This window comes from Crinia signifera, chromosome 8, assembly GCF_055691185.1.
Source record: "Crinia signifera chromosome 8, ASM5569118v1, whole genome shotgun sequence".
NCBI classification, from domain to species: domain Eukaryota; kingdom Metazoa; phylum Chordata; class Amphibia; order Anura; family Myobatrachidae; genus Crinia; species Crinia signifera.
In genome coordinates this window covers 51071783-51213426 of record NC_139224.1, presented here as the reverse complement: position 1 = coordinate 51213426, position 141644 = coordinate 51071783, and the positions used below count along the sequence as shown (strand labels likewise).

General features: G+C 47.8%; 1 protein-coding gene across 2 annotated transcripts; it reads right to left on the bottom strand.

Annotated features, from left to right (window-relative positions):
- Positions 1 to 33261: 33261 nt before the first annotated feature.
- Positions 33262 to 124975, bottom strand: NCF4 (neutrophil cytosolic factor 4). Of its 2 annotated transcripts, XM_083156350.1 has the most exons (12): positions 124751 to 124975; positions 119842 to 119982; positions 75744 to 75813; positions 73342 to 73426; positions 70077 to 70230; positions 66944 to 67014; positions 66057 to 66184; positions 63615 to 63663; positions 40513 to 40611; positions 39560 to 39690; positions 39413 to 39478; positions 33262 to 34977 (listed from the first exon to the last, which is right to left on the bottom strand). In XM_083156350.1, exons 3-12 carry the CDS (start codon positions 75773 to 75775, stop codon positions 34758 to 34760), a joined length of 1035 nt encoding a protein of 344 aa, XP_083012476.1. In that variant the 5' UTR covers positions 75776 to 75813; positions 119842 to 119982; positions 124751 to 124975; the 3' UTR covers positions 33262 to 34757. The 2 variants fall into 2 exon arrangements, with proteins under 2 accessions (XP_083012476.1, XP_083012475.1); XM_083156349.1 differs by lacking the exons at positions 119842 to 119982; positions 124751 to 124975 and adding an exon at positions 86366 to 86427.
- Between the last annotated feature and the right edge of the window lie 16669 nt (positions 124976 to 141644).

Below are 141644 nucleotides of genomic sequence, written 5' to 3'. Positions count from 1 at the left end.
CTCCGGGTACTCCGGTTTCCTCCCACAATCCAAAAATATACTGGTAGGCTAATTGGCTCCCAACAAAAATTAACCCTAGAATGTCTGTGTGTGCGTGTACATGTGGTAGAGAATATAGATTGTAAGCTCCACTGGGGCAGGGACTGATGTGAATGTTCAACTATACTCTGTAAAGCGCTGCGGAATATGTATGCGATTTATAATAAACTGTTAATAAATAAATAATAAATGTAACTAATTAATAAATCTTCGATACCCATACTACAAATTTATTTTATATACATAAACATAACTATAGAATTTATCTAATGCTGCTTTCACATTGCCTAAACGTTTGAGACCCGGTATTTTGAAACGGTATTTAAAACGGTATATTACCATTTTAAACCCCTTTCACACTGCACATAAATACCGGGTCTCAAGCAGGTTTGCAGTGTGAAAGCAGGACAGACAGTAGCTATAAGACAGCTTAGTGCATATGTAATGAGCCGCTCATTACATATGCACATATGTAATGCAGCAGTGCATATGTAATGAGACGCTCATTACATATGCACATATGCACTCCTTACATATGCACTGCACTCATTACGGATTCAGTACTGAATCCCGGCGGTCGGAATCCCGGCGGTCGGGATCCCGGCGGTCGGGATCCCGACGCTGGAATCCCGACAGTCAAAATCCCGACAAGGGGGGGACGTGGATCGCCCCCCCCTTGCGGGCTCGCTGCGCTTGCTACGCAGCGGGCCCGGTGCCTCGCTACGCTCGGCACACTAATTTATTCTCCCTCCAGGGGTGTCGTGGACAACCACGGAGGGAGAATGTGTCGGGATTTCAGCGGTCGGGATTCCGGCGTCGGGATTCTGAATGCCGGGATCCCGACCGCCGGGATTTTAACTGCATCCCCTCATTACATATGTGCATATGTAATAAGCAGCTCATTACATATGCACTGCGTTCTCATAGCTACTGCCTGAGTCCTACTATATATACAGTTTAAGAGCCTTTCCCACTGCCAAAAAAAACGGCTCTTAAACAGATAAAACACTGCTTTTTATCCAAATTTTTGGGTTGGAAGGAGACTATCAGCGCTACTATGATTGGAGTTCGCCTGTCCTGGGTAATGGGATAAATTCCCTTTTATCCCTAAACAACAGATAAATACTTTTTGGGGTTTACTCAGGTTCTAGGCGCTCTCCTCACGGATATACTTATTTTTCTCGGGGATCAGTGAATTTCCCCTTCTCTCCACATATCAAAATTTAAAGAGTGGAAATAATACTTCCCTCTCTATGGATGTTCTTGTTCGGGTCTTCCTCCTTGTTCCCACTGTCGTTTTCTTTGGGGTTCTCCGAATGTCGACGTATATAGTGGGAAAAAAGATATATGGAAGGACCAATGTGTAAATCAGTTTTTCAAAGTTCTTTTTGCTTTCAAGGTTCACAATTTGAGTACTGCGTACCCCAACTCACTCGAAAGCATATATTCAAACACTCATCAAGGTATCTTTTTTCTAAAAGCTGGGTTGCGTACCCGTACTCACGATGTAAATGCGGTGGAAACACATATAATGGTTTCTTTGTCCAAATTTTGGTGCAGAAAACTTTATTCACATATACAAATTATAAAAAGATCCAGGGTGCAGGCAATGTCAATTTCAGCATCAACACTCAGGTTTCCAAGGGCCCGGACCTGGAACCTGTGCGGATGACTGATCTCACACTTACCTACTCCTCTGGGTATCACACTAGTACAGGGACAACATGTTTCGAGGATTGTACCTCTTCCTCAGGTTCCTGACTAGTGTGTGCCTCCCCTTCTGTGTTTCTCATATTGAGAGTATAGAAGAATATGAGAAACACAGCTATAATCCGCACCACAGACGGGGAACTTTGGGGGGAGGCTAAACAAAGGGAGGAGGATATTTTAAAACTGAAAAGAAAGAATATGAATATTAATAAAAGCACGAACGCAGCACTTCTGGTCACGGAATCCCGAAACCGGAAGTTCCGGTCGGGAACAGGATAAAAACAGAAGGGGAGGCACACACTAGTCAGGAACCTGAGGAAGAGGTACAATCCTCGAAACATGTTGTCCCTGTACTAGTGTGATACCCAGAGGAGTAGGTAAGTGTGAGATCAGTCATCCGCACAGGTTCCAGGTCCGGGCCCTTGGAAACCTGAGTGTTGATGCTGAAATTGACATTGCCTGCACCCTGGATCTTTTTATAATTTGTATATGTGAATAAAGTTTTCTGCACCAAAATTTGGACAAAGAAACCATTATATGTGTTTCCACCGCATTTACATCGTGAGTACGGGTACGCAACCCAGCTTTTAGAAAAAAGATACCTTGATGAGTGTTTGAATATATGCTTTCGAGTGAGTTGGGGTACGCAGTACTCAAATTGTGAACCTTGAAAGCAAAAAGAACTTTGAAAAACTGATTTACACATTGGTCCTTCCATATATCTTTTTTCCCACTACATACGTCGACATTCGGAGAACCCCAAAGAAAACGACAGTGGGAACAAGGAGGAAGACCCGAACAAGAACATCCATAGAGAGGGAAGTATTATTTCCACTCTCTGAATTTTGATATGTGGAGAGAAGGGGAAATTCACTGATCCCCGAGAAAAATAAGTATATCCGTGAGGAGAGCGCCTAGAACCTGAGTATACCCCAAAAAGTATTTAACTGCTTTTTACCCGTTTAACAAATATCGGTATTTGTTAAACAGGTAAAGCAACCTGGAGCTTTCCCACTGCAGCTCTGCCTGTTTAAAAACACAAAAAACCCCTGCAATTTACAGTTTAAGAGCTGCAGTGGGAAAGGGGTATAAGGAGCCTAAAGAGCACAGAAGTTTTATGCATCACCGTTGCTTATGTCATGGGTATTATTTCCATGCAAGTCCTAATGATTAGATAATTAGAGCCTGATTCAAATGCAGCAGTCTCCATATTTGCATATTTTGCAGCGGTAACATCGGCACCTTTATGCTAATATTTGTATAAGGCCTTTCATGGAGTGCATTCTTACACTGTGGTGCCCACTTTGTGCATCTTTAGCCACAATATGAATTGGATTAATACCGCATAGTATAATACCTGTCTGAATCTGTCTGTTTCAAAATGCCGTTCCCAATGCTATACCTACCCCTTTTCCACTATACTATTCTACTTACCGTACTTTACCTATATGTGCTTAGTAACTAAAATTAAAAAAAAAATAAACTCATACAAATGGGAGGTCAGTGATTGGCTTCCCATTCATTTGTATGGGGGTTTTTTGCAGCTTGGCTCCTGGCTCCCCTGGCTCCCCCTGCCTGGCTCTCTGCAAACCCCCCTCTGCCTGTAGCTCCCTGGGAGTTGCATGTGATAAATCGCTATTTACAGTATGCTATTTATCACATGCAAAACTTGGCACATCAAGTGCCCGAGCTTGCTGGAGGGGTCCACCCCCCCCCCCCCCTTCCCCCTCCATCCCTCACCGGTAGCACAAACCTACAGCATATGCTGTGCTGACAGTAGGCTCAACATGAGCGTCTCACTGACAGCGTGAGAGCTCATGCTGAGCCTGCTGTCAGCACATGCTGTAGGTGTGTGCTGCTGCTGCTGCTGCTGCTGTTGCTGCTGAGGAGGGCCAACAATGACACTGCCCCCCTGACTTTAAAGTTGTTTTTTTTCACCCCACCTAAACGTTTTGGGGTCGTGGCCTAATCGCGGGAGGTGACCATGTCTCCCGCGATTAGGCCACACCCCCAAAAATTTCACCGGGACCCAACATACCTCGCGGCGGACCTGTGCGCCTTCTTTTACATTACAAGCGTTTTTTAGAGGGTTTGATACATCTCCCTCTATTTGACTTCCAATCCGTGTTGTATTGTCCCCACAAATGAATCTCCTCATAGTATGACATCCTAGACTAGCCAATAGTGTTTCTCACTGGGCTGAGTGACAGAATGGGTCTGCAGGAAGGTTAAGTAATTAATTTGGGTCACAGCCAGATCTGCATTTTGTGCACTATAAATTCTCCTGTGTAATAATGACTGTAAAATGTAAAAACGTTATGGAAGTTCAGGAGTTAAGGTAATCATTGCAAGATACTGTGAAAGTGGCTCATGTTTTAGATGGGCATGGCCGGGCTGCCCAGAGGGCCAACAAGGAAGATTTCCAGTGGGCAAATGTATACGAGAGGCAAGTTATGTTTGAGGACATGTCCCCCCACCACACACATAACCACACCGCAATACAGACAGCCCACCGCACTCATTACACTTCATTGTCCCCAATAATTCAGTAATTCCATCTCTGCAGTACAGTAACATAGGGGTAGATGTATAAACTAGCGTTAAGTGCATTTCTGCACTTAACGTTAGTTAACTGGGGGGGATTACATTTTTGTAGATGTAGTAGAAGAGCACCTAACGCTGGGCGGGGCTGTACCCTGCAATACCCCCCAGTAATTAGTGGCAGGGGCGATGTAGTAACATCAAGGCTAGCCTTGTCCTATCCCCAGGGGCAGACTAAAGTCTGTGGGGGCCCTGGACAACAATATTGTGGGGTCGTATTCCCCCCCCGCTGACACATTCCCCTGCAGACCCCCCCCCCCGCGCACACACATCCCCCCCACCGCAGACACATCCACCTGGGCAGCACTGGAGGTCCCTGCAGTGGTCTGAGCAGTCAGCACAGTGGTCCCTGCAGTGTATGGGAAGTTAGCAGCGGGGTCCCGGCAGCAGATGGGAACTGGTAGTAGTAGTAGTAGTACGTTTATTTATAAGGCGCCGCAAAGTGTCCGCAGCGCCGTACATAGCAAACAAAAAAACAAATTACAAGGTAACGTACAGGGTGTGTTGAAAGATACAGTATAAAGTATAGCGGTATTGGCTACTAGTTCCCATCCGCTGCAGGGACCCCGCCGCTGGCATAAGTTCATCCCAGTTGCCTGGAGGCCCCCCCCCCTAACACACACACAACCTTATATAAATATATGTATGTGTGTGTATGTATGTTATGGATATTATGTTTAAAATAAAGAGAGTATGATGTCTATGGTCCTGTCGGAGTAGGAGTCAGCCAAGGAAGCTATGTCAATGGTTTTTAATTAAGTTATTCAAACTGGCAGGGAAGTAGAGGGTCCCCCTTGGGAGCAGGAGCCAGGTGGCAGATGACTCCATTGCCTCCCAGAGTTACACCTCAGTTTATGCATGTCCTTATATTAAGGAGTAGAGGAGGAATAGTGTGCGGTCAGGAATCGGGTCACTCTGTGTGTGATCGCTGGCTGTGTACTGTCTTTGGGGTTCCCTCTAATGCCTGTAGGATTAATGCTGCTGCCTCCACCACCCATGTCAGCACAGAGCAGATGGACACTTATGTCTTAGGACAGCGCATGTAGCTCCCAGTGGATTCCTGGTTGGGCAAAAGCGCAAGGAGACACTGATGACGCTGCAAACGGATCCAGAAGTGACAGGACATGGTTCATCTCCACGGCAATTGGAGACATCTTACACTGTCTCGAGACTTCTTCCTTTTCTTCTGCCATTACCAATATCAGAGCCGGTGCTAGGGTGTCCGGCGCCCTCCTGCAAACCATACATTTTGCGCCCTTTCACATTGCCATTGCAACAAGCTGCAGCCCGATTGTGAGAGTGTATGCAACATGCGATCCTTTGGAGGATCTCGGGTGCATGTACATGTACCCTTGACAAAGATCCCGCCGTGGATCGAAACGCGTTGGCGGCAGGTGGACTTGGTCCTTTCTATCACCTATACCAGTGCCGGGATGGAGTTATGCAACCTCTGGATTACAAATTAAGCCCGGACAAAAGGAGGTGTATGAACACCCTTCATATCCTGGAACAAGATACGGGACTGATCCGACCTTGTGCGATCCACTGGAACTTTTCTGTGAGTTTTTTTCCAACATTTTATACATTTTTAAATAAAATTTCTGCAATTAAGTTACTGTTTTTTTTAAACATCTTACTCCAAGTGCCTAAACTGTAGTGTTCCTTAAACCCCTATCCTTTCATATATGTGCCGTGTCGGCTCATTGAACCGGCTGGGGAACATATTCGGGCTGCTGGGGAAAGGGCGCACTAGACAAATCACACACCACCCTTGTACATGCATGTACATGTATGCATACACCATTTCAGTGCTGTGTCCGCAAAATGTTGCAGGCACTAAAGGTGCCCATACACGCTGCGAGAATCGTATACGTTATGAGCTATATCGCATCCCATCGCACGGCATGCATGCAATGTGTGTGCGATGCGATCCGAAAGCAGTACAAAAAGTATGTGCAGCACTCGTGACTAAGGGGGAAAGGAGGGGAGAGAAGGAGGAGATGGAAGAAGAGGGGAGGAGATAGAGGGGGCGGAGTATTGAGGACTGGCAGTGGCACTGGCACAGCACACTGAGAAGAGGAAAGGAAGGGGAGGCAGCGCTGCTGCCTGTTAGTCATTTGATTGACAGGCGCAGGGAGCAATGGGTAGGGGGCGGATCCGGACATGACATGTCATCCAGGCATTCACAGACAGCGCTACATGCCTCAGCACAAGTGTCCGTGAGGAAGTGAGGAAGAGGGGGATGGTCGCAGGAGGAGGACAGTGTGTGCTTGGTGCAGGGAGCTGCTCAGCCTCTCCATACTGCTGCCCACTGTCAGACAGGTGCTGCGGGCGGTGTGCAGGATGCAGTGACAGTGAGAGCTGATGCAGCTTTAGCAGAGCAGGGAGGGAGACAGCGCCTTTTCATATGGCGCCTCCCTGCTTTGCAGGAGCTGCTGAGTGGGTAGCGCCGGCCCTGCCCTAAAAACAATATTGTGAGGTGTGAGGTGTTCAGAATAGACTGGAAATGAGTGGAGATCAATGCTCTTGAGGTTAATAATAGCGTAGGAGAAAAAAAAAACACCTAAATTCTGTTTAGTGTCTTTAATGCTTTAAAAAATAAAATAAATCAGAACCCAAAACCCAAAACCCAAAAACCAAAACGTTGAGGGGGTGTTTTGGCAAAACCTAATAGAACCCAAAACCTGAAGGTAATCATAACCCAAAACGCGAAAAGTGGCCGGTGCACATCCCTAAAAAAAACACTGTATATGGGCACCTTCACAGTCCAGGTTTTAAGGATATCCAGGCTCAAATTCAATAGACTGATGTAATTAAGTCACCTGTGCTCTCACATGGACATCCTTAAACCCTGGACAGTAATTGCAGAATTTGGGAAATTCGGCCTACACTGTTTTTCTAAGGATCATGTGGTGTTAATTCCAAGATGTATCGCAAGACCTGTGACACTGACCCACAATATCATGTAATATTCTGGAGCTCTATAAATCTTGATAAAATGATTGTTACCCTGCAGCAGCTAATGTAAGCCCACATTTATACACATGTAAAACAATATTAATCCTATGTAAAATAATGACTTGGAGACATATTGGTGATGACAAGGGTCAGGTTTACTAATTAATAGCTGAAGTTTACCAGAGTTTAAATGTTCAAATTATTAAATTATCACTGAGTTGGGTTTAATTAACAACACTTTAAAAATAATTAGCAGCTTAGCAGCTCTTCCAACACACCCATGAGGTGGCTGCTCAATGTCGTTTTTTTTTTTGGGGTGTCGCCAGTAGCCCTAATCCCCAGCTTGTTCACGTCAATTCCCTCCAGTTTCAAAACAGAAAATTTAAGTAAAATAGAAAAACACTAAATGTGTAACAACGATTGTTGGAACTGGAGGGATCAGTGACAAGTGTTTTATTAATTTTAAAAATACAAAAACTAAATTGAAAAAAACACTGTAAAAGTGTAAAAACTTTTGAACTTTAAAACAGGAACTCACCGCTTTAGACTCTTATGTTTGGTTGTTCTGCTTTGCTGGGGAGCCGTCAGTAAAGGTGGGAGAAATGATCCGGGTTCAAGAGTCTCACGCGGCACAGAGGGCAGATGTTGTTGACCTGCAGCCATTCTGTCAGACAGGGAACATGGAAGGTGTGGTGACAGTACGATACAGCCATTTCTGTACCTACCCCAATGTCAGAGATACAGATGGAGCAGTACTCTGGTTCCTCTCCGTCTGCAATGGTGCGCCTGCTGTAGGTGGGGAGATGGGACAGGACGAGCCGCATGATACTGTCCAGCAGGAGGTGTTCTACTCTCTCTGCAACTGCCTGATGGTCTCTTCCTCTTCGTCCAGACCTTCCTCTTCCCGATGATGGTCCTGATCTTCTTGCTGACCGACTCCCACGGGATGGTCTGCGGCGTCCTGACCTCAGCCATGTCCCTCTGATGTTCGGGCTGGGTCCATCTAAAATGATAATTCATATATTGTAGATATAACAAATAGCCATATGTGACATGTAAAGATCAGATATTGCTGGTTTACAATAAGACTTCCAGCAGTAACATGATTTATATATTATATTACTATACAACTGAAAAACACAGCTGTAACAGTATGAGTGTATGGATGCAGGCCCCAATGCTTAGCGGCTTCTGATCTGTAACTGACAGGATGGGAGGTGCCAGCCAGTAACACAGGGACACTGGCCAGCCACCACTGCTATAATCCCTCCCACTACAAAGGCCAACTGCTACAGAAGAGACATTGGTCTAAAATTTAATTTACTGAACAAACATTTTACTGACCTTCATTTCCAATCAGCTGGGACAACTCTCGTCGGCTCATTGTAGCCGGAGGCAGAAGGTGATCAAATAAAAAAAAATAAAAAAATGGGGGAGAAAAGAGAAAGAAAAAGCACAGATGTAATTGTGCGCTGAGCTCCACTCACTGATAACTCACTAGGAGAATCTCTGGTAGCAAATAATCGCCTGCAAATTGTTCTCACCTGAGAGGACTTTTCTCCTGCTTCCACATCAGCTGCTGCCCAGGAACTGCCAGTGATATTGCTGTGCACTGAGGATTGCAATGTGGCATGCGGGCGGCAGTTGGTGATGGTCATGCGGCACATCACATCTACAGTATACCCCACATTATTCTCTTCTCACTTATATTACCCACTTATATTCCCACTTATGGGAAACCCATGGGAAATTACCAAAAACAGGGTGTGTATAAAATGTACCAAGACCATTCTATTGAGTATGAGTTGAATAATTTTTACAAATTAAGAGGTCTTAAGGCCCCCTTACTGTAGAACGATTTTGGCCGATTTGAGCCAATTTTGATGTTTTGGGCCGATATATCGCCTGAAAAGTGCATCATCGTTTGTGTTTTCGATCCTATCCGATGCGCGGTCTTGTGAGAGTCGAATGGGAGCCTCTAGGTTGGTCGGACTGCACCTACAATTTGTCGTAATCGGATGGAAAAAGGAGTGCTTTTGGCGCATGCGATATGTCGTATGCGATATATTGTAGAAAGTATAGTACACATGCAATTTGGGCAGATAATTTGGTGCGTGTGTAGTTTCACGGCGCCCGATATATCGGATGCGCTATCGGCCGATATATCAGATGTGATATCAGCCGATATATCGATGCGATCCAAATCGATTTTTTTACCTGTTCATAACCCCACTATCCACTACGCATGGAGTTGATTTTATATAGTGTGGCGAGCGCAGTAATCCGCGCCCCCTCGCGGGGCTCGCTACGCTTGCCACGCTTCGGGCTCGGTGGATCGCTGCGCTTGCCACACTGTATAAAATCAACTCAATGCGTAGTGGATAGTGGGGTTATGAACAGGTAAAAAAATCGCATAGGATCGCATCGATAAATCGGCCAATATCGCATCTAATATATCGGCCAATATCGCAACCGATATATCAGGTGCTGTGAAACTACACAAGTACCGATAATTCTCATACAATTTATTGGACCAAATTGCATGCAAAATGACACCAAAGTACCAACTTGGATGCAATCACCCCCAGGAAGGTCCAGGGGGAGTTCAAGGGAAATTGCATCCAATTTCAGCACCAGATATATCGTTATAATGTAAGGGGCCCTTTATTACCTTATTTATTGAACCACCCTTGTACACAACAGTAACATTGTTAATATACAATGAACTGCACCCCCACTGACAAACCTAAACAATTGTGCAAAATATATCATATTAAAGAAGGTAAATAGGTGATGTAAACATGCAATAAGACATTCCTCAAGCCTTATATAGACTTATATGGACATACTGAACAGTTCCTAATGATCACAGCTGTGGTCCTGACAATGCCATAGAGAATGAAAGCAAACTAGGGCCCTTATTCAGATCTGATAACAGTACAAATTTGTTCTCAAAATGGGCAAAACCATGTGCACTGCAGGTGGGGCAGATGTAACATGTGCAGAGAGAGTTTAATTTGGGCGGGTGTGTTTAAACTAAAATCTAAGTTGCAGTGTAACAATAATGCAGTCAGTATTTACCCTGCACAGAAACAAAATAACTCCCCCAAATCGAATTCTTTCTATACATGTTACATCTGCCATACCTGCAGTGCACATGGTTTTGCCCATTTTGAGAACAAATTTGTACTGCGATCAGATCTGAATAAGGGCCAAGGTCTGGTGTGTAGAAAGGTTCTTCTCCGGTTGTATATAGATAACAGCCATGGCCAGACACCCATTCTTTCTACTTGTCATAAACTAAAGCCGTGTACGCATGGCTGCGATAGGGGCTGATATAGTTGGGAATATGGTCGCTGGCGACCATATTGCATACCTCCCAACATTTGGGACGGTGGCGGCGGGACGGTGTGTGCGCCGAAGGTGCTTGGTGAATATTTTTGGGGTGTCGCCTTCCAGAAAGGGGGCGTGACCTATACTTGCGGCGCTATCGCGAGGCCACGCCCCCGTTTTCCGCCGCGGCGGGGGAATGCCCCCAGCCCCTCTGCCCGCAAAAATAGACACTGCCGGCGGCGGGAGGGACGTGGGAATGTCCCAAAATATCGGGACGTTCCCGCGATAAGCGGGACAGTTGGGAGGTATGATATTGCCAGTGATGGGAGTGTGCCCCAGCGATAAATAACCGGGTGAGCAATCCCGTTTTCAGCCCTGTTCTAATTGCTTGCTCCTGCGACCAGATGATTACCTCTGCGGCACCATCTCTGGTCGCTGAGCAAAATATCTCCCCTGTGTGTTTGCACCTTATCTGTTGTCTGCAACCTGAGGTCTCAATTTACTACCTCTGAGACAGTAAAGCAGGTTAGACACCTTCGTGGTGGCTTTTACAATGTTACAAATTAAGCTCCTGAGCAATAGAACAGATGTAGCTTCATAATAACCTGCCCAGGCAGTATTTAGGGACATCTCACCAAGGCTTTGTGTTGGTGGCCGGGTCCCAGTGGTGTAGCTAGGTGCCACGGTGCCCGGTGCAGAGGCATGTTTTGCCCCCCCCCCCCTGATTTCTAGTAAGCTGGGCTCTTGCATAGCTAAAAGGGGGCGCGGCCTAACATTATACCACACACCATAATGCCCATTGCACATTTTAACGGAGCGAACGTTAACAAGCACACACACACAATAGTGGGTAGATGCAGTGTAGGATGGAGAAGCACAGCGTTGCAGGGAGAGGAATTGTGAGGGAAAAAGGGGATACTGGGCTAGGGGAGTCAGTGAGATGGTGGCGAACGCTAGGCTGGAATGGAGGGCACTGAGTGAATAGGGGACTCTAGGCAGGATGGGAGGGGGGTATTACTGCGACAGGCAAGTTGGAGGTTTCTAGTTGCAGGGGCGGTGAAATGGGTGTAGTGGGCTGGTTGGTTAGGGAAGACAGGGAGACACTGGGACATGGTGAATGGGATGGGGAGGGGGGTCAGTAACAGTAGACTATAATCTGTCAGTGCTGCGCAGGGACCTGGTTCTCCTCAGAGTGTCAGGCTTCCTCACAGGCCTCTAGTTTTTCAGGTCCTGGGCTCCCCATCTCTGTACCCATCTCTCCCCACATACCTACACAGGTTTCAGCAGATCTGTCCTCCTGTACCCGGCTCCCTATGGTGGCACCCTTCATCCCTCCTTCACCTTGCTCAGGGAAGCAGCTGAGGGTCCTGCTCCGCTCCACTTGGTACCTGGCGGTGGCTCCATACCCCCTCCACCCGATGGCTCCTTCCTTGCTCCATGCTCCCCAGCTCAGGGTGTGAGAGGCACATGTCTTGGTGCCCTCCCCCTAAATCTGTTGCGACTCTCCCTGCCTCCTGTGATGATACAACAAGGCAGAGGCTCCCTCCTGACCTCTGCTCTGCTGTGTTGGCTGTGGCTGGTAAACACTGTAGGGCGCAGCAAGGAGTGTGCTTGCTGAACACCCTGCTGCTGCTGCTGTCACTGGTCTGCCGTCTGCAGTCCGGCGGGAGCAGTGACCTGTAACTCACCGGCAGAGTGTAGTTCCAACTTCCACCCTGCCAGACTTTAATTGTAAATAGCGGCAGACAGCAGGGAGCGGGCAAGCTGGGGGAAGCGGGCGAGCAGCAGTGGCGTAAGTTCATCCAAGTTGCCCGGAGGCAAGATAAGTATTGGTGCCCCCCCAAATAGCTCAATCAGTAAGGTGTCTGTCTCCAGTAAGGTCATGGGATCTAATAATAAGTGTGATACTTGCAAAAATGATGCTAGAAGGGGGAGTCAGCCACATTAGCAATATCAACTGCTTTTAATTTACTGATTTAAACTTGATGGGGAAGAGAGGTGCCCCCTTGGGAGCAGGAGCCCGGCGGCAGATGACTCCATTGCCTCCCAGAGTTCTGCCTCTGGCGAGCAGGGCGTGGAAGCCGGCGGCAGAGTGCACGGCTCCCACGCCCTGTGATATTTCAGCGCCCGAGCAAGTGCTCCACTGACTCCGCCCTCGCTACGCCGCTGCCTAGTCGTGGTCAGAAAGGAAGTGTTTCAGTGGTTCCTCATGGGGAAAAGGGGAGTTTGTATGTATACTGTCTGCATTCTATAAAATTATTTTTAAATGGCCAAAATGTCTGTGCACCAGTGGCGGTTTTTACCTATGGGCTGCCACTGTGTGAAGCCAAATGCAGTCTGTGATACCGCACTGGCTTCATTGTGACTGGCAGTAGCTTCTTATTGGAAGTCCGACCTTCCAGTCACCCAAGGCAGTCCCATTGGGAGGTGTTCCCTCCCTCTGGGACGCCTCTACGGGCTGCTGAAAATGTGTTCATAAAAACGGGATTTGCCGAAGCAGCCCATAGAGCAGTGGTTCCCAAACTGTGTGCCGTGGCTCCCTGGGGTGCCTCAGGACACTTGCAGGGGTGCCCTGGGTTGGTGGTCCAGGACCAATTCAAATTATCAGTGGGTAATTATTTATGAGCAAAACCAGTGTTGGTGGCTGCCAATCATAAAATGTGTACAAACAGAAGCAAATCCTGTCCTTTATCACATAACTGACCCTAAGAATCAAATATAAACCCAATCTCATTTATTTTTTTTGGCCTAGGGGTGCCGCGAAAAAATTCTGATACTCTAGGGTGCCGTGATTCAGAAAAGATTGGGAACCCCTGCCATAGAGGCTTGAGGCCAACGTTGGGGGGGATTGGGGTCCAGCCGCGCTGGCCGTTGAGGTAGGAGGGCAGCCCTCCTTCGCCACAGATGTATGTGCAGCCCTCCTTCGCCACAGATGTATGTGCAGCCCTCCTTCGCCACAGATGTATGTGCTGAGCTGGCGCTGCTCCGGGCCATTCCGGGAGGGTAGGCCAGTGTGAATATAACTTTTATATTAATAAAAAAAAAAATTCAAAGTAATTTTTTTTTTCAATTACTGCTGCCAGTGCCCAGGGTGCCCGCATGTGTGCTGCATCAGTCCAGGGGTGCCCACATGTGTACTGTATCCATCCAGGGGTGCCCACATCTGTGCTGTATTTGTCCAGGGGTGCCCACATGTGTGCTGTATCAGTCCAGGGGTGCCCGCATGTGTACTATATCCATCCAGGGGTGCCCACATGTGTGCTGTATTTGTCCAGGGGTGCCCACATGTGTGCTGTATCAGTCCCGGTGTGCCCGCATGTGTGCCGTATAATTCTATGGGTGCCCTCATGTGTCCCGTATCAGTCCAGGGGTGCCCGCATGTGTGCCATATAATTCCATGGGTGCTCCCATGTGTCCTGTATCAGTCCTGGGGTGCCCGCATGTGTGCCGTATAATTCTATGGGTGCCCTCATGTGTCCCGTATCAGTCCAGGGGTGCCCGCATGTGTGCCATATAATTCAATGGGTGCTCCCATGTGTCCTGTATCAGTCCTGGGGTGCCCGCATGTGTGCCGTATAATTCCAGGGGTGCCCCAATGTGTCCCCTATCAGACCAGGGGCGCTGCCCTTTTTTTAAATGAAAATAAAAATGGGGGCCGAAATGTAATGGGAGGCGATTTTTTTGCGTTTTTTTTTCGCAAAATATGCCGTTTTCAGGCATTTCCAGAAAATCGCATATTTTATAGGGTGCGATTTGCGGCAAAAATCGCATTTTTTAAAGGTGCGATTTTTAGTTAGACTAAAAATCGCATCCAGATGTTTTCCCATTAAAAAGTATAGAACTCGCATATTTAATGGTATTTAAAATAAAAATATTTAAAAGTCCGGGGCTGTCCCCGATGCCCCTGGGCGGTGGGCATCGGGCTGATGAAAAGTGTAAAAAAAAAGAATAAAAACTATTGTCTTATACTGTAGAACTATGAGTCCCAGCAAGCCTACCCCGCATGCTGGGACTTGGAGAACCACAAGTCCCAGCATGCAGGGCATTAAAGGGCCCGCTGGCACTTGTAGTTCTACAGTACAAAAAATAGTTAAATAAAACACACTGACACCCTGAAAAATAAAAGTTTAATACATCCATAACACACACATACTGATACTTACCTACCTTGAGCCCGTAGGTCGGTCTACAAGTGCCAGCGGGCCCTTTAATGCCCCGCATGCTGGGACTTGTGGTTCTCCATGTCCCAGCATGCGAGGTAGGCTTGCTGGGACTCATAGTTCTACAGTATAAGACAATAGTTTTTATTCTTTTTTTTACACTTTTCATCAGCCCGATGCCCACCGCCCAGGGGCATCGGGGACAGCCCCGGACTTTCAGCATGGTCTGGTAAGTCCTAGAGGGGGGGGGACCCCTTCATTGGGGGGGTCCCCACTTCCCCAGGACCCCTGCCCATGCAGACCAGCCACGGGGATAATGCTTTGGCCGCGGGACTTTATATAATAAGTGTCCCCCGGCTGTGGCATTACCCTGCTGGCTGGTTGGGTCTGGTGCTGGTACTTAAAATACGGGGGACCCCTAGTCATTTTGTCCCCCGTATTTTGGGAACCAGCGCCGGACCTTGAGCCTGGTGCTGGTTTCATTAAATCAAGGGAACCCCTATTTGTTTGTCCCTCTGATTTTATGATACCAGCACCGGCTTTTTGAGCCCGGGGATCATAGGCAAATCTAGGGGGTGGTCCGGGGGTGCACAGGACCACCCATTAGCCCATTTTGTAGCTGAGGGATGGGGCTTTCCAACGAGCCCAGCCCCGTGTCTCTAGCCCCTGGGAACCGGAGATACTGCCAGGCAAAGCTGGGACGTTTTCCCTATAGGATAACATGGGACCCGCTAATTCCGACCCGCACCCAGTTCAACAGCTGCCAGTTCCCCCTTCTGCATCACTGAAGCTCAAGGTTGATGTCAGTCAAACCCATATCGCCGGGCCTTCAATCTGATACCAGGCTGGATTCATATGGGTTAATTGGTTCCAGGGATTTTGAGGTTAAACCGTTTGTTTTTGTTTTTTTCATTTCTTAAATGTCATTTCATGACTGTTTATGTTCTTTGAGGGCAGATTTCTCTGGAACCAATTAGCCCAGTTTCACGGGACCAAAAATCATTCGAAGCCAACTCAAAAGTTCTTCAATATAATACTGGTTTCATGTAAATGGGTCAGTTGGTTCCGAAGAAATAGCTTGTTGGTTAAAGGGGTGTAGGGAGAGGGGAGTGGTTGTCTCTCCCCCTCACACCAGAAAATGCAGGGACTAGGCTGGTGTATAAGGGGTCAGCCTGGGAATGTCCCTGCATGATCCTGGTACCACATTCCCGGGTAAATCCCTGCATTTTCTGTTGTGAAAAGGGTATTATTTCAAACAGCCGTGACCTGCAGTGCTCTGAATACAGCCGGGCAGCCCCCTGCTCTCTGCCCAGCTGTCAATGACTGTCACCCCTGCAGCTTCCGCTCCAATTCTTCTCCCCTCTTTCACCTTAGCCCGCCCCCCTTTAATCATGTGGTGTCGGCGCCCGGTGTGCTCCCCCGACGTCACGCACAACAGCGCGCATAATATTTCAAATGTCCACTCGGCTAGAGGGGACACCAGGAGGGGAGTGGGAGCGTGCTCTGCGCTGCGCTCTGCTCCTCTCCCCATAGAAGCAGCTGCACCGCTCTCCATCTCTCCCTGCAGCAGCAGCGAAGGCTCATATAAAAATATACAGTAAGTGGCACTTTTGGGGGCATTGCTTAAGGGACGCTACAAGTGGCAGTATGTGGGGGCATTACGCATAATGTGTGGCTTAATGTGTAAGGGGCATTACAGTGTGCAGCATCATGTGTAAGCGGCATTATGTGTGCAGCATCATGTGTAATGGGTACTATGGTGCGCGGCATCATGTGTAATGGGTTCTATGTTGTGTGGCATCATGTGCAGGGCCGGTGCTTCCACTAGGCAGCTTTAGGCAGCTGCCTAGGGCGCAGGAACCTGAGGGGCGGTCAGCTGTCACTACATGGCGAAAAAAAACACAGTAGCCACACAGAAAAAACAGTAGCCTGCCGCCCTCCATTTGCCCGCCCGCTACCCTCCATCCAGCCGTCCGCTGCCCTGCATCCATTTACCTGTCCGCCTGCTCGCCTTCATCCGCCCGCCTGCCTCGATTCCATCCGACCTGAGTCCCGCCTGCCTCCATCCACCTGCGGCTTCCGGCCTCCATCCTCCCGTTACTGCTACCTTACCTCCGGCCGCCTCTGCTACCAGCGTGTCCCGAATCCACAGTCAGTAGGCGGCCGGGGCCGGAAGCAGTGTGACTGCCCACAGTGCCCAGGATCAGCCTGCCAGCACCCGGAGCGAATCCCCGAAGCGAATCCCCGCACCAGCCGGCCAGCACCCGGAGCGAATCCCCGCACTTTAATGAGAGGTGAGGGGATGCCGGGCAAGAGCAGCCTTCTTTATATAAATATATATATTATACATATATTTGTATGTCTCTGTACATGTGTGTGTGTAGGTATATATATATGTATATATATATATATATATATATATATATACATGACCCGGGACGTGTAATGGGTACTATGGTGTGCGGCATCATGTGTAATGGGTACTATGGTGCCATCAAGCAAGAACCCCCTAGCAATGAGCACGTAGGTAAGCAGCACTTATGTGACAAATATGTAATGGGCATTACGGTTTGTTATATAGTATGTAATGGGCATCATGATGTGTGGCACAATGTGTAATGGGCATTATGGTGTGTGGCCTAATGTGTAATTGGCATTATGGCGTGTGGCATTATGTGTAATGGGTATTACGGAGTTTGCTAAAATGTGTAATGGGCATTACCGTGTATGGTCTAAAGTGTAATACCACACCCCTTTTTGTGATGCCACGCCTCCTTTCCATGGGGCCACGCCCCCTTTTTGCAGCACGGCTACGCCGCGCAAAGGTCCCCCTACTGTTGTGTCAAGTTCTGGGACCACCCATTACCATAATTCTAGATTCGCCTATGCCGGGGCTGGTTATGTTTAGGAGGGGGACCGCACGCCGTTTTTTTTTTTTTCCAACACAACGCACAGTACTGAAAATGTGCAGATTTTCATGACTGAAAATCGCACATTTTCAGGACTTAAAAATATCCCGAAATCGCACCATATTGCACTTTTTTGCCGCAAATTCGCATCTCATTACATAGATTTTTAAAGGTGCGATTTGGTGCGATTTTTTTCTTACGAAAAAAATCGCACCCTATAACATTTCGCCCAAGGTGTTTTTTTTTACTGCAAGGGCTGTTAAATGCGCTGTAGTCCAGGGGAGAGCCAAGAGTGCTGTATAATTCATGGGGTGTTGCTAAGTCTGCCGTATAATTCCAGGTGTGCTGCTCTTTTTTATAATTAAAACAATACAAATTTTTATTTTTACTGCAGGAATTTGTCTGCCGTATAATTCCATGCCTGCCCTATCAGTCCAGGGGTGCCGCCATCTGTGCCCTATAATTCCATGTGTGCTGTATCAGGTCAGGGATGCCCACATGTGTGACGCATAATTCCTGGGGTGAGCCAAGTGTGTCATATAATTCATGGGTTGCTGCAAAGTCTGCTGTATAATTCATGGGGTGCTGCTAAGTGTGCTGTCACAGTCCTGGGGTGATGCTAAGTGTGCAGTATCAGTCCAGGGGTGAGCCATGTGTGCTGTATAATTTATGGGGTGCTGCTAAGTCTGCTGTATCAATCCAGGGGTGCTGCCATTTTTTATTAAAAGAATAACTCTTTTTTCTGCAGGAGTGTCACCATCTGTGCTGTATAATACCATGTGTGCTGTCATGTGTGCTGTATCAGGTCAGGGGTGCCACCATCTGTGCCATATAATTCCTGGGGTGAGCCAAGTCTGCCGTATAATTCATGGGGTGCTGCCAAGTGTGCTGTATTAGTCCAGGGGTGATGCTAAGGGTGCCATATCAGTCCAGGGGTGATGCTAAGTGTGCCGTATCAGTCCAGGGGTGCTATTAAGTGTGCTGTATCAGTCTAGTGTTTGTGCTGCCCACTTGTGTCGCTTATCATAGTTATCCAACTACTTCTGTGCAACCATATTATTAGTACCCCCAACTGATCCACAGTATACCCCAGGTTGGGAACCACTGGTTTCGGAGACAGCTTTATGTTTACACTGCAATGTAGATTTCTTTTTGAGCATAGCCCCCCAAATCGAACTCTCTCTGCATGTTACATCTGCAGTGCAACATGCTTTTAGGAGAGGTAGTGTGGAGTTTGTATATTCTACCCATACTTGTATGGCTTTTTACTGGGTAAACCGATTTCCTGTCATAATAGAAAAAAATAGAGGTAGATTAAGGGGGAAATTTACTAATATGAAAAACCTAGTTTTTCGTATTAGTATTTTCCCTACGACTGCATATGACTGTTTCAGTCGTATGCAAAGTCGTGTTCCGGAGGGGGATTTACAAAGCAGTCATATACGACTGCTTTGTAACCCTCCGATGTCGTAGGAATTCGTATTAGCGGCCGAATATACGGCTGCTAATACAAAATATTTGTAGGCAGTCTGCACGGATCAGTCAGATCCGTGCAGGCTGCAAGGTGTAAAAAAAAAATTAAATAAATAAATAAAAATAAAAAAAAACGGCGTGGGGTCCCCCCCACAGCCGAAACCAGCACCAGGCTGACAGAGCCTGGAGCCGGTAATTAAAAATCAGGGAACCCGACAAATAGGGGTTCCCTGATTTTTAACAACCAGCCCCAGGCTCCTGCTCTGGGGCTGGTTCCCAAAATACGGGGGACAAAATGACTAGGGGTCCCCCGTATTTTAAGAACCAGCCCCAGGCAAAACCAGCCAGCAGGGTAATGCCACAGCCGGGGGGAGACTTTTTATGCAAGTCCCCCCGGCCAAAGCATTAACCCTACCGACCAGTCAGCCTGGCCAGGGGCCCTGGGGGAGTGGGGACCCCCCCAATAAAGGGGTCCCCCCCCTCCAGGACTTACCTGACCAGGCTGAAGCCTGGTGCTGTCCTCGATGCCCCTGGGCGGTGGGCATCGAGCTGATAGTGGTGTAAAAAATAGAACAAACGATTGTTTTTTACTGTGGCACTACAAGTGCCAGCAAGCTGGGACTTGGAGAACCACAAGTCCCAGCCTGCTGGGCATTAAAGGGCCCGCTGGGTCTTGTAGTGCCACAGTTGTAGTGCCACATCTACCCTACCCCACAAGCTTGTTGCCTAGGGGTCATCCTCGACTCTGAACTATCCTTTGTTCCCCACATTCAATCTGTCTCCAAATCATGTTACATCATCTAAAAAACATATCCAAAATACAACCCTATCTCACACAAGACACTACTAAATCTCTTATCCATGCACTCATTATATACCGCATTGATTATTGCAATAGTCTCCTAACTAGTCTTCCCAAGAACAGACTCTCGCCACTACAAACCATTCAAAATGCTGCTGCTAGGCTGATCTTCCTAGCTAGATGCTCATCGTTTGCTGATCCGCTCTGCCAGTCCCTCCATTGGTTGCCTGTGTTTTACCGTATTCAATATAAAAACCCTTCTGCTAGCATATACAGCTATTAACCATACTGCACCAGCTTATATCTCCTTACTTATCACAAAATATCTCCCATCTCGACCACTCCGCTCTGCACAAGATCTGTGTCTCTCTTCTGCACGGATCACTAGCTCCCATTCACTATTACAGGACTTTCATCGGGCTGCTCCCATCCTATAGAATGCCCTTCCACGCACAATAAGCCTCTCCACTAGCCTCCAAACTACCAAGCGTTCCCTGAAAATTCAGCTCTTCAGGCAAGCCTATCATATTTATGTTCCATACGCATAACCCTCTGAGGCACTTATGTATTATATAGCTTCCCTTCAGGACCTACATACTATACTATTACTGGTGCCTGTCCTTGTGTTTCCCTCCTATATCTGTCTTTGTTACCCAGTTTGATTTATCTTTGTTTACAATTGTAAAGCACAACAAAATCTTCTGCACTACCGTATATAAGAAACTGTAAATAAATAAATAATAATAAATAATCATTGGCTTAAGGTGCCCATACACTGCCTGCGACGTCTCGCAGCAGTGTACGGACACCCGATGGAGTGCAAGCCGCCGGGACCTTCCGGCAGCAGGGAAACATGCGATCCATTGTGATGGATCGCATCGCATGCGTCCCTGCTTAGCGCCCATCCCAGAACGGGTGGTCGGACGGCCAGCCGGTCCGACCACCTAGTCGGGTCCGATGCGCACGGGACCGCGCATCGGACCCGACTACATGTCAGGGAGAGGCGATTTGGTCCGATTTAACGGGCCGATTGGTCGCAATCGGCCGAAATCGGACCAAATCGCCTTGATGTATGCCCAGCTTTAACCTTAACCAGTCACTACAAAAGTGCAGCTAGACTTTTTGTCACACTCGGGCAAAAACTTGATTCAATGCCAAAGCAAAAGCCTGCTGCTTTTATTTTGAGGTGTTTTCTTATTTAAATGGAGTATGCGATTTCCATTGGCTGAAGACTCAGAGGTAAGTATTGCTGCCTCACTCATTACAGAGCATCACAGTGTCTGCCATATATTGCAGACAGCATCCATGATCGCCATACAATACAGTAAGCATTAGTGACCAACATAAGATATAAAGAGCATCAACAACCACCATATAATACAGGGGTCAGCAGTGATCACCATACAATACAGTAAGCATTAGTGACCAACATAAAATATAAAGGGCATCAACAACCACCATATAATACAGGGGTCAGCAGTGATCACCATACAATACAGTAAGCATTAGTGACCAACATAAGATATAAAGGGCATCAACAACCACCATATAATACAGGGGTCAGCAGTGATCACCATACAATACAGTAAGCATTAGTGACCAACATAAGATATAAAGGGCATCAACAACCACCATATAATACAGGGGTCAGCAGTGATCACCATACAATACAGTAAGCATTAGTAACCAACATATGATATAAAGGGCATCAACAACCACCATATAATACAGGGGTCAGCAGTGATCACCATACAATACAGTAAGCATTAGTGACCAACATAAAATATAAAGGGCATCAACAACCACCATATAATACAGGGGTCAGCAGTGATCACCATACAATACAGTAAGCATTAGTGATCAACATAAGATATAAAGGGCATCAACAACCACCATATAATACAGGGGTCAGCAGTGATCACCATACAATACAGTAAGCATTAGTGACCAACATAAGATATAAAGGGCATCAACAACCACCATATAATACAGGGGTCAGCAGTGATCACCATACAATACAATAAGCATTAATGACCAACATAAGATATAAAGGGCATCAACAACCACCATATAATACAGGGGTCAGCAGTGATCACCATACAATACAGTAAGCATTAGTGACCAACATAAGATATAAAGGGCATCAACAACCACCATATAATACAGGGGTCAGCAGTGATCACCATACAATACAGTAAGCATAAGTGACCAACATAAAATATAGAGGGCATCAACAACCACCATATAATACAGGGGTCAGCAGTGATCACCATACAATACAGTAAGCATTAGTGACCAACATAAGATATAAAGGGCATCAACAACCACCATATAATACAGGGGTCAGCAGTGATCACCATACAATACAGTAAGCATTAGTGACCAACATAAGAAATAAAGGGCATCAACAACCACCATATAATACAGGGGTCAGCAGTGATCACCATACAATACAGTAAGCATTAGTGACCAACATAAGATATAAAGGGCATCAACAACCACCATATAATACAGGGGTCAGCAGTGATCACCATACAATACAGTAAGCATTAGTGACCAACATAAGATATAAAGGGCATCAACAACCACCATATAATACAGGGGTCAGCAGTGATCACCATACAATACAGTAAGCATAAGTGACCAACATAAAATATAAAGGGCATCAACAACCACCATATAATACAGGGGTCAGCAGTGATCACCATACAATACAGTAAGCATAAGTGACCAACATAAGATATAAAGGGCATCAACAACCACCATATAATACAGGGGTCAGCAGTGATCACCATACAATACAGTAAGCATTAGTGACCAACATAAGATATAAAGGGCATCAACAACCACCATATAATACAGGGGTCAGCAGTGATCACCATACAATACAGTAAGCATTAGTGACCAAAATAAGATATAAAGGGCATCAACAACCACCATATAATACAGGGGTCAGCAGTGATCACCATACAATACAGTAAGCATTAGTGACCAACATAAGATATAAAGGGCATCAACAACCACCATATAATACAGGGGTCAGCAGTGATCACCATACAATACAGTAAGCATTAGTGATCAACATAAGATATAAAGGGCATCAACAACCACCATATAATACAGGGGTCAGCAGTGATCACCATACAATACATTAAGCATTAATGACCAACATAAGATATAAAGGGCATCAACAACCACCATATAATACAGGGGTCAGCAGTGATCACCATACAATACAGTAAGCATTAGTGACCAACATAAGATATAAAGGGCATCAACAACCACCATATAATACAGGGGTCAGCAGTGATCACCATACAATACAGTAAGCATAAGTGACCAACATAAAATATAGAGGGCATCAACAACCACCATATAATACAGGGGTCAGCAGTGATCACCATACAATACAGTAAGCATTAGTGACCAACATAAGAAATAAAGGGCATCAACAACCACCATATAATACAGGGGTCAGCAGTGATCACCATACAATACAGTAAGCATTAGTGACCAACATAAGATATAAAGGGCATCAACAACCACCATATAATACAGGGGTCAGCAGTGATCACCATACAATACAGTAAGCATTAGTGACCAACATAAGATATAAAGGGCATCAACAACCGCCATATAATACAGGGGTCAGCAGTGATCACCATACAATACAGTAAGCATTAGTGACCAACATAAGATATAAAGGGCATCAACAACCACCATATAATACAGGGGTCAGCAGTGATCACCATACAATACAGTAAGCATAAGTGACCAACATAAAATATAAAGGGCATCAACAACCACCATATAATACAGGGGTCAGCAGTGATCACCATACAATACAGTAAGCATAAGTGACCAACATAAGATATAAAGGGCATCAACAACCACCATATAATACAGGGGTCAGCAGTGATCACCATACAATACAGTAAGCATTAGTGACCAACATAAGATATAAAGGGCATCAACAACCACCATATAATACAGGGGTCAGCAGTGATCACCATACAAGACAGTAAGCATTAGTGACCAACATAAGATATAAAGGGCATCAACAACCACCATATAATACAGGGGTCAGCAGTGATCACCATACAATACAGTAAGCATTAGTGACCAACATAAGATATAAAGGGCATCAACAACCACCATATAATACAGGGGTCAGCAGTGATCACCATACAATACAGTAAGCATTAGTGACCAACATAAAATATAAAGGGCATCAACAACCACCATATAATACAGGGGTCAGCAGTGATCATTATACAATACAGTAAGCATTAGTGACCAACATAAGATATAAAGGGCATCAACAACCACCATATAATACAGGGGTCAGCAGTGATCACCATACAATACAGTAAGCATTAGTGACCAAGATAAGATATAAAGGGCATCAACAACCACCATATAATACAGGGGTCAGCAGTGATCACCATACAATACAGTAAGCATTAGTGACCAACATAAGATATAAAGGGCATCAACAACCACCATATAATACAGGGGTCAGCAGTGATCACCATACAATACAGTAAGCATTAGTGACCAACATAAGATATAAAGGGCATCAACAACCACCATATAATACAGGGGTCAGCAGTGATCACCATACAATACAGTAAGCATTAGTGACCAACATAAGATATAAAGGGCATCAACAACCGCCATATAATACAGGGGTCAGCAGTGATCACCATACAATACAGTAAGCATTAGTGACCAACATAAGATATAAAGGGCATCAACAACCACCATATAATACAGGGGTCAGCAGTGATCACCATACAATACAGTAAGCATTAGTGACCAACATAAGATATAAAGGGCATCAACAACCACCATATAATACAGGGGTCAGCAGTGATCACCATACAATACAGTAAGCATTAGTGACCAACATAAGATATAAAGGGCATCAACAACCACCATATAATACACAGGGGTCAGCAGTGATCACCATACAATACAGAGAGTATTTTTCACAGATATATAAAACATTATTTTTTTATAACCTTTATCATTCTCTTTATCAATAATTATCAAAAGACATATCACTATGTCAGCATCACTGTAACAAAAACATTTATTGTAATTAATATAATTAACCCCTTTACAATTATTACCATTATAATACCCATAATTGATTATTAATTAACATCATCATATAATTCCATTTATGTTTATTAACTAATTGGTCTTCCCATCACAAAAGCTGTGGTTGAGGTCTATGGTTAGTGTAAGTGTGATTGGTATAAATATACACAATGGGCATGATTCAGAGATGGACACAAACCTGATTTTACCATGTTGAGCGATTATCAGCTGACTGTGCATGCATATTATTCTCATTGTGCATGGCCGCAGTAGTCTTGCCAAGCATATTTTTCCACTTGGGTCCCAACTCACTAGTTCCGCCTCTGCTCATGCGCATACCCCCGGAGTGAACACCTCGCCAGGGTGTTTGAAAAATGAGAGACAGGCAGGGGGTGGTCGCTCTGGTCCACCCAGCTCTTCAGGGGCATTCCAACAACAAAGGTGGGTGTGCCCATGGAAACGCTGCAACCATCGGATGATTTCTCCTTTGTATGGAGGGATATGTTTTGTGAGTCACCGAAAACTGCACTGGTTTTAGAAATATAGGTATTACGTAAGCGAAAATTGTCAGATACAGCATGTCACACTTGTCCACCTCCTGGTGCCTGCATTCTGGGGCCTCATAGTGCTTGTTTACATTGTGATTGTTGACAAGCCAACTTCAGTACAGTACATACCCGTCACACAAGCAGACAACATACAGAGGGCTCAATTTAGACTTCAAAAACTGCCAATTTTATTTGGGGAATGTGTGCATACAAAATGGACATTATGTTTAAAATAAAGAGAGTATGATGTCTCTGGTCCTCGGAGGAGGAGGAGTCAGCCAAGGAAGCTATGTCAATGGTTTTCAATTAACTTATTCAAACTTAAGGGAAGTAGAGGTGCCCCCTTGGGAGCAGGAGCCCGGTGGCAGATGACTCCATTGCCTCCCAGATTTACGCCTCTGGCACTGCAGGTGGGGCAGATGTAACATTTGCAAAGAGAGTAAGATTTTTGTGAGCTATTTTGTTTCTGTGCAGGGTAAATACTGGATGCATTATTTTGATGCTGCAATTCAGATTTCAGTTTCAACACACCCCACTCAAATGTAACTCTCTCTATACATGTTACATCTGCCCCACCTGCAGTGCACATGGGAGGTTATTCTGGTTGGTGCGTACATTTCCGAAATCTTTCGGAGCGGTCCGCACGCCACGCTGTGCGGACATCGTCCGAAGAAATGCCCACCGGACCGCCGCATACGGACGGACTCACAGTAGAAGAACAGGGCGTGTTTACGGACAACATCCAAACCTTGCGTGTGCGGTAGACACACACATATTCTGCACGGTCTTACAGCGTTTGCACGGTCTTACCGCGTCAGAACGGAAGGGAACCTGGCCGTACGCACCGATGCTGTGTATTTTCGCAAAACTCACCACTCTTATCTGAACTCCGAAATCGGTCACATGACACACTTATGCAATTAGGTAACCTCATTAAAAAGTGTTTGTTTGGAATTGGAATCAATTAAATCCTAATACATACTTAAACACATTACTACCACATTCATTACAGACATTAACCCTTACATCATGTGAAGTGCTTAACAACAGGTATGGCTGATGTACGCCGATGACAGAAAGAGTATATAAAAGGTGTGCTAGAAAAACAAAATGTACATATATTTGTGTGTTTAGTAATGGTCCATTTAAGCTGCAATGGTTCCAATTGAAGCAATGACAAGAGTGTAACTAATGAGTAATGAGTAAAGGAGTGGATTGTATTGTGTTCAGCTGACATTGGTTCAGGTGCGTCCGATTGCCTAGCGCATGACCGTGTGGTGTCCGCAAAGCAATACTTGCTTATGAAGACCGCATATTTCCTGCCTTTTTGTTCGTGTGCAGTCGGTGTGCTGTCCGAATGTACGCCTACCAGAATTAGTGCACTCCCTCGTGTATGCCCATGTTTACGCCCAGTTTAGCCCACTTTGAAACTACGCCCCTGTGTACTTCCGAATGATGCCCTTAATACGCCCATATCTCCCGAGTGAATGCGGTGCACATTTCTGTACGGTATTAGTGATAACAAGTACGGAGACCTTGCGTGGCACATGCGCATAGCGTTGCCCACGCATGCGCAGACGGCTAAAAAACGCCATCCGAAAGAATTCGGAAATTTACGCATCGTCCAGAATAAGGCCCATGGTTTTGCCAATTTGAGAACATATTTGTACTGCGATCAGATCTGAATAAGGGCCATACACCAAACAAGTAATGGTCTTAAGAAAATAATTGTTCATCACGTTGCTCTTATTATTGAAATAAATGAAGCGATACTGTGCTTTGAGGAAGTCACTAAGTATAGATTGAGTAATGACCTTTCTGCTTGTTTTTTCTTCTTTCACACCTTGATGGATAAAATAAAAACCAGGAACAGAGTTTGATTTTTATTTTATTTTATTTGCACAATAGTGTCATAATGGTAAAGCTTTATGTCAATACGTAGAATGTTATCTGAATGGATAAAAGACAATGGGCGATGATTCAGACATTCTAGCAAAGCTGTGATTTTTGCAGATGGACAAAACCATGCTGCACTGCAGGTGGGGCAGATCAGTGGCGTAGCTAGAAATTTTTCTCCCCCCTGCCAAAACAACTCTGGCGCCCCTCAAGAAGGGGTGAGGCGATTGACTATGGGCACTGCTGGCTGAGCTGACAGGCGACCCAGGCAGCAGTGAGCTCAGCACATATGAACGGGGCAGGGACACACTCATTAAATATACACTGCGTTGGGTCCCCGCTCATTAAATATGCACGGAGCGGGACCAGCTCTGCACTCACTGCTGCCTAGGTCGTCTGTCAGTTCAGCCAGTGGCTCTCACCGCAGACTCTGCTGGCACCACTCCCCCAAGCCACCGCAGGGTCTGCCACATATCTAGCTATGCCACTGGGGCAGATGTAAGATTAACTAAGGGCTGCCTGAGCCAGAACGTAGTTAAGAGACTTACATTTTTCATTGGAGGGCGATATCCTTTATTGGAGGGTCCACACTCCTCCAGGGACCCTGCCCAGGCAGACCGGCCAGGATGATCATGCTTTGGCCTGGGGACCTTATGTAATGTAAATAGTGTCCCCCGGCTGTGGCATGACACTGCACGCCTTTTGTCTCCTGTATTTTGGGAACCAGGACTGGCCGGAGAGGGACCCCATTTCATGTTTCCCCTGTATTTCTGCAACCATGACCAGCTCAATAGCCCGTCATAATTATTTACTGTATTTATTTTTCCACTTTTTGCACCGATAAGCATGCACGGATCTGACTGCAGGCTTCAGCAAAATACGCCTTGAAAATTAGGAGCATTTTTCAGTTGTATTTTCTACTGAATTTCTGAATACGTACCAATGTTAGTCAATGAGCACATCGTCATAAAAATCATACACGGCCGTGTTCTATTGACGGTGTATTTATTCATACACAAGAATATAAATACGTCAAATCACTTGAATTTGGCTGATAGTATGTGACATCGAATGGGTACGAATACATGCATTCGTACCCATTCCATCTTCGTGAATGAGCCTCATTAACCTTCCAAGCAAGAAGCTGCTATTCATAGCTTTGTGAGTGATAAACAGATAACTTATAAGTACTATCATCAATTTCACAGTGTCAGATCATGGTGGAATAAAGATCCCTCTGTAAGTGCTTGGCACAGTGTCCTATACAGTATGCTATGACATAAAAGAAAAATCCATACTGCAGCATTCTGTAAAGGTGCATACACACTGGGCATATGGACAGTGATGATCTCTGAAATCGCTGGGCTGAATATTTTGCCCAGTGCATACACACTGAGCGATTTTTCACCCGTCCAATCGATTTTCTTGGGGGTGGACGACTTTCCATAGCAGGACGCTTTGTAAAGCCGTCCACCCCATCGCTCATCTGCTGGTAGTACCGGTAGATGAGGGGCGGTGGCCAGTGATGATGCAGGAGTGTGCATCCGTGCTCACTACTGCTGAATGCAGCTCAAACGGTAAAAGTGAGCTACTTTCAACTCAAAATCGCCCAGCGTATGGGCCTCATAAGCAAACGCAGGGGGGTTTCTGGATGCCCGGAAACCCCCCCTTCTCTTGGCAAGTGAATTAAAATATGACAACAATAGCACTGGTATGTAATATGATTAGGGTGGCCGATCCGGGTGGCCAATGCCCAGGAGTTCCCGATGACCGGCCTGCAGTCTGAAGCGGGTATAGGCAGTCCGACCTGCACAGAGTGACCTCTGACCGTCACATTGCGCAGGCCACACCGCCCATATCCACTCCAGAGTGATCCCTCAGCCCTCACCAGTCCTGTTGCAGCTTTGGTTGTCCACCATCTGGGCAGCTCTGCTGCTGCCCCCACCACCATGATTGTGTTAGTGTGTGTGTGTGTGTGTGTAGTGTGTGTAATATACTTACCAGTAACGATGCCTCCGGCAGTCGACTCCCCGCGGGTCCGCCATGACAGTCCCATCAATCTACGCAATTAGAACAGTGCCGCTGGGGGAGCCGGGAAACCATGTGATGCTCCCCCAGCGGTGACTACGCTGAATGGTGGCCATTGCTGCACCGCCACCTACATCTAATCCCCCCGTCCATCCGCCGCTGAATCCATGCCGGCCGCCCCACCACCCATCCTTCCCCTGGCCACTGTAAGTGAACCCCCCATGTCCGCCCAGACGCCCCAGAATCCCTGCCGCCCGTCACGTATTAGCCGGGCGCTCGCAATGGCTACGCTGACAATGTAGCCAAAGCTACGTTGTCAGCATAGCATAGCCGGGCGCCCGGCTAATACATAAGTACCGAGATGAGCCATCATACTTATACAGTATATGGACTTGCAGGCAGAGGCGTAACTAGATATTCGTAGGCCCCATAGCAAAAGTTTGTAAGGGCCCCCTATTTAGCAACTGATGGTGATAAATGTATGCAAAATATATTAGTTTGACAGCAAAGATGGGCCCCCTTCAGCTCTGGGCCCCATAGCAGCTGCACCCCCTGCCCCTATGGTAGTTACGCCCCTGCTTGCAGGGTGCACAAGACCATGCTGAAACTGGTGTACAATTTCTGCCCGTATGCTATGATCAACCAAGGAATATGGCAACCTGTGACAGTTCTGTGCATTCACGTAATGCCCATTTTACAGCTAATGTGCTTCATTGACAATCAATCAATTCACAAAAGTGAACATCTTTGTGCGTACACGTGATTCGGTGCATACGCAGATGCTAATAGCTGCAAAGATCTGTTCATATTGTCTCTGGCACAAAATCTGTCCCATTGTGCAGACTATTCCAGATACATGGCAAACAATAGGGCACCTATAATGTGACCTATAATATGTGACAACACAGTTCAAAACATATTGGGGGTCCGCAGTGAGCAACTAAACACAGCTTTGCCGATCAATGACTGTACAATGAAAAGGTCCGCTAAAGGGTACAGCTTTATGCGCAAGTTAATTAACCCTTTGAGTGCCAACATCTGTGAGAGATGTGCAAAATATCTGCTAAAAATCCTAGCTGTCACTCACATTTGTTATATAAAATTCGGTACTCTTTACCTAGAACGGCGCCCATCGCGACCATCGAATGCACTAAAAAACGGGTGCGATGCGATGCCCGCGAGGGCCGCGATTTCCCATAGGGATCAATGTTAAAAGTGAGATTGGACGCGATTTTAGTGTTCAATGCCTCAATGCCCGCGATTTTTACATAGGAATCAATGTTAAATGGGCCACAGAGCCCAAATAGTCACCGTGAAGTCTGAAATGGCCCCCACAATTGTTAACGCCACCCCACGATCAACGTCAACCCGAAGCGTGGCGAGCGCAGCGAGCCAGCGAGGGGCGGCGGTACGCGTCCTCCGACCTTTTCATACCCCCACTATCCACGTCGGCGTGGAGTTGAGAATAGAATAGTGTGGCGAGCGCAGCGAGCCACCGAGCCCGAAGCGTGGCGAGCGGACGCGGATACCTTCACAGTTATACGCGTCCCCTCGCGGGCTTCCCAGGTGTCCATGGCGACACGGACACCTGTGAAGCCCGCGAAGGGACGCGTTTACCTGTGAAGGTATCTGCGTCCCCTCGCGGAGCTCGCTGCGCTCGCCACGCTTCGGGCTCGGTGGCTCGCTGTGCTCGCCACACTATTCTATTCTCACTCCACGCCGACGTGGATAGTGGGGGTATGAAAAGGTCGGAGGACGCGTACCGCCGACCCTCGCGGGCTCGCTGCGCTCGCCACGCTTCGGGTTGACGTTGATCGTGGGGTGGCGTTAACAATTGTGGGGGCCATTTCACAGTTCAAGGGCACTATTAGGGCTCTGTGGCCCATTTAACATTGTTTCCTATGGCCAAATCGCGGGCATTGAGGCATTTAACAGTAAAATCGCGTCCAATCACAGTTTTAACATTGATCCCTATGGGAAAATCGCGGGCATCGCGTCGCACCCGTTTTTTATGTACCCGCGATGCCCGCGATTTTTTACCCCCGATGCCCGCGATGCCAATCGCGGGCGCCGTTCTAGGTAAAGAGTACCTAAAATTCAAATAAAAAATGTTGTGTACAAAAAAGATTATATAACCTATATAAAGGTAAACATTACAGGTCATCATGATGAATAAAAATGTTTGCCTGGCAATTTCCACACTGATTTTGACAAATTCAAGGCACTCAAGGGGTTAAGCTATTAATTAACAGCACTTCAGTGATGTAGTCTATGGCGTCTTTATTATTCCATTAGTTGAAATAGGAACGGTGTAAAGATACATTTCGCTAACACATAGCGATGTGCAACAATAATTCAGTGTTAATGTAATGCAATTCCATGAATATATTTTCACCATTCATTCTGGAGAATATATATTTATTTATGCATCTTTTCTGTATTAATGAAGGTTATTTAAAATGTGTAAGTTAATGTTTCTCTAGCAAATACTTGTACTGTTTAATATATACGGCTGGCACATTTGGTTTAGGCAAAAAAGCTGTGCAATCATTGTGAATCCTGAGTTTCAACCACTATTATCTCAGCTTTCTTCATTCTGTGGAACATGATAACCAGGACAGGGCAGAAGAGAGCCTGGCCAGGACCAGGTACTTTTCAGGGGGGAGTGGCTTAGTTGTTGGAGACGTGGCCATGAACTCTTAATATAAAATGCAGAAAAAAATAGTATAAGCACCTCACTGGCCACACTGCAGCCCAGCATGCCTTGCCTTAGTTTTGCTATTTGGCCATGCTGAAACTGATGCAAGGCATGCTGGGATGTGTAGTTGCTCAACAGCTGGAGGGCCGCTTGTTGCCCACTGTGATTTAGAGCCTAATTCGGAAGGTGGCGGTGCTGCTGTCTTTTGGCAGGGCATGGGAGTGATAATATGCAGATGTTCATATCAGCATCCCCATTATGTATTAGCATGCGCCTGAATGCGCGAGCTCTGAGATACCATTGATTTTGAACGTGCCACCATCTGAGCGGATGCACATTTTCTCTGTGAGAACAGCTATATGTCTGGGAGTGCAGTCACTATCAATGACACATAATCATCACTCCCATAACAGTTACGGTATAGATGATTTTTGTCTATCCACTGACTGCATAACATGCCCACAGGACTGACTCTTGCCTACACTTCAGGCCATTGCCCAGGAATGCCCATCATTTTGCCACTACATTTCTGAAATTTCACTGAACTCCACCTTGTTCAAGGTTCTTTTACTATATGACAACAAAATAAAACCAATTATCTCAGTAACATAATAGGAATAATTTGACTTTTAACAAAATGTCCATATACTGCATATATATAGTACTTATTTGTATGTTTTATACATACCTACAGCCTGCAGACCCCCAACGTGTCTTCTTCTCATATACTTTTCTTTGATTTTTACAGTAAGTATGACTGCAGTGTTCTTTATTACAGACAATGCAACAAAACATTGCAATTCCTTGTATTAGGTCATGGCTGTACAGTGCCAATATTCATGTATACTCAACAAGTCTGGTTTTTAGGATTATTGTCTGTTCCTCTATATTTCTGATGGAATAATTAATCACCCAGCAAAATAGATTATCTCAGCTGTGCATGATAAAAGAAATCCAGAAACCATTGATTTATTTAAAGTTTCTTATATAGCACAGCAGATTTCGTTGCGCTTTACAAAAGTAGACAGTGATAAAACAAGTGATAAAACAAACTGGGTAACAACAGACAGACTTGGAGGTTGGAGGGCCCTGCTGCAAGCTTACAATCTATAGGAGAGATAATGAGTACATGGATTAGCATTTTAGCAGTGTCCTGTGTAAGATAGTGTCGTATCTTTGTTTTTTAGTTGCATGTTACATGATTTTGAGACAGACTGAATGTGGGGGACAAAGGACAGTTCAGAGTCAAGGGTGACGACAGGTGCCGGACAGTTTCCCGAGAGTCGGGATCCCGACAGTCATTACCCCAACGTCGGGATCCCGACAGTCAAAACCCCGACACTCGGGGTCCCGACAGCCACCGGCTATATTCCCTCGTGGGGGTCCACGACCCACATAGAGGGAGAATAGAATAGGTGGCGAGCCACCGTGCCCGCAGTGTGGCGAGCGCAGCGAGCCCGCAAGGGGCTTTGTTGAGCTCGCCCCACTGTATGAGTCCGGCCAGTTGGGATCCTGACGTCGGGCTGATGACTGTCGGGACCATATACCACACCCGGCGACGACCCCTAGGCTGCGAGCTTGAGGGGTAGGGTATATTGTCGCGTTGTTGACAGTTATAGAGATATCAGGATGATAACTGTTCTCAGCTGGTGGGAATATAATTAATTTAGTTTTGGAAATGTTAAGTTTGAGGTGGAGAGAAGACATCCAAGATGAGATAGCAGAGAGTCATTCAGAGACTTGGGCCAAAACCACTGGTGACAACTCTGGGGTTGATAGTAGATAGATTTGAGTGTCATCCGCATAGAAGTGATACTGGAATCCGAAAGAGCTGTTTAGTTTGCCAAGAGATGAGGTATAGATTGAGAAGAGCAGAGGACCTAAAACTGAGCCTTGTGGTACTCCAACTGACAGAGGTACGGAAGAGGAGGTGGTATCAGAGAAGCCATGACCTGTTAAGGGTACTAGAATACTGGATAACTAGAAGATCCCACAACCAGGTCTGCTTTACCTGCACTAAAAGACTGTTAAAGAAGTGATAATGTACAAATTATATTTAAATTAATTAATAGGTTGTTATATAGTGCAGCAAATTCCACTGCAAATGTATATACAGTACGTCAAAGATTGAAATGAATGAAACTGACACGATAGGTTCTACGCGTCATTCATTTGAAGCCTGGACATACTACACAGATAGATAGATAGACAGACAGACAGATAGATGGATCCTACTATATATAGGTAATATAATCTTTTTTATACAACATTTTTTTTATTTGAAACTATATACCAAATGTGATATTTTGAACATTTCTCACAGAGATGTTGGCACGGAATGGGTTAAGATACTGCACCTCATTTAAATATAAGAATATTCCAAAATACGGAATAATCCGTTATCCAAAATGCTTCTGGTCCTGAGCATTTTAGATAAGGGATACTCAACCCATATACTATATATATAATTTTTTTAAATTATTATTATTATTTTTTTCAATTCCCGCTCACATCGTCTAAGTGTCTCTCAGTGCTGTACACATCCGAGTCGTCAGTACGTGTTATATGTAGTTGCCATGGAAAGAAATTTTCTAGTTTCGTTTTTCCTTTTCCTCTTGTAACAAGAAGCTCCATGTCGCTATTGTCCATCAAGCGAATCAGGTCACCATCTGCATCCCTCATATTTAGGGCAATGTCAATGTCAGGGAACTGAGTTCTGTGTGAGAACAGGGTTAGGTATTTGTCAGAGAAATTGAATTTTACTTTATATCATTCAAATTATACAAGAAGTGCTGCTGAATAGAACTCCCCAGAGCACATGTGTGCCAGAATCTTCGCTACAATAGGAAAGCCGAGGCCTCTATTGTATAATCCTGTACAGTGTCTGCTGAGTGCAGGCATGCCAGTCACCTTAGGCCGGTTTCACACACTCCGGCTCCTGCCGGACGGTGAAATCCTGCACGGCCAGGGAGCCGTGCCGCACACACTAGTTTATCATGGAGGGGATGGCCACAGCCCGGCACCCGTCCCTTCCAGTGGGGGGATCCGGCTGCAGCCGTGCGGCCGGGCCGTGGCCGTCTCGTGTGAATGGACACAATAGTGTCCATTCACAACTAATGTGTGCGGCACGGCTCCCTGGCCGTGCGGGATTTCACCGTCCAGCAGGAGCCGGAATGTGTGAAACCGGCCTTATACTGTAGTTACATTCCCCCTGAGTTGTGGGGTAGATGTATGAGAAGAGAGAAGTGGCCCATAGCAACCAATCAGCCACTCTGTATAATTTTATATTATGCAATTCTAGATGTTACTTCAGTGCTGATGGGTTGTCATGGACCACTTCTCCTCTGGCTCACTTTTCCACCCTTATTATCACTGCTTCATAAATCTACCCCTCAGAGGGGCAGATTTATCAAGCTTGGAGAAGAGATAAACTGGAGATAAAGCGGAGAAAAGGTAAAAGGAGATAAAGCAAAGCCAATCAGCTGTGTTTGAAAAAGACAGATGGGAGTTGATTGGCTGCTGCTTTATCTCCTTTTACCTTTTCTCCGCTTTACTGTATCTCCAGTTTATCTCTTCTCCAAGCTTGATAAATCTGCCCCATAAATAGTCACTTAGAGCAGGTATGGCCAAACTGTGGCCCTCCACCTTTTGTGAAACTACACATGCCAACAGGCCTTGCCATAGTTTTAGCATTCCCTAATAGCAAAACTGTGGCAAGGCATGATGGGACAGCTGGAGGGCAACTGTTTGGCCATACCTGCTCTAATGGTGTGTACACACTTGTACAATGTGCATGAGATTTTGACTATATAGTCAAAATCTCATCTGGATCGCATGCAGATCACACAGGTTTTATTCATTGCGATCCCGATGCACGCTCCCGTATCGCAGCCAGAAAGTCTTGGCTGCATAGACTATATAGTGCAGATCTGCACTATATAGTCTAAATTGTATGCATATAGTCTAAATTGTAATATAGAGTCAGATGTACTAAGCTTCAAAAGTGATAAAATAGAGAGTGATAAACAACCAGCTCCTGCCTGACATTTTTCAAACACAGTCTGTGGCATGGCAGGTCGGAGCTGATTGGCTGGCTGTTTCTCACTCTCCATTTTATCACTTTTGAAGCTTAGTAAATCTGGCCCATAGTCTAAATCAGACAATGAAAATAATTACAGGACCCCAGCAAGTTACTGCAGAAGGTCATCACATCACATGTGTAGGCAGCAGACAGGACATGTATGGCGCAGTAGCATTGTAGAGGCTCAAAACAATTGGAGGAGTCTAAAATAACAGACAATTCTACAGATTTTCTAGAAAAGTCATCAGCCTGATGGTCAGCAACATGGAGTCGCGACCCCATGCTGAGCAGGTCGGGACCCACTTTGGGGTCAGGACCCACAGTTTGAGAACCACTAGTCTAAATTGTACAAGTGTGTACACACCTTTAGTGACTCTGAGGGGTAGATTTATGAAGCAGTGATAATGAGAGGAGGGGCGAGATTCTCTATTACAGAAATGCGGTAAAAACCCCGTTATCGGGGTTTTTACCGCATTTCTGTATTCTCTAACCTCCCTCTGCAGTGTCACCGCTGCGGAGGGAATCGCCAGCAAAAGCTGGCGGTTCCCTGCAAAAGCCTATGGGCTTCTTACCGCAGCGGTGTGTGAGGGATCCGTCACGGATCCCTCCCAGCATGCCCTGCGGCCGGCGCGTCAGTCTACGCATGCGCAGACGGACTCCTGGGTCATAGACCCGAAAGTCCAGCAACGGCGCCGCATCGCAAGGGACAGCTCTTACCGCAAGAGCTGTCCCTTACGTTAATGACCGCATATTTTAGAGAATATGCGGTCATTAGAAATGCGGTGGCCGGCGAAGAGGGCTGCGGATTTTAGAGAATCCCGCCCGAGAAGTGATCCAGAGGAGAAGTGGCCCAACAGCTGGAGGGCCATAATTTGGCCATGCCTGACTTAAAAAGAGTACATCATACATATATTTTAAACTGTAGGTTTAAAGACTCAGAAACAAAATTCTACTTTGTCAGCAATTGTCAGCAATTTCCTGCCATTTGCCAGATCCACTGCACCATCTATAGGACATACATCACGGGGATGCCTTTAGCAGTGAGAACCCCGAGTGGACAGCTGCTCAGCCATCCACTTGCCGCTCTCCACAGATGACAGAACGGTGGTGTTGGCAGCACTTAAAACGAAAGAATTTCCTAGTGCAGGAAAACCGTCCACTGATCTGGTGCCAGCAGTGGGAATCTCACATTCTGCCAGCAGCGAGGGGTTATTACACTGTCAGCAGTTCTTGCTGTGTGTTGTTAATATAATTTGTGCAGTTATGAATATGCACACAAATGTGCATTTGTCTGATTTGTTGTTGGTTATATTACTGATAACATTGCAGTTGTTATCTCTAGAGCTTTTCTCCTCAGGATCAATAGGGTGTTGTCAGACCTCCGAAAAACTGGAAAGCTGGGCACACACCTATACAATCATCAGCCTGTTCTGATATTGGGTGAACAGGCGATTATTATATAGTTAAGTACAGTGGCATAACTTCGTACCAGAGAAAAGATAAATAGTGGTGCCCCCCACCCACATGTGTGCATGTTATGTGTTTTATGTTTAAAATAAGGGGTGTGATTTTTATGGTCCTGCTATGAGGGAGAGTCAGCCACAGAAGCGATATCGACAGCTTTCAATGAACTCATTCAAACTTGCAGGGGAGGAGCGGTGCCCTCTTGGGAGCAGGAGCCTGGCAGCAGATGACTCCCAGACAGTGGTGTAACTAGATACATGTGGACCCCATAGCAAAAGTTTTAAGGGCCCCTATTAATCACCTAATGCTGAAAAATATATACAGCACATGTAACTTTGACAGGCAAAGTGGGCCCCTCTCAGCTCTGGGCCCCATAGCAGCTGCACCCCCTGCACCAATGGTAGTTACGCCCCTGCTCCCAGAGTTATGTGTCTGGGTGACTCTACAGTGCCCTGCTGATCAGGAACGTTAAACAAATCAGCAGCGTGATTATAGAGGTGGGTAGCCAGCTTTGCGTAGATGTGCAGTCAGCTATACAATTGCTGGCCCGTTCTTCTGATATTGGGTGAGCAGCCATTGATTGTATAGCTGTGTGTATGCCCTGATGCAGGAGCGATAGATGATAAACTGGCTTGTAATGCTCCTACAATGGCCTGGACCAGGGGGGGGGGGGGGGGGGGGTGTCGCATCTGATGCGCTGCACAGTTGTCCTTCTGATCTCTATACGGGAGTGGTGTGGAAAATAATGTTGCATTGGATATCCTATTTGCTGATTGGCTGCTTTGTGCTACTGTACATTGCACTTAATAAATATCCATCCATTAAGACATTCCATTGTGTAACATTGCTACATACATTATACATAGTGTTCATTCTAGCACCCGCTATATTTTACATAGTGTTCATTCTAGCACCCACTATATTTGAAAACCCATACAGTTCCTCTGTCCTGCCTGGGGTGTCACTGTCTGCTGTAGTGCTTCTAGCACAGGTCTGGTTTGTATATCAGTACTGATATATAGACCACACTGTGCTAGAAGCACTACAGCAGACAGTGACACCCCAGGCAGGGAAGAGGAACTGTATGGGTTTTCAAATATGGCGGGTGCTAGACTGAACACTAATACAGTAGATATCAAGGGGTAACAGAGAAAACACCATCCCTTCACAGCAAGCACGGGTTAATATTTATTAGTCATTTTGCACAAATGATCCTAATTTTACCCAAATAACCCAAAAATCTGTACTTTAAACTTAAGGCCTGAATTGTGACGGCAGGTTATAGCAATTCCCCTTATATCAAGGCAAAAATAGGATGGCATGATTATTCTGTATCGTTATATTCACATAAGCCAAATTCACTTTATTACATTTAACTGCGACGGATTTTATGCTAAACATACTAATAGTGCAAACTGCAGATCCTGTAACTGTGCAAGAAGCCTTCATCCAACTATGGGAAGTACCTCTTTCCCGTAATGATGTCCAATTAAATCCCACAATACTCTGATGGCAGCCAAGATTCTCTCAGACCGAATCCATCTATTATGTCATTAAATAGCTTATTAACCATTAATCTCGTCTACACCCAAACTCTAGTTTTTACCTTATTAATTCTACTAGCTCAATGTATGTGGGCAGTTTCTGCACATCTTCCTCTATGGAGATATCTCTGTCAAAGAGAGAACAGCATCAGTCATTTCTTCAGCATTGCTGTGAATTAAAGTCACTTCCCCCCCCCCACCGTAATTACCTGATCTGACACAGGTCATAATCATGAAAGTAGCAGCGCAGCCAGCTGACTGGGAACTTCTCCTCGGGTAGGTTCTTGATAATTCTTACAAAGGATTGTGGGAATATACCTATCTGACTGCCAATGGTTCCCTGTCAGACAGACCAGGACAAATGTTACTGTTACAGTACAAGGAATGTCACAACTGTATATTTTATTACACTTTACTCCTGCATCTACTGTATATCATTATAATAAAACTAGTGCCATGACAAGGCTGTAAGGTGCCCGGTGACAGCCCAGCCTCCTACATCTGTGATGTCATTAATAGGGGACAGGCCACTGGCACCAATACCGGCTCTGGTTAGTAAAGCACTGCATGGAGTGTCCACCCCAAAACGATGCGGCAGATCTGAAGTAGCACTAGGGGTTAGAGGGTGCATTTCCAAGCACTCTGTAAGCCACAAAGGCCTAGGATGCCCACTGTTCCAGAAATCTCCCCTTGGGACCTTGGTATTGTTCCTTTCTTTTTCCATGTGACAATTTTGAAACCCTGTAAAGATACAGACTCTAATCTCCTCTCAAGGATTCAAAATTTGGCAACCGGAACCAGGCAGGACAGTCCCCTGGAGTGCACTTCTGACTTCTCCTGAGTCTCTGCACTGGGCATGGGGCAGATGTATTAAGCCTTAACAAGAGATAAATGCAAGTGTGATAAGGAGAGATAAATGTCCAGCCAATCACCTGCCAACTGCCATGTTACAGCCTGTGTTTGAAAAAAGTCAGTAAGGAGCTGATTGGCTGGACGTTTATCTCTCCTTATCACCCTTGTATTTATCTCTTGTTAAGGCTTAATACATCTGCCCCATTGCCTCATATTGGGTTCGCTTTCTTGTCTAAATTCTTTAATTAATGTGAATATATTCATGTGACTATTATTTTATCTGTTTATATAGCAGCGCAGACTTTCTTACCTCCAACCAGTTGCTGTTCACTCGACTCAGAAGAAATATGAGATCTCCACTTTTAAAGCTCAGCTCTTGGGCCGCATTCCCTTTAAAGTCGAACAGAGCCTAAAAATGGTAAACTAGTTACTGAGGAATTTTAGGTATACATACAGCTAGGAAAATGCATAACATCATAATGATGAACCATAACCATAGCTTCTCTAGACCATTGGAAAAACATACTGCATAAATAGACAATGCACCACTTGCCAATCCATGTTTTTATATAAAAATAATAAAACACAGTATAAATTGAATTTGGGAGCAGTGTTGCATTACTGCATTGCAGCATCCCTGTATCCACAGCCTGTACTCCATGATGCAACGCACTTACTGTACTTACTGTCGTAAGGTGAGCTCCGCGAGGACCGAAACCTTCCATAGGGCAGAAGGGTTTCTGTGCTCCCTGAGCTTGAGAGAGTGTTAGCTCATTTATTGAATGCCATATTATAATTAATCATTTAAAAGTGTATGGTGGCAAAGAGAGGACAACCGGTATCAACCAATTCTGCAATGCCCAAACACAGCCAACAACAGGCATTGCTGGCAGATACAGTCCACAAACACAACCATAATATCACTATTAGCAACAGGTATCCGCTCACCTTCTACCTTGACTAGCCACACATTTGGGTGCTGATTTTATTATTTATTAACAGTTTCTTATATAGCGCACACTTATTGCGCAGCTCTTTATAGAGAATAGTTGAACATTCACATCAGTCCCTGCCCCAGTGAAGCTTACAATCTATATTCCCTACCACATGTACACGCACACACAGACATTCTAGGGATAATTTGTTGAGGCCAATTAACCTACCAGTATATTTTTGGATGGTGGGAGGAAACCGGAGTACCCGGAGGAAACCCACGCAAGTACAGGGAGAATATACAAACTCCGCACAGTTAGGGCCATGGTGGGAATTGAACCCATGACCTCAATGCTGTGAGGTAATAATGCTAACCATTACACCACAGTAAATCCAACATAAACCACACCTTGGTAGGCTACTACCTCAGTGATCAGTACCCATGCAAGTCCTATCCTTGAGGTTTTAACTACCTATTTTTATATATATTCACTTGGTTTCTCTTTACAAAGCAATGCACAGTTCGCCCTACAATAAAATACCATGGGCCAGATGCACTAAGCTTCAAAAGTGATAAAATGGAGAGGGATAAACAAACAACCAATCAGCTTCTGTCTGACATTTTTCAAATGCTGTCTCTGACGTGGAAGTTAGGAGCTGATTGGCTGGTTTTTACTCACTCTCCATTTTATCACTTTTGAAGTTTAATGCATCTGGGCCCATATCACATATAGGTAGTGCTTCTTTTTCTATGGTTAAGGTGCCAGTACTTAAGTCAAGTCAGTAATGTATCTTTATTGCACAAGAGCCCATACCACACACCTTGCACCCAGTCTCTAGTTGGTAGTGGCAGCACTTCACAAATCACCTGAAACATTGTGAAGCGGTCATTTTCCCAGCGATCTGAGCATGTGCAGTAGACTCAGAACTCCAGACCGCAAACTAGAGAGAGGGGGCACGGACAGAGACTGCACACGGACCCCCTACTCTCTAGTTAGTAAGGATTTATAGAATAGATGTAGCCAGACTGATCACAGGTGCGAACAGTCGTGTGCACATGCAACACTTTTAACCCGCGGACCATAGACAATGAATAATGGTGTTAATATTCGCAGACGGGTGCACCAAGCTGTTCCTGCGATGTATGCACATGTGCATACACATTGGGCCTTATTCTGCTCGCTACGGTGGGACCGTAAACGGGCGGATCGTTTTTTTTTTCATCTGCGCATGCATAGCTTTCGCAATGCGCAGGTGCGGTGACCTCACACCGCTCATGGACGAGTCTCTCCGTGCGAAAAAACCTGTCCGCAAGAGTACGGACATTGTGGGCGGCATGGGGGTGTTTTTAGGGGAGCGGCCGGAATAATGAGGGAAACGGGGCGTAAACATGGGCGTACACGGGGTGTGCACCAAATATGTACGGTGCTACAACCGCTCGATCGGCGAACGCACCGTGCATTTTGGCCCAAAAACAGGCGGACGCCAAAGATAGCTCCAGATGTAGGAGCGTGACTTCATGAGGAAGGGGCTTAGTCACATAAAAGTACCAATTACACCGTAATCCCCATAACACATTATGCTTCACACCTCAATGCCCACTACACATTATACCACACACATTGGCCCTTATTCTAATCTATGCAGTACGGCCCGCGTGCGGCCGTACCGCCGATGTTTTGACACTGCACATGCGCAGAGGTCAATCTGCGCATGTGCAGCCCCCTTCGCCGCAGACGGATTTCGTCCGCCGCAAAGGGGGCGTATAGGGGCGTGAGGGGCTTCATGCCCTCATTTCCCTATGTGTACGCCCCGCGTTTCATGGGCGTTCCCATGCAAACGCGGGGCGTATACATGGTAATGAGGGCATGACGCAACTCATGGGGGCGGAAAGCTGACGTCGCCGGATGTCAGCTCTCAGCCCCCATACAAGCTACCACACGGACGATTGTCCGTGTGGTCTCAGCTTGCGGGAGCTGCTGGGGCGTGCGGACCTGCCTTCGATGGTCGACGACCATCGAATGCAGGGGGCAGCTCCCACCATGGTGGAGGCGTACGCCTCCACCATTTTTATGCGGATCGCCAGCCGTCCGTGTACGGACGGCCGTGGCGATCCGTCTCGTGGGCGGGGCTTGGTTTGTGCGGCCGGGGCACCGTGTGCGGCTCCGGCCGCACCAACCAGAATAAGGGCCATTATCAGGGCTTAAAGTGGTCCTGGAGAGGTGGTGGAACTCAATTCCCCTAACACTGACCCCCCACCCCCCTACCCCTTTAGGCAGAGCCCAGACCAGTGCCAGGGAATTTGTGCCCTACTGTACTTCCAAAAAAGGGATAATGGTCCCAAAAGAAAGGGGTGTAATCACATAATAGTAACTAATTACACAAAAAAGTAGAGCAATCATATACACATTACCCCGCATGTATTGCTCTTGATTCATATTAAATCACACAGTAGTGCCCCTTATACACATGATGTCCACAGTTGTGCTGCTTATACACATCTGTCTCTGTCATTCCAGCAGCTCACTCTCCATGTCCCTCAGCAGCTTCATGCCTTGTGTCCCTCCAGCAGCTTCCCCACCTCTGTGTCCCTTCAGCCCCCTCTCACTTGTCTTCAGCATGCACAGAGCCTGTTCTTCTTAGTAGCTCTTCTTCACTTCAGTGGTGGTGATGGCATGACATTACATACGTTGTGCCAGAAGAAGAATGCGCTGGGACAAGCTTTTCTGTTGGAATTACTGTGTAGGGCTGTGGTAGAGGTGGAACTCAGTTCCCCCTACCATTAGAGGTGGTGGAACTCAGTTCCACCCAGTTCCCCCTCACTTTAACCCCTGCACATTATGCATTATGCCACACATCATGATGCCGCTTACATAATATGCAGCACACCATAAAGCCCATTACACATTATGCCACACACCCTAATTCCCCTTACAAAATATGTCATGCACCATAATGCCCATATGATATTGACACACATTATGCTACACATAATGCTCCGAGAACTCCTGCATATGCCCATATTTGAAGGGCTGCTTATTCATAACGCCTACACCAGTTGCCAAAAGTAGTTGCTCTGCTTATACATAGTGCTCACACCAGTTGCCGACATTAGTAGCACTGTGTAACCATATCACCACACCAGTTGCCGACAGCAGTAGTGCTGCCTATACACGTGCCCACACCAGTTGCCGACAGCAGTAGCGCTGCCTATACACATGCCCACACCAGTTGCCGACATTAGTAGTGCTGTGTAACCATATGCCAACACCAGTTGCCGACATTAGTAGCACTGACTATTAAAATATGCCCACACCAGTTGCCGACATTAGTAGTTCTGCGTAACCAGAAGCCAACACCAGTTGCCGACATTAGTAGCACTGCCTATTCAAATATGCCCACACCAGTTGCCGACAGCAGTAGCGCTGCCTATACATGTGCCCACACCAGTTGCCGACAGTAGTATACAAGTGCCAACACTAGTTGTTGACATTAGTAGCACTGCCTATTCAAATATGCCCACACCAGTTGACAACAGTAGCAGCACTGCCTATACACATGCCCACACCAGTTGCCGACATTAGTATCGCTGCCTATACACATGCCCACACCAGTTGCCGACAGCAGTAGCACTGTTTAACCATATGCCCACACCTGTTGCCGCCAGTAGTAGCACTGCTTATACACATGCTCACACCAGTTGCCGACAGTAGTATCGCTGCCTATACACGTGCCCACACCAGTTGCCGACAGTAGTAGCACTGCTTATACACATGCTCACACCAGTTGCCGACAGTAGCATCGCTGCCTATACACGTGCCCACACCAGTTGCCGACATTAGTAGCACTGTCTACACACATGCTCACAGCAGTTGCTGACCTTAGTAGCACTACCTATACACATGCCCACACCAGTTGCCGACATGGTACACTCACACTTTACTCTCCTGGCAGTTGCTCATCCTCTCCTGTGTCTTCAGTCTTGCTCCCTCATAGCTCCACCTCTTCTGTTCCGTGTAGCCCTGCCCCCTCTGCCCATGTAGCCCCGCCCCTTTTTGCACGTACTACTGCTGCGTGCTGCTGACATGGCCTGATCTGAGGTTTAGGTAGGAGCCTGGAGGGAGCTCTGTTCCTCGGTGCTGCTTCCTGTCATCAAGTGTAACAGGTGCAGCAGCAGCCGGCAGCCACAGAGACAGACAGCAGGGGATGCAGAGCAGGACAGTGCCTCTCCTGCCCAGCACCTACCTGCTTTGCATCCTCTGCTGAGCGGGTAGCGCTGGCCCTGCGTCCGGCACCCCACCAAGGCTGCCTATCAAAAAATCATGGCTGTCTATGAGGAATGTGCAACTTCCTTGAGGCATACTTCCCTACTTTACTGACCCCTCCTCCTTGTACTCTGTTGTGGGTGTCGAAGGGAGGCCTCCAGGGAAAGCAGGGGTCTTGTCCATCTTCCTGGAAGGGCTGGGAGGACCAAACGATTTTTTGGAGTCTCCTTGGAGCCTTATAAAAAAAATGACTTTTGGAAAATGGCTGCCCCCATACGAAAGACAGTTTTTTTAAACTGGTTTTCCTATGGGGCAGCCATTTTTCGAAAGACACTTTTTTTTATAAGTGCATCGGTCCATATATCCGGGATCCTCAACACAGGAGGTACCGGCTGCACGGGGGGGGGGGGGGGGGGTTGGTTTCTTAAACACATTGGGGGGGGGGTTGTTAGCCCTAGGGGGGGATGGGGGGGGGTTGTTTGCCCTAGGGGGGGATGGGGGGCTCTCCAGGGGGTGAAGCGCAGTGAATATTTAATGAGCACTCATTAAATATTCACTGTGCTGGGTCCGCTCATTGGTTGGGTCACAAATACCATTTCAGACACGATTTTGATGCCAAAATACCGGGTCTGAAACGGGCAGGACCCTTTTTTTTAAAAACTGCTTTTTTAAAACAGTAATGTGGTTCTGCACCTTTCAGACCGCACAGATTACTGTTTTGAAACGGTTCAAAATCAGCATAATTGATCCTAAAGCCAGCTACACCAACAATTATGCTGCTTTCAGACCGCAAAGCTGCTTTGACCAGGTATTTTAAAACGTTTCTAAAAACAGGTCTGCCAGCTAAAACCCCTTTCACACCGCATGACTTTCTAAATGGTATTTCAGTTCAGTTTTTGTCTTAAAATGGTATTTCATTGCAGTTTTTGCTTCTTCACAACACTGAACCTGTTTTAACCCATAGAAAACAGTGGATGAAAAAAAAAGGTACTTGTTTCCTAGCACGGCCACAATTGCGGGCATCGTGTACCTTTAAGTTAAGGTACATGATGCCCGCGATGGACCCGATTTCCTTTGAAATCAGGTCCACTTTGCAGGCAAAGGGAAAATTGTGGGCATTAACATTGGCCCCGACGCGATGCCCGCGATTTTGCCATAGGCTTCAATGTTAAAATATTTTTTAACATTGAAATCGGGAGCATCGCGTCGGTCTTGTGCCATTATAATGGCACAAGATATGATGGACTTGATTAAGTCCATGATTAAGTCCATCTCACCTTTAAAAAAATGTGAAAAATGTGAAATGGGCCAATATGACCCATTTCACATTATAGATGTCCCCGTCGTCACCCCACGATAGACGCCAACCCGAAGCGTGGCGAGCGCAGCGAGCCCGCGAGGGGCGGCGGTGCGCGTCCTCCGACCTTTTCATTCCCCTACTATCCACGTCGGTGTGGAGTTGAGAATATAAAGTGTGGCGAGCGCAGCGAGCCACCAATCCCGAAGCGTGGCAAGCGCAGCGAGCCCCGATAGGGGACGCGTATACCTGTGAAGTTATACGCGTACGCTCGCCACGCTTCGGGCTCGGTGGCTCGCTGCGCTCGCCACACTTTATATTCTCAACTCCACGCCGACATGGATAGTAGGGGAATGAACAGGTCGGAGGAAGCGCACCGCTGCCCCTCGCGGGCTCGCTGCGCTCGCCACGCTTCGGGTTGGCGTCAATCGTGGGGTGGGGTTAACGGTGTAAAATTGGGGGTCTAGGGAATATTTTACATTGAATCCAATGTAAAATCGGGTCCCAGGGACCCTATTCACATTTGATTCAATTAAAAAATCGGGTCGGTCGCGTCGGTTGCATCGCATGCGACCATATCGCATGCGATGCGATGACGCGATTTTTCCGACACGACCACCCCGATGGAAATCGGTGTGGCCGTGCTAGGAAACAAGTACCAAAAAAAAAAAAAACGGGTCTGAAATGGGTAGGACCCTGCTTTATTACCGTTTACAAATACCAGTTCAATAGAACCGGTAAATTCACTCTGCACCTTTCAGACTGCACAAATTACCGCTTTAAAACAGTAAAAAAAAAACGGCAAAATAACGGGTAAAAATTGCGGTCTGAAAGGGGCATTACAGATCCAGATTTCCCCCAGCAAAATTAATGGAGCTTTTTGGATATGAGAATAGATATACAGGTGCAGAATTATTAGCTTGGGTGTATGAAATAAATACCAACTGTAGGATGGCTTCCATTCCCTCCATGTACAAAATACATGAAGAAAGAGAAAGTGTGTCTTGGTGTGGTGCACCATAAGAAATTAATTGATGCCAATAAAATTGAAATTAATTGATGCCAAACAAAGTGAAAAATAGTGAATGTTTAAAAACGGCTCGTGTGGGGACTACTTTTGTGTCTGAGATGGGTCGCTTGAATAATATATATATATATATATATATATATATATATATATATATACATACAGTGTAGCATCTTAGCAAACCAGTAACAGCTTCAAATGTGGGAAAACCTCCTCTTGTTACATTTGTTGCAACTGTTTGTTGCTATATAGGTGTACTGTTTGCACTTTATTCAGAAACTGTGGGTGACATTCTATGCTATGCGCTAAATGCGCATGTTTTATTTGCGCACCACATCGCCGCAAATCGCACTTTTAGAAATCGCATTTTTCAGTCAAAATGCGCATATTTAATGTGATGCGCATTGGAGGCTGAAAAGTGCGAAGAGGGGCGTTTTGCGGCGAAGTGGTGCGCTGTATTTAGTCCTGAAAATGTGCGATTTTCATGTCTGAAAATCGCACATTTGCAGGACAGCGCAAAGTGTAAAAAAAAAAAAAACGAGCGCTGGGTCCCCCGCCCTAGTATAACCAGCCCCGGGCTCACTGAGCCGGTGCTGGTGACATAAAATCAGGGTCCCCGACAAATAGGGGTCCCCTTGATTTCATGAAACCAGCACCAGACTCAAGGTCCGGCGCTGGTTCCCAAAATACGGGGGACAAAGTGACTAGGGGTCCCCCGTATTTTAAGAACCAGCACCGGACACAACCAGCCAGCAGGGTAATGCCACAGCCGGGGGAAACTTATTATATAAGCTCCCGCGGCCAAAGCATTAACCCCCTGGCTGGTCAGCATGGGCAGGGGTCCTGGGGAAGTGGGGACCCCCCCAATGAAGGGGTCCCCCCCCCTCCAGGACTTACCAGCCCATGCTGATAGTCCGGGGCTGTCCCCGATGCCCCTGGGCGGTGGGCATCGGGCTGATGATTTGTGTAAAAAAAAAGAATTAAAACTATTGTTTTATACTGGCGAACTATGAGTCCCAGCAAGCCTACCCCGCATGCTGGGACTTGGGGAACCACAAGTCCCAGCATGCGGGGCATTAAAGGGCCCGCTGGCACTTGTAGTTCTGCAGTGCAAAAAATAGTGCACAAAATCACACTGACACACTGTGAAATAAAACTTTAATACACACAAAACACACACACACTGATACTTACCTACCTTGAGCCCGTAGGTCGGTCCCTGGATCCTGGGTCCGTCCTCCGGGGCTCCAGTGCAGAAGAGTCCGGTTCCGGGGCCTTGGTCCTGGTTCCGGGGCTGGTCCTGGGGTTCCGGGGCTCCTGGGCTGCAGAATCCGGGGTCCGGGATCCGAGGTAGTCCCCAGGGGTACCTAAGGAAGCAAATCCAACTTACCTGGTCCCCGGCGGCGACCTCGGACTCCTCACCGGTGACTGCGCTGCTCCCATCTGGTAGCACTGCCTATTCAAATATGCCCACACCAGTTGACAACAGTAGCAGCACTGCCTATACACATGCCCACACCAGTTGCCGACATTAGTATCGCTGCCTATACACATGCCCACACCAGTTGCCGACAGCAGTAGCACTGTTTAACCATATGCCCACACCTGTTGCCGCCAGTAGTAGCACTGCTTATACACATGCTCACACCAGTTGCCGACAGTAGTATCGCTGCCTATACACGTGCCCACACCAGTTGCCGACAGTAGTAGCACTGCTTATACACATGCTCACACCAGTTGCCGACAGTAGCATCGCTGCCTATACACGTGCCCACACCAGTTGCCGACATTAGTAGCACTGTCTACACACATGCTCACAGCAGTTGCTGACCTTAGTAGCACTACCTATACACATGCCCACACCAGTTGCCGACATGGTACACTCACACTTTACTCTCCTGGCAGTTGCTCATCCTCTCCTGTGTCTTCAGTCTTGCTCCCTCATAGCTCCACCTCTTCTGTTCCGTGTAGCCCTGCCCCCTCTGCCCATGTAGCCCCGCCCCTTTTTGCACGTACTACTGCTGCGTGCTGCTGACATGGCCTGATCTGAGGTTTAGGTAGGAGCCTGGAGGGAGCTCTGTTCCTCGGTGCTGCTTCCTGTCATCAAGTGTAACAGGTGCAGCAGCAGCCGGCAGCCACAGAGACAGACAGCAGGGGATGCAGAGCAGGACAGTGCCTCTCCTGCCCAGCACCTACCTGCTTTGCATCCTCTGCTGAGCGGGTAGCGCCGGCCCTGCGTCCGGCACCCCACCAAGGCTGCCTATCAAAAAATCATGGCTGTCTATGAGGAATGTGCAACTTCCTTGAGGCATACTTCCCTACTTTACTGACCCCTCCTCCTTGTACTCTGTTGTGGGTGTCGAAGGGAGGCCTCCAGGGAAAGCAGGGGTCTTGTCCATCTTCCTGGAAGGGCTGGGAGGACCAAACGATTTTTTGGAGTCTCCTTGGAGCCTTATAAAAAAAATGACTTTTGGAAAATGGCTGCCCCCATACGAAAGACAGTTTTTTTAAACTGGTTTTCCTATGGGGCAGCCATTTTTCGAAAGACACTTTTTTTTATAAGTGCATCGGTCCATATATCCGGGATCCTCAACACAGGAGGTACCGGCTGCACGGGGGGGGGGGGGGGGGAGGGTAGGTTGGTTTCTTAAACACATTGGGGGGGGGGGGTTGTTAGCCCTAGGGGGGGATGGGGGGGGTTGTTTGCCCTAGGGGGGATGGGGGGCTCTCCAGGGGGTGAAGCGCAGTGAATATTTAATGAGCACTCATTAAATATTCACTGTGCTGGGTCCGCTCATTGGTTGGGTCACAAATACCATTTCAGACACGATTTTGATGCCAAAATACCGGGTCTGAAACGGGCAGGACCCTTTTTTTAAAAAACTGCTTTTTTAAAACAGTAATGTGGTTCTGCACCTTTCAGACCGCACAGATTACTGTTTTGAAACGGTTCAAAATCAGCATAATTGATCCTAAAGCCAGCTACACCAACAATTATGCTGCTTTCAGACCGCAAAGCTGCTTTGACCAGGTATTTTAAAACGTTTCTAAAAACAGGTCTGCCAGCTAAAACCCCTTTCACACCGCATGTCTTTAATGTAGCTTTCACATAACACTTTTAAAACGGTATATTGCCGTTTTTTTGCCTTTTAAAACGTTTAAGGCTGCAGTGTGAAAGTGTCATAGTTGAAATACAATTTAAAGTTAACTGGTATTTCAACACGTTTAAAAAGCCACCCGTCCTACCCGTTTTAAAGCCAATTCAGAGCCGTTTTTTGTGCTGTCTGAATGGCACTGAAATGGTATTTAGTAAAAAATAAAGGTTAGAGCACTGTGATAGGCTGTCCCTTGTCTTGTGTCCCTTCCCTGAACCAGGAAATAAACTGTGGGTAGAAACGTGTTCAGAGGTTAAACGGCTTGACTGGTGATGTGAATGGTACTTAAACGGTATTTTTAAATGGTAATCTGCTGCAATATGAACACTAGACCCGTTTAAAATACCATTTAAAATTACAGTTTTTCAAAACGTTTCAAAATGTTTTTATGTGATGTGAAAGCTACATAAATGGTATTTCAGTTCAGTTTTTGTCTTAAAATGGTATTTCATTGCAGTTTTTGTTTCTTCACAACACTGAACCTGTTTTAACCCATAGAAAACAGTGGATGAAAAAAAAAGGTACTTGTTTCCTAGCACGGCCACAATTGCGGGCATCGTGTACCTTTAAGTTAAGGTACATGATGCCCGCGATGGACCCGATTTCCTTTGAAATCAGGTCCACTTTGCAGGCAAAGGGAAAATCGTGGGCATCGCGTCAGTCGCGACCATTAACATTGGCCCCGACGCGATGCCCGCGATTTTGCCATAGGCTTCAATGTTAAAATATTTTTTAACATTGAAATCGGGAGCATCGCGTCGGTCTTGTGCCATTATAATGGCACAAGATATGATGGACTTGATTAAGTCCATCTCACCTTTAAAAAAATGTGAAAAATGTGAAATGGGCCAATATGACCCATTTCACATTATAGATGTCCCCGTCGTCACCCCACGATAGACGCCAACCCGAAGCGTGGGCGAGCGCAGCGAGCCCGCGATTAAGTCCATCTCACATAGTAAAAAATATGAAATGGGCCAATATGACCCATTTCACATTATATATGTCCACGTCGTCACCTCACAATTGACGTGAACCCGAAGCGTGGCGAGCGCAGCGAGCCCGCGAGGGGCGGCGGTGCGCGTCCTCCGACCTTTTCATTCCCCTACTATCCACGTCGGCGTGGAGTTGAGAATATAAAGTGTGGAGAGCGCAGCGAGCCACCAATCCCGAAGCGTGGCAAGCGCAGCGAGCCCCGATAGGGGACGCGTATACCTGTGAAGTTATACGCGTACGCTCGCCACGCTTCGGGCTCGGTGGCTCGCTGCGCTCGCCACACTTTATATTCTCAACTCCACGCCGACATGGATAGTAGGGGAATGAACAGGTCGGAGGAAGCGCACCGCTGCCCCTCGCGGGCTCGCTGCGCTCGCCACGCTTCGGGTTGGCGTCAATCGTGGGGTGGGGTTAACGGTGTAAAATTGGGGGTCTAGGGAATATTTTACATTGAATCCAATGTAAAATCGGGTCCCAGGGACCCTATTCACATTTGATTCAATTAAAAAATCGGGTCGGTCGCGTCGGTTGCATCGCATGCGACCATATCGCATGCGATGCCGCGATTTTTCCGACACGACCACCCCGATGGAAATCGGTGTGGCCGTGCTAGGAAATAAGTACAAAAAAAAAAAAAAACGGGTCTGAAAAGGGTAGGACCCTGCTTTATTACCGTTTACAAATACCAGTTCAATAGAACCGGTAAATTCACTCTGCACCTTTCAGACTGCACAAATTACCGCTTTAAAACAGTAAAAAAAAACGGCAAAATAACGGGTAAAAATTGCGGTCTGAAAGGGGCATTACAGATCCAGATTTCCCCCAGCAAAATTAATGGAGCTTTTTGGATATGAGAATAGATATACAGGTGCAGAATTATTAGCTTGGGTGTATGAAATAAATACCAACTGTAGGATGGCTTCCATTCCCTCCATGTACAAAATACATGAAGAAAGAGAAAGTGTGTCTTGGTGTGGTGCACCATAAGAAATTAATTGATGCCAATAAAATTGAAATTAATTGATGCCAAACAAAGTGAAAAATAGTGAATGTTTAAAAACGGCTCGTGTGGGGACTACTTTTGTGTCTGAGATGGGTCGCTTGAATAATATATATATATATATATATATATATATATATATATACATACAGTGTAGCATCTTAGCAAACCAGTAACAGCTTCAAATGTGGGAAAACCTCCTCTTGTTACATTTGTTGCAACTGTTTGTTGCTATATAGGTGTACTGTTTGCACTTTATTCAGAAACTGTGGGTGACATTCTATGCTATGCGCTAAATGCGCATGTTTTATTTGCGCACCACATCGCCGCAAATCGCACTTTTAGAAATCGCATTTTTCAGTCAAAATGCGCATATTTAATGTGATGCGCATTGGAGGCTGAAAAGTGCGAAGAGGGGCGTTTTGCGGCGAAGTGGTGCGCTGTATTTAGTCCTGAAAATGTGCGATTTTCATGTCTGAAAATCGCACATTTGCAGGACAGCGCAAAGTGTAAAAAAAAAAAAAACGAGCGCTGGGTCCCCCGCCCTAGTATAACCAGCCCCGGGCTCACTGAGCCGGTGCTGGTGACATAAAATCAGGGTCCCCGACAAATAGGGGTCCCCTTGATTTCATGAAACCAGCACCAGACTCAAGGTCCGGCGCTGGTTCCCAAAATACGGGGGACAAAGTGACTAGGGGTCCCCCGTATTTTAAGAACCAGCACCGGACACAACCAGCCAGCAGGGTAATGCCACAGCCGGGGGAAACTTATTATATAAGCTCCCGCGGCCAAAGCATTAACCCCCTGGCTGGTCAGCATGGGCAGGGGTCCTGGGGAAGTGATTTGTGATTTTCTGTATTAGAGAATTCTCATAATACTTAAAATCCTCTGATGATTCATATGGGCGTAATGAGCCCTGCATAGCTGAGATGTCTTCATTAAGTTTTTTCAATGTCAGAGTACGATTTTTAATAATTAGATCCATTAGTGAGTTGGAACAATCATCTAATATAGATTCCCAATCCTTTCTGAAATCTGCTTCCGCAGAATCAAAGGATGGGGGTTTGATAATTTTTAAACCTTTAGGGATTACTTTATTAGCTAGATAGTGTTCCAAAGTTGCTAATTCCCAGCTAATTTTATTTTCTTTAAGCATCATTGTTTCTAACTTAAGGAAAGCTGAGCCTAGACTCTCATCACACACATCTATAATTTCGCTAGATGTTGAGAAAGCATTTTTCATGAGTTGTTCTCTAGTGGTTTTATATGCAAACATGGTTGCAGCACCTCAAATGTCAGAAGGATGTGAAAGAGACAATGGAAGATAGATTTTTTGACAAACACAGGTGCGCAATTAAATACACAGTGCAGCTAAAACAGTACACCAAAAGGCACACATCCAAAGGTTGCCTTAAGAGATAGACCAAAATAGACAAAGAATGGTGACTATTAAACAGCGCTCAGTGTATAACCAATAAAAAAGGTTTTTATATCACCATAGGTTTAAATGGTTCAAATGGTTTCAGCATTCAGATACCCTGAAATGAGAATACACCCCTCCACACGGACAGTGTGACAGGGGTGACAAAATAGAATACACAAATAGTGCAGATTATCCTTGGTTAAAAAAAGTTTTAATACAGATGTCTACTTACAATCTGTAGACAGATAAAACAGCATGGGTGGTATTTCCACAGGGGCAAACACAGCACGGCACAGATGGTTAACAGGCAGATCCAAAAGAGTCCAGTAAGTCCCGTCCGGAATGGGGGCTCAGCGGTACTTGATCTTCTGTAGTCGCCAGTCGCTGTATTCTCTCCTCCGTGGCACCTCCCGATAATACACTCAACGCGTTTCAGATAAAAGTCCTTCCTCAGGAGTGTATTTTACAGAGGGATTATTACCCTCTTATATAGTGACCGCAATCAGCAAAAAGTCCCGGTGTGTTACACACATTGAAATGGCGCGATGTCATATCCGGCGGAAACAAGATGGCTGTGCGTGTCACGGTCTTATTTCCTCTGGAACGCGGAAACACACTGTTACTTGCGCTTCACCGTAATGCGTTCCAAACCATAAGGTTACTAGATGTGTGTATGTATAAGTGCTACCGCCATCTTGCTTTCGCGTTTGGATGCAATATACATTTTAAAAGACATTTAAAGAGACAGTTTCTTTTTTTGCGGTTTCAACGGACTCAACGGTGAGTTCGAGCTCAAACCGTTCTTGGTGTAATAATATTAAAAGAAAGGGTCACCTCTCTTTCATCCTCTTTATTTTTCCTCTTTGTTTTAAATGTAATGTATTTTATTGTATTTATATGTATTGACATTTTTTATCTTTTATTCATAGAAACCGCAAAAAAAGAAACTGTCTCTTTAAATGTCTTTTAAAATGTATATTGCATCCAAACGCGAAAGCAAGATGGCGGTAGCACTTATACATACACACATCTAGTAACCTTATGGTTTGGAACGCATTACGGTGAAGCGCAAGTAACAGTGTGTTTCCGCGTTCCAGAGGAAATAAGACCGTGACACGCACGGCCATCTTGTTTCCGCCGGATATGACATCGCGCCATTTCAATGTGTGTAACACACCGGGACTTTTTGCTGATTGCGGTCACTATATAAGAGGGTAATAATCCCTCTGTAAAATACACTCCTGAGGAAGGACTTTTATCTGAAACGCGTTGAGTGTATTATCGGGAGGTGCCACGGAGGAGAGAATACAGCGACTGGCGACTACAGAAGATCAAGTACCGCTGAGCCCCCATTCCGGACGGGACTTACTGGACTCTTTTGGATCTGCCTGTTAACCATCTGTGCCGTGCTGTGTTTGCCCCTGTGGAAATACCACCCATGCTGTTTTATCTGTCTACAGATTGTAAGTAGACATCTGTATTAAAACTTTTTTTAACCAAGGATAATCTGCACTATTTGTGTATTCTATTTTGTCACCCCTGTCACACTGTCCGTGTGGAGGGGTGTATTCTCATTTCAGGGTATCTGAATGCTGAAACCATTTGAACTATTTAAACCTATGGTGATATAAAAACCTTTTTTATTGGTTATACACTGAGCGCTGTTTAATAGTCACCATTCTTTGTCTATTTTGGTCTATCTCTTAAGGCAACCTTTGGATGTGTGCCTTTTGGTGTACTGTTTTAGCTGCACTGTGTATTTAATTGCGCACCTGTGTTTGTCAAAAAATCTATCTTCCATTGTCTCTTTCACATCCTTCTGACATTTGAGGTGCTGCAACCATGTTTGCATATAAAACCACTAGAGAACAACTCATGAAAAATGCTTTCTCAACATCTAGCGAAATTATAGATGTGTGTGATGAGAGTCTAGGCTCAGCTTTCCTTAAGTTAGAAACAATGATGCTTAAAGAAAATAAAATTAGCTGGGAATTAGCAACTTTGGAACACTATCTAGCTAATAAAGTAATCCCTAAAGGTTTAAAAATTATCAAACCCCCATCCTTTGATTCTGCGGAAGCAGATTTCAGAAAGGATTGGGAATCTATATTAGATGATTGTTCCAACTCACTAATGGATCTAATTATTAAAAATCGTACTCTGACATTGAAAAAACTTAATGAAGACATCTCAGCTATGCAGGGCTCATTACGCCCATATGAATCATCAGAGGATTTTAAGTATTATGAGAATTCTCTAATACAGAAAATCACAAAAAGTAATAAAGAACTTAAAGATAAAAAATGTAAAAAATATCATAGAGATGTTCAATTGCAGAATAATGTCATTGTTGATCCTATATCTGTTGTAAATGTTCCTATCTCTGTTGTGAAAAAACCTGCATGGAGAAAGAACCAGGGCCCCTCAAACAACTATAGAGAAAGACCACAACAACATATGTGGAAAAATCAAGGGCGGAATTCCACTCCTGTCCGTAATTACAATCAAAGGTATCACTTCGACAACAGGGATAGATTCTACCAGAACTCTAACAACAACTTTAGAGGTAGAAAAAATACCTATGATCGATATAGTGAGAGATTTACCAATAATAATAATAAAAAAACCTATGACCAATCACAAATATCTCTTACAAACAGGTACACACCTTTAAATAGAGAAAACGAAAGACAAGCAGTGTACAATGGAGAAAATGAAGGAATAAATACACCAAGAAATAATCCTTCTTTTTTATCCAGGGGGAGGTGGACAAATCGAAGGTTTTGATACACAAAAAAATTAGGAGAGGGAAAAGAGGCGGAACCAATAAAAACAAAAAGAAAAATCCAAAAAGGAAAAATAAAAAAAGAACAGTAGCTCCCAACTCTGAGTTAGAACCTGAAAATATAGGAAAAATATTTAATCTCACAGACAGGGAACTCACATCGGATGAGCTCAAAATCCTAACTAAGGGTTTAAAATTCGCCCCATCCTTTTCACCAAATTCTTTTGATATCTTTTTAGACGTTCAAAAATATGTTCGCAAGTTAGCATTAAAGAGATTTTTTGCCAAATCAGAAGAACAAACTTCTGATAACAACATACCTACAGAAAGAGCTAAATTTAAACCTCCATCGACATTTAACCCGACCCATTGTAAAGGCCCTTTCCTTGAATGCTTTAATAAAGTGGTCTGTGAGGAGATACATAAAATTATAGAAAAACAAAACAAAAAGAAATTAAATCTAAACAAAAAAGAATTCCAGGCACTAAAAACTTTAAAAGATGATGCCTCTCTGGTCATAAAACCCGCCGATAAAGGTGGGGGGGTGGTGCTTATGACCAGAGAACTGTATCTCAATGAAATAAATAAACAATTGACCACTAAAGACACTTATAAAAAGCTTAAAGCAGATCCATCTGAAAGGATAAAAAAGTCTTTATTGGATCTCACAAATAGAGCACTTACCAAAAATTTAATAACAGAAAAAGAACATGAGTTTCTTAATATAAAAAATCCATCAACACCATGTATATATGTGCTACCAAAGGTCCACAAAGACCCACTCCACCCCCCAGGACGCCCGATTATTTCGGGATGTAATAGTATCACCAGTAACCTTTCAGCTTTTGTGGACCATTTCTTGCAACCGCTTGTATGCCAAACAAAAGCTTATCTGAAGGACACTGCGGATGTGTTAAGAAAGATATCCACAATAAACTGGCAAACTGACTATATTTTGGGTACAGCCGATGTTAGTACTTTGTATACTATTATTACAAATGAAAGAGGTTTGGAAGCCGTATCATTCTTCTTAAATAAAAGTGACCTAGGTGAACAACTAAAAGAATTTATTTTGGAGAGTATTTCTTTTATCCTTACCAATAATTATTTTTTTCATGAGGGGAGTTATTATTTGCAGTGTGTTGGGACGGCGATGGGCACCAGATTCGCCCCCAGCTACGCTAATTTATTCATGGCATTTTGGGAGGAGTTGAACATCTGGCCGGACGGCGTTCTGGGGGCGGGTCTGGTGTCCTGGCACCGTTTCATAGATGACATTCTTTTTATTTGGTGTGGGGATTCATCAGATCTTATCATTTTTAGTGATTCTTTGAACATTAACACTTTTTGTATTAATTTAAGTTTTGTTTGGAGTATATCACAAATATCTTTTTTAGATTTGGTCATTTATATCGAAGACAGTCAAATAAAAACAAAAACCTACCGCAAGCCAACCGACTCAAATAGTTTTATAAATACTAATAGTGAACACCATAAAAATTGGCTTAATGCAATACCTTTTGGACAGTATGCCAGAATAAAACGTAACTGCACAGATCAGGCAATCTGCGAGACACAACTAGAGGAGGTTACATCACGCCTGACAGCAAAAGGTTACTGTGAAAAAGCATTACAGAACTCCAGAACTCGAATAGACAAAATAAATAGATCTGAATTATTAAAAGAAAAAAGTGCAGAGGAAAAAATTAAAAAAGGTGACGATAGATTTAAATTTGCATTTATCAGTCAATACAACTCCAAACATAAGGACATTGAAAGGATCTTTAAATCAAATTGGAAACTGCTACAAAAAGATCCAGTGTTAGGCAATTTATTGCCTCAGGTCCCCCAATTTATCTATAGAAGAGCCCCCACTTTGCGAAACCATTTAGTAAAGAGCTCATCTGAAGTGGCCATCAGGAAGAGCACTAGAACGAATGGATTCCATCGCTGTGGCACATGCCTCATGTGCAAAACAGTTAAATCAGATGTAAAAAAGAAAATTGATTTCACTATAGGGGGAAAAACCTATAAAATTCAACATTTTACAACCTGTCATACAAAAGGAGTTATATATGTTTTGCAATGCGAGTGCGGGTTGTCATATGTTGGAAAAACATCTCGACAGATGAAGACCCGCCTCGCAGAACATGTATATAACATTAAAAAAGGTCTGATGACACATACTGTGTCGACGCACTTTAAAAATATACATGACTGTAATCCATGCAAGATATCCGGTTTTTGGGGAATAGATCACATCACCCCAAACTGGAGGTCTAATGACATGGATAATCGTTTGTCAAGAACGGAAATGAGGTGGATTCACCGTTTGGGTACCCTGGTCCCACAGGGACTCAACGGTGAGTTCGAGCTCAAACCGTTCTTGGTGTAATAATATTAAAAGAAAGGGTCACCTCTCTTTCATCCTCTTTATTTTTCCTCTTTGTTTTAAATGTAATGTATTTTATTGTATTTATATGTATTGACATTTTTTATCTTTTATTCATAGAAACCGCAAAAAAAGAAACTGTCTCTTTAAATGTCTTTTAAAATGTATATTGCATCCAAACGCGAAAGCAAGATGGCGGTAGCACTTATACATACACACATCTAGTAACCTTATGGTTTGGAACGCATTACGGTGAAGCGCAAGTAACAGTGTGTTTCCGCGTTCCAGAGGAAATAAGACCGTGACACGCACGGCCATCTTGTTTCCGCCGGATATGACATCGCGCCATTTCAATGTGTGTAACACACCGGGACTTTTTGCTGATTGCGGTCACTATATAAGAGGGTAATAATCCCTCTGTAAAATACACTCCTGAGGAAGGACTTTTATCTGAAACGCGTTGAGTGTATTATCGGGAGGTGCCACGGAGGAGAGAATACAGCGACTGGCGACTACAGAAGATCAAGTACCGCTGAGCCCCCATTCCGGACGGGACTTACTGGACTCTTTTGGATCTGCCTGTTAACCATCTGTGCCGTGCTGTGTTTGCCCCTGTGGAAATACCACCCATGCTGTTTTATCTGTCTACAGATTGTAAGTAGACATCTGTATTAAAACTTTTTTTAACCAAGGATAATCTGCACTATTTGTGTATTCTATTTTGTCACCCCTGTCACACTGTCCGTGTGGAGGGGTGTATTCTCATTTCAGGGTATCTGAATGCTGAAACCATTTGAACCATTTAAACCTATGGTGATATAAAAACCTTTTTTATTGGTTATACACTGAGCGCTGTTTAATAGTCACCATTCTTTGTCTATTTTGGTCTATCTCTTAAGGCAACCTTTGGATGTGTGCCTTTTGGTGTACTGTTTTAGCTGCACTGTGTATTTAATTGCGCACCTGTGTTTGTCAAAAAATCTATCTTCCAATCAGGAGCCGAGAAAGTCGGCTCCTGATTGGCCAGAAATCATTCTGAATACAGACGCCGAGGAAGTAACATCTCTGCATATCTAGAGCAGAGATGTTTCCTCCTCGGCGTCTCTAGTTAGAATGATTTCTGGCCAATCAGGAGCCGACTTTCTCGGCTCCTGATTGGCCAAGAAATCATTCTGTGCAGAGACGCCGAGGAGGAAACATCTCAGCGCCGGTCAAAGTCCTGCGAGCCGGGTACCAGATGGGAGCAGCGCAGTCACCGGTGAGGAGTCCGAGGTCGCCGCCGGGGACCAGGTAAGTTGGATTTGCTTCCTTAGGTACCCCTGGGGACTACCTCGGATCCCGGACCCCGGATTCTGCAGCCCAGGAGCCCCGGAACCCCAGGACCAGCCCCGGAACCAGGACCAAGGCCCCGGAACCGGACTCTTCTGCCCTGGAGCCCCGGAGGACGGACCCAGGATCCAGGGACCGACCTACGGGCTCAAGGTAGGTAAGTATCAGTGTGTGTGTGTTTTGTGTGTATTAAAGTTTTATTTCACAGTGTGTCAGTGTGATTTTGTGCACTATTTTTTGCACTGCAGAACTACAAGTGCCAGCGGGCCCTTTAATGCCCCGCATGCTGGGACTTGTGGTTCCCCAAGTCCCAGCATGCGGGGTAGGCTTGCTGGGACTCATAGTTCGCCAGTATAAAACAATAGTTTTAATTCTTTTTTTTTACACAAATCATCAGCCCGATGCCCACCGCCCAGGGGCATCGGGGACAGCCCCGGACTATCAGCATGGGCTGGTAAGTCCTGGAGGGGGGGGACCCCTTCATTGGGGGGGTCCCCACTTCCCCAGGACCCCTGCCCATGCTGACCAGCCAGGGGGTTAATGCTTTGGCCGCGGGAGCTTATATAATAAGTTTCCCCCGGCTGTGGCATTACCCTGCTGGCTGGTTGTGTCCGGTGCTGGTTCTTAAAATACGGGGGACCCCTAGTCACTTTGTCCCCCGTATTTTGGGAACCAGCGCCAGACCTTGAGTCTGGTGCTGGTTTCATGAAATCAAGGGGACCCCTATTTGTCGGGGACCCTGATTTTATGTCACCAGCACCGGCTCAGTGAGCCCGGGGCTGGTTATACTCGGGCGGGGGACCCCGCGCTGGTTTTTATTTTTTTTAACCCTTTGTTTTATTTTTTACAGCAGAACCCTGCACAGAACATTGCGATCTGTGCAGGGTTCTGGCTAATTCGCCTAACAGACCCTGGTCTGAAATTAGTGCGATAATTAGCCACCTTAAAAATGCGATGTGCAAATGCGCATAGCATTAAATAAGCGACTTGTATACTTTTGTATTGGAAAACATCTGGATGCGATAAAAATGCGAATTAATCTCGCATTTTTTTTCAGCATACCTTAACGCACATAATATGCGATTTCAGTCCCTGAGCGCCTCCCATTAAATAAACGATTTAATGGGAAAATGCGATATCGCCATTTTGTGGTCTAATTACCGCAAAAAAACGATAATCGCATCCCATAGAATGTCACCCTGTGAGTCTGTTACCAATGGAGTTGTTAGTATCGATATGTCGACACGTTGTGTCGATGATGTTACTCTGAGATTGATTAGACTGGTATTTGGACTGGAAGTATTATAGATGCCTTATAAGGTTGTACTTAAATGCAATGCCCATGTGGTGTGAAGCCCTTGGCTTCTACAGTATTTGCTTATAGCAGTTTAATCAGACAGGGACTGATGCTTGTCCCAATATTACCAGAAATGTGGGGCAAATTGCACGCACATACAGCGATACACACTTATGGATTGATGCAATGTGCATGTGACATGAAGCATCAACAGTGGCTTCTGTAATGATGCTGTGTATGTTAAAGTAGCTGATGGTGACCCTGATATTGTTTGCTAAGCAAACTGTCAGCACATCCGAAATATTGAGTGCAATGCGCATACATTAGTCTGGTCAGGCAATACTTGGTAGTCCCTATAGCACCAGTTATATCAAGCGGTACACGCTAATCAGTAGCGTGTCCGCTTACTATCTGTCACTGGGTCAGTGGCGGTAGTGCACGAGGAGTCTACCAGCCGCTGTCTCAGGCAATGGATACACACAGTTAGTACACACAGTTAAAAAGTAATTACAGCCCTAAGAAGGGCTAGGGGTGAAAGACGCTAAAATACACATGTAACAGATTCAATACAGGAGAGACAGTGCACACAGTAGTACACACACACGGCCGTGCTGCCGGCGCACGTTTCGCTCCCCGCTTTTCCCCCCATCCATGTACAACCCAGTCTGTAACATAACACAGATTAATCTACAGTAAGTGGGTTTTTCAGGGCTGATCGCAGTTGTGCTAATTTGCATGGCGATTGTTTATCGAATGACTGCGTATGTGTACGACTCACAGTGTACATGCGCATCGCCAAACAGTGACAAAATTCAGCCATTTTGTCTTCACAAGCTGCCCACAGTGTAATTGACAGGAAGTCACTGATTGTGGGTGGTACCTGTCCGTCACAAAAAACACAGGCGTACGCAGGCATTTTCAGGGAAGGCGTGTGACGTCAGCTCCGGACTCGATCAGACTGTATCTGTTGCAGAGTTGTGGAAGGGTCAGGATTGCACACAGACTGAACACAATTTTGAGGGTGAGTGAGGTGCGAATGGATTTGCAGCTGTATGACGATCGGCGATATTGTCACAAGCCATTTGTCACAAGCCAAGTGGTGGGCGGCAGCTATCTGATCGCAGGAATTGCAATTACTCACAACAGCGATCAGGTCTGAATAACCCCTAAAATACAAACAGTAGCGTACGCATTACACTGAATGGTCCCAATTTCTAGCACAATGCCTCTATAAATCATTCCAGGACATGATGGTATGTAACGATGTCAATCCATTATAACGGCACTGCTGAAAGTATATGGTAATTACATAGAACATCACATTAGTCAATGCAGCAGGGCATATCAGGAGACGCGGTGACCCGGGATAAGAGCATGGCGAGCAGGTGCCAGGTTTATGTAATGGAGCTTACATCTTTATTGCATCCTTTTATTTATACAGACTCTTATTTAATTATAGTCTATGTCACTTCATAATTCCAAATTATAAACATCTCAACTCCGCTAGTCTTACCTCTGCCCGGGGCCTGTCCATTTCTGAAATGTGCTCAGAGTTCCTCTTACTGCCAAGAAATAACGTATGGTATTAGATAGAGCAGATTACTGAACTTCAGCCTCCCCCCCCCCCCCCCCCCCCAAAAAAAAATAAAGTCGCTCTCAGTGCTGTCCTGTAAAATTACTTTTATGGCGCAGAACCAATAAATATAATGGAATCTTCTGTGCCCTACAGTATCACACTGCCACAACCAAATGTAGCTAAATGGATAATGTGCTTAGCATTGTACCATATAGTTAAATAAGGTTCTTTGTCGTCAAGCCCCATACACACTACGCAATGCTGTCTGTGGCAGATATAGATTACACAAGGTCTGCGGGTCCCCTATATGGAGTGTCCACACTGGATGATATTGTTAAAGGGTATCATTCAATGATGTCAGCGGGACCCATTGAACATGCAGGTCATTGGTTATATAGCCAAATTGACCTGCATACACGGAGCTAATGCAGAATTCCGGGCTTGACTGCAGTTGGAGTACTCTTAATTGCACACTTATGTACCTAGTGCAAAAGATCTGCCTGAAAATGGCAGGCATAATTCCATGTATACAGTATCTAACAGATCCATTAACTGCACCTCACTGCAGTTTGCCAATATACCAATGCCAGTTACCACCTAGTTATGCCAGGGGAGCCTGAAGCTTTGCTGGGCCCTGGTACTGAGAAGGGGCATGACCAATGGGGGAGGTGTGGCCAGCCCCCGCTGCTTGTAAATTATAAAAAAATCTTTGCGGCCGCAAAGCGGACCTATGCTGCACAGTGCGGGCGCCGGTGTGAGAACCAGTAGATGGCTGGGCATCACATCACGCAGGCGGAGAGGACTGACTGCTGTTGCAGCTGCTAATTCGCAGGAAAGCCGATAATCGAACAACTGCGCATGCATACGGATCATAGCGCCCGTGTGATAAAAATCCATCCAGCAATAAAATCCAGCGTCCTCTCTGATCGCAAACCGTTTTCAAATTCATTGACAGTATGCCGGTATTTGGGGGTGGACATCGGCCGTTTTCAGATAAAATGCAGACGTGCCTAAGCATTTTATGGGAGTGTGTGTGACATCATAGCCAGGCCCGATCAGCCTGATTCTATCGCAATGACAGAGTAGGTTCTGCGTTACGCACAGACTGCACACACTGGAAAAACCATTCGATGGCGAGTTAGTTGCAAATGGAATTGCAGCTAATGGCCAATCTGTGATATTTTCACAAGCCTTTTGCACAAGGGGAGATTTCACTCTGGCAGGGTGGCCACAATCTGATGCAGGGCTCTGTAAATTAACAGAGAAGGGATCAGATCTGAATAACCCCCATATTCTGGGTTGTGGGGAGAGGCTGACACAGCAGCTGTCAGTCCTCTTGAGAGCAACAGAACCCAGGTAAATAGTACCTGCCACCCGCTCTCGGCACCATTATGGTCTGCTATGGAACATACAAAGTTTGAAAATGTGCAAGATACTTCTGCTCAACTGACTTGCATTCAACTCTGTATTTGTTGATGAATTTGACCAAGTGTGTGGACAACTGGACAGGCAAATATGTCAATCAATAGGCCCATATGAGTTTCTGATTGAGTTCAGAAGGGCAGTTGAAAACCTACCAACACTGAACGATGCACAATGTAAGGTGCCCCTCGGAGAAGTCACACACCATGGCCCCCTTGAGCCCAGGGATGGTCTTAGGTGGCATGCGATACATGATATGCGATCCCAGCCAAGCCTGTCCTGCAGATTGCTTCTCCAGTCGGTGCGACTCAGAGGCTCTGCTGCGATTCGCACGGGACCGCACATGGCATCGGACTTCCTATCATTCACCTGCAATTTGGGCTTGCATAGTGTATGGGGGCCTTTAACTACACACACAGATCAACTTGCTTAGAGATCTGATTATGCATCGGTTAAGCCGAAAAACAACCACATGGCAATATGTATATAATAAAACATCTGGTTCCCCCTTCATTAGTCGACATCAAATGGGTGTGGTATGGGGTTCCGACAGTCGGGATCCCAACAGTCATTAGCTTGACGTCGGGATCCAGACTGGCCGGACTCAGACAGCATGGTGAGCACAAAAAAGACCCTTGCGGGCTCGCTGCACTCACCACTATTCTATTCTCCCTCTATGGGGGTCGTGGACCCCCATGAGGAAAAATAGCGGGTGGCTGTTGGGCACCCGACTGTCTGCGTTTTGACAGTCGGGATCCCGACGTCGTGTAAATGACTGTCAGGATCCCAACTGCCGGGACCGCGTCCGGCACCCACATCAAATATATCACCAGACTCAAAGCTGTGTGAACTGAGTGTGAACTGATTGAAGATGAGAATGTATATTATGGCATCTCCAATATAAATAATAACAAGCTTTTACATTTTGAGGGGAATTTGTAAATGATTAAAACCTACATTCTCCGTGTCGGTGGCCGCAACCTGCGTAAGGCACGAGGGATCCTTTCACTGTCAAATGTTGTTTGGTAGAAAAACATCCGAAGATTGTCATCCAACAGGATCCATACTGGGGCGTCCAAGAGTCCCTGTGAGACAAAGCGGAATGAGGCAGCGGGAGGTACAGCGGGTCAGGTATGTGTAGTAGTACTTTAGTGAGTCTATTTATTTACAGTATTTTCACAAAAATGATGTGAAAAGGGAGTATTTTCACCCCCTTTTATCACTATTTTACTATCACCTAAATGCATTAAAGCAGTGGCGTAAGTTTGTCCCAGTTGCCCAGAGGCAAGATAAATATTGGTGCCCCCCAACACACACATGTACGTTATGGATATTATGTTTAGAATAAAGAGAGTGTGACATCTATGGTCCTGCTAAGAGGAGGAGTCAGCCACAGAAGCGATATCAACGGCTTTCAATTAACTGATTCAAACTCGCAGGGCAGGAGAGGTGCCCCCTTGGGAGCAGGAGCCCGGCGGCAGATGACTCCATTGCCTCCCAGAGTTCTGCCTCTGCATTAAAGGCCTTTGGAGCAGTTTTTGCCCCAAACCCTTTCATTTGCATATTTTTATGTAAGTAGCTTACATTTCACATTTCGACAAATTAACAAAAAGAAAAGCTGAAAAAAAAAACACATTGAGCCCTGTGATAATAATGCCATCTTCATCTGGCAGTACTTGGAAACACTGGCATTACTGTGTATATGGGCAAATAGGTCAGAATAAGAAATCTCTTCTCTGTGCTTGCTCAGTTTCCAATTAAGTTTGTCTGAATTTATACACTTCAAACAATCCTATGAACTTTATTTTTAAAATTATTTTTTAAATAAAAGTTATAATATGTACCTTAATGTATATATTCAGGAGAGGAATGCGGCTTTCAGCAATATCCTTCTTATTTCCAACATAAATCTTTGCTGAGGGACAAATATTCAGATATATTAGACACAAAGCATATGTAATAGTGTGTAATTTGCACAATTTTAGTGATATACTGTAGCTACTATTTAAAGTGATAATAATGGGGCATACACACAGGGCGATTTTCACCTCATTTCTCAGCCATCAGGCTGTTATATCAGCTGAGTGAACCACTTTCCATAGTATTGTACTAGGAAAAGTGGTTTACCCCCTGTGAAAATCACTGGGACGGGCGAAAATTGCTCAGTATGTATGCACTAAGCGATTTTCACAAAATCGCTCCTCATACACGCTAGGCAAAAAACGCCTAGTGTGTATAAGGCTTTAGATTCCGGTGAGTTATTTTGTTTCTGTGCAGGGTAAATACTGGCTGCATTATTTTTATACTGCAATTTAGATTTCAGTTTGAACCCACATCACCCAAATCTAAATAGTTTTGCTGATTTTGAGAACAAATTTGCCCTGCAGCATATCTCCCAACATGACCCTCTCCAGGAGGGACGCATCGTTCCGTTTCTGGACTTACTTCTTAATGTACGATTGCTATCACCTGTGTGGAAACACCTTTCTTACACATTACCCTGTTTAAAACAGGTGATGGTAAGAACACATTAAGAGGGAAGTCCAGAAACAAAGCATTTTGGGTCCCTCCTGGAGTGGGTCATGTTGAGAGGTATGCATACTTGCCCAGGGCCGAAACTAGGGTTTCCGGCGCCCGGGGCAAGGCAGTCATTTGGTTGCCCCCTTCCCCTGACGGGGGGGGGGGGGGGGGGGGCAAATGACCACCTTGCCCCTGGCGCCGGAAACCCCCCCCCCTCCCGCTGACAACATACCTGTGTGCAACCAGCGAGGGTCCAGGGACAGGCATCGGGGTTCCGGGAACTGGTGTAGCCGCTGTAGCGGCAGCTTTCACTCCGTCTCCTACTAGCGCCAATTGCCTGGCGGCGGGAAGCGCTGATGACTTTGGCTGAATTCAGCCAATCAGCGTCTGGCAAGTCGGTACTTGTGAGTTATCTGGGCTGCCGATTTTTTCATCGCGCCCGAAATCGTGGGCATCGCGTCGGTCGTGGCCGTTATAAGGGGCCGCGACGCGATGCCCGCGATTTCCCATAGACAATAATGTTAAAAGACGCGATGGACCCGATTTCCCATAGACAGCAATGTTAAAATAAAATGACAATGTGAAATTGGCCAATATGGCCATTTCACATTGGATATGTTTTAAAAAAAAAGGTTCCATGGCCCCCCACCACCGTTAACGCCACCCCGCTATTGACGCCAACCCGAAGCGTGGCGAGCGCAGCGAGCCCGCGAGGGGCGGAGGTACGCGTCCTCCGACCTTTTCATACCCCTACTATCCACTAGGGCGTGGAGTGAGAATAGAATAGTGTGGCGAGCCCGAAGTGTGGCGAGCGGACGCGGACACCTGTGAAGCCCGCAAGGGGATGCGGATACCTGTGAAGGTATCCGCGTCCCCTCGCGGGGCTCGCTGCGCTCGCCACGCTTCGGGCCTCGGTGGCTCGCTGCGCTCGCCACACTATTCTGTTCTCACTCCACGCCCTAGTGGATAGTAGGGGTATGAAAAGGTCGGAGGACGTGTACCGCTGCCCCTCGCAGGCTCGCTGCGCTCGCCACGCTTCGGGTTGGTCTCAATAGCGGGGTGGCGTTAACGGTGGTGGGGGGCCATGAAACCTTTTTTTTTAAAACATATCCAATGTGAAATGGCCATATTGGGCAATTTCACATTGTCATTTTATTTTAACATTGCTGTCTATGGGAAATCGGGTCCATCGCGTCTTTTAACATTACTGTCTATGGGAAATCGCGGGCATCGCGTCGCGGTCCCTTATAACGGCCACGACCGACGCGATGCCCCCGATTTGGGGCTAAATCGCGGGCATCGCGTCGGTCGGGTGTCCTTAAGTTAACTAAACTTAAGGACAAAATCGGCAGCCCGGATAACTCACAAGTACCGGCAAGTCTTTTCAAAGTCATCAGCGCTTCCCGCCGCCAGGCAAATAGCGCTAGTAGGAGACGGAGTGAAAGCTGCCGCTACAGCGGCTACACCAGTCCCCGGAACCCCGCTGCCTGTCCCCGGAACCCCGCTGCCTGTCCCCGGACCCCCGCTGGCTGTCCCGGGACCCGAGCTGCCCGGACCTCACAGCGCCCCCCCCCCCATGCAGCAACCGGGGCGCCTGACCCCCCAGCCCCCCCAGTTACGGCCCTGACTTGCCTACCTGACCCTTTCTATGAGGGAGAAAATGCTCTGTTCCTGGGATACCCTGGTATGATTGCCATCACCTGCGGTGAGCCAGTTACTTGATAAGAAAGGTTTTTCACCACAGCTGATGGCAATCATACATTACCAGGGAAGTCCAGGTACAGAGCATTTTCTCCCTCATGGAGAGGTTCAGGTAGGCACGTATGGAGGTATGCAGTCAAGTCTGAATTAGGTCCATAATGGACAAAACCATGTGTACTGCAGGGGGCCGATGTAAAATGTGCACATGGTTTTGTCCATTAGAGAGAAATTGCTTTTGCAAGTGACACAGAATCAGGCCCACAGTCAGGGTTGCCTACCCTCCAGGAATGGCCGGGAGTCTCCCGAAAATTGGGTCCTCCTCCCAGAGCCCCCCCTGGAAAGGTGGGCAACCCTCCCGGATTCAGGGGGACCCCCAAATGCGCCCCCCAATCGCGTCCGTCTTCCCCCGACATCGGCATTTAAATCCTCGGGTCCCAGAAGAGGGGGCGGAGCTAAAATGTCATAATCGCATCATTTTAGCCTCTCCCCCCTCCACAGAGATCCGCAAATTCGGCTATTTTGCATCCTGGGGGTGGGGCTTAATGACGCCACACTCAAGCCCCGCTCCCAGAACTGCTGCGGAAAGTCTCCTCTCCGGGCTTCTCCCGGAGAGGAGATTCTTAAAGTCAGCAACCCTGCCCACGGTACAGACAGCATTGATTATAGCTTGCTCCCAGGATATATAGACCTGCTCATTAAGCTTTCAAGACTGTGAGAGACTGAAACAGTAATGTACTATAGCCACTAGCCACTTACGTGGTAATGGTGGTGGGGAGAAGAAATAAGGTGCAATGCCTTTCTCAGGTCCATAATTCTCTTCCAGTTTTGTGTGCAACGTCAAGAACTCACTGTATCTTCTGTATATAAAATACTTACTGCCACCTTTTGTTTTCACCTCAATAACAAATATCTGTAAACAGCATAAACACAAAAATCTCAGTATTGCAGAGAGTGTAACCTAGCAGTATTCCAGCTGCAATAATAGTTGAGCATGTGGTCCCATCATCCTTCCAATTCCCCAGGTGTGCTGACTGAGTAGTGGTATCTGCAAGGGAAAGTGTCAGTGTACTGTATATCCAATCAGATGTACTCAGTAACCATCAGTGATATACTGTAGTAACAGAGAAAGGAGTGATCATAACCGCAGAGGAGTCCAAGGGCTCTGGGGACACCCACTGTGACCCAAATATGATATGATGATACAGGGTAACTTGGTTATTCACATCTATTTGCAACTGGATTAGTACCAGTGTGGTAAGTGTACGTGTTATTGGAAATTTTCTAAATTGAACAATGGCAGGCTGGGCCGGGGGGCAGGGTGCCCACTGCCCCACAGGCCAGTTCAGTTTTTCTGTTCCAGGGCTACCTACAGCATGTCATTTAATAGCGCTGAGCCGCGGGTCCCCTGCTGCTCACCGCCAACCACTCACATACACACACACAAACACACACAGCATCTGACAGGAGAGGGGCGAGAAGCCCAGAGCACCAGCGCTACCCGGAAGGGCATATTCCAGGAGCACTGACGAGGAGTGCACAGCTCCCCTCGCCTGTCAGATGCTGTGTGCGAGCGGCGAGCAGCAGGGGACCCACGGCCCAACGCTGAGTTTGAAAAAACTCAGGAGCCCGAGGTGTGCTCCCTACCACCAGTGCTGTGCCTAAACACGTGCAAAGGGGGCCGTGCGATCGAAGTGGGTCCATCTCCCGAAGGAGAAGGGCCCCGTTTTTCCCCTAACCCCTCTCAGCCATAAGGCCGAAGAGGGGAAAGTAGGGAACGGTGGGTCCTCTTCGCCGAAGCTTAGAGAGACCCTCATTCCTCAACCCCCGGAAGGGTTAGGACGGTGGGTCCTCCACACCCGAAGGTTTGGAGAGACCCTCAGTAGACTTCCCTCTGCCTTGCAGCTCGGGGTCGTCCTCGCGGGGCACGAAATTCTCCCCAAAAGGCGAGAGCTTCGGCACATTGGGGAAATGGAAGGCCCGAAAGGGTCGACCACACTACCCAAAAAAACGTGACAAACTACAAAAAAACAAGGAACGTGAAAAGTGACAAACGTGAGAGGGGAAGAGAAATAAATAATAAAGATACCTCAGCCAGAAGGCCGGGGTGGGGGTGTGAAAAATTTTCCTACCTCATCCAAAAGGACGAGGTAAGGACGTGATGCGTCGCCTGAAGGGGAAGTGCGCAGTGCAAGTGCTTACTAGTGCATGGTGATTTTGGGATCACCCGTGCATGTTCGGCACCCCCGAGTTTCCCCGGGGGCACAGTGCAGCCTCGGACTCCAAGCAACCGACCGATCAGCGTCTGACCAAGGTTTCTCTGTTCCCATCGTAGGGCATTTTCCAGCCCCTGGCATGGGAATGGGTACTCTACTGGGCTTTTCGACTGACTCCCTTAGGGGCTGCGACCCCCTCGGAAGAGCAATCTACTCAGTCTCAGTGTTTCTCCAATCCCAAGGTTAAGGTACTAAGCTGGGCCTTTTGCGGTCTCCCCATCAGAGGCTACGAACCTCTGGAACAGGAGCCATCTACTCAGTCCCAGCCTTTCTCCGCTCTTTGGGAATGGATACTAGACTGAGCCTTTCGCTGTCTCATCCTTCGGGGGCTACGAACCCCATCAAGAGAGTCAAACTACTAGGCCCAGTGTTTCTCCCCCCCTCTTACCAGTGGATTTACGGAAACAACACCTCCTACCAAAGGCAGAGGTGAAGATACTCAGCCAGACTTTTCACCACTCCCAGGCAAAAAAGAGGGGTCCCACACCCTCCGCCCATCAGAGCAGCTACTCAGTCCAGCCTTTCTCTATTCTCTGCCAGAGGCCAGTCCATACCCACTGATAAGAATAGATACTACACTTGATCTTAGCCAAAAGGCCTTTCAGGTTTTTGGAAACTGACCATTTGGCAAAATTGGCTTGTGACATCTGTCCTTGTCCCCCTGCCCCTCTTTTCCCCTCCCTATCTTATATTTTAAATTTATATTAAATTGTAATACATCTGTATTTGTCTATTAACTGCTATTGATGTTTTTTGTATGTGATAATTTACATTAATACAAAATAATTTAAACCTGTGTTGCTTGCGCTCTCTAGTTTTGACTATTTTTCTTGTGCAAGCAAGTAACTCCCCCTGGCATGTATTCCCCCACAGAATGAGATGTAACCCCTGGCAACGAGCATGTAACCCCTTGCATCGAGCAAGAAACCAATGTGTTTTTTTAATTTAGAGATGTGCAGGTTTGGATTTACCCAGATTTAAACAGGATCTTATTGAATATCCGACTGTCAAATGTTTTGGAGCTAAAACACGTGACAGCTGATAACCAATAAGTTGCTGTTTAGAGATCCAGGTAAACCAGGATAAATCTGGATCTGCACATCTCTATTATTTATGATTGAATTAGGTAAATAGCATCTATTTAAAAATTATCACGCACCATCGATGGTAAAATTATACAGCATTGCCATACCTCCCAACTTTGGCTGCGACAGCACCGGGACCCCTCGCGGCACATCCTAACGTCCCAAAAAAATGGGACATACCCACGAATAGTGGGACAGTTGGGAGGTATGATGCTTGGAGAAAGAGAAAGTACTCTCTCTTGTAAACCATTGATAGATGGTGACTTGCCCTAGTGTATTTCGATTTTGCTAGAACATGAACTGTAAAAAATATATAATTATATAAAAAAATAATAATGTGTGTGTGTGTGTGTGTGTATGGGAGGGTTAATTGATCTTTGCAATAACTATACCTGATCATTGCCATGTATACACAGTGTGCTGTCTGGCTGCATAGAGGCGCATGTACAGAGTACAGAGAACTATCTAAATTAACTAATCCAATTGTGATATTTTACAGTGGGACAGTGCCACGATGCCACAAATAATGTTTACATGTCACCCATAGTTTAGAATTTACCTCATGACAATATATCCTGGATCACCAAAATGTAGGTAAGTGTGAAACAGACACACAATAATTGAATGCATGGTAGTGGTAAAGTGATCAATCCATTTGCTTACATAGTATACAGAGAACCCTCGTCTCTCCTCTACATCTGCAATGTGGGCGGACACAGCTACATCTTCTGGCAGCTGCTCAAAGTCACTAGATGGGAATAGAAATGAATAAAGCCAGTCACAAGCATTCCACTACTCAGCTTATGTTCTGATGTCTCTGCATCTGCCATGAGAATGTGCGTCTCCCCCTCATTTGGGGATGCTGAAATCAGTGGAATATATACTGTATATATTTCAATTAATCTCCTCATGTTCATTTCATTTATAAAATACTAATAAAACTACAGAAACGCTTAGAGGCTGCAGAAACTAACTTCAGAACCCTTAATAATCCAAATGAAGGTAATGTAATTGTTAAAAATATAATGGAAAGTCACTTTGCTTTAGGGAAATGGTATCCTGACACCAGGTCGATGGGGTTTAGATTGACCATGGTATGACCGGCCACCCTTAGTCGACCCGGCTGAGTTAGACGAGAGCAGCAGTAACTCTTCGGGGGTTTTCGGTGCTGGTCCACATGGATCATTCTTTACAAGTGGACATAGAGTTAGTATATAATAGTGTGCCGAGCATAGCACTGTGCACATATACAGTGTCCCCGGTGACCTCTCTGACATTTGGTAACACAAAATCCTAAAAAGTCCTTTTGACCTCGTGACTATCCACCATAGTCCTGCCGATCACCCGGGGCATTTCTCCATGGGGCACAGATTTTATCAGTGAAGCCATCTCAAGATATTTGATTGTGTGATTAGTTCTTCTGGACTGCCCAGAAAAACTAGTTAGACAAAGTGGTATAGTTGGACTGCCTGGAATAACTAGTTAGACAAAGTGGTATAGTTGGACTTCCCAGAAAAACTAGTTAGACAAAGTGGTATAGTTGGAATGCCCAGAAAAAGTAGTTAGACAAAGTGGTATAGTTGGACTTCCCAGAAAAACTAGTTAGACAAAGTGGTATAGTTGGACTGCCTGGAATAACTAGTTAGACAAAGTGGTATAGTTAGACTGCCAGAAAAACTAGTTAGACAAAGTGGTATAGTTGGACTGCCCAGAAAAAGTAGTTAGACAAAGTGGTATAGTTGGACTTCCCAGAAAAACTAGTTAGACAAAGTGGTATAGTTGGACTTCCCAGAATAACTAGTTAGACAAAGTGGTATAGTTGGACTACCAGAAAAACTAGTTAGACAAAGTGGTATACTTGGACTTCCCAGAATAACTAGTTAGACAAAGTGGTATAGTTGGACTACCAGAAAAACTAGATAGACAAAGTGGTATAGTTGGACTGCCCAGAAAAAGTAGTTAGACAAAGAGGAATAGTTGGACTTCCTGGAATAACTAGATAGACAAAGTGGTATAGTTGGACTTCCCAGAATAACTAGTTTCTGACTAGTTGGTGTCTTATAAGGCAAAATTATCAGGATGGTTTATGTACCCACAAATATTAGCGACTGCTACAACTTGGTATGACCTTATAAACAGGGCAAAATATGTACTCACGAATATACAATATAAGGACCACCGATTTAAAATGTCAAAAATAAAGGCAAAATCACCACTTGCACTGGTCTCTGTCACATACTGTATCTCCTTATGGTGATAAGCCATCAGCCAGATTGCTGGGACACAGAGACAGAGGCTCCATGATGAAGCTGCCCACTGCAGCCACAGACCCATGGTTACTGATGGGAATGGTCGGGTCCGGGGAGCTTAATGCTTACTTCCCTTCTACATATTAGCCAGAAACTTAGAGAGGAACCAGCAAGTAACATGGCATCCAGCGCTAAGCGGATGATTCTATCCCAGGAAGAGGAGGAGAATGAGAAAGATGAGGAGGGGGTTCTGATGACATAGAGGATGATGAGGCTGGGCAGGATGTTCTCCCCATAGGTCATGCAGAAGACAGTTCTGATGAGCACTTACTGTGACTAAATCATTTTCAATTTTTCAAGATATATTAAAATCTTTATCTGGATTCTATGCACACAATTACATGGGAATAATTGATATATCTCTTGTAAGATGCACGCTTCGGGCTCGAAGTAAGATCGCCACGCTTCGGGCTCGGTGGCTTGCTGCGCTCGCAAAACTATCTAAAATCAACTCTACGCCGACGTGGATAGTGGGGGTATGAAAAGGTCGGAGGACGCGTACCGCCGTCCTTCGCGGGCTCGCTGCGCTCGCCACACTTTGGGTTGGCGTTGATAGTGGGAGTGGCATTGAAAATAGGGGTGCATTTAACATTGTAAGCACCCATCAGGGTGCTTGTACAATTAAAAATCGCATCACATCGCATGCCGCTATATTGCATGCGATGCGATGAGATGCACTTCGATGAAAATCTGGGCGCCGTGCTAGTACACAAGTAACGAATATTTCTTATGTACACACTGACTCTGATCACTTACCTCTCATCCCTTAATTGGCGAGGAAGGGACATTATCAGGCAACGTCAGCCTAACTTCAAAGTTGGTTATCCTGCAAAGATAAGCCTGATATTAGCTTGATGTTTATTAGCGAGTAATATCTATGCTATTATTTGTTTGTCTGAAATCATATCCAGCATTTATGATTGGATTAATGTATACAGTGTATCTATATGTGTGGACCTGCCTATGTACATTTAGAGGATCACACAGGTGTGCCCACTGGGGAGCTGCCTACACGTATATATCTACAGAATTACACATGCAGAGGTGCCCTATCGGAGAGTGCCATAAAATCCTACAGGATATTTTCCCAACTGGAGAGTTGCATGTAGATCTACAGGATTAACCGCTGCAGAGCTGTATGTACAGTACATCTATAGCAGGCATTTCGGGCCGGGGGCCAATTGTGGCCCCTGCCATCATTTCAAGTGGCCCGCAGCCTCCAACCAGAAGCGGGTGGAACATCAGATCCAGGATTCACAGAACATGACAATAAAGGTGGGGTCCCGGCGAGCCTTTACCTTGCTGTCTGCAGCAGTGAGGAGGTGCCGGCTGCCACAGTGGCATCTTTCGAGTGAGTGTGCGTCCAACCCCTGCTGCTGCAATTGCAATCACTGTGACAGGAGTGTGCGGGGAGGGGGGGCAGCAAGGGGGAAGCTTGCTCCCATAACATGCAGAGTGGAGGAGGGTGGCAGCGGGAGCCCAAGCATCTCCTGTCCTTGCAGTGCTTGCTTTGCCTCTCCATCCTCTGGCTCACACAAGGGGCTAGGAAACATACAGAGAAGGGAGGGGGCAGGCAGTTGGAGATACAGTGAATGGGGGCAGAGTGGGATGCATAGAGTGAAGGAGTGTCAGGCTGGGGGACATACAGTGAATGGAGGCAGTGATCACCATTCAGAGAAGGGGGTGGGGGTGGGGGCAGGCTGGGGGACATAAAGTGAATGGGGGCAGAGTGGGGGACATAGTGAATGGGAATCATACAGTGAAGGAGGGTTAGACTTGGGGATATACAGTGAATGGAGGCAGTGATGGACATTCAGAGAAGGGGGGCAAGCTAGGGGACAGATTGAATGGGTGCAGAATGGGGAACATACAGTGAATGGTGGGGCATAAAGTGAAGGAGGGGCAGGCTGGGGGAAATACAGAGAAGGATGGTCAGACAGGGGAATATAATGTGAAGGGGGCAGAGTGGGGGACATACAGTGAATGGGGGCAGGCTGGAGGAAATACAGAGAAGGGGGGGCAGGCAGGGGAGTATACAGTGAAGGGGCAAGGCTGGGGGACATACAGCGAATGGGGGCAGGCTGGGGGAAATACAGAGAAGGGGGCAGGCAGGGGAGTATACCATGAAGGGGAAAGGCTGGGGGACATAAAGTGAATAGGGGCAGAGTGGGGGACCATTCTGATGTGATTAATGATTCAAAGAATGTCAGGCTGAATGGTCGGCCCCCACACTTTTTCACCTCACCAAATCTGTCTCTCATCGCAAAAAGTTTGGACACCCCTGATCTATAGGATCACCCCCATATTGCAGAGCTCCATCTACTGTATATCTACAGGATTACTCCTTTACTGAAGTTTTGCATGTAGATCTACAACAGGAGTGGGGAACCTTTTTTTGTGCCAAGGGCCGTTTGTATGGGGGGAAAAAATCCTTCGGGGGCCATATGTAAAAAAATTTCTTACAAATTGTCCTGCTGCAGCCATCCCACGCTCCAGCGGCTGCCGCTGACTAGGACTGACAGTCTCCGGCTGCTGTTGATTAAGAGGAATCTCGCGATAACTACCGACCTCTCGCGAGAATTCCCCTTTACTTGACTCCCTGCAAAGCTGCCAGGTGGGTGGGAGGGCCACTCAGACCGGCTACGGGGGCCGCAAACGACCCCCGGGCCTGAGGTTCCCCACCCCTGATCTACAGGATCACACCCCACTGCAGAGCTGCATGTACACTACAGCTATAGGATCACCCACATACTGCAGAGCTGCATGTATATCTACAGGATCACACGCCTCTGGAGAGATGCCTGTACAATACATCTATAGGATCACCCACATACTGCAGAGCTACATGTATATCTACAGGATCACACCCCACTGGAGAGATGCCTTTACAATACATCTATAGCAGGGGTGGGGAACATATTTTGTGCCGAGGGCCATTTGTATGGGGAAAAAATCCTTCGGGGGCCATATGTAAAAATTTCTCTTACAAATTGTCCTGCTGCAGCCAGCCCACGCTCTGGCGGCTGCCGCTGAATAGGACTGACAGTCTCCGGCTTCTGCTGATTAAGAGAAATCTCGCCAGAACTACCGACCTCTCGCATGAATTCCCCTGTACTTCACTCCCAGCAAAGCTGCCAGAGGGGTGGGCGGGCCACTCAGACCGGCTACGGGGGCCGCATACGGCCCCCGGGCCTGAGGTTCCCCACCCCTGATCTATAGGATCACCCACATACTGTAGAGCTGCATGTATATTTACAGGATTACACCTCTACTGAAGAGCTCCATGTTCAGCCATACCTACATACCTGTAACCTACTGATTACAGTGCGACAGTCCCACTAATATCAGACTGTCCCTCTGTCCCTCCAGTGGGTCACAGTGTCCCGTGGGTGGGAGCAGTCGGTGATGGTTACACAGATGCCAGCATCTGTACAGAGCAGTAAGGGAGGCGGGGGCAGCCCAGCACCTCAGGGAGTGCTAGGCACGCCCCCAAAATGTCGAAAATGGGGGTTGCACCATGAACCCATGCCCTTCTGCCCATCCAACCAAACTGGAAGCTCTGCCCCTTTTTAGAGTCGGCCACGCCTTTGGCGCGGCAGGTCCCAACTTATGAGTTGTGAAAGTTGGGAGGTATGGTTTAGCTGTAAATCCTTCTCCAGTCTTCCCCAGTCGGACCCCCACCTCTCTGCTAGCCGCAGTGCCACGCTGCTCAGTGCAATGTGCAGACTTCTGGATAAATAGCACAGCATGCATAGCTACAGAATCACACATACAGAGGTGCCCACCCCCACTGGATGGCTGCATAAACATTGACTTGTGGCTACTGAATAAATAGACTGTGTTTGTATTAAATAAACCATACTCTGCGAGATAAAAGGGCATGTGGGAACATCAAGGTTTAATAACCCCAAAATGGTTTTACAAAAGTCACCCCTCTTGCATAGATAGATTGCTGTCACACAGCACTGGAGGAAGTGTGTCCTAAAAAGGCTTTTGGGGCCTACGGCCTACACACAGAGAGGATTGTGGGCATTTTCTAAGCAATCTCACTAGATCGCTTACAAAATGCTCCTACAGTACATCCCTATGTGTGTAGGGTCCATAGAGATAGCTATAGTCCAGCGATTAATATCCAGCATACTTACCTCACTCTCACCTGAGAACACTGGCCTGACAGATGGCTCAGCACTCATCGCTGTGAGATAAACGATCTTGCTGAGTGTTCTGAGAGATCTAGTATTGCTCAGGACGCTCAGCTCATCTCCCCATGTGTAGGCCCTTTTACAGGGCAGATTGTATGTCATGTGCACGTCTGAGTGGCACAAATATGTAGTGATGGTTGTTAGGATGCTACGCCCTAGTGGATGGTAGGGCATGAAATGTCGGCACATGGTGGGTCAAAAAACTGTGAAAAACCCCATGTGACTGTCGACCTAGACACTGTCGAACTAATAGAAAAAAATATATAATCACCAACGTGAAAATAAACAGGCGCTAATGGGATGGGTTGTTAATGCTAGCTGCTCTCACCCTGGGGAGGGTCAGTCCCCCATATTGGAAGCTGTAAACAAAAAGAGAAGGGTGGTGGAGCGATGACTAAAAATACACAGGTGATCAATTGGGTATCACAATATAATGCAAATGTAATTAAAATTAAGAAATAATACAATTAACAATTTAATAAATATAATTATAAAATATTCTCCTGTTTAGAGAACACATAAACAATGAATGCACAAGTATATTGATGTTGAAGAACAATGGAAATAATACTGCTGGAATGGAAATAATACCACTAGTCCCACTTGTTCCTATTTATGCTCTCTCCTTATGGATTGATCTCCCATTTTGTAATCCAATTTGAAAAACAGTATTCAATACCCTCCAACATGACCCATTCCATTAGGTACAAAATGCTCTGTTCCTGGACTTCCCTGCCAGTGGCAGTTACAGATGTGAGCCTGCAGCACAGTCCAATATTCAAAAAGGGGAGCCACACCAGCTGCCATCCCAAACATCACTGAGAGTTGATGTGACCCCCCCTCTTTGAATATTGGACTGTGCTGTAGGCTCACATCTGTAACTGTCACTGGCAGGGAAGTCCAGGAACAGAGCATTTTGTACCTAATGGGATGGGTCATGTTGGAGGGTATGGTATTGTGGGTGTCCATAAACCTTGCTGGAGGCCCAGGTTAATTAAATTTGCATTATATTGTGATACCCAATTGATCACATGTGTATTTTTTAGTCAAGCGGTCCACCACCATTCTCTTACTGTCCAACTAATGACCTGTCGAACTAATGACTTCTCAACCTTTTCCCATTTCAACCTTTTCCCATGTTGACCTAATGGTGTCGACCTAATGACTGTCAACCATCATTCTGTAGACCAAATGACCGCATCCCATGCTGGGGCAGGCTGCTGCCGTCACAGGACATCACCGCCCCTGCCCTGTCTTCCTCCCGGCACTTGCAAATAAAATTTGCAAAGCCAGGATAAATTATTTGATAGTCAGCGACAATCGAATGATTTCTCCTGCTGAGGAGACGTATCCTAGTTACACATCCCCGAATTGTTGTGGGAGGGGAGGGGCAGGTGTTTGGCAGGGCAGCGTCTCTGGTTCTCGGTAAACTGCGAGCTTTGCAGCTTACTGAGCAAACCACAATCACCCGTTTGTGAGGATAAATCAGAAAAAATAGGCCAGGGCTGCTACATAATGGCTTCTTCCTCCATCAGGATAACGCACCTGCCACACAGCTCTCTCTATGAAGCAGATTTTGGCCTAGAAACATATTGCAGAGCTAGAATACCCTCCACAATGACCAGACCTAGCACCTTGTGACTTCTTTGGGAGGTCTAATCTGAAAGGCCCAATCTCCGCCTCCTCTCTTATAGCACCTCTGAGTCGAATGGACCGATTCTGTCATTAACATTTTCATTGAGGCATCTGAATTATATTGATTATAAATATGCATATTTCTGGGTTAATCGACAATTAAAGTTTTTTTTGTTTATTCCAGTTGTGTGACCAGCCCAATACTGTAGTAACTTAAAAAAAAATGCTTACATTACTTTATTATATAAATGCTTATTACAGTTATGTAACAGCAACTGATACCAATAAGCAAATGTATCCTGTTTACTGTTTTCAACAGCTGCATCACTCACCCTCTATTAGTGTTGGCACATTTTGAAGGACATGTCTATCAGCAATGTAGTGACTAATCAGTGTACCAGAAAACACTATCATACACACACATACAGTAACTGGGATCATTCTACAGGTATTGCTCCTAGTTATACTGCTCTCAGACCACAAATGCAGGGTTGCACCGGTACTTTTAAATGGTTCAGTCCTGGGGCGACCCTGCATGCCGGTTTGCTGACGTCATGAGGGGGCACGGCGGAGCGGCAGGGCAACATCGGGGTGGGGGAGGAGGCAGCGCTTAGAGCTGGTGCTGCTTCAAGCACTTCCTCCTCCATAGTGAAAACGGGAAACGGGTCGCTCGACCCGTTTAACCCGTTCACACTGCACAGCGAAATGGCAACGAACCAGTAAGAACTTTTATCCAGTTTGGATTGCTGTGTTGCTACCGGTTAGCTGTAACCGGTAACCTTTTTCACATCGCACTAATTACCTGGTCGAACCGGCAAGAAACCGGCTTGTACCAGGTAATTAGCTGCGATGTGAAAGGGGTATTAGTAATCTAGACAAGTGGTCAAAATGTAAGTACAGATCATTTCTTTCAGAGGCCACATGTATGAATATACTTTTTGAGGTTTAATTTTAAGTCAACTCACAATAGTAGTAACAATTTCTGCACATCTGCGAACGCGTGTGCCCTGGAGCATGCATGGACAAGCCCTAAAACATCAATCACAGCCAAATGCAGGGGAGCAATGATGGACCATTTTGTGGGAGCTGTCTGTACAACATAGGTGTGCCCGGACCTCTCGTGGGAAGGACCATGGCGACTGCGAAACGTCACACTCAGCCGCTGTGGTCTATAACATGGCCAGCCTGCACCTGGTCTCACAGCTTGGCTGCGCAGCCAGTCTGTAGCCAATGATGTGCGAGCGCTTCGCTGTGTAGTGAAGGGCTCAAACTCTTGCAAAGTGCCCACAAAATCTTGTGGGCACATCGCAAGGCGGAACAAAACAAGCAGGGCGGCATAGCCCTGTACCGGTTTACCGGCTGCCCCCTGACTTTGCAGCCTAGTTTCAAAGCAAGGAACAGGTCAGCTATGATTTGTGTCGCAGCAGCTGTGTGTGACGTCTCACAGCAGCTGCGCCCCCAGCACAGTGCGAACACACCGACATTGTCTAGACTGCACCTAAAAATGCTGACGTCACAACCCCACCTCTGATCACGCACATGTGCAAAAGTGCAGAAATCGCAGAATAAGAGGACTACTGTGCTCGTCCAAATGGGGGCCAATGCTCATTTTAGTACAGGGCATTAAAATAATTTCTATAGATGAGGGGTGATGGATATTGCTGGCTGCTGCTGTGCTCAGTGCTGCTATGTGATGGGTGCTGTGCTGCGAGAGGGGGACTGTGACAGAGGTGGAACTAGTGGCGATGCTAGGAGGCCCCAGCTAAAATCTCACCCATGGACTGGAGGAGACAATGTAAGGTGAATTTGGGACAGTGACCTAAGTCAAGCAATCTAAAGGGTTACAGACATCACCCATTTAAAATATAAAAAATATAAATAAAGGAATCATTTATTAATGTAATAATTGTGTGGGGTTTTTTAATGTCAGCATTATTTATTATAACGGCCATATACCGGCAAGGTTCCTCTGTGCAGTAGCCCTTCTGTTTTTATTGTAACAGTGAAAGTTCCCATGGTTTACAATGGGGGCTCCAACAATGGCCTTAACCATTGTAGCCTATTGTATATGTGGCCTATACTTGCACAGGCTAGCAGATTACACTCGCAGTAAATAAAGGCCCCCATACACTATGTGATTTTTGCCCAATTTTACCCAATTTCTGTGGATCGGGCAGAGAAATAGGGTGAAATAGACCCAAATCGCAGGTGTGTGGCATCCGATCCAATGCCTGGTCCCCTGTGTATCGGACCAGAGTTGGAGGTCGGCTGGGCTGCACATAAGATAAGTCATACGTGCAGCCGTCATTGGCACATTTTTAGCAACTGTGATGCGGTCTGTAGATGTGTGTGACAGCGGCGGATATGCCACTGGTCAGGATACAGACACCAGCATCCCGATGCAGGAAATCCTGAAAGGTATCCGGTATGTATACCTACCATTCCCCTGCACTCTCCTAACCCTAACCTTCCCTCCCCACAGCCTAAACCTAATCCCCTTCAACAACCTAACCCTAATCCTCCCCATTTGTGCCTAACCCTAACCTTCCCACCGTGCAGCCTAACCCTATCACCGCTGCCATGCAGCCTAACCCCACCCCCCTCTTCTAAGTGCCTAACCATAACCCTCCCTCCTCACAGCCTAATCCTAACCCTAATTCTCCCACTAGTGTCTAAATCTAACCCCACTCTACCCCGGCCTATTGCGAACCCACCCACATACTTACCATTGGGACATTGGCAGTTGGGATGTTGGCAGTTGGGATGCTGGCAGTTGGGATGTTGGCAGTTGGGATGCTGACAGTTGGGATGTTGGCAGTTGTGATGCTGACAGTTGGGATGCTGGCAGTTGGGATGTTGGCAGTTGGGATGCTGACAGTTGGGATTTTGGCAGTTGGGATGCTGACAGTTGGGATGTTGGCAGTTGGGATGCTGGTAGTTGGGATTCTGGCATCAGCATACCTGCTAAAGTTGGGATTCCAGCACTGGTCTTGTGGCCCTTTGTCAGGATCAGGCGCCTGTATTTTGACTGCCGGGATGTGAACCGCCTTCCCTCAATACAGTGATATGGAGAGCATATCTATTACATTCCTCTACCTCTGCCATATTGCTGGATGACAAGTTGGTCAAATCTACAGCATGAAGCCACTTTCACAATATTCAGAGAGACAATTTATATTCCCAATCTCATACCTCCCAACATGTCCCTCTCCATGAGGGAGAAAATGCTCTGTTCCTGGACTTCCCTGGCAATTTATGACTGCCACCACCTGTGGTGAACCTGGTTAATTGATAAGAAAGGTGTTTCACCACAGGTGACGCAATCACAAATTAGGATGTCCAGAAACAACACATTCTGTCCCTCCTGGGTCATGCTGGGAGTTATGCAATCTGCCCTTATGTAGAGGAATTGGAATATATAATACAGAATGAAAGCCGAATCTGACTCAATAAGAAATCCTGGTATTTATCTAGCTAATTGTGTCTTCCTCCTGTAACTGATCATTCCTGATGAGTCCTGGTATCCACTGTTTTCTGACAACCAAACATTTATCACTATGCCTCTGTAAGACACAGTCACAGCATAAGCACTGCCATAGGCTGCCGGCAGTTACAAGAGGATCACATAAGGACAAACATCTATCAACTGTGTCCTACAGTTACACAAAATGACTAATCCCCGGACACTGTCACAGGTGCAGGCAGCCCAGCTCGCTCACTCCCCAGACCAGATAGTACATTAGAAACATTTATGCAAATCCAGGATTGCTCTGCTTACATTAAAACAGCATTGACTTTCATGCTGTCGATAAGAATGTGCTTTTTACTGGTGCGATTGAATAGTCAAATAACTTACTGCGATTTTGCCAATGCCTAGAGAGGCAGGACAGGGGGGCGCATTGCGAGATGAATGCAGCACTACATAAATATAATACTTTTCTACATTCTTTAAATTAGAGTAATTAAAACCCATATTGAAAAAAAAAGTCAGGATCCCAACGTTGGGCTAATGACTGTCAGGATCCAGACTGTCGGGACCATATACCACACCCTAAGGCAGTTAACCCCTTTCACATCGCATGTTGTAAATGGTATATTACCGTTTCAATTCCGGTTTTGTACCTTTCACATTCAACCCATTTCTCAGCACATTCTCTGGATACCTAAAGCATGGCTGCTTGTATGACAACCCTGTGACAGCAAGGCAGTGAGAGGATACGTGGAGGTGACAGCGGGGTGACAGCAATCATCATATTTAGCAGTGTGCACCTTCAGCGGCTCCCAGTAGCCAGTATCCGGCTGACAGAACAATAACACGCCGTGTCCGGGAGAGGGAGGCAGCAACAGGAGTTTGCACACGTCCCGAGCAAAGACACCGGCAGCCGGGGCCGGGGAGGGGGCAGTGTCAGCTGTGCGGCTGGGAGGACGGAAGGTGACTGTGCTCCGGGTGCCGGAACAATCTGCGATCGCCGATACTGCAGCTGCGCCCGGACAGGTGGCTCCTGGAGAACTCTGCAGAGTGGTGCCTGGACTGTCACTGTCTGCGCTGCCGGGACCCCTGGAACCAGAGCATGTGCTACCTGCCCCCCAGAGTTGATCCCCCAGGGGCAGCGCAGCAACAGTAGCATCGGGTCTGGGCGGTGGGGGGTGGTGGTTGCAGGGGGTCCCTGCGCCAGATGGGCAGAAAGCGGTGGGGTCCTTGTGGTGGGACCCCGCCGCTATCTGCCCATTCAGCGCAGGGACCACCTGGTTCCCATCTTCCGCATGGACCGCAGAGTGTAATCGGGCAGGATGACAGCCTATCACTTGCCTGATTACAGTCATGTGTTCAAAATACCGGGTCTGTGGCTTTCATACTGCAAATGGATTGGCTTTGAGATGGGCAGGATCCTTCTTTTAACCCGTTTTGAAATACTGGTATTCTGTAACCGGTAAATTCAGAGTGGAGCTTTCACACTGCAGCTAGAACCATTTTAAAACACTTAAAATTGAGCAATATACTGGGTTATAGCCGCGATGTGAAAGGGGTATCAGTATACCGACATCGGAATCCTGGCTACCGGTATTCGGCTAGAGAGGGAGCGCAAGAAAGCCCCTTGCTTTGCTCACCACACACTTTTTAAGGGTAGTCCCCCGGAAGACTGGGAACTTCTCCTAGGGAAGCAGGCAGGATACACAGATAAAAAGTCAGGAATCGCATAGGGAGCAAGACTAAAATGATCTGAATCTCCATCACTTTAGCCCCGACCCCTGCTCAAAGGTCCCTGATCCACAGGATTTACCATCAAGGGGGTGGGGCTTAATGAGGTAGTAGCTTGGCTCTGCCCTCAATGACCCCTGTTGCTTCGCCTCTCTGGCTTCTCCCAGAATGGTGTTTAAAAAGGAAGTTGAATATGACTATAACAATGCACAGAAACTGAAAGTGACTGGTTTTCCTGTACACCGATCATCAACGCTCTGAGTTACAAATGATAAAGATGCCTGAGCTCCATAATGTGACAGGGAACTGTACAATGCCATGCTGTTTCTGTCACTACTCACCTGTCCCACTCTCTGGCTGCTTCTGTGGACAGTGCTTACACAGTTACTGTCATCTCTGCTGCCAGAAAGGGAAGTTTATTTAATCAATTGTGAAAAGCAGAAGGCTGGTAATAGGAAGTGGTGACAGAGCCAGTCTCCGTCCTCCCACAAGCTTGTCTGTCTCTGTTTCTGAACTCCATATTTACTAGTGTGACAAAAATGCTGAAAACGGCAGGTTTGGTGCAGATTTAGGAAGGATTACCCTTTGTATTAAGTAACACTATGGGGGAAATTTTCTAGCATGGGAGTTCTATATAACATGGGATGTTGCTATAGGCAACAAATCAGAATGTGCTTCTTATTTATTGCTTTATAGAAGATAAGGGTACTTGTTTCCTAGCAGGGCGCCCACTAAGCTATTTGCTTAGTGGGCTATACTGCGTAGTGAAATCGCATCGCACATCGCATCGCATGGCTTTTTGTGCCTTGCGATGTGTGAGATGCGATCTCAGTACTTAATTCAGTTAATTTATTTGCTGCACCCTGAGTGAAATCGCATCGCACATCGCATCGCATGGCTTTTTGTGCCTTGGGATGTGTGAGATGCGATCTCAGTACTTAATTCAGTTAATTTATTTGCTGCACCCTGAGTGAAATCGCATCGCACATCGCATCGCATGGCTTTTTGTGCCTTGCGATGTGTGAGATGCGATCTCAGTACTTAATTCAGTTAATTTATTTGCTGCACCCTGAGTGAAATCGCATCGCACATCGCGTGAGATGTGAGATGAGGTGAGATGAGATGAGATGGGAGATGAGATGTGAGATGCGATCTCAGTAGTTCATATGGTAAAACACCTAAAACAGCACCACTCTCCACGTCACCCCGAAGCGTGGCTAGGGGCGGCGGAACTGCGTCCTCCGACCTTTTCATACCCCCACTATCCACGTCGGCGTGGAGTTGATTTCATATATTGTGGCGAGCGCAGCGAGCCACCGAGCCCGAAGCGTGGCGAGGGTACGCGGATTATTTTACATGTATTCCGTGTCCGCTCGCCACGCTTCAGGCTCGGTGGCTCGCTGAGCTCGCCACACTATATAAAATCAAGGTACTTGTTTCCTAGCACGGCGCCACCGATTTACATTGTATGGCATCGGGTGTGTGAAATCGGTCGCATCGCATGTGACCAGATCACATGCGATGCGACGCGATTATACACGATTTTTAATTGTACAGCCACCCTGATGGCTGATTACAATGTTAAATGCCCCCCGGGATTTTTGCCCGGGAGCCTTTCACACCAGCGCTAGTCGCAGGTTGTTCCTGGGGATAACCCGGGATTTTTGGCTGGTGTGTAAGGGGTATTTGTTGCAGTTACATGGGACCTATTTATCAATATCTGCTTGCAGCGGTGATAAATGAGCTGTCATGGCGTTGGGCCTATATTGATGTTGGGCATAGCTACCATAAGTGCAGTCAGTGCAGCTGCTATGGGGCCCACAGCTAAGAGAAGCCACCTTCCCTGTCACAGTTACATGTGATATACACAAGGGTGTACTGTAGCTACCATTGGTGCAAGCAGTGCAACTGCTATGGGGCCCAGTGCTGAGAGGGGCCACCTTCCATGTCAGTTACATGGGAATATGTCCAAACATTTGAGACATTAAACTTGGGACTACCGCGTAGTGAATCTGTGAGTGTGCCTGAAAAAAGGGTGTGACCTGTGTAAAGGGGTATGGCTTCACATGAAGGACGTGTGCTTGTGAGCCATGCCTCCTGTTTTTTGCCTTAGGTCCTACAAATATCTACTTTCACCTCTGGCATATACTGCAGTTACATAGGGGTGTAGCTTGAAGGTGTATTCTACTAACTCTGCAAATGGTGATATCAAGTGATCTATAATGTGGGGAACTAATAAATATATATATATATATATATATATATATATATATATATATATATATATATATATATATATATATATATATATATATATATAGTGGCAGAGTCACCATCTCCACACATGAAAGTAATGTAGAGGATCCAGACCAGGTTTTAGAGCAGTAACAGAACCCAGGTGTATAATCAGCAGCACCTGGGATTTCCTGATATAAGCGTTTCCAGGACAGAGTCACCTTGCTCTCAATGGTGGATTACCCACCCAAGCGATAGGCCAGGGGTGGGCTATTGTATTGGAGCCTTTCAAGAATCTGTGATGCTGAGATTGCTTGTAAGCTATTGCCTGTAATAATGATTGCAAATGGTTTACCTTAGATGCTGTGACCTGCTGTTCAAAATAAACAACATAGTCTTCAACTGAGTCCCCATGTTTGTGATTTTTTTTTTTTTATATATATAAATGAAAATTCTCCTCAAGTGCGCTTCAAAATTCAACAAAATTAAATCTGAAAAGGGCAGCCGACCAGACACCACTTCCTGTTGGTATGGAAACAACAAACAGATATTATAACCCAAAGAAGATGGCGCCCAGTGTTGAACAAGTTTTCTAGGCTAACAGTCAATATAGCATCAATAAATTTAGTAGTTCAAAAGCCCTTGTTTATTTTTCATAAAATGTTCTTAAAAGTGTACCAACTGTCATTCCACAAAGAATGCTGTATTACAGTATCCAATCATTTTCAAAATTGAAATATATATAACTAAGGGGCTGTACCTGGTGCAGTGTGTTTAAGTGGCACTACTGTGTGGTGTAATGCAAATTGGTACTATTATGTAGTAGCACCCGGAACACAATGTCCCTATTTATAAGTATAAATGTATACTCCACTCACATTTTAGCTCCACCCACAGTATCCATAGTGATGGGTGCTAAAATGCTTACCAAAAATAATTAGGCTCGGGCCTGACTGGGTAAACCCTACATGACGCTCCACTGCCGATATCATTAACGATATCTGCATGGGGGGGTGTGGGTGTTAACAACCTATAGAAGTGATCACCAGAATACAGATTCTAGAACACAGTGTAATACTGAAGGTGAACAATTCAGTATTTCCTTCCTTTCTATCAGTTTCCTTCTCATTTCTCCGAGGTGGAGGAAAATTGCTGCATGTTCTGTGGTCACATCACCAGTCACTTGTTTTATGGCACGTACTTAATACAGGGTTGGTTTCCTTATCCAGGTCAATGGAATTCCAATGGTCAGGATGCCTACAGTGGCATCCCGACAGATCTCTTTTAAACCTAATAATGACCCACCCCTCCCGCAACCTAACCATAGCTGCCCCCCCCCCCCAGAAGCCTAACCCTAAACTACCCCTCCCAAAAAGAAAAAGCCTAATACATCCTAGGGCCTAACCCCAGTATTTACCTTAGGAATCCGCTGGTATTTCTAGCGGGAACATAGAATGATTCTGATGTAACTTACTGTAGGCTGGTTATTACTTTTCAATATATCATTTGATACACAATATATTGAAACAATGTTGTTTACGGACATATTGGGTCAGCCCTAAAGCAAACCCATAGCTGATGTATCATAAAGATATACAGTATACAGTAGGTACATGTGGCTGTGTGTTACACCATCTCGCAGACCCCACAATTGATTGGCTGCAGCAACCATTGAAAATTGCATCACATACGTTCATGTGTCTATACCCCCATATGGTGCTCTGTCTGTTGGTCTGTCCATCTATGCCATCTTCCATCCATCAATCTGTCTGCCTATGCCCCCATATGGTGCACTGTCTGTCTGCCCATGCCACTGTCCATCTATGATCTCTCCTCTCCATCGATACACCCATATGGTGCTCTGTCTGTATTCCCATGCCACTGTCCATCTATGACCTCTCCTCTCCATCGATACACCCATATGGTGCTCTGTCTGTAGTCCCATGCCACTGTCCATCTATGACCTCTCCTCTTCATCGATACACCCATATGGTGCTCTGTCTATCCATTTGTCTGTCTATGCCCCCACCCGTATGTTCGTCTGTCCATACCACCTTATGCTCTGTCTGTTCATCTGTCTGTCTATGCCCACTTCCATCCATACATCTATCTTTGCCCCTCTTGTCTGTCTATGTCTCTCCCATCTATGTCAACTTCTTTATGTCTTTCTGTGCCCTCTCCTGTCCATCTGTCTGCCTGCCTACCCCCTATATCAGGGCTGGGCAACACCGGCCCTCCAGATGTTGATGAACTACACATCCCAGCATGCCTTGCATCAGTTTCAGCATGGCCACATAGCAAAACTAATGCAAAGCATCCTGGGATGTGTAGTTCACTAACATCTGGAGGGCCGGTGTTGCCCAGCCCTGCCCTATATGGTGCTCTGTATGACTGCCCATGCCCTTGTCCTTCTATGCCCTCTTCTGTCCATCTATACCCTGTAAATCTGTCAATCTATGCCCCCTCCTGTACGCTCATCTGTATATAAACCCAAATGGTGCTCTATTTTTTTTATCTATGCGCCCTCCCATCCATCTATGCCCCTCCCTTCTGTCTGTCCATCTATGCCACTCCCATCTATGGCCCCTCCCTTCCATCTGTGCCCCCTCCCATCCATCTGTTTATGCCCCTATATGGTGCTCTGTCTGTCAGTACCGCCAATGTCCATCTACAGTATGCCACCATATTATGCTCTGCCTGTCTGCCCATGCCACTATCCATCTATGCCCTCTCCTGGCTATCTATACCCCATTTGGTACCCTATATGTCCATTTGGTTTTCTATGCTCCCTCCCGTATGTCTGTCAATCTATGCCCCCTCCAATCCATTCATCTGTCTATACCCGCTTAGATCTGTATAATTCCATGTCTGGCGCCATGTTTGCTGTATCAGGTCAGAGTGACGCCATGTTTTCTGTATCAGTCCAGGGGTGCCACCATGTATCCAGTATTAGTCCAGGGAAGCTGCCCTTAATTAATTAATTTAAAAAAAGAAGGTTATTATTTTTTTACTGCAAGTGTCCCGCATAATTTTAGGGGTGCTGCCCTTTTTTAATTAAAAGAAAAAAAAATAGTTTTTTTTTTTTTTTTTTTACTGCAAGGGCTGTAAAGTGTGCCGTGTTTGTCCAGGGGTGAGCCAAGTGTGCTGTAAATTCCTGGGATGAAGCCAAGTGTGTCATATAATTTCTGGGGTGTTGCTAAATCAGATGTATAATTCCTGGGGTGAGCCAAGTATGTCATATAATTCCTGGGGTGAGCCAAGTGTGTCATATAATTCCTGGGGTGAGCCAAGTGTGTCATATAATTTCTGGGGTGTTGCTAAATCAGCTGTATAATTCCTGGGGTGAGCCAATTGTGTCGTATAATTTCTGAGGTGAGTTAAGTGTATTATATAATTTCTGGGGTGAGACAACAGACAAGTGTGTCATATCATTTCTGGGGTGAGACAAGTGTGTCATATCCTTTCTGGGGTGAGACAAGTGTGTTCACATTTCTATGGTGCTGCTAAATCAGCCGTATAGTTCCTGGGGAGCTGCCCTTTTTTTATTCATTTATTTTTACTGTAGGGGTGTCATGTGTGCCGTATCAGTCCAGGGGTGCCGCCATCTGTGCCATGTAATTCCATGTGTGCTGCTATGTGTGCTGTATCAGGTAAGGGGTGCCGCCGTCTATGCCGTAGAATTCCATGTGTGCTGTATCAGTTCAGGGGTGCCCTACAATTTCCGGGGTGAGCCAAGTCTGCCATATAATCAGGGGGTGCTGATAAGTGTGCTGTATCAGTCCAGTGTTTGAATAACGGAGTGCCTGGAATAGGCATGTAGAGGGTTAAACATCCCTCAGCTGCGTGTCATCACTGACAAGCATGTGACTCGGGGATCCTATGGGATGGGGAGGGTTTGGTCAAGGAGGAAGGAATATAGGAGCAGGAAGGGGAGGAGGCTTCCTCTTCTTCCTGCTGATTTTCCAGGGGAAGGACGTGCGTGGGGTGCTGGAGTAGGAAAACTCAAAGAAGTGTGCTAGTTTCAGGTACCTGCGTCCGGCATTGCAGCATGGCTTCCTCTGCCCTGCGGCCGCGGCGATCCGCTCGCCGTCCGGCCCGTTTCACGGGCAGCGATGTCCAGGATGCCGACCCCCCCCCTTGCCCTGCAGCCTCCGGCGCCGCCCGCCGCTCGACGCGGGTCGCGGGGGGTGACGCGCGCCGGTAGAGGCATTGCGCCTGACCCGGCAGCGCGAGCTCCGTCGCGGCCTGCGGGGGGGCGGGGGGCCATGCGCAGCGTGGTAGGGCGGCGTCATCGCGCCGGCCGGGTCACGCGGTCCGGCGCGTCACGCGGTAGTGTGGGACCTGCCGGTCATGGCGGCGCAGCGCGGCAGAGCTGTGAGGGGCAGGGGGCATGCAGCAGCCAGGGGGGCTGGGAGCAGGGAGCACACTCAGAGCCGCGCTGCGCCCAGCCAGAGGGGGCGTCGTGGTAGGCAGCGGAGGTGCTCACTGGACCCCCCTTTTGAGGACCAGGTGTGGGAGGACCAGGAGGAGGGGTTAGAGGGGCACAGCCGGGCACTGCAGGACAATCAGGCGCATGGAGGATGGGATGGCCATGAGGATGGCTGGGGGAGCATGGGCAGGAGGCAGGGTGCTGCTAACCGTGCAGGTCGCTCAGGCTCTGCAGAGGGCTCTGGGAGAGGCCGCACAAGGGCGCCCCCTGCTGCTGCTTTTGATCCCATACTGCTGTCCACTGCCCTCTCCTCCATGGCCAGCGCCCTGGGGCCTTTGGCAGATAGCCTCTCCCCCGAAGGCAGGCCCAGGGATAGTAGGAATAGGGGGGGTCAGGGTCCCGAGGGGTGCCAGCACAGGGCTGCTCCCAATTCATGCAGGCCGTCAGAGAGATGGGGTCTGCCGTAGTGGCCATAGAGGGCCGACCCTCCACGTCAGGTCAGGCACAGCATACAGCTGGGGGGCGTAGGAGATCCAGCGGGCCGAGGCATGGGTCCCATGAAACCTACCATGATGACACACCCCTACCCCTGGAAGATTTTGCTGGCGCCGTCGACACCAGCGATGACGCGGATGATGACGACACGTGGGCTGCACAACCGGACTCCTCAGGTGAGGCCTTGTTTGAGGATGATGCAGGGTCTCGGCGGGGCACCTCTTCTAGCGGGTCAGGAAGCAATCATTCTTCCTCCTCCTCCTCCTCTTCAGCAGGCGGGTCTGATGTGGGGAGCTCCGCTAGAGCACGCAAGCGGGCAGCTAGGTACGCCAGGAAGGAGGCGGGGAGGAGGGCACAGCAGTCCAAGCGAAGGAAGCTATCCGCTATATCCCGTAGAGAGAGGAAGAGAAGAAATTTGCCCGCCGTGGTGCACTGCGACTATACGGCGGTGTGCAGGGGTTTGCGCGAAAGTTGCAGGAAGAAAATTGAGAAAGGGGACTACGTTGACGTGTTCAGTCTGACCGAGGACTCCAAAAAAGCGTTCAAGGCAGCAAAGGATAAGGGCGGCATTGGCTCTGAGGCCTACAGGTCTTATGACAACTGGCTGGCGGGCTTTTGTGTTTTCGCAGCCTGTTACTTGGATGATCGTCCAGACGAACACATGAACGTGATAAGATATATACACATGGTCCACGAGATGCAGCGTACCTATGGGGGCACGGCTTGGCGAACGTATGATGAGCAGTTCCGGCGCAAGCAGGACTGTTTATTCATTCTGGACCTTGGGTGCAAGGATGTAGAAATATGGATGGGGCTCACGCGCATGGGGTCGGGGGCGGTGGAGGCTGCCTCCGCACCTCCGGCTCCTCCCGCGGCCTCCCCCTCCTCGCAGCGACCAACGCAGGAGGCCCTTCCGGCACGTCGTTTCGCTGCGACCAATCGGCCCGCGGCAGTAGGCGCATCAAAGGGTAAATGCTTTGCATTTAATAACTCCTCCTGTCAGATGGGCCAGCGTTGTCGCTTTCGGCACATCTGCATCAATTGTTCTGGGAACCACCCGGCCTCCAACTGCTTTCGGGGCCCCCGCCCCAATAGAGGGGCGTCGGCCGCTACACCCAGAGCAGCGGCCGGCGGGAATCCTAGATAAGGCGCGTTCACCTGTGAGCGTAGCTGCCATGGCCGATTGGTTTCAGCGCTACCCAGATAGGGAAGCGGCCTCTTTTCTGTTTGAAGGTTTTAGGGTGGGTTTTGTTTTACCAGTTAAAGGGGAAGTTAGGGGCGGATCATATCGCAACCTCCAATCCGCTCGGTCCCTCCCGGAAGTTTTGAGGGAGAAAGTGGATAAGGAGAATCAGTTGGGGCGCATGGTAGGCCCCTTTTCCCATCCCCCCTTAGAGAACCTGGTTATTTCCCCGGTTGGTGTGGTACCTAAGAAGGCCCCGGGGAGGTACCGCCTTATACAGCATCTGTCTTACCCAGCAGGCTTTTCTGTCAACGACGCCATCCCAGAGGAATATTGTTCGGTGACTTATCAGTCATTTGACGATGCCCTGGCAATGGTTCGGTCGTTTGGACGGGGGGCGCTCATGGCTAAGATAGATGTTGAGTCTGCTTTCAGGCTTCTCCCCCTGCACCCCAGTTCATTTCGGTACATGGGCTTCCGCATCGGAGAGGAGTATTTCATCGACAAATGCTTGCCGATGGGATGCTCCGTTTCTTGTGCATTTTTTGAGAAGTTCAGTACCTTTCTGCACTGGTGTGTTGAGAGTTCATCTGACGGGGGCGGCCTCGCCCATTACCTGGATGACTTTCTGTGCATCGGGCCGGCCGGCTCCGATCACTGCGCCCGCATTTTGCTGAAGATTCAATCGCTGTTCAGGCTTTTCGGGGTCCCCATCGCAGACGACAAGACTGAGGGCCCTTGTGCTTGTCTGTCATTTCTTGGTATCTTAATAGATACTGAGAAGGGCTGCTGTAGCCTGCCGGCCAATAAGGTAGTCAGGCTCAGCGAGGCTATCTTGCAATGCGAGAGTAGGTCTAAGATCCCGCTGAGACAAGCACAGTCAGTTTTGGGGCAGCTCAACTCCGCGTGCAAAGTCATCCCCATGGGCAGGCTCTTTTGCAGGAAGCTCGAGAGGGCCACGGCTGGGGTGATCAAGCCTCACCACTTAGTCCGCCTGTCCGCCGAAATTCGGCGGGACTTGAAGGTATGGTCCTCGTTTTTAGAGGATTTCAACGGGGTGCGGATTTGGCTCGCCCCGACCGTGGCAAACTCAGAGCTTCAGTTGTATACGGATGCTGCCGGAGCGGCTGGCTTCGGCTGCTTCTTGGATGGACATTGGTGCGCGGAGGTATGGCCTCGGGGGTGGTCCTATGAGGGCCTCACCCAGGACCTGTTGCTGCTAGAGCTTTTTCACATCATGGTTGCCATGGAAATCTGGGGACCGCGCCTAGCGAACAGGAGCCTGCTGTTTTGGTGCGACAATTTCAGCGCCGTGCACGCCATCAATCACCAAAAGGCCAAATCCCTGTTAGTGTTGAGAGTCCTGGCGCAGCTTTCCCTCCAATGTCTACGTCATATTATATTGTTTAGGGCTCAGCATGTGCCCGGCGTTGATAATGAAATAGCGGACGCTCTTTCGCGTTTTCAATGGCAGCGCTTTCGGGATCTTGCGCCTCATGCTGATCTGTTGGGCACGCCCTGCCCCTCTTATGTTTGGCAGGTGATCGAGCCCGACTGGAGGGGCTAGCGGAGTCCTCCTTGGCTCCCCGTACACTGCGAAGCTATCGGCAGGCATGGGCGGAATGGGAATCGTTCTCAGGAGGGGGCGCGCAGCCAGGTAGGCGGGGTCAACAGCGTTTATTGTCTTTTATTTGGTATTTATATAGCTCAGGAAAATCCAGGGCAGTGGCAGCTAGGTACTTGGCGGGCATATCTTTCTTCGCTAGGGTCAAAGGGTGGCCGGATTTTACTAAGGGTTTTCTAGTCACTAAGGCCATGAAGGGCTGGGTACGGAGGGTGCCAGCCCCTCCAGACTGTCGCCGGCCGATTAATGCCTCTCTTCTTCGTGATCTACTAGAAGGGGTGGGGCATTGCGCTAGCTCTGCGTTCGAGGCGCTGCTGTTTAGGCTGGCTTTTTCCATGGCTTACCACGGCGCTTTGAGGATATCCGAGCTAGTTGCCCCCTCGAAGACTAGGGACGCGACCCTCCTTCTGTCTGACATACGCTTAGATGGAGGGACATTGTGGTTTAGGATTAGAAGGTCCAAGACCGACCAGTCGGCCAGAGGTAGGTGGTCCTCCATGGGCCCTGTCGTTCCCGAGTCAGTGTGCCCCGTATCATTGGGTGCATTGTATATGCTAGTGAGGCCTTCCTCAGGGCGATCCTGGCTTCTACACTACGATGGTTCGCCTCTGACGTTGTACCAGTTCCGATGGATGCTGGGGCGTTGCCTGTCTCGGTTGGGCCTGTCACCTCGAGACTTCGGGACGCATTCTTTTAGGATAGGTGCCGCTACTGCGGCAGCTGAAGCCGGCTGGTCGGTGGAGGACATTAAATCCCTAGGGAGATGGCGCTCAGCGAGCTACAAGAAATATATTAGGCCACATCTGCTGTCATAAGTGTTGCTGAGTTTGTCTGTTTGTGACTGTCGTGTTGATGGATGGTCATTTGTTTACCCTTCCCTATGTCCACCCTACTCGGGGCTTAACTACGCTCTGCTGTTGGGCCAGCGTCCGGAGTTTTCCCGCTTTTTTGCCTGATCTGACGGACTGAATCTGGTGCTACTTAATTTGGCTATAGTCTAATTAAAAGTCCCTCAGCAGGTCTAGTCGTTTTTTCTCCCGCCGAGTACACCTTTCAACCCTTTCCTTTCCAATACCCTGCCCTTCCCCCTGTTTGTCTCTTTCCCTTTGTGTCCTGGTATGGCTCCAATCGTGATTGGAGCATGTCTTAGGCACTGTTTGAATGTGCCTCGAGTCGTCATACCAAATTTGTTTTTTCTTTTTGGCAGATCCTCATAAATATGTAAAGGTGCTCCCAATTAAACAGTCCAGTCTAACACCCTATTTCATCTCTCTTGCATCTCTCCCATTTAGGTCAGGGGATCGATAGGCTCCAGGTGTGGGTAGTCGGTCACTCATTCGTATATTGGGCGGCTAGGCTAGCTAGCGAAGGTAAGGGTCCCCCCTCTGCCTGCATTGGATCGATTAGGTGGTTAGGGGTGCGGGGCATGTCCTGGGGGGCCCTTAAGGATTTCCTATTGTGCTGCGCACGCAAGTACGGTTTACCATTGGTTCTAGTGATTCACTTGGGAGGTAACGATCTCGGGAAGGTGCCTCAGTTAGATCTGCGAGGCTGGATTTTAGAAGATCTGGAAGCCATTAGCTCGGCCTGGCCCGCATGTACCATAGTGTGGTCATTTATTGTTCCTCGGCTCTGTTGGAGGGGGGTTACTAACCCGAGGGCAATCGATGAGTCCAGGAAGAAACTTAATGCGGCAATAGCCCGGTGGGTAGTGGCTTCAGGAGGGGCGGTGGTCGCTCACGAGAGGATCAGGTTCGGTCATAAACACCTATTCCGGCCTGATGGGGTTCATCTGGCTGATGAGGGCCTCTTTATGTTCTTGGAGGATCTGTTGATAGTCATTGAGTCTGTAGTTTAGATGGTGGCGGTGCGGGGTAGTCTGTTAGAACCCCGCTTTGGCGGGAAAGAACGGCAGTTTTTTAATAAATTAGTTAGATATTAGTTATTGAGTTTACGTACATGGCTTGTTTTCGGTGCACTTACCTCTCATTGACTTAGGCATGTTGCTGTAACACCCGTGTCGGGGTCAGCGACCTCACCCGGAGGGGTGGGTAGTTAAGGCGACAAGGTTGAGTTGGATACCGCTTGTTACGAGTTAGGCCAGTTACGTTGGTAGTTGGGGTGGAGTTTAGTTAATAGCCGTTCTTTCTTGGCCACCATTAATTAATCAATTAATAAATCAACAAAAATTTGTTAAAAATTCTACAAAAATAAATCAGTTAACAACTTCTGCCAAACCTAAGTCTCCGAGTCATTATTTCAGGTTTATCATAAGTAGATGTTTTAAGTATTAAAGGTGATACATGTTGGGAAAAAGACGGGTAAGATGATGGGATGTTTAGAATAACGGAGTGCCTGGAATAGGCATGTAGAGGGTTAAACATCCCTCAGCTGCGTGTCATCACTGACAAGCATGTGACTCAGGGATCCTATGGGATGGGGAGGGTTTGGTCAAGGAGGAAGGAATATAGGAGCAGGAAGGGGAGGAGGCTTCCTCTTCTTCCTGCTGATTTTCCCGCCCTCCCTCCCCCTTTTTTGGGTTTGGTTTGAGGTGGTGGTTTTTTCTTTGTGTTTTAATCGCGTTAGCTGATAGGCGGGAAAGAACGGCAGTTTTTGTAATAAATTAGTTAGATATTAGTTATTGAGTTTACGTACATGGCTTGTTTTCGGTGCACTCACCTCTCATTGACTTAGGCATGTTGCTGTAACACCCGTGTCGGGGTCAGCGACCTCACCCGGAGGGGTGGGTAGTTAAGGCGACAAGGTTGAGTTGGATACCGCTTGTTACGAGTTAGGCCAGTTACGTTGGTAGTTGGGGTGGAGTTTAGTTAATAGCCGTTCTTTCTTGGCCACCATTAATTAATCAATTAATAAATCAACAAAAATTTGTTAAAAATTCTACAAAAATAAATCAGTTAACAACTTCTGCCAAACCTAAGTCTCCGAGTCATTATTTCAGGTTTATCATAAGTAGATGTTTTAAGTATTAAAGGTGATACATGTTGGGAAAAAGACGGGTAAGATGATGGGATGTTTAGTGCCACCCACTTGTGTCACTTAGCATAGTCATCTAGCTACCTCGGTGCAACCTTTTGGCCTAAAAACAATATTATGAGGTGTGATGTGTTCAGAATAGACTGGAAACAAGTGGAAATTAATGTTATTGAGGTTAATAATAGCATAGGGACAATTTTTTTATTTGAGCTGTTTTTATATATAGATCCAAATACTGAAAAGGTGGTTTTGATTCTTTTGACAAAACCAATCCAGATTCAAAAGATGACGGAAGATCCATATCCAAAGCCAAACCACAAAACCCGGGAAGAGCCCAGTGCACACCCTTATTTATAACATAATACGGTACTTGTTTCCTAGAACGGCCACACCGATTTTGATCGGGTGGTCGCATCGCGTCGATCGCATCGCAAGCGACCAAATCGCATGCGATGCGACCGACGCGATGGCCCCGATTTTTACATTAATTGAAATGTGAATAGGGTCCCTGGGACCCTATTTTACATTGGATTCAATGTAAAATTCTCCCCAGACCCCAATTTTAACCCCCTCAACGGTACCCCACGATTGACGCCAACCCGAAGCGTGGGGAGCGTAGCGAGCCCGCGAGGGGCGGCGGTACGCGTCCTAAGACCTTTTCATACCCCTACTATCCACGTCGGCATGGAGTTTAGAATATTAAGTGTGGCGAGCGCAGCGAGCCACCGAGCCCAAAGCGTGGCGAGCGTAGCGCGCCCCGCGAGGGGGCGCGTATAACTTCACAGGTATACGCGTCCCCTCGCGGGGCTCGCTGCGCTCGCCACGCTTCGGGCTCCGGGGCTCGCTGTGCTCGCCACACTTTATATTCTCAACTCCATGCCGACATGGAGAGTAGGGGTACTCCACGCCGACATGGATAGTAGGGGTATGAAAAGGTCGGAGGCCGCGTACCGCCGCCCCCCGCGGGATCGCTACGCTCGCCACGCTTCGGGTTGGCGTCAATCGTGGGGTGACGTTCGCAATGGGGGGGGGGGGCATATACAATGAGAAAAGGCACATATTGGCCCATTTCCCATTTTTTCCCGGATTATAATGTTACAAATATTTTAACATTGAACCCTATGGCAAAATCGGGTCCATCGCGTCGGTCGCGTCACGTGCCATGTTAATGAACCCAACCGACGCGATGGACCCGATTTTGCCTTTGCCGGCAAAATGAACCTGATTTCAAAGGAAATCGGGTCCATCGGGGGAAATCGTGTACCTTAAGTTAAGGTACACGATTACCCCCGATTGTGGCCGTTCTAGGAAACAAGTACCCATAATACTGTATTTAAAATATATTGGGGCAAATGTATTAAGCCTTAACAAGAGATAAATGTGAGGGTGATAAGGAGAGATAAACGTCCAGCCAATCACCTGCTAACTGACTTTTTTCAAACACAGCCTGTAACATGGCAGTTAGCAGGTGATTGGCTGGACGTTTATCTCTCCATATCACCCTTGGATTTATCTCTTGTTAAAGCTTAATACATCTGCCGCATTGTTGGATATAGGACAACCCACACCCGCCTTTTCCGTCAAAGCCCATTTTTCTGTTGTTGAGTAAAATTGTTTGAAGAACCAAATGCGTGTAAAATATACAGAACATTTATGTGTTTTACTCATATTTTCACATTATAAAAAGCTGCTGCAATAACAGTGTGCAGCATCCTATTATCGGCCTCTGACAGGGCATGATAAATGCTGTGGTATAACCCAGCTAAAGAGCTGCAGGGTTCTTGCATTGCCTTGTTCTACACAATGGTTGAGAAATAGAGGCAATTTATTCCTTCGCAAACTCTAATTAATATTGTACTGTACAGTAAATAGCAGACGTAACTGCATCAGGATAATGGCAAAAACATCAGCTTATTGAAAGTAGCGGTTAAGGCTTTTACCTAAGAAAATAATTCATATTATTTTCAGATTTGTTTCAATCTCTGTTTTCGACTAATGCGTGATTTCAAAACCCCTTTATCTATCTGTTGCATTTATCTATGTGTTGATTCCAATGCAACAGGGTGGCGGGGTTCGGTGCGGGGTGGAAGTGGGTCAGTGCGGGGTGGCGGTGAGTCGCGGTAGAAGCCCATAGGCTTCTATGTGGCATTGCCAGATTTTTCTGGCGATGCCCCCCGTTCAGGGGCGGCGCCACCACTAGGCAAATCTAGGCATTTGCCTAGGGCTCCGGCCACTGGAGGGCGGCATTTTGTCCCCCGTGCCGCGGGGGTATCTGTCCTGCGGTGCTGTGTATTTAAAGCTGGCGGCGGAGGCAGCGAGGGGACCCTGCAGTCAATAAGAAATAACGAGCGCTATCCGCCGGGCTATGCGGAAGCGCTTCTGTTGTGAAAACACTGTCCACACGCTGATTGGCTGAGATTCAGCCAATCAGCGTGCGCCGTGTTTTCACAACAGAAGCGCTTCCGCATAGCCCGGCGGATAGCGCTCGTTGACTGCAGGGACCCCTCTCTGCCACCGCCGCCAGCTTTAAATACACAGCGCCGAAGGACAGGTACCCCCCCTCCCCCGGCACCGGGGCGCCCCCACCCCGACTCGCCTGGGGCGCTCCGGTGCCTTGCACCGGCCCTGCCCCCGTTGCGGTAACCCGGCGGGGGATTCTTCGAGCATCCCAAAATGTGGTAAAAACGCTGATAACGGTTTGGTTTAGAGAATCTCCCCTATAGTCTGGAAGATGTCTCTCCAATCCTGGCCTCTGTTTTTCAACCCTCTTGCACTATCACTTTAGCTTCATGTCTTTCCAGCCACCTTCCCCATAACTCCAGACTCCTGCCTTGTCAATTAAGCCTCCTGCCCCATCACTCCAGTGCCATCTTTGAAGCATCCTGTTCTCAGTGTCTCTATCCTCCTGCTCTTTGTGTCTCTCCAGCATTTTGCCCCATCACTCCAGCCTCCTGTCTTTCAAGCCTCATACCCCATCACTGCAACCCCCTGTACCGTGCCTCTTAGCCCAGCCCTCTGTGTCTCTCAACATCATTGCCCCCTCTGTGTCTCAGCCGGGCCCCAACATTCTATCTCCCCATTCCATCTCCATCCCTTCTTATAACCCAGGTCACATTGCCGGGTTGGAGCCATCACTGCAACTCGACCCAGGTCAATCAGGCTGCAACCTGGCAATAACTTGGGTTTGAAGTGCGAATCTTCACCACGCACAGTTATTACTTGTTAAATTACCTGCTCGCATCTTTTGCTGTAAACAGTTTGGCTAGAGATGTGCCCGGCTTGTGTTTTTACAGTTTTGGATCGGTATTTGGTTTTGTCAAAACCTCCCTTGCTGGTTTTGGATCTGTGTTTTTGTTTTTTTAAATCATTAAAACCGCTAAAACACAAAATGTTGGCCTGTTTTTGTGCCCACGCTATTATTAAACTCAATAGCATTCATTTCCACTCATTTCCAGTTGAATTTCACCACCACACACTTCACAATATTGTTTTAAATTTTTCACCAATATTGGTCAAAGGCCCACTATTAAAATCATTGGTACTTGTGCAGTTTCACGGCGGCAGATACGTAGTTAGCGTAGCGTCCCTGTCAGAATCAGCGTAGTGTTCACGCGGCCAGCGTAGTCAGCATCCCTGTCAGAATCAGCATAGTGTTCCCGCGGGTCGCTTAAGTAGTTAGCGTAGTCAATAGAGCTTGTTCCCACGGCCGCTTGAGTAGTTAGCGTAGTCAATCAGGCATCCCTGTCAGTATCAGCATCATGATCCCGCCCGTTCGCGGCTAGCCGGAGCTTACGTAGTTAGCGTAGTCAGTCAGCGTTACGCAGTTAGTGTAGTCAGTCAGCGCTTATTACATTGTGTGGGAACCATTGGCCATTTTAACCTGCTTGAAATGACAGGTGTGAGTGTGTTCCTGAAACACCCCCACTATCCACGCCACTTTCTTCCAACTTTTTCATACCCCCACTATCCACGTCGGCATGGAGTTGATTTAATAAAGTCTGGCGAGCACAGCGAGCCACCGAGCCCAAAGTGTGGCGAGCATAGCGAGCCCCGCGAGGGGACACGGAATACACGTCAAGTAATCTGCGTCCCATCGCGGGGCTCGCCACGCTTCGGGCTCGGATGCTCGCTACACTTGCCACACTTTATAAAGTCAACTCCACGCCGACATGGATAGTGAGGGTATGAACAAGTCGGGAGGACGCGTACCGCTTCAGGCTGGCGTGGATAGTGGGGGTTTCAAATGGATGCATTTGCCAGTATGTAACATGGAGCACTGGCAAATGCAGCCTTTATTGTGCATGAGACGTACTTGCACACCACACCCCTAACCCTGTCAGCAGGGTTGCCGTACCCTGCCGTAATAGTTACTGAGACGCACAAGCATCTGAGACGCTCCTGAGTCTCAGACAGATGGAGCGCCTCTCCGTCGGCTTCCCCTGGCGTCCGCCGGTGCAGGGGATGTGGCAGTTACCGGCGCTGTGTGAGAGGCGCTCACTAGGCTTGCCAGGGATGCCGGGGACAGAGCTGCAGCTCCCGGGGACAGTACGGTGACTAGCTGCCTGACAGGGACACTACACTGACTATGCTAGGCAGCTGTTGGGCTACGCTGACAACGTAGCTAAGCCTATGCTGAAAACGTAGCGTAGCCTGCCACCGTATCAGAATCAGCATAGTGTTCGCTCGGGCAGTGTAGTCAGAGTCCCTGTCAGAATCAGCGTAGTGTTCCCGCAGGTCGCTTAAGTAGTTAACGTTGTCAATAGAGCTTGTTCCCACGGCCTCTTAAGTAGGTATCGTAGTCAGTCAGGCGTCCCTGTCAGTATCAGTGCCGTGTTCCCGCCCGTTTGCGGCTAGCCGGAGCTTACGTAGTTAGCGTAGTCAGTCAGCATTACGCAGTTAGCGTAGTCAGTCAGCGCTTGTTACTTTGGGGGATGTTCTAACATCCGCACCCCAGCTCCGCCCCCCTTCGCCACCCAACGCATTCATAATTATCGCATATGCACTAACATATGCGATAATTATGGCAAAGGTCAGCTCTTGCGTTAAGAGCTGTCCTTTGAGGTGGGAGACAGCGGGTCCCACAGGGACCAGGCGGCTCCCCCCTCCCTCCCTTACCCGGCGCTGCTGCTGCGCCGGGCTCTCCTCCTCCCTGCACCTGGAAGAGGATTACGGTGCAGGGAGGAGGAGGTCACAGGTCCGGGCAGCACAGTGAGGGCTGGATGCAGTGCAGATTAGATATTGTGTGGGATAATGTGAGGGTTGGATGCAGTATGGGTCGGTTACAGTATGGGTCAGGTACAGTGCGAGATATAGTGTGGGTTGGATACAGTGAGGGATACATTGTGGGTTGGATACAATGCGGGATGCAGTGCAGGATACAGTGCAGATTACCTATAGTGCGGGATACAGTGCAAAGTTGGTTGCAGTAGTGTCAGATACACAAGTAATGCACTTACTGTGATGGGTAGTGTCAGCAGTGCAGGGGTGCCAGAGGTATCCTCAGTGTGGGGGTGCCAGCTGTGTTGGCAGTGCAGGAGTGCCAGCAGTTTCCTTAGTGTGAGGGTGCTGGTGGTGTCGGCAGTGTGGGGTTGCCAGTGGTGTCCTCAGAGCACAGGTTGCTGGCTGTGTCTGTAGTGTGGGTTGGCGTTGGTGTCCTCAGAGCGGGGGTACTGGCTGTGTTGGGGTTGCCGAAGATGTCCTCAAAGCAGGGGTTGTTGGCTGTGGTGGGAGTATGTTGGGGTGTGTCCTCAGAGCAGGGGTTGACGGCTGTGTTGGCAATGCAAGAGTGACAGTGGTGTCCTTAGTGCGAGGTTCTGGCGGTGTCGGCAGTGTTGGAAGATGTGTTGGCAGTGTTGGGGATCTAATGGCCCGTGCTTTATTTATCAGCGTTCTGAGGGACTATAACAGGTATGAGGGTGATCTCCTGCATGCACAGCTTGCCATGGGGTTGTTATGTCTTGGCCGAGTGTACAGCCAGGAGCCAAGGGTTGGGGGTGGAGTTTTTCTCTTGATGTGGGAGGGGTGCAATCTTTCACAGTGCCCCATTGAATTTCATTGGTGGTCCGCTGAGAGGTGCGACAGACAGCTCTCAGCCAATCAGCAGCTGCATTGTTTTCAATGGGACTTTTGGACAGTGGCACCTGATTAAAGCAGGATCTCGTGGTTTTGGCTCAGATGGGGATCCAGGGCAGAGGAGGGGGGATCCGAGCTACAGCTCCGATTGCCCCAGTTCCCCAATGTTCGGGTGGGTTTCGATTTTTTTAAATCGGAACCGCTCAACTTTAATTCAGACCTGATCGCAGGGCACATTATTTTATTTGCAAATAGGAAAAACCATTTGCACTGCAGGTGGCACAAATGTAACGAGTAATGGCATCTGGGGGACTCGCAATGCTGTGAAATTCACAGCCTTGTGAGTCAACCAGAATAAGGACCTTTATCTCAGCCCCAACTGCAGTGCAGCATATTTGGTCCATTTACAAACAAAATGTGCCCTGTGATCAGATCTGAATTAGGGGTACTTGTGGATTATCACGGCTCCCTCAATGGCCATCGTATATGAAAAAATCGCATGCGATCGCATCGATCGCATGCGATCGCATCGATCGCATGCGATTTTTAACTGAAAAGCATCCAAATGCATTGGAATTAGTATGAAACATGTTCAATGGCCCCCAAATGGCATTTTTGAGACTGTACCACCCCCGAACCTGAAGCATGGCGAGCGCAGCGAGCCCGCGAGGGGCGGCGGTACGCGTCCTATGACCTTTTCATACCCCCACTATCCACGTCGGCGTGGAGTTGAGAATAGAAAGTGTGGCGAGGGGACGCGGATACCTTCACAGGTATCCGCGTCCCCTCACGGGCTTCACAGGTGTCGCGGGGCTCGCTGCGCTCGCCACGCTTCGGGCTCGGTGGCTCGCTGCGCTCGCCACACTTTCTATTCTCAACTCCATGCCGACGTGGATAGTGGTGGTATGAAAAGGTAGTAGGACGCGTACCGCCGCCCCTCGCGGGCTCGCTGCACTCGCCACGCTTCGGGTTCGCATTGATAGTGGGGGTGGTACAGCCTCAAAAATGCCATTTGGGGGCCATTGAACATGTTTCATACTAATTCCAATGCATTTGGATGCTTTTCAGTGAAAAATCGCATGTGATCGCATGTGATCAAATCGCATGTGATGCGATTGCATGCGATTTTGACAAAAACCTGCAAAAATCGCATCGCATCGCATGCCATCGCATGCCACTATATATGGCATGCGATGGCATGCGATGGGAGCCGTGATAATCCACAAGTACCGAATTAGGCCCTATATTGGCTACATAAAGCTGTTATACATGAGGTATTTGTTAGTGCTGCATTTTCTCATTTGATCTAATTTTCTTGCTGCCGAGTCATCCATGTGAGACTGCTCTAATTAGCCGCGCATCGGGTGGACAGTATTTTATCTGTTTTCATTTGTACTTATTATTTGCATTATTTGTTATTACAATTGATCATTAGCTTCCTCTCTCGCACTTATAATAAGCCACTTATGAGTTCGATGCAGCGCTGCCTGCAGTCCCTGTGCTGCAGCGCTGCCTATGAAGTGCAGGGAGATTGCTAAGCACATATACACATGCATGTTATCATGTACAGATGGAGCCACACTCATCTAGCCTGCTTATGGCGCTTCGCCCGCCAACTCCCCACAGCACACCTAGTCGCATGGTAAATAGCACAGCTTGGAATTCTGGGGCCTAGTGACAAGGGGGCATGGCCATCAAATTGCATCACTCCCGCGAGGCCACGCCTCCATTTAGCCCTGTGGGTGCATGGCCAGCCCCTCTTCCTGTGGGAATAGACACTGTATTCACTGCCCAGCGGGTGGCAGTGAGTATAGACACTGTATTCACAGCTGCCCAGCGGGAGGCAGCGGGGGCTCCCAACTGCCCCCCCCCCCCAAAAAAAAATGGGACGTTCCCACAGAAAGCAGGATAGTTGGGAGGTATGATGATATCATTTATGTATATATGTGCTTTGAGGCTTCCCCTGCACTTCAGAGTCAGCGCTGCAGACCAGCTCTGAATAAGTCGCAAATGTACACTGCAGTGACTTTTGCCTGTTCTTGAGCTGTATCACAAATGAGTATATACCACCTACAGGCCCAGATTCTTAATGCTCCTTCTGCTTCATACAGATGTAACCACGCTCATCTGTCCTATTGGTCCGCCATCCGGGCTTCCTTGTCCTGCCATGAGAAATGCCGCGTGATGGTGCACAAGGCATACTATTGCGAAATCATGAGAAAGCCTGTAATTGCAGTGCTTCGCAGCTGGGTGGCGATTGCTCCACTAATGAATAGGACAGTGCCACGGATAGACACTGTGCAGTATCTAAAGGACCATCGCTTCCACTTTTTAACTAATTACAGTATGTTATCTATGACAATGTCTAGGTCAACAGTCACTAGGTCGAAACACATGGTCACCAGTGACTAGGTCGACTCCTATGGCTGACATTACGTAGTTCGACATTGAAGGGAGGTCGACACAAGCAGATGTCGGCATCAACATGGTCGATGCTGGAATTTTCTAATTTTCAAGTGCGTACATGTGTAGTGCACTCGCCATGCTTCGCGCTCGGTGCCTCGATGCGTTTGGCACACTATTAGATTCTAGTAGGAACCAAGTTGCTCTAATTAAAAAAATATGAAAAACTGAAGTCAATGTTGACCTTTTGCTTGTGTCGACCTGCTGTCAATGTCGACCTAAGATGGTGTAATGGTTAGCATTACAGCCTCACAGCAATGAGGTCATGGGTTCGATTCCCACCATGGTCCTAACTGTGTGGCGTTTGTATATTCTCCCCGTACTTGCGCGGTTTTCCTCCGGGTACTCTGGTTTCCTCCCACAATCCAAAAATATACTGGTAGGCTAATTGGCTCCCAACAAAAATTAACCATAGCATGAATGTGTGTGCGTGTACATGTGGTAGGGAATATAGATTGTAAGCTCCACTGGTCTGGCGTGACTGTTCAAATATTCTCTGTAAAGCGCTACTGCAGGGGTGTCAAACTCAAATTCATCGGGGGCCGCATCAGCAGTTTGGTCACCCTCAAAGGGCCGGTTGTATCTGTAGGACTATGTGTCCACTCTTTATTATCATAAATTATTGTCACTGCATTCAATTATTGTATACTCAGCAGTAGAATTTCCCTCCTGCTATTGCTGTGAACTGCAGTGCATTAGGGCACACGCTGCCTGTACAGGGGGGCAGCACTCAGTCTTAGGGCATATGTCCTGCTTATTATCATGTGACACAGCAATTAATGATGGGCTGCAATGTGCCAGTGCACACACACACACATTGACACTTACCCGCTCTGATGCGTCCACTCCAGTCTGAGCTGCTCCACCACCAAGGACAAAGCTGCGCTCACACAGGCGCATTTCCCTCCTGTGAGTAGCGCTCCTCGCACTATCTATCCAGGAGTGGAGGGCAGCGTGCTCCCGGTCACTGTGCAGTGCACACTCAGCAGTAAGTGACCTGGAGCGCACAGCAGCAGCAGCACCATTCACCACGACGGACCTGCTCTTTCCTCTCTCTGGCTCCTATACAGCAGGTAGGAGCGGAGGAGGGGTTGACGACCGGCGGCACTGCGCTAGAGGGCAGACGTTCTCTGGCTTGTAGGCTGCCGCGCATGCGCTGAAGAGGCGGCTTTCTTGTTTAAAAAAAAAAATCGAGAATAAAAGGTGAAGGCTGGCGGCGGCTGCGCGGGCCACATGAAGAGGTCTGGCGGGCCGGATTTGGCCCGCGGGCCTTGTGTTTGACACCCCTGCGCTACGAAATATGTGTGCGCTATATAAGAAACTGGTAATAAATAAGTAAATGTTGACCATTTATAGGTGTCGAACAAGTCACCGTCGGCCACTAGTGGTTGCGGATACCTCATGCAACACAGAAGTTCCTATGTCTGGTGTTGGGCCTGATACACTGAGCAGCAGTTCCAAAACAGCAGAGTGCCCCTTTACCATAAATCATAATGACCTGCAAAAGATGAAATTGTTGAACATATGTAAAACCATACTTATTATATACATAACACTTCAGGGGCATGAAAACTGAGTTTTAATATACCGTAAACTTGAAAAAAAAAGTTATTGCGCTATTAGGAAGATAAACGTGTAGCTCGCTGTATGCAAATTCCCCGTACACCCTGAGGATGTCTTCTCAGACACCAGTTGAAGGGCAGATGCACTTGGCATTCTCATTTGCATTTCATTAGCTAGACTCCTGTCTTGCCGGTTACTACATAATCCGTTATACCAGGAATCTGTGATCAATATACAAAGCATGGCTGTATTCTGTGGTTCACTTTTATGCTTCAAATCTTTTCTGCGGACACTTCTGTGCAGGGCTGGTGGAAATAATATGTACAGGTGGGTCATGTATTTCATTAGAAGAGTTTCAGGAAATTCGGCTACATTTATTACTTTCAGAAACAGCAGCCAATTAGCAGATTGCCATTAAACCTAGAGGCTACATAACAGCTGTGATAGTAATACGGAACTGGGAGAGAGATTTTAAAAGATAACCAAAGAAAAGGAAAAAGAAGGAACCGTAGCCCCTATGTATTTACACTTTCAGAAACAATCAAGGGCCTGATTCGGGTTGTTCGCTGCTTAGCGAGCATTCTAACGTCCCCGCCCAGTGAATATCACTGCTGCTTTGCAAATGGATGTTTTGCATAAACCTCCATTCACAGGGTAGCGCGCGGGTAGGGTGACCAACTCATCCCTTTAATCCGGGACACATATTAATTACACAGGTTCTGTGGCTGGCTTTCACCTGGTTTTAAACTGCCACACCTCAAGACTCCATTTCACCTGGTTTTAAACTGCCACAGAACCTGTGTAATTAATATGTGTCCCGGATTAAAGGGATGAGTTGGTAACCCTACGCGCGGGCCCGAAATCATCTCAGCTGACTTAGACTTGCAGTGTCCTGTTCCTGTTCTGGGCGTCCCCTTGCATGGGCACTCTTAGCGCTTACCTTGGTGCACCCAGTGTTTTTGTGGGCATGCCAAGAAATGCAGGACATTTTTATGCAAACGCCTACTGCCCGCCTCCATCCTGCAAGCACCACGGAGACTATGCAAGTCTCCAAAGGCGCCCCACACAGAAGCCTTGCATATGCGCATAGGCGAATATGTGGATGTGCACGGCTACAACATCGGTCCCTCCTGCGAACAAGTGACATCGGTCCCTCATGCGAACAAGCAGAGGACCAAACAGATCACAGTAAGGGCCTAAGCCAGTGGTTCCCAAACTGTGTGCCGTGGCTCCCTGGGGTGCCTCAGGACACTTGCAGGGGTACTTTGGGTTGGTGGTACAAGACCATCTAAAATTATTTATGGCCAATTATTTATAGACAAAACCAGTTCTGGTGACTGCCAATCATAAAATATGTGTACAAACAGAACCCTTTACAATATAACTGAACTTAAGGATCACATATAAACACAATTCACTTAATTTTATTTTTCTTTTCTACATTTTTTTGGCCTAGGGGTGCCGTGAAAAAACTTTTGTATTCGTGGGTGCCGTGATTCAAAAAAGATTGGGAACCCCTGGCATAAGCTCAATGCATCATACTGGTTTCTTAGCTGAGCATGCCAAAACAGCCCCCTAAAACCTGGACAGTCCTGAATTGGTGGAGAGGTGTAGTTCAAGGCTTCATAAATGCATTTTATTTAGTTAACATACATGCTGCATATTAATTTAGTGGGTACTTGTTTCCTAGCAGGGCGCCCAGATTTCCTACGTACGCTCAGTAGTTAATTTAGTTCATTTATTCACTGCACCCTGAGTGAAATCGCATCGCATGGCCCTTTTTTGTGGCATGAGATGTGAGATGAGATGTGAGATGCGATCTCAGTAGTTCATATGATAAAACACCTAAAACAGCACCACTCTCCACGTCATCCCGAAGAGTGGCGAGCAAAGCGGAACGCGTCCTCCGACCTTTTCATACCCCACTATCCACGCCGGTGTGGAGTTGACTTTATATAGTTTGGCGAGCGCAGCGAGCCCCGTGAGGGGATGCGGAATACATGTAAAGCAATCTGTGTACCCTCGCGGGGCTCGCTACATTCGCCACGCTTCGGGGTCGGTGGCGCGCTGTGCTCGCCACACTGTGTAAAATCAACTCCACACCGATAGTGGATAGTGGGGGTATGAAAAGGTCAGAGGACGCGTTCCGCCGCCGCTCGCCACGCTTCAAGGTGATGTGGAGAGTGGTGCTGTTTTAGGGGTTTTACCATATGAACTACTGAGATCGCATCTCACATCTCATCTCACATCTCATCTCAGCGTCTATTCACGGACTACATGGGGGACTCTCAACTGCCCCCCCCCCCCCGACGCAGGACACTGCCGGGGGGGGGGGGCACGTGTCCTGCGGGAACGTCCCAAAATACCGGGACGTTCCCGCGCTAAGCGGGACAGTTGGGAGGTAGGATTTTCTGTGGTAAATAGATAGAATATAATAGATAGAATGGGAGAGATCTTATTGGATCCATTTCAGGAAGAGACATGTAGAGAAGCCCTACAGGCTTTTATAGTGTAACACCATCTAAAGCAGGGATGATGACTTTCTCCTCTCTGGGAGTGGATAGCCAGCTCCGCAAAGCAGGGGGCGGGGCAAACAGACATGTTGCTGTTAGGGGGTGGGTCTCACTTTAGAGGCCTATACATGGAGGAGTGGCATTTGCACACACACCCCCCCCCCCTCCCACTGCACAAAGCCAATATTTCAGTAATTGTACACTGAGGGCAGGGCCTTCTGGTCCCTTCCGCCACCCCGGGATGGTTTCAGGGATTGCAAGGCGGTTTTCCCACCTTTCTGGGAGCCTCCTGTATATTCCAGGAGGTTAAGCAAGTACAGTATGATCTAAAGATGGAATCGTCCACTGTATTCAAGCTCTGGAATGTATTGCATTTTCCCACCCATAAAGACAACTGTAGCATTACTGTATCTCTCTGTTAGTGAAAAGAAAGCCATACTAATAAACAGTAGGATCGGTTGGGGATGGGATTCAATGCAAATCATTGGAAAGCATACCCTCCAACATCTGAAGGGAAAAAATCGGTACACATTTGAAAACGGGTGTGTCCAATGTGTAAAGGGGCGTGGCCATGGGGAAGTGGTGTGTGTGGCCACGCCCCTTTCTGATTCCCCCCAGCCCATTTTATATATATAAATATATATATATATATATGGTCTTATTAATTCTAAACTATTTAAGCCACACCAGCCCATGTATGACTAGTACACAGAACCACTTTCTAAGGCGCTTAACATAGAAACACCTTTTATTAATATAGAATATGCTGATGGCTGAGAGGGGAGCACTGTATATTCTGATTGGTGTATGAAAAGTCTGAGAAAAACACCATTATCCAAACAAGGGTCAATCCCATGTACCAGAAGCCACATTCCCCTGCAAGTGCCTTTAGCAATGGCCATAAAGACATTTTTAAATGTCACCAAGTATTACACTGGATATAACTATAAACGTACTATTTACACTGGCAATAAAGAAGCGTGGCCACACACACCCTACAGTACACACTGTCACGTAACACAGGGACACGATGGGAGTTGGGTAACAAGACTACCCAAACCACATACCAGGGTCACTCAAGTCCTGACAGCTTGATGCAGCCCCGGGACATGCAGTAGGTACAGCACGGGGCAGGGGAGTTGCGTGCAAGCGGCACGCCGGGTACAGTGGGTGCGAGGCCTGATTACAGTCCTGAGCGGTAATTCAAACAGACACACACGATACCCGCAGCCGAGCCCGGCATTACTACCAGCGTGGGCTGCGCAGTGCTTACCGCAAGGCAGCACTGGGACCGGGCAGAATCAGAGGTGCCCCAGGAATCGTCTTAAAACCGGTACATTCGGTACATTTATTTTTAGCCGGTACAGTCCGTTGAAAAACGGGACTGTACCGGCTTAATCGGTTCAGTTGGAGGGTATGGAAAAGCCTATATAACGATTATGACAAATTTTTAGACGGGTGGTTCCATATCCTTGATAATGATTTTAATAATAATAATAATAAAAAATCTACCGGAAAGAAAACTTGCAACTCCTAGCTGGGAAAAAGAGGTCCGCATTACTACACCCTCTGTTCATGTCTTTGTGCAGAACTACTGATTGAGTTGGTTTCCCCAGCAACAGAAGCAGCAGGCTGACATCTCACACAGCGGAGGAGGTGCACACATACAGGGTTCTATGGGAAAGGCACCACTGTGACATACTAACTACCTTCATAATGAGTTATTTATCCATCAATCCAGTGCACCCCAATGCAATGTTTAAATCTTATGTATATTCATTTCATTCAGTAATTAATTAGTTGGTATGCCCAGGATGGGTGTTTTTAGACCCAATCCTATTATCTTTAAAGACACACTTCCCATTGAATAACATGATCTAATGCAGTTATGATTTATGACACTTGGCAGGGTTTGGTTCAATATTACTGTAGGAATGTTAACACACCATATCATGCCATAGCTTTCCACTGGCCATGCAGAATTCACAGGAAAAATGGATCTGGCACCAGGTGCAATGTAAAGCTCTGTACACACTGTGCAATGATAACGATATTGTTAAGAATATTATAGTGCATATTGCTTAGTGTGTATATCGTTAATAATGTGAGCTCTCGGGGGTCAATGACAACCCCCATCATCCGAACATGCAGTCAAATCTGCCAATATTGTCAACTACTGCATGTTCCATGGGGGGAGGGGGGGTTGGGTCACTGAACAATATTTCTAATGATATCATTCAGTGTATATGCCCTATATTGTTCCTCTAGGAACGTTGATGATATCGTAAACACGCTATATGATTTCATATACTGTAGGCCCTCATTCTGATCCGATCGCACAGGGGAGCAATGTTTAGCTACTGCCATGCGCATAAGCATTTATGCGCATGTGCAGCTTATTTGTGCGAGAGGGCACAGTGAATTGATTATTCGCTGGGCTGTTTGCACGCAGCAGTGCGGATGGGGGGAGTGGGGCGGCGGACTTGGGTTGCACCCTTGAGAACGCCCAGCGTTTAATGGGCAATCCCATGAAAATGCTAGGCGTTACCATGGCAATTCACTAATGATGCAGGTGCTGTGGTCGGGCCGCTGTCGTCACCGGATGTCAGCCATCTGCCCATAAAAGGACACTAAGAGACTGACTTAGATTTGCGAGTGCTTGAGAAATCATTTGATGGTCGGTGACTATCGAATGATTTCTGCCCCGCACGCAATCTGCAAATGGATGTTTATGCAAATCATCCACTTACGAGTGCAGGGAAATTCGGCATGCGTACGGCAGGCGTTCATGTGGGCAGCGTTTAACCCCTTCAGTGGTAATCCCAAGAATTTTCAGGGCTATGCCTCAGTGCCCAGTCTGGTGAGCCCGGAAAATTCTCGGGATAGAAACTGTTTATAGCCGGGCAACGCTGCTGAGTTAATCGCTGAACTCAGGACGCTTTAGCGCTGCCCGGCTCCCTCTCCTCTGCCGCGCCTCCTCCTCCCAACCCCCCCCCCCCCCCCGGCTTTCCTATTGAAGCCTCCGGTGCCAGCTACTGACACGGCACGTCGCCGGGTGCAGGGCCGTGGTGCGGGTGGCATAGTGTTCAGCAGTGCTGAGGGGGATATAGTGGTGGTTTTTTTTAGGTAGCGCTCCCCCTAAAAAACTCGCCTAGTGGGGAAGGCTACCTTAAAAAAAAACACCACTGAAGGGGTTAATTGACTCTCAAAGCTGCAAAATACACAGCTTTGCGAGTCAACCAGAATGAGGGCCATAGTGTGTACCCAGCTTAAGAGGTGAGAGAGCCTGTGTGATTTTCTGAATTTTAGCCACATTTGCAGCTTTAGTACATCCCATCCTAAGGAGCAGTGCTCCGTAGCACGCCAGGTAATGACCATTTTGTAAAGAGTTTGAAGCCACCACATCCCTGGTAGTACTGTGCGGCAATGTTAAGAGCAGGGGCATAACTTAATCCCAGTCGCACGGGCCAAGGTGAAGTTTGTGAATTTGTGTGTGTCACATCTCAGTGTGAGTGGTAAAGGTGCTGCTGTACATACATGGCTTGGCACCTGGAGGCGTGGCCTAGCAGGAAAGAGTGTGCCCTATACTCGCGGCCCTGACGTGAGGCCTCGCCTCCCTGAGCTGCTGGCTATGCCCCCAGCCCCTCTGGCTGTAGGAATAGACGCTATTCATCGTCTATTCATGGGTGACAGGGGGGACTCCCAACTGCCCCCCACCACAGGACACTGCCGGCCCCAGGAGGGACGAGGGAACGTCCCAAAAAACAGGACTTTCCTGTGATAAGCGGGACACTTGGTAGGTGTGTATTAAGGAACAAACTGAATCTTGTTGATTTCATTAAAATACAACTATTTATACTAATTATTTACAAAAAATATTAAAGGGGCAACACTGGGGCAGATGTATTAAGCTTTAACAAGAGATAAATCCAAGGGTGATAAGGAGAGATAAATGTCCAGCCAATCACCTGCTAACTGCCATGTTACAGGCTGTCTTTGAAAAAGTCAGTAAGGAGCTGATTGGCTGGATGTTTATCTCTCCTAATCACCCTTGCATTTATCTCTTGTTAAGGCTTAATACATCTGCCCCATTGGGGCAGATGTATCATAGCGGCGCGATAAGCGCCGCTATGATACTTCCTGCTTCGCCTCAGTAGCGAGGCGAAGCAGGAAGGGACATCGACAAGATGTATTAACATCTTGTCTGCCGAAGCGGGGGAGCGTTAACTCCCCCCTCCGGCGATGTCCCTTTCTGGAGATAGTGCATCAGTTAATACTGATGCGCTATCTCCTGTCCCCCGGCCGGCCGCACTGGGCATGCGCGGGATCTCGCTGTTCACGCGAGATCCCCAGCGCAGCCCAGACCTAACAGCAGGGACAGCGCTGTCCCTGCTGTTTAGATAGGGCTTCGCCAGCCTGATGCTGGCGAAGCCAAAGCAGGCTTCGTGCGGAACCGTTCCGATGCTGACCGTTCATTCCGATGCTGACCGTTCCGATGCTGACCGTTCATACGTTCGGCCTGCTATCATTTTGATAGCAGCACCGATATGGACAGGGGAGCATAGCGCCCCTGTCCATTACCGCATCCCGGCTCTATCATATATGTGGGAGAAGGGGTATCAGTGCACATAACGTGTGCTAATACCCCTTCTTCCCCATAACGACAGATAATACATCTGCCCCATTATTTGTTAATCATTGTAGAAAACAAAATGGTACTTATGTAGTATCTGGGCTGCCGATTTTTTGATTGTATGCCTTAAGTTAAGGCATACAATCAGATGTGATGCGATGCGATATCGCATCGCATGCGACCATCGGATGCGATGACCCGATTTTTCCATAGGAATCAATTTTCCAATTTTCCATTTTAACATGGAATTCAATGGGAAAAAGGGGTCCTTTTCATACCCCTACTATCCAAGTGGGCATGGAGTTGGATATAAACCTGTAGCGAGCCACCAAGCCCGAAGCGTGGCGAGCGAAGCGAGCCCCGCGAGGGGACGGTATTCTGTGTCCCCTCGCGGGGCTCGCTACGCTCGCCACGCTTCGGGCTCGGTGGCTCGCTACGCTCGCCACAGGTTTATATCCAACTCCATGCCCACTTGGATAGTAGGGGTATGAAAAGGACCCCTTTTTCCCATTGAATTCCATGTTAAAATGGACTCAGTCCATTTTAACATTGATTCCTATGGAAAAATCGGGTCATCGCATCGCATCCGATGGTCGCATGCGATGCGATGCGATGTGCCCGATCCGACCCGATTTAGAAATCGGCAGCCCAGATACTACATAAGTACCAACAAAATAAAGATTAAGAGTCTGCTGGATCTCTGTCCATGGAAGTAAATGGCCAGTATTTGCATATAGCGCATACCCTCCAACAGTACCGATTTTGCCGGTACAGTACCGTTTTTAAACGGTCTGTACCGGCAAAATTCAAGTGTACCGAATGTACCGGTTATTCTGCCCGCAATGCACCCATTCCCAAGGATGCATTGCGGGTCTCAGGCCAGCGTGCGATGCGTCGTAACGTGACGCGCCGGCACCGCGGACCCATCGCACAGCAAACAGGGGAGATCACAGCGTGTGTGTCAGCCCTCTCTGGCATGCGCAGTGGTGATTTTCGGACACCAAGCGCACAGAGAGGAGAGCTAGCACAGCATGGACTCCGCGGTCGGCGCGTGGGTGCAGACATGGTGGTGGCGAGTGCGGCCTGCTTCCCCTACTTGTCCAGGCCCCTGCTCTGACGGCGCCATCTTGGAGGAACCTGGTGGGGCTGACTGTGAGCGGTCTCAGATGCCGTTACAGCTTCTTCCACTCCTGTGCCCTGCAAGCGTTTCTGCCTATCTCCCTCCACCGATGCAGGGGGACATACAGTGCAGCCGGGAAAATATACTTTCAAGGACTCCGACCTCCTGAGGTGGGGAGAATGCCATCTTACATCCCTCTGTGGTGCATCCTCATCCAGCGCCTCCAGGGGCGGATTGGGGACTAATAGTGGCCCTGGAAAAATTCTGGAAGTGGCCTCATGTGGGCGGCAACAAATCAATAATGGCCGCTCTCATGCATACATACAACTGGAGCCTGTAGTGTTGAGAGATTCCCGGACACGCCCCTAGGCCCACCCAGCCCCTCCCCTTGACCTGCCCAAACCCCTCCCCTTGACCCGCCCTATCATTTTTTTTAACCTTTGCTTCAATTCCATTCTTGATGTTGCACACTGTAATGCCAGTTACATGACACACTGTAAGCCACACACCGTGATGCCCATTACATGTTACACCATACACCACAGTGACCATTACTCGTTATGATGCCAGGACTCAATTTTTTTTCTAAAGGAGGGTCAACAAGGACAGTGCGCGCCGAAGGCGCGTGCCAAAAAAATTCAATGTAATGCCGATTACACGTCACACACCCATTACATAGTATACCATATGCCGTGAGCAGTAATTAAATAATGACCAGGATATAGAGGGTGACTGAGGAAGACGCAGATAGTGGGTCACTGGGGAAGCTGGGGTGACGGAAATAGCAGGTGACTGGGGAAGCTGGGGTGACGCAGATAGTGGGTCACTGGGGAAGCTGGGGTGACGCAGATAGCGGGTGACTGGGGAAGCTGGGGTGACGCAGATAGTGGGTCACTGGGGAAGCTGGGGTGACGCAGATAGCGGGTGACTGGGGAAGCTGGGGTGACGCAGATAGCGGGTGACTGGGGAAGCTGGGGTGACTCAGATAGCAGATGACTGCCTGGGGAAGCTGGGGTGACTGGAGAGGCTATGGTGACAGGGAGATAGCGGGGAACAGGGGAAGCTGGGGTGACAGGGAGATAGCAGGTATATTTGTATATATATATGTATATGACCCCCTCTGCACCATCATCACCCCCCCTGCACATCATCATCACCTCCCCCTGCAGCATCACCCCGAGCAGGGCCGCGGCTAGGGTGTTTTTGCGCCTCCCTGCAAACTATAAATTTGGGACACTTCTGGGCCTGCTGCTGGGAACGTGCTTTATACTATATATACCAGGGGCAGAGAGGCAGAGAAAGAGACCAGGGGCAGAGAGAGACCAGGGGCAGAGAGGCAGAGAAAGAGAGAGACCAGGGGCAGAGAGGCAGAGAAAGAGACCAGGGGCAGAGAGAGACCAGGGGCAGAGAGGCAGAGAAAGAGAGAGACCAGGGGCAGAGAGAGAGAGAGACCAGGGGCAGAGAGAGAGAGAGAGACCAGGGGCAGAGAGAGAGAGAGAGAGAGACCAGTGGCAGAGAGAGAGAGACCAGGGGCAGAGAGAGAGAGAAAGAGACCAGGGGCAGAGAGAGAGAGAGAGAGACCAGGGGCAGAGAGGCAGAGAGAGAGACCAGGGGCAGAGAGAGAGAGAGAGAGACCAGGGGCAGAGAGGCAGAGAGAGAGACCAGGGGCAGAGAGAGAGAGAGAGAGAGAGAGACCAGGGGCAGAGAGGCAGAGAAAGAGAGAGAGAGAGACCAGGGGCAGAGAGAGAGAGAGAGAGACCAGGGGCAGAGAGAGAGAGAGAGAGAGACCAGGGGCAGAGAGGCAGAGAAAGAGAGAGAGAGAGACCAGGGGCAGAGAGAGAGAGAGAGAGACCAGGGGCAGAGAGAGAGAGAGAGAGAGACCAGGGGCAGAGAGGCAGAGAAAGAGAGAGAGAGAGACCAGGGGCAGAGAGAGAGAGAGAGAGAGAGACCAGGGGCAGAGAGAGAGAGAGACCAGGGGCAGAGAGAGAGAGAGAGAGACCAGGGGCAGAGAGAGAGAGAGAGAGACCAGGGGCAGAGAGAGAGAGAGAGAGAGAGAGACCAGGGGCAGAGAGAGAGAGAGACCAGGGGCAGAGAGGCAGAGAAAGAGAGAGAGAGAGAGACCAGGGGCAGAGAGGCAGAGAGAGAGACCAGGGGCAGAGAGAGAAAGAGACCAGAGGCAGAGAAAGAGAGAGAGACCAGGGACACAGAGATAAATAGAGAGAGAGTCGAGACCAGGGGCAGAGAGTGAGGCAGACATGCGGAGAGAAAGGGGGGCATGTTCCCAGGTCACTAGTGGGTGTCCGGGCAGACAGAGGTGACCGGGAGATATTGGTGGAAAGAGTAATCAGAGGGTGACAAAGGAGGCAGTGGGTAACTGCTATGAGGTGGGTGCATCCAGAAACATTCATACATTTTCTTACCAGGGTCAGTGAGTGAGGGAGACATATGGGAGTGAGAGGGGGACATATTCCCCAGTCACTATGTTCTGCTCACCTGCTCCTGTGATGACCAGTGTCCCTGAGTGTTGTACAGCTGGTGGTAATGTTACAGGTACCTCACTGCTTCTTCTCCACGCCCATAACATCAAGCGGCAGTCTGGACACACACTTGTCGGCATACAGGCAGCAGGAGTCACTGGAGAAAGAAACTGGTGAGGTGATACAATAGAGGAGACCTAAGGACAGGTCAAAGTGTGACAGAAGGCAGCGGGAGACAGGGGGCAGGATGTACCAACCACTTGCGGTACATCCCACCATCGATTGTGCCAATACTTTTCGCATATACACTAACATATGTGATTTGTAATGCAAAGGACAGCTCTCCCAAAAAGAGATGCCCTTTGTGATGCACTCTGGTGCCTGGACTTCCGGGTTTGTGATCCGGGAGTCCCTTTACCAATGCTCCCAGTGTTGCGGAAAGAAGCCGATGTGCCTCTACAGGGTAATGCCATGTATAGCTGGTATTACCGCTACATTAGGCTACTGCTAGTAGGGCTTTATTACATTTAAAAATAGGGTAAAATCCCTGAAAATGGGTATTTTACCACATTTCTGCCGTAGAGAGCATAGAGGGTGATGGAGAGGGTGAAAAACAGATAGTGGTCAATGGGTCATAGTGGGTGAAAAGTAAGTCAGGGGGCAGGGCTGTCCGGGTGATGGGAGGAGAGTCTGCGGATAAGAGGCGGCACCGGTGGTTAGTGCGGGCCGCGGGAGAGACAGGTACGGTCTGGGCTGGCTCGGTCGCATCACCCTGGGGTCCGGCAGCCCAGGCACACAGTGGGTCCCTACAGGGTATGTGAAGTCGCCGGCGGGGTCCCTCCAGTGCATGGGAAGTAACCAGCCTGAATTACCGGACTGTCCGGAGTAATCCCGGACGGGTGGTAACCCTAGGTCCCTGCCACTCTCATACATACATACATACATACACCCTGCCGCTCTCATACATACATACATACACCCTGCCACTCTCATACATACATACATACATACATACATACACCCTGCCACTCTCATACATACATACACCCTGCCACTCTCATACATACATACATACATACATACATACACCCTGCCACTCTCATACATACATACATACACCCTGCCGCTCTCATACATACATACACCCTGCCACTCTCATACATACATACATACATACACCCTGCCGCTCTCATACATACATACATACACCCTGCCGCTCTCATACATACATACACCCTGCCACTCTCATACATACATACATACACCCTGCCGCTCTCATACATACATACATACACCCTGCCACTCTCATACATACATACATACACCCTGCCACTCTCATACATACATACATACACCCTGCCACTCTCATACATACATACATACATACACCCTGCCACTCTCATACATACATACACCCTGCCACTCTCATACATACATACATACACCCTGCCACTCTCATACATACATACACCCTGCCACTCTCATACATACATACACCCTGCCACTCTCATACATACATACATACACCCTGCCGCTCTCATACATACATACATACACCCTGCCACTCTCATACATACATACATACATACATACACCCTGCCACTCTCATACATACATACATACACCCTGCCACTCTCATACATACATACATACATACATACATACATACACCCTGCCACTCTCATACATACATACATACACCCTGCCGCTCTCATACATACATACACCCTGCCACTCTCATACATACATACATACATACACCCTGCCGCTCTCATACATACATACATACACCCTGCCGCTCTCATACATACATACACCCTGCCACTCTCATACATACATACATACATACATACATACATACACCCTGCCGCTCTCATACATACATACATACACCCTGCCACTCTCATACATACATACATACACCCTGCCACTCTCATACATACATACATACACCCTGCCACTCTCATACATACATACACCCTGCCACTCTCATACATACATACATACACCCTGCCACTCTCATACATACATACACCCTGCCACTCTCATACATACACCCTGCCACTCTCATACATACATACACCCTGCCACTCTCATACATACATACATACACCCTGCCGCTCTCATACATACATACATACACCCTGCCACTCTCGAACATACATACATACATACACCCTGCCACTCTCATACATACATACACACACCCTGCCACTCTCATACATACATACATACACCCTGCCACTCTCATACATACATAAATACACCCTGCCGCTCTCATACATACATACATACATACACACATACATACACCCTGCCGCTCTCATACATACATACATACATACATACACCCTGCCGCTCTCATACATACATACATACACCCTGCCACTCTCATACATACATACATACACCCTGCCACTCTCATACATACATACATACACACACACACCCTGCCGCTCTCATACATACATACATACATACACCCTGCCGCTCTCATACATACATACATACACCCTGCCGCTCTCATACATACACACATACATACACCCTGCCGCTCTCATACATACATACATACATACACCCTGCCGCTCTCATACATACATACATACATACACCCTGCCGCTCTCATACATACATACATACACCCTGCCACTCTCATACATACATACATACACCCTGCCACTCTCATACATACATACATACATACATACACCCTGCCGCTCTCATACATACATACACCCTGCCGCTCTCATACATACATAAATACATACACCCTGCCGCTCTCATACATACATACACCCTGCCGCTCTCATACATACATACACCCTGCCGCTCTCATACATACACACATACATACACCCTGCCGCTCTCATACATACATACATACATACACCCTGCCGCTCTCATACATACATACATACATACATACACCCTGCCGCTCTCATACATAAATACATACATACACCCTGCCGCTCTCATACATACATAGATACACCCTGCCGCTCTCATTCATACATACATACACCCTGCCGCTCTCATACATAAATACATACATACACCCTGCCGCTCTCATACATACATACATACACCCTGCCGCTCTCATACATACATACATACACCCTGCCACTCTCATACATACATCCTGTCCCTGCCGCTCTCATACATACATACACCCTGCCACTCTCATACATACATACATACACCCTGCCACTCTCATACATACATACATACACCCTGCCGCTCTCATACATACATACACCCTGCCGCTCTCATACATACATACATACACCCTGCCGCTCTCATACATACATACACCCTGCCGCTCTCATACATACATACACCCTGCCGCTCTCATACATACATACACCCTGCCGCTCTCATACATACACACATACATACACCCTGCCGCTCTCATTCATACATACATACACCCTGCCACTCTCATACATACATCCTGTCCCTGCCACTCTCATACATACACACATACATACACCCTGCCGCTCTCATTCATACATACATACACCCTGCCACTCTCATACATACATCCTGTCCCTGCCACTCTCATACATACATCCTGTCCCTGCCGCTCTCATACATACATAAATACACCCTGCCGCTCTCATACATACATACACCCTGCCGCTCTCATACATACATACATACACCCTGCCACTCTCATACATACATACATACACCCTGCCACTCTCATACATACATACATACACCCTGCCACTCTCATACATACATACACCCTGCCACTCTCATACATACACACACACTGCCGCTCTCATACATACATAGATACACCCTGCCGCTCTCATACATACATACATACATACACCCTGCCGCTCTCATACATACATACATACATACATACATACAGATGGGGCAGGCCTCTTCCTTGCTGGCGAATCCGCCAGCGGCCTGCCTCACCATCTGACTGAGACGCGCGTCTCAATCTCCGTCGGCGGGGCGACGGGACAGGGTTGGGGGGGGGGGTGCGGGCAGGCGGCGGGGAGCGGCTGGAAGCGCCCTCGGAAGGGGCGCCTCTCGTGCACGCGCGTCCCCTTCTCGCTATGCAGATGGCGCTGGCGGGGTATGGCGGCTTGCGTCGCCATCGCCATCCCCTGCCAAGATGGGAGTGGCCCCAACTGTACATACATACATACACCCTGCCGCTCTCATACATATACCCTGCCGCTCTCATACATACATACATACACCCTGCCGCTCTCATGCACACACCCTGCCCCCCCTCAACCAAATTACACACAGGACATTTTACACAGCCCCCCTTAACCAAAGTACACACAGGACATTATACACAGGCCCCCCTAAACCAAATTACACACAGGACATTATACACAGCCCCCCCTCAACCAAATTACACACAGGACATTATACACAGCCCCCCTTAACCAAAGTACACACAGGACATTATACACAGCCCCCCTTCAACCAAATTACACACAGGACATTATACACAGGCCCCCCTCAACCAAATTACACACAGGACATTATACACAGGCCCCCCTCAACCAAATTACACACAGGACATTATACACAGCCCCCCTCAACCAAATTACACACAGGACATTATACACAGGCCCCCCTCAACCAAATTACACACAGGACATTATACACAGGCCCCCCTAAACAAAATTACACACAGGACATTATACACAGGCCCCCCTCCCTAAGTTACACACAGGACATTATACACAGCCCCCCTTCCCCAAGTTACACACAGGACATTATACACAGCCCCCCTCCCCCAAGTTACACACAGAACATTATACACAGGCCCCCCTAAACCAAATTACACACAGGACATTATACACAGCCTCCCCTCCCCCCCCAACCAAATTACACCCAGTACATTACACACAGCCCCTGCATCAATATTACACCCAATATGCACTCACCCAATGATCTGTTTTGTAGTGTCTGTGCATGCTTCTGGTAGGGGAGGCAGCATAGAGCACGTAGAGGAGCTGCTGCAGGACCAGGAAGAGCAGGGCTGGATGCACGCAGCACACAGTGTGGTGGGCGGGGCCAGCCTCAGGGAACTGCTCAGTGCTGCCCCTGCTGCCTGCAACTTTAAATTCGGCCTCAGGAGCATCGGCCTCCCGGGAAAGTTCCCGGTAATTATAATGGCCAATCCGCCCCTGAGCGCCTCATTTATCTGTTAGTAGGGTGAGTGCACTTCTACTGTATATCCTGTGCCCTGACATTGGGAAATCCTTTTTAACCTTAACTTTTTATTTTAAATGCCGAGTACAAATTCAGAAAGGGAATGGTCACGCCCCTTTACCAGTGACCACACCCACTTTACCCATGGCCACGCCCCCTTTATGTGTATGTACCGATGTTGGAGGGTATGTATAGCGCATATGAATATATTCTATGCATTTTTGCATCCTAAATCCTAGTCTGCTAGAACTTGCCTGCATCTCTCTTTCCAGTGTTTAGGTGAGGTAACAGGACAGCAGCATTGTGATTGCGTGGAACCCCCTGTCCTGTGGGATTGTCATAGGAGAGTATGAAAAGCTCTACGCTATTCTGAGGCGTGCATACTATGAAGGGAAGTCTGTTTTTGCTGATACTCTTGCACCTAACATGGGGCTGCAGCAAGTGCCAATAAAAGTGATGGCAGTTTCAGCAGCTGGAATAAAATTACAGCACAGCATTCCACTTGCTGGTGCACAGACTCCTTGCATAAGCCCTAGAGCAGGGGTTCTGAAACTCGGTCCTCAGGACTCCACACAGTTCACGTTTTCCAGGTCACCTGTCAGGTGCACAGGTGCACTCATTACTCATTGACACACTTTAAAAGATCCACAGGTGGAGCTATTTATTTGACTGATTCTGTGAGGAGACCTGCAAAACATGCACCGTGCGGGGTCCTGAGGACCAAGTTTGAGAACTCTGGCTTCTCTGCCTGCCATCAACTACTGTGTGTGGCTCAGAATCAGCCACTAAGCAAATAGCAAATCTGGTTATTCAAAATAACGAGGAAAAACCATCGATTTCGCAGATCCGATGCTTAGTAAGTTTAACCCCAGAGCGTGCACCTTGTACATAGAGGGAAGGAAAGGTGGATACTGCACAGGATAAATAAAGGAAAAAGAATATTTGAATAGAAATCATGTACATCTCTCCTAAAACATCATCCCTGCACTAGCTGCTCTCCACTGTATGCCAGGACTCCATTCAAGGCAAGTCAGCATGCCTTACTCATCCCTCTCTCTCCCACCCTGGGGCTCCTTTTAAGGGCCTCTCATGTCTTATGGGCTCCTTAATCCCCCACTAAATTTATCAGCATCAGATTCATGGCCAAGCCTGAGGCTAAATTAGAACTTGGAGCCATTGGGAAACAGGATCCGGTATATCTGTGTGTCTAGTGGCCAGAGAGCTGGCCAGCACCACAGGAGGAGTGTACTGAAGATCATCATTGGTCTGCCAAGTGTCATTCACATTCACTCACATTAGAACACTAGTAATGAAGAAATAAATATAAGAATAAGTCATAAAGGTACCAACAAAATGCAGCCATGTCGTCTTGTGTTGTGTATTGATGCACACACAGGTTCACTGAGGCTCAGCGCAGGTGACACTTATTTGCCAAGCGCAGCTGTTCTGCTGAGAATGACAGTTAGACACAGCAGATAAGCAGTATAGACATAGGGAATCATCTTCTGCACACTCAGGGTTAGATGTATGAAGGGAGGAAAAGTGAGCCAGAGGAGAAGGGGCCCATGGCAACCAATCAGCTGCTCTGAATAATTTTATATTCTGCAAATTATAGATGTTACCTCAGTGCTCATTGGTTGCCATGGACCACTTCTGTTTAGGCTCACTTCTCCTCCCTTATCATTGCTTCATACAGCTACCTCTCTGTGGGGTAAATTTACTAAGATCTAGTTCTGATTTACTAAGATCTGAGTTCTATTGAAGATGGGATGTTGCCCATAGCAACCAGATTTTACTTCTTGGTTATTAAGCACCTTCTAGAAGATAATGGCCCTTATCCAGATCCTGTGCACTGCAGGTGGGGCAGATGTAATATGTGCAGAGAGAGTTAGATTTGGGGGAGTTTTTTTGTTTCTGTGCAGGGTAAATACTGGCTGCATTATTTTTACACTGCAATTTAGATTTCAGTTTCAACACACCCCACCCAAATGTAACTCTCTCTGCACATGTTACATCTGCCCCACCTGCAGTGCAGCTTGGTTTTTCCCATTTTGAGAACAAATTTGTACTGTGATCAGATCTGAATAAGGGCCAATATATAGAATCTGTTTTTGGTATGGGCAACATCCCATCTTTAATAGAAATAAATAGTAAATGTAAAATTCTAAATATTAAATTTACCGCATGTTAAAGAGTTCAGTGTAGATACCTTAAGGTGGCCATACACTACTGTGATGTATCGCAGCAGTGTATGGCCATCTGATCCCCCGGCAGCCACCTGGCAGGATCGCATGTGACACATTGCATGGACCCACCTGTTCCCCACTGCCGGGTCCGAGTCAGAGGTCAGAGTGTCTGCATGCAGGTCTGACCTCTAACTCAGGTCCAATGCACACGGGACCGCACATCGGATATGAGGGGACAAGAAAGGCATCCGATTTGGGATGATTTCTCGACCCGATCCATCGGGAACGGGTGAAATCGGGCCAAATAATTCTAGTGTATGGAGGCCTTTAGATTCATGGGATAAATTTATGTCTGGATAGTGCCTCTGATTTCTGTGCCTTGTATAAGCGCGAAGGTACATATTGTTTAGGCTCTGTATATTTAGCATATTTACTAAGTGTGGCATACTATTTTTCTCCTCTCCAGGGAGAAGCCAGAGAGGAGTCCAGATGCTGCATGTCAGTGGGGGCGGGATGAGGCTGACGTCACCAAGACCCACCCCCATGTCAGCGAAACGTGACAATTCACGGGTTCACGCATTGGTTGAGGGGCAACGTGGACCTGCAAAATCTGGTATTTGGTGCAACGGGGAAGGGGAGTGTGGGGGCGATGTGGGAGACTTGTCTACTTTCCCGAGGGGCCGGGGTGGACCCAATTTTTGGTAGCCTCTCCGCTATTCCGGTAGGGTATGCAAGTATGAAGTGCAGGTTTATAGAAATGGAGATGTAACCCATAACAACCAATCAGATTTTACTTACCATTTATTTAACACCATCTAGAAGATAATAGTTACAATCTGATAGGTTGCCATGGGAAACCCCGCTTCTATAATGCTACACCTTAGTGAATATATCCCTCAGATTCCAGCACAAGTGAGCAATAATATTTTCTGTCTGCTGTGGAGATCTCATTGCTTCTGTACCTGTTAGCTGTATTGCCCAGGTATTTCAGATCCTGTGGCAAGTGTCTCTCTTAGGGCGGGATGTACTAAAGGGAAAATGCGGTAAAACATGGGTTTTACCGCATTTTCCTATGTACTATTACCCGTCCGCCCCGTCTCCGCCTGGCAGGGTATCGCCACCCTCTGGGTGGTGATACCCTATAGAAGCCTATGGGCTTCTACCGCCGGCCCGCCGTCCGCGCGACCCCCCCTCTCGTCCTCCATCGATCTCCTCCTCCCCCAGCAGGTGTCACAGGCGGGAGGACATCCGGCTGCAGGGGGGAGGTGGAGACGCAGGGGCAGAGGCATAACTAGATATTCGTAGGCCCCATAGCAAAGTTTGTAAGGGCCCCCTATTTAGCCACTGATGGTGATAAATGTATGCAAAACATATTAGTTTGACAGCAAAGATGGGCCCCATAGCAGCTGCATCCCCTGCACCTATGGTAGTTACGCCCCTGCGCAGGGGGACACTGACAGCCGCCGGGATGTGACGGAGACCCCCGCACACCACATTACAGGTATCGTGGGGGTCTCCATCACCGCAACCCAATTCTAGCCGCATATGTTAGTACATATGCGGTAGCATCGCGGCGGCTGGCAGGCGAAGGGCGGCGATGTATATTAATACATTCCACCCTTAAGCTGGGTACACACTATAATGAATCATTAACGATATCATCGGAGCACATGCACGAATGATATAGGGCATACACACTAAATGTTATCGTAGCCTTGTGAGTCCACCACCCCCCCCCTCGCAGCATGTGTTCCCATGCACAGGCTACGAATGGATATTTAACATAAACATCCATTCGCATGCTGTGGGGAACTCCCACATCTTTCAATGGTGCACGTAAATAAAAGTGCATGCTGGGAAGGAAATGGGCGGGCAGCTGACATCCGGTGATGTCACCTGCACGCCCCCCGCACCCGCGTCATGGCCTCATTAGCATGGGAACGTCCAGCGTTATCATGGGAACGCCCATGAAACGCTGGGTGTTCCCATATGCTAATGGAGCTACCAGGTGCCCGACAACCCTCTCTGCCCCCCGTCCACTGTCCTGGGTGCATGCACCCGGTGAACAGACTGTTCGCCGTGGGTGCATGCACCCTGCACCTGCACATGTGCGCAGTTTCTTCTATAGCTCAACATATTCCCTTGCGCTTTGTAATTGGGAAAAAACAGTGATAAAACAAACTGGGTAGTAACAGGCCTACATAGCAGGGCCCTGCTCGCAAGCTTACAATCCATATGGGTATATTCTCCCTGTCCTATTTTCCTCCTGGTACTCAGATTACCTCCCACATTCCAAAATACACTGGTAAGTTAATTGGGTCTTGATGAAAATGAGCCCTAAGGTCTGATGTCTGCACCTCTTCCGATGGTGAGGGTCTGCGCTTGCGCATAGTCTCTAATGCGCATGTGCAGGCGGTCGCAGCCTGATTGACAGGCAGGGGGCATTCCGGAGTGAACCCCTAGCGTTTCATGGGTAAGCATCCCCATAGAATTGGTGGGTGGGCCCCAGCGAATGCAGGTGTTCCGGCAGACGCATGATGTTGGCACCCGCTCTGAATTTCCTAAGGCGCCTATTGAATTATGTTGTTGTTATTCATACCCTTACTTAACACTTATGCCTAGAAATACCTGACACAAACACCTTATCTACAAATAAAGACACTGACACCAACTGCGTAAGGTTAAAAAGGTCATATATGTTTATTTAAGTGGTATGACCCCTATTTGTATAAGGGATGGCAAAGAAAGCGCTTGAGACCAGCCCACTCACGGGTGTGCCATGGTAGCGACCTTAGCGCCCCCAATGGCCACACCCCTTCTTGTGGGTACAGCCTGCGCTGGGACGGACATACCGCCCCCTTCTATTGCATGACGTGGCCTTCCAGGAAGGACCAACGCCCCCAGCCGGAACTGGGGACTCGCCCGCCTTCTTGGCAAAGGGGGGGCAATACCGCACAGAGACCACCTGACACCCCACCTGTTTGCTGGTCGAGAGCGCCTTCCCGCCACAGCCTGTGTTACGCCAACCCGGTAGGGTACCACGTGTAACCAGGCCCCGCTATCCTAAACAAATACACCTACGCTTAACTAACCTAACCTAAATTAAAGAAAATGTCCTGCAAAAACACTGCCATGCCTGCTTCCGAAAGATGGACACCATCTGCTCTGTACAAACCTACAGAGTCAGCAACAATGGCCGGATGTCTAACCGCCGTGCCGCCCCTAGCTACAACATGCCTAGACAACGCATGGTTCAACTTCCTCCTGGCCCTTTCAACTGCTTTCACATTCCGGCAACCACGCCAATTAATGCGGGGAACTATGTCGGACCACACAATCCTCACACCAGGTCATTGCCACTTAAATGTATAACCAGAACATCCGGGCGGCCCCATTTACGGGCTTTGGCGGAAAGAAGCTCCCATAGATCATCCCACTGGAGGCCCCTGACTCCAAACCATTGTACATCAAGTGCCCTCTCCAGAACGGAAGCACTGGAGGCTAGTGGGTGCCTAGCAGCCCAAAAAATAAAAGAATGCCCTACCAACCAAACCCTACCCAGAGCCGTGAGGGAAAGGGGAGGAGCTGAAAAAGAGAAAACCTAGCGGTTAACATATGTAACTTTAAACACAACAAAATGCATAAGATACGGCCCAAGTGAAGGTGAAAAATTTAAAAAACCTTCTGTGAACTTTAGGGGACAGCCAATTGAATTAGTCCACAATGAAGGAAAAAGTAAAAAATTCCCTTCACACCGTCGATTCCGGAACGCTAGCCATTCCAGAACCGATTGTAAACAATCGTTTTTGAGCCGGCGCAACAGGCGCTTAACTACAACTTATCTAACTATCTAATCTTACATAACTCTTGTAAGCGGAGGATTTCCACCTGCCAACAGCCTGAATGGCAGAAGGTGAAAATCCCGCCGCCGCTGCGCAAGTAGCAGCCCCAATTCGGAATGAATGCATTCCAAAATCCTGCTCCCGCAGACCCAACTCCACTATGCATCTCCGAAACACAGACGAAATCTGGAATCGGGTCAGTGGTAGCCCATCCACGTGCGCCAAAAACTGCAAGACAGTCTCTGGTCTGCGGGAGCTATATTCCTTACTTAAGGAAACGGGACACACGGCCGCTTCAGCCTGTTCATTAAGAGTGACCCAGTGGCCCCTACCCCTCTGATCTGTTTTGGACCGCTTAATCTTGCATAGCACCTGTCCCTCACGGAATACTTAGTGCCGTCTTTCCCATTGGGCACGATGGGCAGTTGCCCGGGGGCCCTAGGACCTAGGGGCCCCCGGCCCAGCCCAATGGGAAAGATGGTGGCCGGGGTCCGGGAATCCGCTCACCCTCGCTGGGGGATCCGGGCAGGGGGATCAGGGCGGTGGCGGTAGCTAGAAGCCTGATTCGTCGAAGCTCTATTTGCCGGCGGGGCGGGAAGCGCTGTTGCATTTGAATAGACTGGCCGGACGCTGATTGGCTGAATTCAGAAAATCAGCATCCGGCCAGTCTTTGAAAAGGCAACAGCGCTTCCCACCCCGCCGGCAAATAGCGCTTCACCTCCTAGCTAGCAGTGAATTTAATTTCGGGGGTCCGTGAGCCGGGGTTCTGATCACCCTCACTGGGTGATCCGGCAGGGGGATCAGGGCATCGGTGGCGGTAGCTAGGAGCCCGAAGCGGCGATGCGCTATTTGCCGGCAGGGGGGGGCGAGAAGCGCTGCTGCATTTAAAATGACTGGCTGAATTCAGCCAATCAGCATCCGGCCAGTCTTTTCAAATTCAACAGCGCTTCCCGCCCCCGCCGACAAATAGTGCTTCGCCGCTTCGGGCTCCTAGCTACCGCCACCGCCGCCCTGATCCCCTTCCCCAGCGAGGATGGTCGGATCCCCGCCACCCGACGACCATCTGTCCCATTAGCGCTATTTGCCGGTGGGGCGGGAAGCGCTGCTGCATTTGAAAAGACTGGCCGAACGCTGATTGGCTGAATTCAGCCAATCAGCGCCTGGCCAGTCTTTTCAAATGCAACAGCGCTTCCCGCCCCGCCAGTTAATAGCGCTTTGCCACTTCAGGGCAGGCTCCTAGCTACCGCCGCTGCCCTGATCCCGCTGCCCGGATCCCCCTGCGAAGATGATTGGATCCCCGGCCGCCGGAAGCTGACTGGCTGCCGCACGGAGCCAGAGAGGTGAGGGTTGGGGAGGTGACTGTGGGCTCCTGGGCAAACTAATTTGGGGGGGGTCCAGTGAACTAGGTTGCCCAGGGGCCCTTCCTAATGTTAAGATGGCCCTGGGAATACTACATCGTCTCCCAGCATCCCAGAGGTGGAGCTTTTGCTGGCTGCTACTAGCTCGCTGATGCGAAAAGCGCCGTGAAACGCAAATGTAAATGCAACCCTGAACAGTGACGTTTCGTATTCGCTCTCCGCCACTGTGGCCAAACAACCCACTAGGTCCCCCAGCATGCCTATGTCTATGGGTTTGCGTGAATCCGGGGGAACCGGACGCACCCGTGCCCATCCCCTCATGGCTTTGGACAACACAAAAGACTTTGTGGGGTCAGGTTTGCCGCGCAAGCGCGAATAGAAAGCGATGCCTGCCAATGCCGCCGCCATAGCCGACTTTGACCTGCCTCGCCTATGGTGACCCCAGACAAACGCAAGTAACCTGTCTTCCCCTGACTTACCGCTAGCTTCGGGGGAGCCCTGAAAGTCCACCCAGTCCCGCCATGCGGCAACATAAGTTCTACGAGTGGAGGGGGCCAAAGACAGTAGAGCCAGGTCCATCATGCCTGCTCTATGATCTGCCACACAAAAGGGGGACAAGTAAGCCCTATGGGGGAGGCCTCGGGGGCCAATTCGCGAAACCTTGCAAATTGAAAACTCGAGAGGGCATCCGCTATGTTGTTATCAACCCCCGGGACATGCCTGGCCTTAAACTGAATGTTATGCCGTAAGCAGAGCAGAACTAAATGCCTTAGGAGGCGCAGAGCCTCGGGGGCAGCCGACCTCTGGTTATTAATAGCATGCACCACCCCCAGGTTATCACACCAGAATACTATGTTCTGGTTGGCTAGCCTAGAGCACCACAGCTCTGCGGAAACAATAATCGGGAAAAGCTCCAGAAGCAGCAGGTTGACCGTGAAGCCACGATCAACCCACGACTGAGGCCATTTCGACGCGCACCATTCCCCATGGAAGTACGCCCCGAAACCCGTGGACCCCGCCGCATCAGTGAACAGTTGAAGTTCGACATTAGAGGCGTTGTCGGAGGGCCAGATGAGCTCCCTATTAAACTGCTCGAGGAAAACCGACCAGACTAAAAGGTCGTCCCGCATCTCCCTACATAGTCTGACGGTGTGATGAGGGTGCCTAACACCCGCCGTAGACCTCTCTAGCTTACGGCAAAACACCCTACCCATCGGGATAATGCGACAAGCAAAATTAAAAGAGCCTAGCAATGATTGTATGAGCCGCAACCTGACCCTTTTCTTCTGCCTGCACTCCCTGATGAGGGCCTGCAGCTTGCATACCTTGTCCTCTGGGAGCCGGCAGCAACCTACCGCCGTATCTATCTCGATGCTTAGATAAGACAGCACCGTGGCCGGGCCTTCTGTCTTATCCGCGGCGATGGGGACCCCTAAAGACTCCATGACCTTGATTGCGGCTGCCAGAATGTTTGCACATGTGTCCCGCCCTCCCAGTCCCACAAAAAGAAAATCGTCCAAATAATGCGCCACGCCACTGCAGCCTGTGACGTCTTGGATGCACCAGTGTAAAAAGGAACTGAATTTCTCAAAGTAGGAGCAGGAGACCGAGCAGCCCATGGGCAAACACTTGTCAATGAATATACCCCCGTCTAGATGGAAACCCATGAACCTGAAAGACTCGGGGGGTAGGGGGAGGAGCCGGAAGGCCGACTCTATATCCAATTTGGCCATAAGGGCCCCCCTGCCAAAATCCCGGACCATGACGAGAACCTCATCAAATAATTGGTAGTGGACGCTACAATACTGCTCGGGGATGGCGTCATTAATGGACGCCCCGTGGGGGTAAGACAAGTGCTGAACCAGTCTATATATTGCCTGGGGTTTTCTTTGGAACCACCCCCAGGGGGGAGAAACACATCCCGGGTAGCGGGTCAGCTGGAAAAGGCCCCGCCATCCGCCCAAGGTGGATTTCAGCTTGCACCTTGCTTCTTACCACCTCAGGGAAATCCCTTGCCGACTTAAGATTCTTATGGGACACCACCAAGACTGACTGGGTAATGGGCAGGCGAAAACCCTCGGAGAAACACAGACCCAAAAATTTAGCGTCGGACCTATTCGGGAAGGGGCCTTACTTGCTGCTCGTGCTGGGCTCACTTTGTTCGGCGTGGCAACCTGGCGCTCGACAGGACTTACCGGGGTGGCCTGCCCCACAATAACGGCACTCGTGACGGAAACGGCACTTTGCGCCTCGGTCACATTTGCCGTCGTTAAATGCAAAGCACTTCCCTTTGCCGCCGGGTTTGGCCCCGGGTTTGCCCCCAGGAAAGGGCTTCTTAGTGGCGGGATCAGTGGATGGCTGGCCCTTACCGATAACCTCCAACCAAATCTCCACGTGCTTGCACCCCATGGGCATGATCTTGGACCCGTCGTGGTTAAGACGAAACTTTTCGTCGTAGTCACGCCAGGCGGTGCCCTTGTAGGAAATGAAAATCTCATTAACTAAATAAAGATAACGAAGGACATTAGCATGTTCCTCCGGCCTGGTGCTGAGGTAACACGAGGCAAAGACTAAGAAACCTTTGAGCCAGTTGTGAAAACTTTTGAAAGCGAGCTCGCCATTACCGGCCGCTTTCTTGGCCTTGTCTAAGTCTTTCTTCATGTCAGTGGTAAGGGAGAAAAGGTCTACGAACTTGCCCTTCCTGATCTTATCCCTAATACCCTTGCGCAAACCACGAGATACTGCTGTGTTTGAGCAATGAACCATGTCCCCCGAGGGTGGACCCTTGCCCTGTGTACCCTCCTTCCTCTGGCGTTTCCTACCCGCCACCTTCTTGGCTACAGCGCCGGCCACCATTTTTGCGAATTTACGCGGGCGCTTGGGGGACCCTGACCCATCGCTGCTAGCAGATGATTGACCAGAGGATGATTCACAACCAGAAGAATCAGTATGCTCACCACCCGCAGATGTGTCTCCCTGCTCGGCCTGAGCGGAGGCTAGAGGCGCAGGATCAGCGGCCCTGGTGGTTGATGCCAGCAAAGAGGCCCTCGGTGGTGTGCTGGGAAGCTCGCCGGCTGCCGTACTCGATGGGCTTCTACGTCCAACCGTGCCCAAGATGTTTGGCGTCGGTGGTCTGGGTGACTGCGTCCCATCCTGTACGATCACCTGCTCGCTGCCGTGCAAGGATCCCCTGGCTCTAGAATCGCGCCCCGTACCTGTGGTAGACTCGGGAGACAAAGGTACAGCATTAACTGTCGATAAGAACAGTGATGAATCCCCCGCGTCGCCCCTGCGCACTCGCCGTCCTGCCCCGCCCCCCGTGGAGGGATAATGGGGCTGTGGAGTAACAAATGACTGCGGCTGGGTGTAAGGGTGAAAATAAGGTACACCAGGGTGCCCCTGCTGCTAGCCGGACGGCCAGTATTGCCCTGGGTGCTGTGGGTAACCCACGCCACTGTGGCCGTGAGGCCCCCCAGGCACCCCGCTGGTCCCTGGGAAATAGGGGAAACCCGGGGCTTGAGACCACGGGGCTTGGGGCCCAAAATATTGTTGGCCGTGTGGGTAGCCCTGCTGCGCAGAAACAGGAGGGGCATTAAAAGCCCAAGGCTGTGGAGCCTGTGGCTGGGGAGCAGCCTGTTGGAAAGGGGGGTAGCCTGCCGGCATGCCGGGGGCGCCATAGGCCTGTGCGCCCTGCTGCTGAAAACCCTGCCCCTGGTAACCACTCTTAAAACCTACGCTTGAACCCGTACCCTGGAACCAGTGCTGCTGCTGCCCAAAACCCGGAGCTGCAGGCTGTGCAGGCGCTGGAGCGCCGGATTGCCCCCCATGGTCCCGCATCACCTGCACTACAAGTGATGCTGTGTGGAAAACGCCGGCCGCTAAACCACCCCTAGATGGCGCCAGCCCACCCCCACCTCCGCTTATGGCAAAAATAGGGCCCTGCCCAAGGGGGATAGCTCCCGTGGCGGGGCCCCCCGAGATCTGCTGCATGGGGCTCCCCGCCGGTGTAGATGAGCGGGGAGGCCCCCGAGCCTGTGGGGAAACAGGGGCTGAGGGCACCTGCGTGCTCAATACGCCGCTGACCTGTGCACCTGCTGCTAGCAGGCCGGGCCCTGCCGTTGCGGCCGCGGCGTGGTCCGGACCGACCACCGCCGCGCTGCTGGGTGGTGTATCTGGGAAGAGGGTGCCCCCGTCTCCCCCCGCCGCGAGACTTGCGGCCTGCAGAGTAACGGGCGCGCCAGCGGCAGCGCTACGCTGCGCACCAGCCGCGCCTTGTGCCCCGGAAGCACCCGCTCCCAGCGATGATGTGCTGGGGCGGGTGGGAGACCCAGCTGATGAAGGGGCGGTGGAGTAGCTACGGCCGCCTGGCGTCCGTCCGCCACCGCGTGCTGCAGCGCTGGAAAGCGGACGGGCAGCGTCAGCTAACCAGCGGGGAGGGGGAGCCGAGCGCTTGAGGCGGCCTGACATAGCTGTGCGCAGACACAAACAGTAAAAAACAGGGTCTACTTAGCTTCAGCTGTACCGCGACTTCTTTCCACTGGATCCAGCTTCAAAGAGGCTCATTTCCTGTCTCTTGCCCACTAATATAACCTCACTGGCTACCGCCCCCCCCTGCTGCCTGATTGGCCAGAACTAACTGCCACTCACTGCTATTTCCATAGGGCTTAACACGGCTGCTATAACTGATCTACTTATGGACAACAAATTCAAAGGCTCTTATATTCCCTCCAGCCTATGCGGCCCTCGCTCTGTTTTCACAACAAGCAGCTGCCGAGTGACTCCTGGGTCACGTCGGACCGAGAAGGAGAACTTCTTAGATGGTAAGTAACATCAATTATTTCTCCTCTGTACCCAAACACATCCATTTGTAGCTCTGCACAGGGGCTGGCCCAGCGGATGGGGGTGATTCATTTGGCGGGGGAGGCGTTAACCTGCTTGCTGGGCTCCTAACCACCGCAACCCATGGAGCAGGTCGGAATCCGGCCTATATTGTGTGTGTGTGTACGGGCAGACTAGATTGACCAAGTGGTTCTTATCTGCTGTCACATTGTAGGTCTCCTCTATATTTGAAATTGGATGCAATGAGGCGACATAAAGATTAATTTATTTTATTTATTGACATGAGTTAAATTAATTGATTCTATTGCACCATATTTTATGGCAGGTGTAAGTTGGCTGTCTCAGATGAGCAGACTGTACCCAATAAAAACAGGGGTTAAAGTCAATGGGCCTAATTCAGGACTGATCAGTCGACTGGGAATTAGCAGGAAATTATTATTAGACTTTGCCTGCGTTTGGATCGTATCGTGCATGTACAAGGCTGTCCTGTGATAACAAGAGCAACACAGAAAGCAGCGCTTAAATGATAGAAATAGGTGAATCAATTATGGTTAAATATCATTTTAATAAGACATGTTATAATTATCAATAATATTGCCCAGTTAATTGGTGCAGAATGAAAAAAATAATAACTTGAAAATTAGAAATTAAATTTTTTTCCAGATTGTAAAGGTCAGTAAATTGACCCAAAGTTGGGTTGGTATATGACCTGCACTGTCCACAATAGCAGCAATCCCGATTTTTAGTGGAGTCCACACGGCGTATTATCCTGGGGGCTGCATGAGGGAGTCGCTGGTGATGACTTGAGAACGACTGCAACCTCTCAGCAAATTGTATCCATTAGTACCAGGTAGAATGAAACCAAAGACATCCAAACTTGAAGGACCAAGTGGTCAGAAGAGTCAGCAGGTAAGTCCAACAATACTGGTAGGTCCAACAATACTGGTTCTGGAAAGGTACCAACGCGTTTCACTGGACTCAACGCCAGCTTTGTCAAGGTGTCTCACAGCCCCCCTCATCTCCCTCCCGTTCCCTTCACTGTTAAGAACCGTTGTTTCCTGTCCTGTGATAAAATACTGATACTCTTTTTCATCACTGGCCATGCGCAAGGTGATTGACGAGAAGACGGCATTTGGGGGTGGTAAACGTTTTTTGGGAGTGTCAGGGAAAACGTGGCCATGACAAGGCATTTTGGGGGAAGTAGTGTGACATCAGGTCCGGTCCCGATCAGCCTGTTTGTATTACAACCCAAGACTTACTCAGTGGCTGTGTATGTGTATGGGCACACACAGAAAAAAATCATTTGGCCGGATGCTTCCTGCCTTTTCGGGGCACTCATGTTTGCCACTAGGAATTTTGGGTCTTGAGACAGTTTTCCATTCCGGGCCCCTCCGTCCCCTCCCCATCTCTCCCCCTCCCTTCACTTACCACCTTGACTCCTGCTGCCTAATCACCTGCAGGTCCCGAAGCACAGTCTTCTTCAATGCAGGACGCCGGTGGCCAATTAAAATGCAGCACCGGCTGGTGAGCCAATCATAGCTCATGTACCGGCAGCCGCTCTAATTGGCTAGAAGTACACAAGCTCTGATTGGCTCAAAAGCCAGCGCAGCATTTTAATTGGCCACCAGCATCCTGCATTGAAGAAGCCTGTGCTTCATTCAGTGCACAGAGCACAGCGCACGCAGCGCAGGCAGCACAGACAGCTGTACCCACCGCACCCCCCCCTGTCGGTGGCCCTGGGGGCACTCCCATAAAACCAGCTACAAACACCATCCCACTGTCAATCATCTTGCGAACAGCCGGTGCATGAAGCAAGCCATTGCTGGCTTCATTCGTAGGGGGACCTCACACTTGCGCATAGTGTGCCATGGGCATGTGTGGTCATTCGATAATTAGCAGGCCCGAAAACAGGTCTGAATCAGGCCCCATGGATGGAAGGCCACCTTCTGATTTTCCCAGTTCCCCCCTACTGAAATATTGTGTTTAACGCAATTCTAGAGGCACAAGGAATTTATCACATACTTACAACTTTATAAATGATCAAATAAATTATTGTTAATCTAGTGTAGTTCAATAAGAAATGAAGATGTGTTTGATACTTACTGACCTTAATCTTTGATCTATCGTAGCCCAATGGGAAAACAAACTCTGATAAGAAATTACCATTCTTCTCATTGATGCCACCTGGCAGCCAATCACAGTGTGCGGTGTGGGAAACTATTTATGATTGACAGGGAGTGATTGGGTTTCCTAGATTCCCTATTTAAGCTGTTTGAAAAGTTTAATCTCTGCCACTAACAAATGACTTAGAAATGACTTAGTAGAATGGCACTTGCATAGCAGAATGCAATCAGGCCAGGAATTTCCAATTAGTGGTAGTGACACATTACTGTTCCCATGTCCACGTGCAAGAGAACACCAGTGGGTATGGAAAAAAACAAAGCTTTAGACTTATTAATTATAAACCAATGAAACCCACGCTATGAAATGTCTGTTTAAATGCAAATAGAGATAGATAGATAGATAGATAGATAGATAGATAGATAGATAGATAGATAGATAGATAGCAACCAGCCAATTGGCTCCTAGCTGTCTTGATACAGACTGGGTTTGAAAACTGACAGAAGCTGATTGGCTGATTATTTATCATTTTCCACTTTATCATTTTTTGAAGCTTGGTGCATCTGGCTATATGTTATAATGGGGGAGATGTATTAAGCCTTAAATAGATATAAATGCATGGGTGATAAAGAGTCAGAAATGTTCCAGCCAATCAGCTCTTGACACAGCCTAAAACATTACAGTTAATAGCTGATTGGCTGGACATTTAGCACTCTTTATCACCCATGTATTTATCTATTTTTAAGGCTTAATACATCTGCCCCAGTGTTTGGCAGCCGGGTCCACAGAGATCACCAATTGGTGGCAGCAGCAATGACAGTTGGGCACACTGGGTTCAACATAAGAAATTAGATGGTTTTGGCAGATGCCCCAAACCACCCTGTTCTTGGTGTAATGACTCCTCAGCACTAACATGCCATTTCCCACTGATTTCCTACATGCCCCCCTGTGTAATATCAGTGGGAAGAGGATGATGTGGAGTATACTGTAGATGTGATGTGCCGCATGACCATCACCAACTGCCGCCCGCATGCCACATCCTCCATGGTATAAAGCCTCAGCACTGGCATTTCCTGGGTAGAAGCAGCTGCATACACAGGAGAGAAGACATCCCAAGGAAGATCAGGTTATTTCGCCACCACCGATTCACCAGTGACAGGATCTCCACGCATAATCACATCTGTGCTTTTTATTTCCATTTGTGCAGCGATATTCACCAGCCACGTTGAGCCGAAGGGAGTTAGCCCAGCTGCTTGGAAACACCGGTCCAACCCAGATCATCAGGGAGGCATGGCTGAGGTCAGGACGCCGCAGACCATCCCATGGGAGTCCATCAGGAAGAATATCTGGACCACCACCAGGAAGAGGACGACATGAGCCCCCTGCCAGTGACCATCAGGCAGCTGCAGTGAGAGAAGAACTCCTCATGCTGGAAAGGGTCATGCGGTTCATCATTCCCCCTCTCCCCACCTTCAGCAGGCGCACCATTGCAGACGGAGAGGCACCAGAGTACTGCACCATCTGCATCTCGGACATTGAGGTAGGTACAGAAAGGGCTGTATCACATTGTCACCACACCTTCCATGTTCCCTGTCTGACAGAATGGCTGCAGATCAGCAACACCTGCCCTCTGTGCCGCGCTCGAACCATCATCCTGGATTTCTCCCACCTCACCTGAAGGCTCCCAGCGAAGAACCAAACGTAAGATCAGTGGTCTAAAGCGGTGAGTAAGTTCCTGATTTTTTATTTTTTTTTTAAAGTTCAAAAGTTTTAACACTTTTTACAGTGTTTTTTTCAATTTAAAATTTTTCAAATGATTAATAAGACTTGTCACTGATCCCTTCAGTTCCAACAATCATTGTTACATATTTACAGTGTTTTTCTCTTTTAATTTATTTTCTGTTTTGAAACTAGAGGGAATTGACGTGAACAAGCTGGGGATTAGGGCTACTGGCGACACCCCAAAAAAAAAACGACATTGAGCAGCCACCTCATGGGTGTGTTGGAAGAGCTGCTAAGCTGCTAATTATTTTTAAAATGTTGACAATTACATCTCATTGATAACTTATTAACTGGAAGATTTAAATGCAGGCAATACCAGTTACGTCAGCTAGATTTTTATATATACTGTATAAAAAGGTGCCGATTTTTTTTTTCTGGTGGGTGCTCAAACCTGTTGAAAGTAGTTTTGGCCTTGTGAAAAGGGGCATGTCCTTTAGGGAGGGGATATGGACCTGCAAATGGATTTACAACTGTTCAGGGCCGGATTGGCCCACAAAG

What these genes read in the sequence shown, in the direction of transcription:
- NCF4 (XM_083156350.1), bottom strand. Translation starts at nt 75,775, where the DNA reads ATGTCCCTTCCTCGCCAATTAAGGGATGAGAG. An exon ending in TCCTGAATATATACATTAAG is followed by an intron (nt 66,185 to 66,943) that starts GTACATATTATA and finishes TTTGTCTCACAG; the next exon opens with GGACTCTTGGACGCCCCAGT. An exon ending in TGGACAGGCCCCGGGCAGAG is followed by an intron (nt 40,612 to 63,614) that starts GTAAGACTAGCG and finishes TACCATTTTTAG; the next exon opens with GCTCTGTTCGACTTTAAAGG.